Consider the following 144,179-nt stretch of genomic DNA (forward strand, 5'->3'; position numbering starts at 1 on the left):
CTTCTCCTCATGCCTTCAATCTTTCCCAGCATCAGGGTCTTTTCCAATCAGTCAGCTCTTCCCATCAGGTGGCCAAAGTACTGGAGTTTCAGTTTCAACATCAGTCCTTTCAATGAACACTCAGGACTGATTCCTTTAGAATGGACTGGTTGGATCTCCTTGCAGTCCAAGGGACTCTCAAGAGTCTTCTCCAATACCACAGTTCAAAAGCATCAATTCTTCGGCACTCAGCTTTCTTTATAGTCCAACTCTCACATCCATACATGACCACTGGAAAAACCATAGCCTTGACTAGAGTTTATGATCTGAGCAACAGTCAGCTCCTGGTCTTTTATTTATTTATTTTTTTTTTGGCTGACTGTATAGAGCTTCTCCATCTTTGGCTGCAAGGAATATAATCAATCTGATTTTAGTGTTGGACATCTGGTGATATCTAAGTGTAGAGTCTTCTCTTGTGTTGTTACAAGAGGGTGCTTGCTATGACCAGTGTGTTCTCTTGGCAAAACTCTATTAGCCTTTGCCCTGCTTCATTCTGTACTGCAAGGTCAAATTTTCCTGTTACTCCAGGTGTTTCTAACTTCCTACTTTTGCATTCCAGTCCCCTATAATAAAACAGACATCTTTTTTGGTCGTTAGTTCTAAAAGGTCTTGTAAGACTTCATAGAACCATTCAACTTCAGCTTCTTGTGCATTATGTTTGGGGCATAGACTTGGATTATTGTGATACTGAACAGTTTGCCTTGGAAATAAACAGAGATCATTCTGTCATTTCTGAGAATGCATCCAAGGACTGCATTTCAGACTCTTTTGTTGACTATGACAGCTACTCCATTTTTTACATAAAGCTAAATTTATGACCCACATCGTCTTTCTTCTCCTTGAAGAACTTTTAACATGACTAGCAGGGCAAACCTGTTGGAGATAAATTCCTTCTCTTTTAATGAATCAGACTATATTTTCTCTTCACTTTTAAAGAATTATTTTGTAGGATTTGGGATACTAGGTTGGTATCCATTTTCTTTAAACATTTTAATATTTCCCTCTACTCTCTCTTTGTGTGTATTTTTACGAGAAGTCCTCTGTATAATATTGTTCTTGTTCCTCAATAGGTTAGGCTTTTCTCCCTTTGACTTCTTTCAAGTTTTTCCTTAATCCTAGGTTTTCTCAAGTTTTAATATCATATTCTTTTTTATGGTGCTTTCTTATTGGAATATAATTGCTTTACAATGTTGTGATAGTTTCTGCTGCACAACAATGTGACTCAGCTATATGTATACCTGTGGTATGCTTCTAAATACATAGACAAATATATATACATATATAAGCATATAAAATCTATATGTATGTAATTTTGGACTTTATCCTTCTTGGTGTTCTCTGAGCTTTTTTGTGTGTGGTTTAGTGTCTGTCATTAATTTTGGAAAGTTCTCAGCCAATATTCACTTCAAATATTTCTTCTACTCCATTCTCTACTTTACTTCTAATATTCTGATTATGTGTATGTTAAATTTTTTGAAATTATCCCAGAGTTCTTGGATGTTATGATTCTTTTTTTCTTCTTTTTTCTTTGCATTCCAGTTTAGAAAGGTTCTTGTATTGATGCTTCTTTAAGCTTAGTCATTTTTTCCTTGGCTCTGTTCAATTTATTTATGTGTCCAACAATGATATTATTCATTTCTATTAGAGTATGATGGATTTCTGTCATTTTCTTTTAACATATTCTTAGCATTTCCATCTTTCTACTAGCATTGCTTATCTGTTCCTGCACATTGTCCACTTTTTTTATTAGAGCTGTTAACATTTTAATTAAAGTTATTTTAAATTCCCTGTCTGGAAATTTCAAAATCTGTATCATACCTAATTCTTACTGTGATGATTTGTTAGTCTCATTAGACTGTGTTTTTGTCTTGCCTTTTAGGGTGCTTTGTAATGTTTTGTTGAAATGTAGATGATATATCAGGTAATATGGAATATGTTAATTAGAGTTCTTCAGGTAGACAGACCAAAACATTCATTCAGGTTTTCCCATACGATGTTATGGACTATATATATTATATTACATATATATCATGAACCTTGAAAGAAGTAACTGATAAGTTGAGCTTCATTAAAGTGAAAAACTTCTGTTCTATAGAATACAATGTCCAGCCCAGGTTGGATGCATGAGACAAGTGCTCGGGCCTGGTGCACTGGGAAGACCCAGAGGGAAGGGGTGGAGAGGGAGGTGGAAGGGGGGACCGGGATGGGGAATACATGTAAATCCATGGCTAATTCATTTCAATGTATGACAAAAACCACTGCAATGTTGTAAAGTAATTAGCCTCCAACTAATAAAAATAAATGGAAAAAAAAAAAGAATACAATGTCCAGACTGTGAGAAGACAAGCCACAGACTGGGAGAAAATATTTGCAAAAGACACATCTGATAAAGGACTGTTATCTAAAACATACAGAGAATCCTTAATACTCAAAAATAAAAAAAATATTGTTACAAAATGAATCAAAGATCTTAACTGACACTTTGCTGAAGAAGATATATAGAAGGGGAAAAAATATGAGAAGATACTCCATATCAGGGAATATGTCATCAGAGAAATGCAAAATAACACAATGAGATACCATTACACATCTATCAGAATGACCAAAATCCAAAACACTGACAATACCAAATGGTGTGAAGTAAGGATGTAAAACAATAAGCACTCTTTTTTAATTAATTAATTTATTTTAATTGAAGGCTAATTATTTTACAATATTGTGGTGGTTTTGCCATACATTGACATGTATTAGCATGGGTGTACCTTTGTCCCTGTCCCAAACCCCCTCCCACCGAACTCCCCATCCCATTCCTCTGGGTTGTCCCAGTGCACCAGCTTTGAGTGCCCTGTTTCATGCATCGAACTTGGACTGGTCATCTATTTCACATATGGTAAAATACATGTTTCAATGCTATTCTCTCAAATCATCCCACCCTCAACTTCTCCCAGAGTCCAAAAGTCTTGTTCACTACAGGTGAAAATGCAACACAGTACAGCCACCTTAGAAGACAGTCTTGTGTTTCTTACAAAACCAAGCATATATTTTACAGTCAAGCAATTGTGCTCATTGGTATTTATCCAAAGAAGTAGAAAACTTAAGTCCATAAAAAATAATTTATATACAAATATTTGTGAAAGACTTATTCATAATTGTGAAAAATTGGAGGTAACAAAGAGGTCCTTCAGTAGGTGAAAGGATAAACTGTGGTACATTCAGATAATGAAATATTAATCAGTCCTAAAAAGTAATGAGCAATGAAGCCATGAAAGACATGGGGAAATCTTAAATGCATATTACTAGGCGACACAAGTCAATGTGAAAAGGCTACCTACTGTATGATTCCAACTATAGAGCATTATGAAAAAGGCAAAAGTCTAAAGAGTGAAAGATCAGTGGTGACAGAGAGGTGGGGAGGGATGAATAGGCAGAACACAGAAAAATTTTAGATCAATGACTATAATGATGTATACTTATCATTATACAGGAGGCCAAATCCATGGACTATGCAATACCAAAAGTGAACCCTAATGTAGATTAAGGAATTCAGGTGAACATGATCTACCAATGCAGATTCATGAATTAGAACAAATGTACCACACTTGTAGCGAGTGTTGAGAATCGTTTCAGTTCCATTGCCTTGTCGTATCTGACTCTTTGCAACCCCATGGACTGTAGCACACCAAGGTTCCCTGTCCATCACCAACTGCCAGAGTTTACTTAGATTCATGTCCATAGAGTCAGTGATGCCATCCAACCACCTCACACTCTATTGTCACCTTCTCTTTCTGCCTTCAATGGTTCAAAGGAATATTTAGGACTGATTTCCCTTAGGATAGACAGGTTGGATCTCCTTTCTGTCCAAGGGACTCTCAAGAGTCTTTTCTAACACCACAGTTCAAAAGCATCAATTCTTTGGCACTCAGCTTTCTTTATAGTCCAACTCTCACATCCATACATGACTACTGGAAAAACCATAGCTTTGACTAAATGGACTTTTATTGGCAAAGGAATGTCTGGTTTTCAATATGCTGTCTAGGTTGGTCATAACTTTTCTTCCAAGGACCAAGCCTCTTTTAATTTCATGGCTACAGTCACCATCTGCAGTGATTTTGGAGTCCAAAAAATGTGAAGTCTATCACTGTTTCCATTGTTTGCCCATTTCTTTCCCATGAATCATTGGGACCAGATGCCATGATCTTAGTTTTCTGAATGTTGAGCTTTAAGCCAACTTTTTACTCTCCTCTTTCACTTTCATCAAGAGGCTCTTTAGTTCCTCTTCACTTTCTGCCATAAGGGTGGTGTCATCTGCATATCTGAGGTTATTAGATATTTCTCCCAGAAATCTTGATTCCAGCTTGTGCTTCATCCAGCCTGGCATTTCTCATGATGTACTCTGCATATAAGTTAAATAAGCAGGGTGACAATATACAGCCTTGATGTACTCCTTTCCCAATTTGGAACCAGTCTGTTGTTCCATGTCCAGTTCTAACTGTTGCTTCTTGACCTGCATACAGATTTCTCAGAAGGCAGGTCAGGTTGGCTGGTATTCCCATCTCTTTAAGAAGTTTCTACAGTTTTCTGTGATCCACACAGCCAAAGACTTTGGCATAGTCAAGAAAGCAGAAGTAGATGTTTTTTTCTGGAATTCTCTTGCTTTTGTGATGATCCAACTGATGTTGGCAATTTGATCTCTTGTTTCTCTGACTTTTCTAAACCCAGGTTGTACATCTCGAAGTTCACCATTCTTGTACTATTGAAGCCTGGCTTGCAGAACTTTAAGCATTACTTTGCTAGCATGTGAGATGAGTGCAATTGTGTAGTAGTTTGAGTAGTCTTTGGCATTTCCTTTCTTCGGGATTGGAATGAAAACTGACTGTTTGCAGTCTTGTGGTCACTGATGAGTTTTTCAAATTTGCTGGCATATTGAGTGCAGCGCTTTTGCAGCATCATCTTTTAGGCTTTGAAATAGCTCCACTGGTTTTCCATCACCTGCTTCAGTAGATTTTTTCATAGTGATACTCCCTAAGGCCCACTTGACTTCACATTCCAGGATGCTTGGCTCTAGGTAAGTGATCACAGCATCGTGGTTATCTGGGTCATGAAGGTCTTTTTTGTGTAGTTCTTCTGTGTATTCTTGCCACCTCTTCTTAATATCTTCTACTTCTGTTAGGTCCATACTGTTTCTGTCCTTTATTGTGCCCATCTTTGCATGACATTTTCTGTTCCTATCTTTAATTTTCTTGAAGAGATCGCTAGTCTTCCCATTCTATTGCTTTTTTCTATTTCCTTTGCATTGATCACTGAGGAAAGCTTTCTTACCTCTCCTTGCTATTCTTTGGAACTCTGCATTCAAATGGGTATATCTTTCCTTTTCTCCTTTGCCTTTCACTTCTTTTCTTTTTCAGCTATTTGTAAGGCCTCCTCAGACAACCAGTTTGCCTTTTGTATTTCTTTTTCTTGGGGATGGTCTTGATCACTGCCTCCTGTACAATGTTGCAAACTTCCATTTATAGTTTTTCAGGCACTCTCTTTATCAGATCTAATCCCTTCAATAGTCATAAAGGATATGATTTAGGTCATACTTGAATGGTCTAGTGGTTTCCCTATTTTCCTCAATTTAAGTCTGAATTATCAATAAGGAGTTCATGAATTGAGCCACTGTCAGCTATCAGTCTTGCTTTTGCTGACTGTATAGAGCTTCTCCATCTTTGGCTGCAAAGAATATAATCAATGTGATTTTCGGTATTGACCATCTGGTGATGTCCATGTGTAGAGTCTCCTCTTGTGTTGTTGGAAGAGGATGTTTGCTATGACCAGTGCATTCTCTTTGGCAAAACTCTGTTAGCCTTTGCCCTGCTTCGTTTTGTACTCCAAGGCAAAAGTTGCCTGTTACTACAGGTAACTTTTGGCTTCCTACTTTTTTTTTTTCCATCTATTTTTATTAGTTGGAGACTAATTACTTTACAATATTGTAGTGGTTTTTGTGATACATTGACATGAATCAGCCATGGATTTACATGTGTTCCCCATCCCGATCCCCCCTCCCACCTCCCTCTCCATCCCATCCCTCTGGGTCTTCCCAATGCACCAGCCCTGAGCACTTGTCTCATGCATCCAACCTGGGCTGGTGGTCTGTTTCACCCTTGATAGTATATTTGTTTCAATGCTGTTCTCTCTGAACATCCCACCCTCACCTTCTCCCATAGAGTCCAAAAGTTTGTTTTGTACATCTGTGTCTCTTTTTCTGTTTTGCATATAGGGTTATCATTACCATCTTTTTAAATTCCATATATATGTGTTAGTATACTGTATTGATCTTTATCTTTCTGGCTTACTTCACTCTGTATAATGGGCTCCAGTTTCATCCATCTCATTAGAACTGATTCAAATGAATTCTTTTTAATGGCTGAGTAATATTCCATAGTGGCTATGTACCACAGCTTCCTTATCCATTTGTCTGCTGATGGGCATCTAGGTTGCTTCCATGTCCTGGCTATTATAAACAGTGCTGTGATGAATATTTGGGGTGCACGTGTCTCTTTCAGATCTAGTTTCCTCGGTGTGTATGCCCAGGAGTGGGATTGCTGGGTCATATGGCAGTTCTATTTCCAGTTTTTTAAGGAATCTCCACACTGTTCTCCATAGTGGCTGTACTAGTTTGCATTCCCACCAACAGTGTAAGAGGGTTCCCTTTTCTCCACACCCTCTCCAGCATTTATTTCTTGTAGACTTTTGGATAGCATTGACTTCCTACTTTTGCATTCCAGTCCCCTATAATGAAAAGGACATCTTTCTTGGGTTTTATAGAATATCTTGTATGTCTTCAGCGAGCCATTCAACTTCAACTTCTTCAGCATTACTGGTCGGGACATAGACTTGGATTACTGTGATATTGAATGGTTTGCCTTGGAAATGAACAGAAATCATTCTGTCGTTTTTGAGATTGCATCCAAGTACTGCATTTCAGACTCTTTTGTTGACTATGAGGGCTACTCTATTTCTTCTAAGGGATTCTTGTCCACAGTAGTAGATATAATGGTCATCTGAGTTAAATTCACCCATTCCAGTCCATTTTAGTTTGTTGATTCCTAAAATGTCGATGTTCACTCTTGCCACCTCCTGTTTGACCACTTCCAGTTTGCCTTGATTCATGGAACTAACATTCCAGGTTCCTATGCAATATTGCTCTTTACACATCAGACTTTACTTGCATCACCAGTCAAATCCACAACTGGTGTTGTTTTTGCTTTGGCTCCATCTCTTCATTCTTTCTGGAGTTTTTTTCCACTGATCTCCAGTAACATATTGGGCACCTACCAACCTGGGAAGTTCATCTTTCAGTGTTCTATCATTTTGCTTTTTCATACTGTTAATGGAGTTCAGAGTGCAAGAAAATCAAGTCATTTGTCATTCCTTTCTCCGGTGGACCATATTTTGTCAGAACTCTCCACCACGAGCTATCTGCCTTAGATGGCCTTATATGGCATGGCTCATAGTTTCATTGAGTTAGACAAGACTGTGGTCCATGTGATCAGATTGGTTAGTTTTCTGTGATTGTGGTTTTCATTCTGTCTGCCTTCTGATGGAGAAGGATAAGAGGCTTATGGAAGCTTCCTGATGGGAGAGACTGACTGAGGGGGAAACTGGGTCTTGTTCTGATAGTGGGGCCATGCTCAGTAAATTTTTAATCCAATTTTCTGTTGAAGGCCTGTATTCCCTCCCTGTTATTTGACCTGAGGCCAAACTATGGTGGAGGTAATGAAGATAATGGGACCTCCTTCAAAAGGTCCCATGCAGACACTGCTACACTCAGTGCCCCCAACCCTGCAGCAGGCCACTGCCAAACCACACCTCTGCCAAAGCCTCCTGGACACTCACAAGCAAGTCTGGGTCAATCTCTGTTGGGTTCACTGCTCCTTTCCTTGGGTCCTGGTACACACAAGTTTCTGTTTGTGCCCAAGAGTATATTTCCCCAGTCCTGTGTAAGTTCTGGCAGCTCTATGGTGGGGTTAATGACGACCTCCTCCAAGAGGGCTTATGCCATACCCAGGTCTACTGCACCCAGAGCCCCTGCCCCTGCAGCAGCCCACTGCTGACCCGTACCTCTGCAGGAGACACTCAAACACAGTTCTGTCTCAGTCTCTGTGGGTCTCTGGGTCCTGGTACACACAGGACCTTTCTTTGTTTGTTTGTTTGAGCCCTTGCAAAGTCTCTGGAAGGTATGCAGTTTGATTCTAAACGTGATTTCACCCCTCCTACCATCTTGCTGGGGCTTCTTTGCATTTGGACGTGGGGTATCTTGTTTTGGTGGGAGCCGACATTCTGCTTTTGACGGCTGTTCAGCAGCGAATTGTAATTTTGGAGTTCTTGCAGGTGAACTTGAACGTATGTCCTTCAAAGCCGCCATCTTGGAGAAAATATTGAGAATGGAGAAGGCTATACATGTGTGGACACAGGGAATATATGGGCGATATCTGTACCTTCCTCACAATTTTGCCATGAATCTAAAACTGCTCTAAAAATAATGACCCCAAAAATGAAACAAATAAACAATATACATTCATGGGTCATTTACTTTGTCTAAGGCTTCTTGGGCACCCAAAGTTGGATAAGTTACATCCTTGATCCAGTTGACTGCTCTCAGACCTCTCCACTCTTCTACTTAAAATTCTCCCATTCTCTCTCAGGTTGCAGGTTTTGGTTAAAGTGTAAAAGAGAAGCACAAAGAAGTTCCTTTTTGGTGATGAAATAGCTCTGCACCTTGACTGTGCTGGTAGTTACATGCACTTAACACATTTGACCACATATCCAGGCACTATGGATAAGCCAAGTTGACAAGTAAAGGCAACCATGACAGGGACTAAGGTTTATAAATTGTCCTTTATTGCAAGCTTTGTTGGCTAAAAAATATATATATGCTTTAAAGTACTGAGGGAGTTAATTTGAAAAGATGATTACAATATGTATAATGAATAAAATCTGAAAGTGTCTCCTAGTCAGCCAGAAAGGAATTTTATTTTTATAACAAGGAGTTAACAAGGCTAGAAAGAATTGTTTACAGAAGAGTGACGTGAACCTGTGGCATGATCAGACAGTTCATATGATGTTCAGGTTCATAAGATGCTGTGATAGAAAACTAGTCAAAAATGCTTTTCCTGATGGCCCACACATTCTCAAGAGGGATCCATTTGAGAGTGTTGCTCCAAGATTCATTTATTTGTTTAAGCATCCCAATATTTGTTAAACTTAAGGGTGAGTTAAAGTTCATAACCATAGACACAGAAGAGAAACTTTAAAATTTGTTCAAGTTACAGTTCTCACAAATCACTGAGGCAAACAGTTCAGCTGATTAATCATTTCCGAGACAAACAATGTGAAATTGGAGGGTCTGTGCCTGAGTTGTTCTAGGTAAACAAGGGGATGACCTACAAATCTTAGCTGGGTTATCAGGGAAAGAGTGACACTTTGCTGTTGCTCAGACCACAAAACATGGTGGGATTTATTTAATAATAACGGTTTTACAGGATCACAGGGCTCTGGTAAATTTCAAAATTGCCAGGTTTCATAGTAAGCTGATTACGAGTTGAGCTTATTTAAGGTTTTCTATTGATAAGAGATTTCAAAGACCTCTAGTTCTGTCTTTGAATTTCTCTCTTCTCCTGCCTTTAGGTTTCCCTAATAATGCCTCCTTAAATAAGAGCAGCAAATTATAAATTTGAGCTATAATCCACTGATGATTGGGTGGGAAAGCCAGTTCAGTTCAGTTGCTCAGTCATGTCTGACTCTTTGTGACCCTATGGACTGCAGCATGCCAGGCTTCCTGTCCATCACCAACTCCTGGAACTTGTTCAAACTCATATTCATCAAGCCAGTGATGAAATCCAATAATTTATCCTCTGTCATTCCCTTTTCTTCCTGCATTGAATTTTAACCATCATCAGGGTTTTTACCAATGAGTCATTTCTTCACATCAGGTGGTCAAAGGACTGTAGCTTCAGGCTCAGCATCAGTCCTTCCAATGAATATTCCGGCCTAGTTTCATGTAGGACTGACTGATTTGGTCTCCATGCAGTCCAATGGACTCTCAAGAATCTTCCCAAACACTGCAGTTCAAAAGTATCAGTTCTTCAGTGCTCAGCTTTCTTTATAGTCCAACATCCATACAGGAATATGGGAAATACCATAGCTTTGACTAGGTGGACCTTTGTTGGCAAAGTAATGTCTCTGCTTTTTAATATGCTGCCTAGGTTTGTCATAGTTTTTCTTCCAAGGAGCAAGCATCTTTTAATTTCATGGCTGCAGACACCATCTGCAGTGATTTTGGAGCCCAAGAAAATGTCGGTCACTTTTTCAATTGTTTCCCCATCTATTTGCCATGAAGTGATAGGACCAAATGCCATGATCTTTGTTTTTTGAATGTTGAGTTTTAAGCCAGATTTTTCACTCTCCTCTTTCACTTTCATCAAGAGGTTTTTCTGTTCTTCTTCACTTTCTGCCTTTAAGTGTGGTGTCATCTGCATATTTGACTTTATTGATATTTCTCCTAGCAATCTTGATTCCAGCTGTGTTTCATCCCGTCCAGCATTTCTCGTGATGTACTCTGCATATAAGTTAACTAAGCAGGGTGACAATATACAGCCTTGACATACTCCTTCCCCAATTTGGAACCAGTCTGTTATTCCATGTCCAGTTCTAACTGTTTCTTCTTGACCTGCATACAGATTTCTCAGGAGGCAGGTCAGGTGGTCTGGTATTCCCATCTCTTTAAAAATTTCCCTAGTTTATTGTGATCTACACAGTCAAGGGCTTTGGCATAATCAATAAAGGAGAAGTAGATATTTTTCTGGAACTCTCTTCTCTCTTTGATGATCCAGCGGGTTTTGCCAATTTGATCTCTGGTTTCACTACCTTTTCTAAATTCAGCTTGAACATCTGAAAGTTCACAGTTCATGTATGTTGAAGCCTGGCTTGGAGAATTTTGAGCATTATTTTGCTAGTGTGTGAGATGAGTGCAATTGTGTGGTAGTTTGAGCATTCTTTGGCATTGCCTTTCTTTGTGATTGGAATGAAAACTGACCTTTTCCAGTCCTGTGGCCACTGCTGAGTTTTCCAAATTTGCTGTCATATGAGTGTATCACTTACAAAGCACCATTTATTAAGCTTTGAAATAGCTCAACTGGAATTCCATCACCTCCACTAGCTTTGTTCATAGTGATGCTTCCTAAGGCCCATTTGACTTCACATTCCAGGATGTCTGGCTCTAGGTGAGTAATCACACCATTGTGATTATCTGGGTCGTGAAGATCTTTTTTGTACAGTTCTTACTGTGTATTCTTGCCACCTCTTCTTAATATCTTCTGCTTCTGTTAGGTCCATATCATTTCTGTACTTTATGTAGGCCATCTTTGCATGATAAGTTCCCTTGGTATCTCTAATTGTCTTGAAGATCTCTAGTCTTTCCCAGTCTATTGTTTTCCTCTATTTCTTTGCTCTGATTTTATCTCTCCTTGCTGTTCTTTGGAACTCAGTGTTCAAATGGTTATATCTTTCCTTTTCTCCTTTGCCTTTCACGTCTTTTCTTTTTTCAGCTGTTTGTAAGGCCTCCTCAGACCACCTTTTTTACTTTTTGCATTTCGTTTTCTTGGGGATGGTCTTGATCACGAACTTCCATCCATTATTCTTCAGGCACTGTATCAGATCTAATCCCTTGAATCTATTTGTCATTTCCACTGTATAATTGTAAGGGATTTGATTTAGGTCATACCTGAATGATTTAGTGGTTTTCCCTACTTTCTTCAATTTAAGTCTGAATTTGACAATAAGGTGTTCATGATCTGAGCCACAGTCAGCTCCCTGTCTTGTTTTTGTTGACTGTATAGAGCTTCTGATTTTGGTATTCACCATCTCGTCCTGTCCATATGTAGAGTCTTCTCTTGTATTTTCAGAAGAGGGTGTTTGCAATGACCAGTGCGTTCCTTTTGCAAAATTATGTTAGCCTTTGCCCTGCTTCATTCTGTACTCCAAGGCCAAATTTGCCTGTTACACCAGGTGTTTCTTGATTTCCTACTTTTGAATTCCAGTCCCCTATAATGAAAAGGACATCTTTTTGTGGATGTTAGTTCTAGAAAGTCTTGTAGGTCTTCATAGAACCATTCAACTTCAGCTTCTTCAGCATTACTGGTCAGGACATAGACTTGGATTACTGTGATACTGAATGGTCTGCCTTGGAAATGAACAGAGTTCATTCTGTTGTTTTGGAGATTACCCCCAAGTACTCCATTTCGGACTCTGTTCTTGACTATGATGGCTACTCCGTGTCTTCTAATGGATTTTGGCCCACACTAGTAGATATAATCGTCATCTGAGTTAAATTCACTCATTCCAGTCCATTTTAGTTCACTGATTCCTAAAATGTCGATGTTCACTCGATGGCATTTCCTGTTTGACCACTTCCAATTTACCTTGATTCATGGACCTAACATTCCAGGTTCCTATGCATTATTGCTCTCACAGCGTTGAACTTTACTTGCACTGTGCTGGATCAACTGTGAGGAGATACCCCACGCCTGCTGCTCGGTGCTGGAGGGCACCTCCAATGCAATGGGGGGACTGTGAGCAGATACCCCATGCCTGCTGCTCGGCACTGGAGCAGCAGTTATGCAGTGCTGGAGTGACTGTGAGGAGATACCCCACGTCCAAGGCAGAAAAGCTCCAGCAAGACAGTAGGCACTTGAGCACCGGCTGCATGGCACTGGAGTGGCAGCTGCACACCACTAGAGTGACTTTGACAAGGTACCCCACCATGAGGTACCCCAATGGCAAAGGAGAAGCCCCAGCAAGATGGTAGGAGGAGTGAGATTGCATTTAGAAACAAACCCCATAACTGTCAGAGATGCTCAGAGGGCTCAAATAAACCTTGTGCACACCAGGATCCAGACACCCCACAGAGACTGAGACAGAACTGTGTTTCAGTGTCTCCTGAGGAGGTATGGGTCAGCAGTAGACTGCTGTAGGGGCAGGGGCACTGGGTGCAGTAGACCTGGGTTTTGCATAAGCCCTCTTGGAGGAGGTCACCATTAACCCCACCATAGAGCCACCAGAACTTACACAGGACTGGGAAAACAGATTCTTGGAGGGCACAAATAGAATCTTGTGTGTACCAGGACCCAGAAGAAAGGAGCAGTGACCCTACAAGAGACTGACCGAGACTTTCTGTGAGTGTTCAGGAGTCCATGGTGGAGGCATGGGTCAGCGTGGCCTGCTGCAGGGTTGGGGGCACTGAGTGCAGCAGTGCCTGCATGGGACCTTTTGAAGGAGGTCCCATTATCTTCATTACCTCCACCATAGTTTGGCCTCAGGTCAAATAACAGGGAGGGAACACAGCCCCACCCATCAATAGAAAATTGGATTAAAGATTTATTGAACATGGCCCCATCATCCATCAGAACAAGACCCAGGTTCCCCCTAAGTCAGTCTCTCCCATCAGGATGCTTTCATAAGCCTCTTATCCTTCCCCATCAGAGGGCAGAGAGAATGAAACCCACAATCACATTAAACCAACCAATCTGATCACATGGACCACAGCTCTGTCTAAACCAATGAAACTGTGAGCCATGCCATGTAGGGCCACCCAAGACAGACAGGTCATGGTGGAGAGTTCTGACAAAACATGGTCCACTGGAGAAGGGAATAGCAAACCACTTCAGGACTCTTGCCTTGAGAACCCCATGAACAATATGCAAGAGAAGAAAGATAGGACACTGAAAGATGAACTCCCCAGTCGGCAGGTGACCAATATGCTACTGGAGATTAATGGAGAAATAACTCCAAAAAGAATGAAGAGACTGAGCCAAAGCAAAAACAACACCCAGTTGTGGGTGTGACTGTGGATGGAAGTAAAGTTCGATGCTGTAAAGAAACAACTTAACCTAACATATAAATAAATTAGAAAAGGAAGAACAAATGGAGCCCCAAATTTTCAGGATGAATGCAATAATAAAGATCAGAGGGGACATTGATAAAATAGAGATTCTTCCCTTCCCTGAAGTAAAAAAGATCAATGAAACAAAGAGATATTTTTTTTTTGAAACATAAACATAATAAGGAAGTCCCTAGACAGGTTAATCTAAAATAAAAGAGAGATGACTGAACTAAACAAAATAATAAATGCAAAAGATAGATTACTAACAATATCACAGTAATATGAAAAAAAGTCATAAGAGAATACTATAAATATTTATAGTATTTTTTTTTGTCCAACAAATTGGACAACCTAGAAGAAATTGACAAATCTCTAGGAACACACAATATTCCAAAACTGAATCAGGAGGAAGTGTATAATTTGAACAGATGAACCACTAGTACTGAATTTGAACTTATATTTAAGAATCTCTTAGCAAAATAAAATTCAGGACCACACAGCTTTACAACAGAATTTTCCAAGCATATAAAGAATAGCTTATATCCAAACTTCTCAATTTCAAAAAATTTAGAAGATGGTGCACTACCAAATTCATTCTACAAAGCCACCATTATCCTGACACTGAAACCAGACAAAAACATCACCAAACAAGAAAATTAAATGCTACTATTTCTGATGAATATAGATGATCAAATTCTTAACAAAATATTAGAGAACCAAATTGAACAACACATTGAAACCATCACACACCATGATCAAGTTGGAGTTATTCCAGGGGTACAAGGATGGTTCAATATCTGCAAATCAATCAGTGTGGTACAGCACATTAGGAAATAGAAGGACAAAACTTACATTATTATCTAAATAGATGCTGTAAAACCATTTGGCAAAATTCAATATTCAATCATTACAAAAACTCTCATCATACTTGATATGGAGGAAATGCATCTGAACATAATAAAGGTCATTTATAACAAACACAACTAATATATTCAGTGGCAAAAAGCTCAAAATTTTCCTTTAAAATCAGAAACAAGGCAAGGATGCCCACTCTTGCCACTTCTAAAATAATCGAAGTCCTAGTCACAGTAATCACTCAAGGAAAAGAAATAAAAGTCATCCAAATTGGAAGGAAGAAGTAAAACTGTCATTACTTGCAGATGACATGATACTATATACAGAAAACTATAAACCACCACCAAAATACTATTAGAATTAATAAATGAACTCAAAATAAATTCAAGCCCTAAATGAAAGACTGGAAACTATGAAACTCCTAGAAGAAAAAAATGTAGGAAGAACACTCTTTAACATAGTTCATAGCAATATTTTTTCATCTGTCTCCTAAGGAAAAGAAAATAAAAGAAAAAAATTAGATCTAATTAAACTTAAAAGCTTTTTCACAGCAAAGGAAATCACTGACAAATGGAAAAGACAATCTGCTGAATGGGAGTAAATATTTGCAAATGACATTATAATAAGGGGTCAACATACAAAATATATAAACAGATTATACAACTCACTATTTAAGAAAAAAAAACACTAAACAATGGGAAGATCTGAATTTCTCTAAAGAAGATATGCAAATAACTAATAGGCAAATGAAAAAATGCTGAACATCACTAAACATCAAAGAAATGGAAATCAAAATCACAAGAAGATATCACCTCACACCTATCAGAATGACTACCATCAAATCAAAATGTCTGAAAATACAAATGTTGGCAAGGATGTGGAGAAAAGGAAGCCCTTGTACTTAATTGGCGGGAATGTAAATTTGTGCAGTCACTAAGGAAAACATCATGGAAGTTTCTCAAAAACCTAAAAATAGAACTACCATGTGACCCAGCAATCCCACTCCTAGGTAAATATAAGAAGAAAATGAACACTAATTTGAAAAGATACATGAACCCCAATGCTTATTACAGCCTTATTTATAATAGAAAAGATATGGAAGCAACCAGTGAACAAGACACACATGGTTCTTGTCTTCATAGCACGAGTATGGGATAAGCAAGCATTTGAACACTATAGTAATCCTTAGAAATAATGGCAGATACATGTCTGTTGAGATGGAAAAATTCTCCCAGCATAGTATATAGAAAAGGATGGCTACAATATAGCATATAGTTTGATTCAATTTGTATAAATTAAAAAAAAATCACTGATGTATATATGCTCATTCAAATATATGTGTATTATATATATTTTAGCATTGTACACCATATATTATATGTTATAAATATTTAGATAGAACAACAAAGACAAAATATTAATAGTATACATTTCTATTGACACACATATTGGTGTTCTCTAATTTCCTTTTTATACTTCCTTCTGAATTTCCATATGGCTTTGCCTCGAGTATATATTTACAATTAGAAAACATTAATAATGCTCCTTCAAAGCAGAGTAACCCAGACATTAAATTAACGTATGCCCAGGTTTCACTTCAAGTTCTTCTCTCTACCTCCAAGGCCATGTTTGTTCACAATTTCCCCATCACACCTTATTCCAGTCATATTCAAGGCATATATAACCAGCTTTCTTGGGTCTCGGTGCCTTTGCAGGTTCTCCCCCACTGTCTGGGAAACACTTTCACAACTTTCCACTTGGTGATCTATCTACTTTAGGTGGCTCAGGATTCATCTCAAGTGTCTTTACTGAAAAGTACCCTTCCCCCACCTCCTTGCCATCAGACTATGACAAATGCCTCTCCTCTTTACCACCACAGCCCAGTGTGGTTTGTGTACTGTGAACAAATTCATTACATAAATGGAAAGATAAGTTTACTATTACATTCCTCCTTTTCCTGCCCTGTTCTCTCTCAACAGCAGCTCATCACTTCCTCACTCACTTGGTCCTACTTGCACCAGCCTCCTTGTTCTATTGGAAGGGCACGGACAACACCAATTGGGGTCTTTTGCCCTGGCATTTCCAATCCCCAGAATTATTTCCCCAAGATAACCAAAAGGTTAGTCCCTCATGTCTTTAATTAAGTCTTTGCTCAAATGTCCTGGATTAAAAACACCTCCCCTCACTAATGATTGGTGAGGAAAAACTACCCATTTCTCATAATTCATAAGGTTCTCTCTATACTTTATAATTCACTATTTTGTCATTAATGTTAACCTTTCAGCTTCCCTGACTAGAATGTAAGCTCCATTAGAGCAGAGTCATGGACACTAGTTAGTGATGTGCCCCTTGTACCCACAACAGTGCCTGAAACATTGCAGGGGGTTAATTAATACCTGTTAAGTTGGAAGTAAATATTGCACCAAAGAATTTATGTCCATTTTACAATTTAATAAAAACAAATCCAGACTAATATAAGAAGAAATTGATTTGAAATGACTATGGTGATAGGGTAATCTCTCATACTACCAAAGTAACACTGCAAATTCTCCAAGACAGGCTTCAACAATACTTGAACCAAGAATGTCCAGATGTTCAAGATTGATTGAGAAAAGGCAGAGGAAAAAGAGATCGAATTGCCAACATCCTTTGGAACATAGAAAAAGCAAGTGAATTGCAGAAAAATATCTCTTCCGCTGACTACACTAAACCATCTGGCTGCATGGGTCACAAGAAATTGTAGAAAATTCTTAAAGTGATGGGAATATAAGACCATCTTACCTGTATGCAGGGCAAACTTCAGAAATCTGAGTGCAGGGCAAGAAGCAACAGTTAGAACCAGACATGGAACAACAGACTGGTTCCAAATAGGGAAAGGAGTACATCAAGAATGCATATTGTCACCCTGTTTATTTAATTTACATGCAGAGTACATCCTGCAAAATGTTGGACTGGATGAAGCCCAAGATGGAATGAATATTGCCTGGAGAAATATCAAAAAACTCAATATGCAGATGACACCACTCTTAAGGCATAAAGCAAAGAGGAACTAAAGAGCCTCTTGATGAGGGTGAAAAATGGGGGTGAAAAAGCCAGCTTAACTCAACATTCAAAAAACGAAGAGCATGGCATCCAGTCCCATCATTTCATGGCAAATAGATGGGGGAACAATGGGAAAAGTGGCAGACTTTCTTTTATTGGGCTCCAAAATCACTGATGGTGAGAGCAGCCTTGAAATTAAAAGACACTTGCTCCTTGGAAGAAAAATTAAGACCAACCAAAACAGCATATTAAAAAGCACAGACATTACTTTACCGACCAAGGTTTGTAGGTTAAAGCTAAAGATTTTTTTTACTAGTCATGTTTGTATGTGACAGCTGGACAATAAAGAAAGCTGAGTGCCAAAGAATGATGCTTTTGAACTGTGCTGTTGGAGAGGACTCTTGAGAGTCCCTTGGACTGCAAGGAAATCAAATCAGTCAATCCTAAAGGAAATCAGTCTTGAATATTCATTGGAAGGACTGATTCTGAAGCTGAACCTCCAGTAATTTGGCCACCTGATGTGAAAACTGACTCATTGGAAAAGATCCTGATGCTGGGAAAGATGAAAGGCCAGAGAAGAGGATGACGGAGGATAGATGATTGGATGGCATCACCGATTCAATGGACTTGAGTTTGAGCAAGCTTTGGGAGCTGGTGATGGACAGGGAAGCCTGGTGTGCTGAAGTCCATGTTACACAGAGAGTTGGACATTACTGAACAACTGAACTGAACTGTTTGCAATAGGGAGAATCCTTTGATTAAAAGTTCTTCACATGTCTCAAAATAAAACAGAAAAGGATGTTTCTTTAACATGGAAGGATAAGCAGGGCAAGCAGAAACTCTGTGTGTGTGTGTGTGTGTGTGTGTGTGTGATGGGGCAAGTGGTGGGGATGGATGAGCAGACAGCATGATGGAGCAGTTTAACAGGAAGTGTTTCTCTCAGTAGTGAGTTGATTCCCAAAATGAGCTATTAAGGGAGACAGAAAAGTCAGACATTTCTGACTCAGAGCTTGCTCAAGCTTAGGGGAAAGCTGAAGTTCAGAGGAGAGAAGCTTGGCTAAAGTTTAGCCAAGCCAAGTCAGTGGGTATGTTATGGATCATTGCGAGCACTTGGCCAGTCTCTGCTGTTGTTTAAAAGAGGCAGAGTCTGTCCTTAGACTGTACTGTTGTTCCTGAAATAGCAAGTCCATGTGCCTGATGCAAAATGAGGCCCTCAAAACTAAACCTTAGAGTTTGGAACAGAGAAAGGTTCATTACAAATTCATAAAAGGAGATGGGTGACTCATGCCCTAAGAAACCAAAGTTATTGAAAGTTTTCAGTAAATCCATTCAAGAACAAATTTTAGAGACTGTTGTGGTTAGTTTTTGCAGACTTCTTGGTGTCAGACCATTTGTTCTTAAGGCCAGGTCATGGTCAGGTAAGGATGTTCCTGTAAATCTCTATCAAATGAATGTTATTCTCTGTTCTGACAAAAATGGGCAAGGTCCCAAGGCACAATTTTCACCCTGAAATGTCCCAGTCCTTGTTAAGGGGAAGCAGATCTGAGTCAGCAGCTCCTTCAGGGCCAAGTTTCCACATTCTCTACAGGTCTCTTTCCTGACGGAGCCAGGCACCTAACCCAATAGGTCCTCAGTCTCCTCAGGCTGTCCAGATAGGGAGACTAGTTCTCACAAACTGAGGCCCAGAAAGATGGCCACTGCTACTAGCTTGCAGAGACAGGGATGGGGGAGAGGTTCATTGTTCCTCAAGGCTTAGGCCAAGGCTAGTGGAGAGTCTTAGTGAGGGCTTTGGAGCACTAAAGGATGTAGTCCCCCCAGTCTATTCCCTGGGCACTTAAGCTCACCTGCTGGCCCAAATCTGGATGAACTCCAGGGCCTCTAGAAGAAGGCCTGAGTCTGCCTCTTATCTTACTCTCCACCTGATGACCACCACACCACCCTTGACTCAATCGCTTCCCCATTGGTCCCTCATTGACAGTAATTTGTGGGGTAGGGCCAAATGTGGTGCTGGTCAATGGTTGAGCAGTACAACTAATGTTCACTCATTGACAATTGGCTGCTTGTGAATGAGGCCCTCTGAGGCACCAAGAAAGGCTGAACAACACCTGTTGCCTAGGAACAGGGTGGGTTTAAAGGAAACACTTCAAAGGCTATCTTCTAAGGACTGTGCTCATCCTGCTCTGTTCAACTGTGAATAGAATAAGAATCACTGTGAAGTTAAGGTTGGTCAAAATCGTTTTAAAGGTGGTCTGGCCTTCACATTCTTGTTGGATTTGAACTATTAGCTATGCCATATGCTGAGCATGTGGTCAAGTGGCAGTTGTTGGAGGGACACAGAGATAAGCCCTGGTGACAGGTATGCCTGGGAATACAATGAAAAGAATGATGTGCAAAAGTTAAAATAGCATGTGAAATCAAAATCTGAGGTTGGAAAGGAGTCAATCAAAAACATTCCAGCATGTTGAACCCAAAGTATCCTTATGTAACAGAGCAGCATGGGCACAGCCCTTAGCAGGTACCCATCATTGTGCCTTATTACTCTGCATCCTGTTACTAGGCAACAGGTCTTGCTCAGCCATTGGTCAGCGCCTCACTGGGACCCACCCACAAGTAACCAACTATCAGTGAGCTACCTACGGGTAATTGCCCTGTTCAGCTATTGGTCAGCACCACAGTGGGCCCTGCCTACTGGTAACTGTCAATGAGGGACCACTAGGGAAGTGATTCAGTCAAGAGTCAATGGTGCGGTGATGATCTGACTCTTAACTTTGAGGACCTTAGTTTTATTATTTTTTTTTAAATCAGGAATGTATTTCTGGTAGATGGGGCAAGTTGAGTTTCCTTACTCAGTATGAGAGGTAAAGTGTCTCCAACATTGTTAGTGAAGGAAACATTTAACACTTTCTTTGTTATGATGTATAATCTTGTGGAGACTGTGTATTGACCTTGGGGCAACAGACTGAGGATTCACCAAGTCTGGGGGTGTCTAAAGCTCATTGGAATAGAAAAACATCCAACCTGTTCTTAATAACCTTTTTCACCTTAAGTTCTTGCTCTTAAGTTCCTTAAGCCCCTAAAGAACACCCAACAAGAAGAGGGTGTTCTAGAGTTGAAGTGACTAGAGGACTCTGAATTTCTGAAGTGGGATGGAAATTGTTTTGAAGAGGTTCACAGGGAGATGGAAGAGGCAGGAGTGTTGAAGGCAGACATATAAGTCAAAGAATAAAGGGAACTGGAGGAAAGCCTGAAGATCATGAGAAGAAGCACCATGCCCCTGAATCACCACTCCCCAGAATCAGACACACAGAGGTGTCAGCATTGGGAAAGTTATATCATGGCCTCCCTTAGCATCCATTAGCCCATGTTGATGGGCAAAGTGGTACATTGTAATGTCTAATTTCCCCAAGCCACCATTTGCTGGGGGAGTGCCTAGATGACCAATCAGATTGAAGGGTGTGGCTCCTCCTTGTCCTGAAAGGGTATATATAGGGAGGTCAGAGGCAGAGATTCGGGGTTAGGCCACTTCATGGTATCATCATGACTAAGGTAACCAGGAAGCCATGGCAGCCAAGAAGAGTTGCAATGCAGTTTACTTCAAAGATGAAAGGAAGAAAGAAGACCCTTTGTCAATGGAGATATAGAGGCAGTATGAAGGCAAGATGACTCCATCTACACCCCTCATGTTATCCATTGACTTTGCTGCCCAAGTCCTCTACACTGCCCCTGCCTGGCACAAAAGCCCTCATCAGCCAACATCCTTTTTTCATGAAATCTCCCTTCCAATTCAGTTTTTATACTCTTTCCTCAAAACTAGTAATATTCTCTTGCCTTTACAAGCACAAAAGATGAACATGAGAGTCAGAAGACCTCTACAAGGAAGCTTGAGAAAGAAAATCCGATCATATGCCCCTCAATTGAAGAAGGTGAAGAAAACAAAAAAACCAAACTGTTTTTTTCTGTTCCTGTGCATGTAAGAAACTGAATCAAAGCAAAAAAAGGTACTGAAATATGAGGCAGAGTCAAAGACGGAGGCAGAATCAAAAGAGAAGATAATCTCAGCTGCCCCAGAATAAGAGACCCCAGAGAAGTACAACCTGGGCAGCCAGTAAGTGGATAGAAAAGGTCAGACAATTTAGAATTGTGTCTCCAGAGGTCTGCTTTCTTAGATATGGCCAACCAGGAAAAGACTGACTCTCACAGTAACATAGTAAACTGATGGCTGCAATTAAAATAAAGATCAAACAGTGAAAAGATGATATTTGTGTGTGCGTGAATTTTCTGATGGAAGGGAGGGAAAGAAGAGAAGAGGTGGGCACCTGAGAAGGGAGAGATATGGGGGTTCCGAGAGGTTGGGAAACAGACCCTCAGGACCCCAGTTAGCCAGAGTAGAGGTCTGGACTGGGTCAGGAGTCTGCAGTGAAGATGGATAACCCTGTTTAACAATTGATCTCAGGGCAAGGAGTAGTGGTGTGGTGTTACTGCCTTTGTTTGGGGTGTGGAATGACAATAGGGTCTAGATTGCCAGAATCCAGATAGGAAGAGGGCTTCACATGGGGATGGTGAATGTGAAGTTCCCCTGAATGTGAAACTCTGACTGTGAATGTGAAACTGCCCCAGGAGGGTCAGAAATCACCTCCTGGCCCTCTACCTCATAATGGGGTTTGTTGTGTCACTCGCCTATGCTGTCAGTTAAAGGTGCTCCAGAGGCACAAAATGCTGATACAACTAAAATGCACAACTAGCACTCCCAAGGACTAAAATAATGTTTGGAGAGAACAAATCAAATTCTATTAGGCCACCATTATGCTAAGAAATTGGTGGGAGAAGTGTGTTCCCAAAGGCAGGGCAGTGGGTGTGGCCCAATCCCAGTGCAGATGACAAACAGGATCACCACCCACACAGAATTTTTTTATGTGGGGGGGCACTATACAGGTTGTAGGATCATAGTTTCCTGACCAGGGATTGAACCCATTCCCCTTCTAGTTAAATCACGGAGTCCTGACCACTGGACAGACACGGAAGTTTGTACAGAGAGTTTTGATACAAGTATTAATATAACACTGTGTAAAAGCTGGTCTTTTGTTTATGATCATACCCTAGCATTTCTAAATAATGACAGTGGTAAAACATTCTTCCCTAATAAGTCTTTTGTTAGTCCAAGTTCTACAAGTTTTTCATGGTTTAAAATAAGAGTATGGAATATTTAAGTTGGTGTTAACTTTCATTTTGAAATGTTTAAAAAGGTTCCAGGAGTAGTCAATAAAATATGGAAATATATAAGGCAGAGTCTCTGACCTTAGGAATCCCACTTGTCTTCAGAAAACATTTTAAAGAAAACTAAAACACAGAGTTTCACCATCAGCATCAAAAGAGTTGAGTTCAGATTTTAAGTCAATGATATGGTATCTTTTATCTGGACTGCAGCTCCCTAATTAAATCTTTCTGGCACTTTAACTCCTGGGAGACCCAGTTGATGATTCAAAGTCAGTCACTGAATGTGATTTAAAATCAATAAGAATGAAAGACACCCTGGGTGTGCCGTCCTTTCAAAGGAAGTGGGAGAACTTTCATGCCTTGCCTGCAGAAAATTAATTACCTAAAGCAGCTACCAGGATGAAATGGACAGAGAGACCATACATCTACATATAGGTCAGTTCTGTGATTTCACATCTGCATATATAATTACCATTTGACACTATCACAACTTAACACCCTGCTGTTGGACTTACTGAAATGCTTGCTGTTACAGGGAAAGGTAACCGATTATTTGGCCTGAAGAGTTGAAAATGAAAGTTGCTCAGTCCTGTCCAACTCTTGGTTAGCCCATGGACTATACATTCCATGGAATTCTCCAGGCCAGAATCCTGGAGTTGTTAGCCTTTCCCTTCTCCATGGGATCTTCCAAACCCAGAGATCGAACCCAGGTCTCCCAAATTGCAGTTGGATTCTTCACCAGCTGAGCCACAAGGGAAGCCAAAGAATACTGGAATGGGAAGCCTATCACTTCTCCAGCAGTACTTCCTGACACAGGAATCAAACCGGGATCTCCAGAATGGCAAATGGATTTTTCCCCAACTGAGCTATCAGGGAAGCTCTGAGTTGGATCAAAAGCTGATATCAGAGGGCCTTGATACACCAAAGTAGCCCTGGTATATATTTAAAAATATACTGATACACTGTCACTTTCCAGGAAAGAGGTGAGTATGCATAAAGTTTAAAAAGGATCCAAGTACACCTAGGGTTAAAAGAGAAAAACATAATAAGTCACGAGCTGAGAAAGGATATATCCAAGTAGCATAACACAAAATATCAATACCGGTCACCTGTAGCTCTCCTGAAAAAGAACGGTATATTGTGAATCAGACATGTCAAGTCCTGTTGCAAATGCTGTTTTGGGTTTTCGGGTGGCAGTTTTTGCTCATTAGCACTTACAAAGAGTAGTACAAACTCTTTAGACTTCCACTTTTACATGTTCCCTACGAATAGATTCCAACTGACCTCTCTAGCTGTGTCCATAACAACCTCTATTGACTAATACAATGATTTCCCTAAGGCCTTCAGCTTTCCTCTTTGCCTGTATCCATTCTATCTTCTGTGACTCAGAAAGTAGCAACCATTTGAGGCCAACCTAATGGTCATCTCCCAAGGAAATTTCCTGAATCATTCTCTTGAGTATTAATTTCTTCATGTTTTCTAATCACTTACTGTTTTTTACATGCAGCTTTTATGATAGCTTTTTGAGTATGTATCTTATCAGGAACACACGCCAGAGAGGTAAATAGATTAGAAATAAACAGTGTGATGATGTAAAGTATTATCAGAAGTTGAATTATCTAAGACTGTAAGGGAGAGAATCACTCTCTTTTGCCAAGTATGTCTAAGAATTTGTTTGAAAATATAGTAAAAACCATAAATTAGAGACTGGGTCAGAAGTCAAAGGAATTTAAATGAGAAGCTTCTTTTATCAGTGGTCAAGAGGAACATCATGTCCTTGTATGAAGGCCACCCATTTGAATGACGCTGAAGGCAAAAGCCAAAAGAGTGCCCATGGACTCATCATAAGAGCACAATACTGCTGGCCCAGAGGCTTCTCTTGCTTGGCAGAGGTTTATGTTCTAAGAGTGAGAAGACACAGGACCACATCCAAATATCAGCAGGAATCAAGTGGGAGTCCCCAAACTCTACATGGTCCCGGCAGGTCCCTCACCCTTTCCTACAGGCTTGTCACGCATTTCTGCCTTGAGATGATCATGATTAAATTTCACCTTGCCGTCTCTTCAATTAATCACAGTGGGCAAACTAGACATCTGAATGCAAAAGAATGAAATTGGACCCTTACTTTAAACCATACACAAAACTAAACTCAAAGTTGATTGAAGATTTAAATGTAAGATCAGAAACTATAAAATTACTAGAAGAAAACATACTGGAGAAGTTATATAGCATCCATCTTAGAAATGATTTACTGTGTGTGATACCAAAACATAGGCAACAAAAGGAAAAATAGAAAAAGTAGGACTCAGTTTAGTTCCATCGGTTAGTCGTGTCTGACTGTTTGTGACCCCATGGACTGTAGCATGCCAGGCTTCCCTGTCCATCACCAACTCCCGGAGTTTACTCAAACTCATGTCCATTGAGTCAGTGATGCCATCCAACCATCTCATTCTCTGTCATCCCCTTTTCCTCCCACCTTCAATCTTTCCCAGCATCAGGATCATTTCATATAGGCCAGTTCTTCCCATCAGATGGCCAAAGAATCAGAGTTTCAGCTTCAGCATCGGTCCTTCCAATGAATATTCAGGACTGATCTTTTTTAGGATGGACTGGTTGGATCTCCTTGCTGTCCAAGGGACTCTTAAGAGTCTTCTTCAACACCACAGTTCAAAAGCATCGATTCTTCTGCACTCAGCTTTCTTTATAGTCCAACTCTCACATCCATACATGACTCCTGGAAAAAGCTGCCTCCCCCAAAGAACACATCAAAAACACCTCTATATAGAAGCCAAACTGATGGTTACCAAATGGAAAGTTGGGAAGGAGGAGGGATAGATCAGGAGTTGAGGGTTGACATATAGACGCCACTATATTTAAAATAGATAATCAACAGGACCTACTACAAAACCACAGGGAAATTTGCTCAACATTCTGTAATGACATAAATGGGTAAAGAATTTGTAAAAGAAGTATGTGTGCATGCCTAGCCTCAATCATTTCACTCATGTCTGATTTTTTGCTACACTATGGACTGCAGCCTGCTAAGCTCCCCTCTCCATGGGATTCTCCTGGAAAGAATACTGGAGACTGTTGTCATGGCTAACTGAGGGGATCTTCCCGACCCAGGGATCAAACCAGCATCTCCTGCATTGCAGACAGATTCTTTAACAACTGAGCCAAGTGGGAAGCCCAAATACATGTATATGTAAAGTTGAATCACTTTGCTGTACACCTGAAACTAATACAACATGGTAAATCAACTATACTCCAACTAAAAAAAAAAAAAAAAGGAATACATCAACATGTGGAACAATTAGCTCAAAACACTAATTGGAAAATGGAGATAGATTCCTAAACCTAGGCTCTAATAAAGATCCACAGGTAATAGGGTAAGAAGGGAAAACAAGCATTCAAGTCCTGATTTGTGCCCATGGGAGAGGACTCAGAATATAAGGGAGATTACACAGGTGGAGATCTGCCCTGGGTGTGAGTGGTTTGAGCCATATATTGGACATGCCAGTCCTGTGGTCTGACACAGGGAAGACAAGCATCCTTAGCTGGTTGCAGGGCCATGTGGACTAACAGGAGGACTGTGAGAAGCCTGGACTCCCCTCTCCAGGAGCATGTGCTCAGGGCTTGCTCCCAAGTCAGGGTGAAGAAGACTGATTGGAACCACACTTGTGGCTTCCTGTTTTCCCCACAACTACCCACCCCTACACATGCCCTGCTTACTTCGTGTGACTGCTCTACACTGGAACAGAGGCTGCCATGACGAGGCAGAGAACTAGGATGTGGGAAGCAGAGGTGCATCTGGCCCAGGGCGGCATCTGGGTGGGACAGCCGGGGCCATGCTCATGGAGGACACTTACACAGGCAACCCAATGGGAGAAATCCTGATCTCTGATGGAGGCCAGACTGCCAGAGCAGATGACCAGTACATGCCCAGAGCCCATGCAGGCCTCACCTGCCCAGTAGAAACCCCCTTCAACAGGGATGGGCAGCAGAGGCAAAGGGAACTGATCAGCTGTGAGGGACCAATGGGTCTCAGACCAGAAGCTATGTTTAAGCAGGGTGGGAGATGCTACTGCTGGTGCTGGCACAGGTGGCACATTGGAGGTAGCCTGGACCTCTGTCAGCAGCCAGCCTGTAGAATGGCTTCTTTTTCCAACATGCACAGGCCCCTCTTGTCCCTCTGTGGCAAGGGTTGCAGTGCTGGGAGAGGGGAGGGCACACACTTAGAGGGAACACAGGCAGGTCTGGCCTGACAATCAGGGCCTCTGCTCCAGAAACTTGGTAACCCACCCTGTCCCCAGTAAGGCTGAAAAGGCCACTGAGAATAGAGGAAGTCTGTGCCTCACATCTGGCTTTATCCCTGGCACCACAGATCTCCTCCCAAGGCAATAGGTGATGGCACACCCTGAGGAGAGATGTGACTTGTGGTCCATCAAATCCATCCTCACTCTGGGTACCACACAGACTGTACAGTTATGCTCCCCCACAAGAACACTCCATCAAGACCATAATAGATAACTGATGCACTTAAATTCAGAGAGGCAGAAAAAAAATGGGAAGGACTGATGCTGAAGTTTAAACTCTAATACTTTGGCCACCTGATATGAAGAACTGACTCATTTGAAAACACCCTGATTCTGGGAAAGATTGGAGGCAGGAGGAGAATGGTACGACAGAATGAGATGGTTGATGTCATCACCACTCAATGGACATGAGTCTGAGTAAATTCTGGGAGTTGGTGATGGACAGGGAGGCCTGGCATGCTGCACTCATGAGGTTGCAAAGCATTGGACATGGCTGAGCAGATGAACTGAACTGAGAAAAATGGGAAGACAGTAGGACTGGTCTCCACTGAAAGACTGCAAGACAACCTCTGAGAAAACAACCAAAAAACAGAGGTATATAATGTACTAGGTAAAGAGTCAGAAGAATTAGTAATAATACTGCTAACTGAACTAGATAAAAAAAAAGAGAGAGAGAGAGAGAAATACAGTGAAAATTCTAACAAGGAACTTGAAAATAGAAAAAAAGAACCAGAATTGAAGAATACAGTAATTGATATGAGAAACACAAAAATGTAAACAGCAGGCCAGATAATACATAAGAATGCATAATAATGGAAATCACCAATCAGAGTAGCTAAAAGAAAATCCAACAAAAAATGAGAACACTTTAAGAGACCTATAGATAACATTAAGCATATCAGCATTCATATTATAATCATCTCAGAAGGACAAAAGAGAGAGAAGCTGGTAAAATGTATTTGATAAAATTATGACTGAAAACTTTCCAAACCAGAAGGAACAACCAAGTACAGAAACCACACAGGGTATGCAACAAAGTGAACCAAAACAAACCCACACTGATATATAGTATAATTAAAATGGCAGAAGTAAGAAGTAAAGAGAGTATTCGAGAGGCAACAAGAGACAACACAGAATCATATAAAAGGGAACTCCTATAAGGCTATTTGCTGAATTTTGTATAAAAACTTTGCAGGCCAGAATGGAGTGGCATGATATATTGATATTAAATTGTGGAAAGATAAATACTTACAACCTGGTTTATCTCCCCAGTAAGACTTTCAATTCAGAATTGAAAGAGAGATAAAGAACTATTTAGTTCAGTTGCTCAGTCACACCCCACTCATACCACTCATACAGAGAGAATGACACCCACAACCACACAAAACTAACCAATCTGATCACATGGACCACAGCCTTGTCTAACTCAACAAAACTATGAGCCATGCAGTATACGGCCACCCAACATGGGCAGGTCAAGTATGAGAGCTCTAACAAAATGTGGTCCACTGGAGAAAGGAATGGCAAACCACTTCATTATTCTTGTCTTGAGAACTCCATGAACAGTATGAAAAGGCAAAAAAAAAAAAAAATAGGATACTGAAAGATAAACTCCCCAGGTCGGCAGGTGCTACTGAAGATCAGTGGAGAGCTAACTTCAGAAAGAACGAAGAGATGGAGTCAAAGCAAAAACAACACCTAGTTGTGGATGTGACTGGTGTTGGAAGTTTTCAGTCTATCTGCCCTCTGATGGAGAAGGATAAGAGGCTTATGGAGGCTTCCTCATGAAAGAGACTGACTGAGGGGGAATCTGGGTCTTGTTCTGTTGGATGGGGCCATGCTCAAGAATTCCTTAATCCAATTTTCTGTTCAAGGGTGAGGCATGTTCCCTCCCTGTTATTTGACCTGAGACCAAACTATGGTGGAGGTGATGAAGATAATGGGACCTCCTTAAAAAGATCCCATGCAGGCACTGCTACACTCAGTGCCCCCAACCCTGCAGCAGGGCATCAATGAACCACGGCTCTGCCAGAGACTCCTGGATGCTCACAAACAAGTCTGGGTCAATCTCTGTTGGGGTCACTGCTCCTTTCTCCTGGGTCCTGGTGCACACAAGTTTCTGTTTGTGCCCTCCAAGAGTCTGTTTCCCCAGTCTTGTGTAAGTTCTGGCAGCTCTATGGTGGGGTTAATGGTGACCTCCTCCAGGAGGGCTTATACCAAACCCAGGTCTACTGCACCCAGAGCCCCACCCCCTGCAGTATTTCACTGCTGACCCATACCTATGCAGGAGACACTCAAACATGGTTCTGTCTCAGTCTCTGTGGATGCTCTGGGTCCTGGTGCACACAAGGTTTGTTTGAGAGTCTCTGGTGGGTATGGGGTTTGATTCTAAATGCAATTTTGCCCCTCCTACCATCTTGCTGGGGCTTCTCCTTTGCCCTTGGATGTGGGGTATCTTTTTTTGGTGGGATCCAACATTCTTCTGTCGATGGTTATTCAGCAGCAAGTTGTAATTTTGGAATTCTTTCAGGAGAAGTTGAACGCATGTCCTTCTACTCTGCCATCTTGGAGAAAATGTTGAGAACGGAGAAGGCAATACATGTGTAGACACAGGGAATATATGAGAGATATCCACACCTTCCTAACAATCTTGCTGTGAATCAAACTGCTCTAAAAATAATGACCTTAAAAATGAAACAAACAAACAATAATCATTCATGTGTCACTTACTTTGTCAAAGGCTTCTAGGGCACCCAAAGTTGGATAAGCTACATCCTTGATCCAGTTACTGCTCTCAGATCCTTCTACTCTTCTACTTAAAATTCTCTCATAGTTTCAGGGTGCAGAGGGTAGTGAAAGTATAAAGTAGAAGCACAAAGAAGATCCTTTTTTCATGGCAAAACTTCTCCACATCTTGACTGTGGTGGTAGTTACATGAACTTAACACATTTGACCACATACCCAGGCACTATGGCTAAGCCAAGTTGACAAATAAAGTTAACCATGACAGAAACTGAGGTTTGTAAATTGCCCTTTATTGTGAACTTTGTTGGATAAAAAACAAATATGCTCTAAATTAATGAGGGAGTTGATTTGAAAAGATGATTACAATAGGTAAAATGAACAAAATCTGAAAGTGTCTCCTAGTCAGCCACACTTATTTTTGTAGCAAGGAATTAACAAATATCAATCTAGTTAAATCTATGGTTTTCCCAGTAGTCACGTATATATGTGAGAGTTGGACTGTAAAGAAAGCTGAGCGCCGAAGAATTGATGCTTTAGAATGGTGGTGTTTGAGAAGACTCATAAGCGTCACTTGGAGAGCAAGGAGATCCAATCAGTGCATCCTAAAGGAAATCAGTCCTGAATATTCATTGGAAGGACCGATGCTGAAGCTAAAACTCCAAAACGTTGGTCACCTGATGTGAAAAACTGACTCATTTGAAAAGTCCCTGATGCTGGGAATGATTGAAGGCAGGAGGAGAAGGGGACAACAGAGGATGAGATGGTTGGATGGCATCACCGACTCAATGGGCATGAGTTTGAGTAAGCTCCAGGAGTTGGTGATGGACATGGAAGCCTGGCGTGCTGCAGTCCATGGGGTTGCAAAAGTCGGACATGACTGAGCGACTGAACTGAACACTGAACTGTGTGAATGTAACAACAACAACAAAAAAGCAGACCTACAGATATAGAGGACAAATTAGTGTTTATCAGTGTAGGGGGGGAGGGGCAAGATAGCAGTATGGGATTAACACATGCAAACTACTATGTGTAGAATAGATCAGCAATAAAGACATATTGCACAACACACGGAAATATAGCCATTTGTTTGGTAATAACATTAAATGGAGTATAATCTATAAAATAGTGAACCACTATGCTGTATACTGTAGCTAATATTGTAAGCCAACTATATTTCAATTTTTAAAAAAAGTGAAAACACAACCTGAAGAAATGGAGATAGGTTTTACATATCATACATCTAATGAGGCATTGTTGTTGTTGTTGTTGTTCAGTTGCTCAGTCATTTGCGACCCCATGGACTGTAGCACGCCAGGCCTCCCTGTCCATTACCAACTCCTGGAGCTTACTCAGACTCATATCCATTGAGTCAGTGAGGCCATCCAACCATCTCATTCTCTGTCATCCCCTTCTCCTCCTGCCTTCAATCGTTCCCAGCATCAGGGTCTTTTCTAATGAGTCAGTTCTTCCCATCAGGTGGCCAAAGTATTGGAGTTTCAGCTTTAGTCCTTCCAATGAACACCCAGGACTGATCTCCTTTAGGATGGACTGGATTGATCTCCTTGCAGTCCAAGGGACTCTCAAGAGTCTTCTGCAACACCACAGTTCAAACAAAATCATCAATTTTTTTTTTTTGAATGCTGGTGTGGGTGTGTGTCATTTGCTAGGTCGTGCGTGACTCTTTGCCATCCTGTGGACCACAGCACACCAGACTCCTCTGTGCATGGATTTCTACAGGCAAGAATACTAGAGTTGGGGAGCCATTCTCTTCCCCAGGGGATTTTCCCCACCTAGGGATAAAACCTGAGCCACCAGGGAAGCTCAAGCACATCAGAATAGCTATCATCAAAAAGACAAATGAAAGTAAGTTCTGTCAAGAGGGTGTGGAGAAAGGGAACTCTCTTGCATTGCCAGTGGGAAAGTAAATTGCTGTGACCAGTAGAGAAAGCTGTGTGATATTTCCTCATAAAATTAAAAATATGTACAACTATATTATCCTGCAATCTCAATTCTAGGTATCTATTAGAGGAAATAAAATCAGGATCTAGAATAGATACAAGCAATCTCATGTTTATTGCAGCATTATTCACAGCAGACAATGAGTGGAAACCAACTAAATGTCCACTAACAGATGCATGGATAAAGAAGGCATGAGATATGCATATAAAGGAATATTATTCAACTTTGAAAGGAAAGTAAACCCTGTCATATGCTACACTATGGTTGAAACTTGAGGCCATTATAAGTGAAATAAACCAGTCACAGAAGGAGACGTACTGGATGATTCCATCTATATAAGTTATCCAAAGTAGTCACACTCAGAAAAGCAGATGGTAGAATGGTGGTTGCCAGGCTTTGGGGGAATTGCTTTGCAATGGGTATTGAGTTCTGCATCAAGATTAACGATTTCTAGAGGTCTGCTGTACAAAAGTGTACATGTATTTAGCAAGAGTGCACTGTACACTTAAACATTTGAGTTTAAATGTTATATGTTTTTTACCAGAATGAAAAAGAAAAAAATACATATCCTTCTGCTTTTTATATATTTTAATGACAGTTATGAAAAGAAGACAAGAGTCCTGAGTCACCTATTCTTCATTTCCTGGACTCTGAAAAGCATTCTGCATCCTATTTTCTGATGATTTGTCCAACCTGCCCTCAAATCCTGAAACTCACTCTCTGGACACGTTGGAAATGATAATCATCAACATAAATGCCTCTATTTGCAAAATATCTCATCTTTTCACAGCATAGATCCTATTGTTGCAGGCATTTACAGACCCTTGGTTGGCTGTCACTCTTCCATGAACAACTCGTGTCTTAATTATGGACAATTTCAGTATAAGCAAAGATGGTCCAATCAGTCCCCTGTCCTCTCATTTCCTTTTCCTCTTCTCCAGTGAACTTGTTTTCTACTCCCTTACTCAATAATTCCCATGTGTGTGTGTTCAGTTGCTCAGTTGTGCATGACTCTTTGTATCCCCATGGATGTAGCCCTCCAGGCTCCCCTCTCCATGGAATTTTCCAGGAAAGAATACTGGAGCAGGTTGCCATTTCCTGCTCCAGGGGATCTTCTCAACCCAGTTCCACCTGAGAAGCCAAGTCATTTCCATGGCCATATCCTAAGACTTTATTCTTTCCAATAACGACAACTCTTTCACAGTCTTATTCCTTAACTGTAAACTCCTAGCTTTTGGAAATGGAAACTGTGGAAGAGTCGTGGTTGTTGGAAAGAATAAAGTCTAAAACATTCCTCAATCACTCTACGATCTGTAATACACTGAACCTACAACATTTTGTTATCTGTCACTCCACTTATATCCTCAGATTCCTCATTATTCAGATTATATCATAGTCAGTTATCAGAATCAGTAATTGCATGCATGTCTCTTTCCAATGGCACTGATGTTCTCATGTGGGTAAATAATTACTATGATAGGTTAATATTTCAAAAGTTCCCAGTAGATCATGTACTAAAGCATTGTGGATGTATTAGAGAGGGTGCATCTGGGTTATGAGAATGGAATTGGCAAGACATATTGACATGGGAGATTAGAAACAATAAGTAACTAAGGATGACTTCTATTTTTCTATCTTGGGACATGGAGTATAAATTGTGGAGACATTAACTGACTTAAGTGAATATAAGAAGGGATATTCATTTGTATGGGGGGAGATAATGTGCTTCCAGTCCCATTGTGTTTTAATTGCCTCTGTGTCATTCAGATGGAGATATTCAGCCAGTAGCTGAAACATATGGCCAAAGACCTCAGAAGAAAATTCAGAACAGAAGTTACTGAAGAATATATTAAGGAAGTTAAACCCATATGAGTGAAGGAAATCATTTAAGGTAAACCATATAAAGCAAAACATAAAAAGAAGAGACCAAAAAAATAAATAAATAAATAGAAAGAAGAGACTACATCGAGATCAAAATAAAACCTGCTTTGGGAATGTTTGGCTTTTTTTTTTTTAATTGATATCCATCACAGTGTATAGTCAACATTCTATTATCTAATTCTCTCACCAAAGAGGGAAATTATAGAAAAATAGAGATATGTTTATCTGTATAATAACAAGCTATATAATTCTTCTAAAATGCGTATTTATTGTATAGCTCCAAAGAGATGGATTGTGGTGTTTCCCACGTGGACAGTGGTAAAGAATCTGCTTGCCAATGCAGGAGATGCAAGAGATGTGGGTTTGATCCCTGGGTTGGGAAGATCCCCTGAAGTAGGAAATGGCAACCCACTCCAGTATTCTTGCCTGGAGAACCCATGGACAGAGGAGCCTGATGGGCTACAGTCTATGGGGTCGCAAAGAGTCAGACTCAACTAAACATATACGCACACGATGGGATAGATTATAAGAAAAGCTGTTTTCTGATTAGAACATGATCTTACATGATAAGAAGATGCACTGCTTTATTTCATTCTCATATATTTTGTCCTATGGGTTTTTTGTTATGATTGAATATGCACTATAAAGATTCATCAATTTATGTTAAGATCTCCGTAAAGAAAGCCCTGTCTAAAATACTGGATCTAAGTGCCTTAAATATTCTGACTCTCATACGAATTCCAGCATCTAAGATGATATGTCTGCCCTAAATACTGGAAGAGAAAAGAAGATTTATCCAAAATCCTTGATTGCCTTTTAAATCCTAAAAAAAAAATTGAACAGACAGGACTGGGGTTCTGCTTAGTCATTTTCCCATTTGCTTTTAGAAATTTTCTTCACTCAAATATAGTATCATCATTCGGTAACAAAAAAAAATGCCATTTCCTGACATTATCTAGAAAGTCAAATGGAAAATTAGGTTATAAAGTTGGTCCAGTTTTTTCTTGGATATGTGATGTTCACAAGTCATTTGCTTGCTCTAGCACTCAGTTCCTTATGTAAAATGTTTTTAAAATATATAATTATCAAGAGGATTAAGTAAAGAACCGCCTCATACAATGTATGATATTAACTCTCTCCAACAGAGTTCCACAAGACCAGGAGTTATTCTCTATTGTTCTGACTGATGTGCCCAGGAGAATTCTTGGTACAAAGTAGGTAACCAATAAATATTCCTGGAGTGGAGGAATTAATTTTATCTTATTTTACCTGACTTTAAATCTTTCAAATTGCAAGCTAAATAAAAAGCAAAAAAAAAAAAAAAGACATATGGAAAAACATTTACATCAATAAAAATACATAAAACTATTTCATGGAAGTCTGAGATCACAATATAGTTGTTTTGAATGGGAAACACAAATCAGACCAAGTAGAAAATCTTAAAATATGAAAAAGAGGAAACACTCTGTGTCATAATTTCTATTCATTTCAGTTTTTAAGTAAGCTTACAGTAAGAAACAATCCCAAAGAAAGGCAATGCCAAAGAATGCTCAAACTACTGCACAATTGGACTCATCTCACATGCTAGTAAAGTAATGCTCAAAATTCTCCAAGCCAGACCTCAGCAATACTTGAACCGTGAACTTCCAGACGTTCAGGCTGGTTTTTAAAAAGGCAGAGGCTAGCCACTCTACAATATTGCAGTGGGTTCCGTCATACATTGACATGAATCAGCCATGGAGTTACATGTATTCCCCATCCCAATCCCCCCTCCCACCTTCCTCTCTACCCGAAGCAAGATTTTTTCAGTGTCTGTTATCCAGCCTAGTTCCATAAACAGAGAAGACCCTGGTAGGTTTTTCAAGTTCCAGAGACACACAATGATATTTGTAATAAAGAAACATATTGTGGCTGAGGGGTGAAAGCAAGAAAGTGTAGTAAACACAAACCAAGTTAGAATGTCTCAGCTTCAGCTATCTCATAGACTCAGTACTTGTCCAAACATTTATCATCTGAGAACAAGAATACACAAGCCAGGGGTGAAAAATAAACTTTTCCAAATTAAAAAAAAAAAAAAGAAAGAAAGAAAGAAAAGGCAGAGGAACCAGAGATCAAATTGCCAACATCCACTGGCAAGAGAAAAAGCAAGAGAGTTCTAGAAAAACATCTATTTCTGCTTTATTGACTATGCCAAAGCCTTTGACTGTGTGGATCACAATAAACTGTGGAAAATTCTGAAAGAGATGGGAATACCAGACCACCTGACCTGCCTCTTGAGAAATCTATATGCAGGTCAGGAAGCAACAGTTAGAACTGGACATGGAACAACAGACTGGTTCCAAATAGGAAAAGGAGTACGTCAAGGCTGTATATTGTCACCCTACTTATTTAACTTATATGCAGAGTACATCATGAGAAACGCTGGGCTGGATGAAGCACAAGCTGGAATCAAGATTGCCCAGGAGAAATATCAACAACCTCAGATATGCAGATGACACCACCCTTATGGCAGAGAGTGAAGAGGAACTAAAAAGCCTCTTGATGAAAGTGAAAGAGGAGCGTGAAAAAGTTGGCTTAAAGCTCGATATTCAGAAAACTAAGATCATGGCATCTGGTCCCATCACTTTATGAAAAATAGATGGGGAAACAGTGGCAGAGTTAATTTTTGGGGGGATTCAAAATCACTGCAGATGTTGACTGCAGCCATGAATTTTGAGCATTACTTTATTAGCATGAGCGATCAAAGCAATTCTGCGGTAGTTTGAGCATTCTTGGTATTGCCTTTCTTAGGGGTTGGAATGAAAAGTGACCATTTCCAGTCCTGTGGCCACTACTGAGTTTTCCAGATTTGCTGGCATATTGATTGCAGCACTTTCACAGAACCATCTTTTAGGATTTGAAATAGCTCAACTGGAATTCCATCACCTCCACTAGCTTTGCTCATAGTGATGCTTCCTAAGGCCCACTTGACTTCACATTCCAGGATGTCTGGCTCTAGGTGAGTGATCACATCATCGTGGTTATCTGGGTCATTAAGACCTTTTTTGTATAGTTCTTCTGTATATTCTTGCCACTTTTCTTAATATCTTCTGCTTCTGTTGGGTCCATACAATTCCTGTCCTCTGTTGTTCTCATCTTTGCAAGAAATGTTCTATTCTTTTCTCTATTTCTCTAGAAGAGATCTCTAGTCTTTCCCATTCTATTATTTTCCTCTTTTTCTTTGCATTCATCACTGAGGAAGTGTTTCTTATCTCTCCTTGCTATAAGGTATGGGTACATGGAAGTTCTTTAATCTCATTAAATATTTCTTTAATTGTGTTCCTGGGCTGCGTCCTTCACAAGAGAATTTACTTTTCTCCTCCTCCTGTCAGCGACTTGAAATTCTGTACCCCATGAAAGCATGGAAGCCTTCATAATTTTTGCAGTCCCTACAAGTTTCTGACACTCATTCTAGTCCATACTCAGTCTCTGACAATTCATTGAAGTTTCTGTTTAAGTGGACTTACCAGTTTGTGGCTCCAGCATCATCCATTTCAGGTAAGCAGATCTGAGCTGTGCTTCTCTGTATTTTCCTGTTTCCCAGATTTGGCAGTGGGTTTTGTCCTGTGACTTCAATTCTCTGATGGTTTCAGGAAGCCATTTATTTTCAGTTTGTTCAGGTCTTTTCTTTCTTGAAGGGTGGAAGTTTTGACTTTTAAGCCTTTTCCATGTCAGAGCTGAAACCAGAAGTCCTCAATGTTATTATTTTTTATGATTAAGAATCACTGTGCAAAATTCAAAGTAGATAAAGTCAAATGCACTAATTAAATTTTTCTTGTATATTTCATCTTAGTTTATATTTATTCTTGTGAAAGACTTGTTGTTTTCATTGACATAAACTGTGAAATTTGATATATTTTTTATTCAAACAATCAAAAGTGGAAGGAAATTCTAATTTTCTCAATTTGGATATAAAATGTGCATATCTCTCATATAATTTTATTGATAGATTATTTTACTTCTTGTATATACCTGCTTATATTTTTTAAAGCCCATTCATGCATATAAAGTTATTTATTCTTAAAAATTAAAATTCAATAGCTGAGGAGAACAAGATGGCGGAGGAGTAGGTGGACATGGAGTACATCTCTCTCCACAGATACATCAGGAATACACCTTCAGACACAGAAGTGCATGCAGAACACCAGCTGAGAGTGGACAGGAGTACCTGACCAGTGGAAAAGAATATATAGAACCATGCAAAACTCAGTAGGATGAAGGAACTAGGGGGGGGGGGGGGGGGGAACAGGAGTGTTAGTAGGACTGGACCTACCCTCAGCTGATGGGGGAACTGAAGCAGGGATCCAATCCCCACAGCAGGGCAATTGTCTGAGTCAGAGGAGAAACATTTAAGGCTGAGAGTGAAACAGCTGATCTGTGGCAGCCTAAATGGAATGAGAATCAGACAGTCCTTGCCGCAGCCATACATACCCTGGACAGGAACGCTGGTCTCCTGGAAGGGGCAGCAGCTGGGAGCTGGAGTTTAGGGATTGTGGAGCAATCCCAGGGCGAGGGCTGCTGTTGACTGTGGAGAGACGGATCAAGGGGATGTGAGGGAGGAGATCGTGGTGGGAAATGCTGGTGGAGGAAAGCCGGGCAGCCATGGAAGCAAGGTGATACTGCTGAGTCACGTGTAGGGGTGGAGCCATCACCATAGCCTCTCTCTCCCCACATGCCAGCACTGGCAGCTGAACAATAGAGAGACTGGCCCATCAAAGGCCTGATGCACTGAACTACAGTGTAGACCTCACGGAGGGTGCTCCTTTCAGTGACTGATGCTCAAAACTACAGAGCAGGACCCCATCCAAGGTGCCCATTTAAGTGCCTGACATGCCGATCTACAGGGTAGGACTCCAGGTAAGGGGGCCCCTCTATGTGCTTGACATGTAAAACAGAGAAGGACCCCAGGCAAGGGAGTACTCTAAGTGCCTGAACGGGTAGAGCTATGGAGAAAGACTGGCCAAAGAGGACTTCGATCGCCAGCTACAAGAGGCTGGAAAAATGACTCCGATAGGGCCATAACTGGAGAAGGCAATGGCAACCCACTCCAGTACTCTTGCCTGGAAAATCCCATGGACGGAAGAGACTGGTAAGGCTTCAGTCCATGGGGTCGCTAAGAGTCAGACATGACTGAGTGACTTCACTTTCACGCACTGGAGAAGGAAATGGCAACCCATTCCAGTGTTCTTGCCTGGAGAACCCCAGGGATGGGGGAGCCTGGTGGGCTGCCATCTATGGGGTCACAAAAGTTGGACACAACTGAAGTGACTTAGCAGCAGCAGCAGGGCCATAACTCTTGCGGCAGAGTCAGTCCATGCCCCTGCAAACTTGGCACCATGAGGGTCCCCTCAAGTCAAGCAGCTGTGCCACCTTCACGCTTACCTCTCACTAGGGCTGAGCTGTCACAGGCAAAATAGTCTTGTATATTTCCATGCAGGGTCACTTCGGTCATGTCCAACTCTTTGCGACCCTGTAGACTGTGGCCTGCCAGGCTTCTCTGTCAGAGAGGGGGTTCTCCAGGCAAGAATACTGGAGTGTATTGGCCAATACTGGTTGCCATACCCTTCTAGAGCACTATATTTCCTGCTGCCCTAGCCACCAACCCCCCTGAGTACCTGGTGCTGCCAGAACCCCTGCGACCCAAGCAGCTGCACCACCTCCACACCTGGCCCTCACAGGGGCAAACCCAAGCCCTCCAGGGCAGCCTCAGGAACTAAACTCCAGTGGATGACCCACATGTAGAGGTGGAAATAAAACCACAATTGAAACCCAGGGGCAGTGTGGCTAAGGAAGAAGACTCAAAACCTTCCCACCAGCTGTACAAGCTGCAGATTAAATCCACATGATCAACTAGCAGACTCTGTGTCTATGGAATATATAAAAGGACATTGAGAGCTCCCACAAAAGAAAATGCACTAGCTCTGATAGCTGTGGACATTGGAGGCAAGAACACATAGGAGTAGGACCAGATTAGAATCTGAGCTGCCCCCACAGCAGGTCCAGAGATCAGCACAGTGTTGGAGGGCATCCTAGGGAGGTGAGGTGGACTGTGACTCCCAGTGAGGGAAAGGACTCTGACAGCAGTGACTCAAGGAAAACATTTATTATTCTTATTTTTTGACTTGCTCTGTAGATTCTTTTGGATTATTTTTTTCATTTTTCCCCTTTTATTCCCCCCTCTGTTATAGTTGTTGATTTTATTGGTGCTAAGAAATCCAATGTTTTTAGTTTTTTAAATTACTCAGTCACATTTTTTATTGTTGTCATAAACCTCTGCCTCTACATTGGGCTTTTGCAGTTCTGTGGAGTTTTCCTCTTTTTTTTTCTAATTTTAATTTTTAATTTTTTAAACCTATTATTATTTTTTTCTACATTTATTCCTTTGTTTGCTTTTCCTACTGTTCTTTTCCCCTTGCAGTTAATCTTTAATGTATATAAATCTTCTTTATCTACCTCTATTTAACTTTGCATATCTATTATTTCTTTCTCTCCTTTCCTCTCAAAATATTTGTTACTTTTATTTTCATTGCTTTATTCCCCAATTGGCACCTTGCTTTAGTTTTGTTTTCCAGTTTGTGCTTTAATTAGTTTTGTTCTGGTAGATATAATTTTTGGTTTCCTTTGTTCACTGGGTCAATCTATTGTACTTTATTTTTGTTGGACTGTTTTGATTTTGCTTATGGGTGTATATGTATATGTGTATATTCAGTCACACTTTTTATTGTTGTTATAAACCTCTGCCTCTACATTGGGCTTTTGCAGTTCTGTGGAGTTTTCCTTTTTTTCCTTTTTTCTTTCTTCTTCCATTTTTTTTTTTTCTTTTTTTTATAATTTTAATTTTTAATTTTTTAAACCTATTCATATTTTTTCTACATTTATTCCTTTGTTTGCCTTTCCTACTGTTCTTTTCCCCTTGCAGTTAATCTTTAATGTATATAAATCTTCTTCATCTACCTCTATTTAACTTTGCATATCTATTCTTTCTTTCTTTTCTTTTTTTCTTTCCTTTCCTCTCAATATATTTGTTAGTTTTGTTTTCATTGCTTTATTCCCCACTTGGCACCTTGCTTTAGTTTTGTTTTCCAGTTTGTGCTTAAGTTAGTTTTGTTCTTAACTGGTAAATATAATTTTTGATTTCCTTTGTTCACTGGGTCAATCTACTGTACTTTTTTTGTTGGACTGTTTTCACTTTGCTCATGGGTGTATATGTATATGTGTATATTCCATTATTTTAATTATTATTTGCCTGATTTTGTAACTGCCATTTGTCTGGGGTTCATCTTTGGTTTCTTGTTTTTGGATATTTGTTTTAATCTCACTTAATGCCATAACAAACCACTTGTGGAATCTTTATTCCTGACCAGAGATCAAGCCCTGAGCCTTTGGAGTGGGAGCACTGACTCCAAGACCCTAGACTACCAGAGAACTAACCCTAGGGAGTATCAGATACTGAGAACTCACAATAAGGAAACCACTTGAATACAAGACCTGGCAAAACCCAACCACCAGTAGCACCCTGTGTAGAATGCCTCATCTAAACAACAAACAAAACAAAAATACAAACCCCATCATTAGCAGGCAGGATTACCATGTAATTCAGCCTGGCCCATCAGAGGAAAAACAAACAAACAAAAACTCAGCACAAATCTCACCCTATACAAAGCTTACACAAACCACTGGACCAACCTTAGGAGGGCAGAAACCAAAAGGAAGAAAGAATTCAACCTCCTTAAAAAAAATAATTCAACTTTCCTCAAAGCCTGGGAAAAGGAGACCTCAAACACAATAACCTAAAAAAAATAATAATGAAAAGGCAGAGAAATACTGCACAAATGAAGGAACAAACTAGAAACACAGAAGTCCAAATAAATGAAGAGGAAATAGGCAAATTACCTGAAAAAGAATTCAGAATAATGATAGCTAAGATGATCAGAAACCTTGAAAACAAAATGGAGAAATACAAGAATCAGTTAACAAAGAACTAGAACAATTAAAGAATAAACACACAACACAACACATACAACACAATTATTGAAATTAAAAATACTCTAGAAGGAATCAATAGCAGAATATCTGAAGCAGAAGAAAGAATCAGTGAGCTGGAAGATAAAATGGTGGAAATAACTTCTGAAGAGCAGAATAAAGTAAAAAGAATGAAAAGAGTTGAGGACAGTCTTGGTAACCTCTGGGACCATATCAAACCCACCAACATTCAAATTATAGGGGTCCCAGAAGAAGAAGAGAAAAACAAAGGCTATGAGAAAAATTTTGAATAGATTATAGTTGAAAATTTAAAGCAAATAGTCAAGTCCAAGAGGCACAAAGAGTCTCATATAGGATAAACCCAAGGAGAAACACACCAAGACACATACTAATCAAACTAAAAAAGACTAAACACAAAGGAAGAATATTAAAAGCAGCAAGGGAGAAGAAACAAGTAACATACAAGGGAAACTCCATATGCTTAACAGCTGATCTTTCAGCAGAAACTCTGCAGGCCAGAAGGGAATGGCAGGATATATTTAAAGTACTGAAAGGGAAAAATCTACAACCAAGATTACTGTACCCAGCAAGGATCTCATTCAAAATTGATAGAGAAATAAAAAGCTTTTCAGACAAGCAAAAGTTAAGAGAATTCAGTACCACCAAACCAGCTTTACAACAAATGTTAAAGGGACTTAGGCATAGTCAAGAAATACAAGAGAAGAAAAAAGATCTACAAAATCAACCCCAAACAATTAGAAAATGCAATAGGAACATATATATCAATAATTATATTAAATGTAAATGGATTAAATGTTCCAACCAAAAGACACATATTAGCTAAATGCATACAAAAACAAGAGCCTTATGTAGGCTCTCTACAAGAAACACATTTCAGACCTCGAGACACATATAAACTGAAAGTGAGAGGATTGAAAACTATTCCATGAAAATGGTAAGCAAAAGAAAGCTGGAGTAACAATTCTCATATCAGAAAAAAATAGACCTTAAAATAAAGAAGATTACAAGAGATAAGGAAGGATACTATATAATGATCAAGGGATCAACCCAAGAGGAAGACATAACAATTTTAAATATCTATGCACCCAACATAGGACTAACAGACATAAAAGGAGAAATTGACAGTAACACAATAATAGTAGGAGACTTTAACACCCCACTCACACCAATGGACAGATCATCAAAACAGAAAATTAATAAGGAAACACAAGTCTTAAATGATACATTAGATGAGATGGATCTCATTGATATCTTCAGGACATTCCATCCAAATGCAGAAGAATACATCTTCTTCTCAAGTACACATGGAACATTCTCCAGGATAGATCATATCTTGGGATATAAATCAAACCTCAGTAAACTTAAGAAAATTGAAATCATATTAAGCATCTTCTCCTAGCACATGCTATGAGACTAGATATCAATTACAAGAAAAAAGAAGTATAAGAAACACAAACACATGGAGACAAACAACACGCTTCTAAATAACCAACAGGTTACTGAAGAATTCAAAAGGGAAATACAAAAATTTCTAGAAACAAATAACAGTGGAAACACAACAACTCAAAAGCTATGGGATGCAGAAAAAGCAGTTCTAAGAGGGAAGTTTATAGCAATACAATCCTACCTCAAGAAACAAGAAAAACATTGAATAGACAACCTAACTTTACACCTAAAACAACTGGAAAAAGAACAAAAAACCCCAAAATTAGTAGAAGGAAAGAAATCATAATTGTCTGAGGATAAAGAAATAATAGTAAAGATGAATAAAACTAAAAGCTGGTTCTTTGAGAAAGTAAACAAAATGGACAAATCTTTAGCTAGACTCATAAAGAAAAAAAGAGAGTAGCATCAAATCAACAAAATTAGAAGTGAAAAAGAGGTTATAATAGGTAATATAGAAACACAAAGGATTATAAGAGACTATTATGAACAACTATATGGCAATAAAATAGATAACCTGAAAGAAATGGACAGATTCTTAGAAAAGTTCAATCTTCCAAGACTGAACCAGGAAGAAATAGAAATTATGAACAACCCAATTACAAACACTGAAATTGAAGCTGTGATCAAAAATCTCCCCCAAAAACAAAAGCCCAGGACCAGGTGGCTTCATAGGAGAATTCTATCAAACATTTAGAGAAGAGCTAATGCCTATCCTTCTAAAACTCTTTCAAAAAATTGCAGAGGAAGGAACACTTCCAAACTCATTCTACAAGGCCACCATCACCCTGATACCAAAACCAAAGACAACACAAAAAAAGAAAACTACAGGCCAATATCACTGATGAACATAGATGCAAAAATCCTCAACAAAATTTTAGCAAAGAGAATTCAACAACACATTAAAAGCTCATACACCATGATCAAGTTGGGTTTATTCCAGTGATGCAAGGATCATTCAATATACACAAATCAAAAAATGTGATATACCATATTAACAAATTAAAAGATAAAAACCATATGATAATCCCAATATATGCACAAAAAGATTTTGACAAAATTCATTTATGATTAAAAATCTTCAAAAAATGGACTTAGAAGGAACCTACCTCAACACAGTAAAGGCCATATATGATAAGTCAACAGCAAACAATATTCTCAATGGTGAAAAACTGAAGGCATTCTCCCTAAGATCAGAACAAGACAAAGGTGCCCACTTTTGCCACCATTATTCAACATAGTTCTGGAAGTCCTAACTACAGCAATCAGAGAAGAAAAAGAAATAAAAGGAATCCAGATGGGAAAAGAAGAAGTAAAGCTCTCACTGTTTGCAGATGACATGATACTGTACATAGAAAACCCTAAAGATAGTTTGAGGAAATTACTAGAGCTAAACAGTGAATTTAGCAAAGTTCAGGATACAAAATCAATACACAGAAATCACTTGCATTCCTATATACTAACAGTGAAAAATCAGAAAGAGAAATTAAGGAATTAATTCTATTTACTATTGCAACAAAAAGACTTAAATATCTAGGTATAAACATACCTAAGGAGAAAAAAATTACACAGAAAATTATAAGACACTAATGAAAGAAATCAAAGATGACATAAATAGATGGAGAGATATTCCATGTTCCTGGGTAGGAAGAATCAATATTGTGAAAATGACTATACTACCAAATGCAATCTACAGATTCAATGTGATCCCTATCAAATTACCAATGGCATTTTTCACAGAACTAGGACAAAATTTCACAATTCATATGGAAACACAAAAGACCCTGAATAGCCAAAGCAGTCTTGAGGAAGAAGAATGGAACTGCAGGAATCAACCTTCCTGACTCCAGATTATACTACAAAGCTATAGCCATCAAGACAGTATGGTACTGGCACAAAAACAGAAATATAGACCAATGGAATAAGATAGAAAGCCCAGAAATAAACCCATGAACCTATGGGTACCTTATTTTTGACAAAGGAGACAAGAATATACAATGGGGCAAAGACAGCCTCTTCAATAAATGGTGCTGGAGAAACTGGAAAACTACATGTGAAAGAATGAAATTAGAACACTTCCTAATGCCATACACAAAGATAAACTCAAAATGGATTAAAGACCTAAATGTAAGACCAGAAACTATAAAACTCTTGGAGGAAAACATAGGCAGAACACTTGATGACATAAATCAAAGCAAGATCCTCTATGACCCACCTCCTAGAGTAATGGAAATAAAAACAAAAGTAAACAAGTGGGACCTAATTAAACTTAAAAACTTTTGCACAGCAAAGGAAACTATAAACAAGGTGAAAAGACAACCCTCCAAATGGGAGAAATAATAGCAAATGAAATAACTGACAAAGGATTAATTTTCAAAATATACAAACAGTTCATACAACTCAGTACCAGATAAACAAACAACACAATGAGAAAGTGGGAGAAAGACTAAACAAGCTTTATCCAAAGAAGACATACAGATGGCTAACAAACACATGAAAAGATGCTCAACATAGCTCATTATTAGAGAAATGCAAATCAAAACTACAATGAGATATCATCTCATACCAGTCAGAATGACCATCATCAAAATGTCTACAAACAATAAATGCTGGAGAGGGTGTGGAGAAAAGGGAACCCTCCTGCACTGTTGGTGGGAATGTAAATTGATACAGCCACTATGGAAGATGGTATGGAGATTCTTTAAAAAAAAGCTAGGAATAGAACCATCATTTGCCCCAGCAGTCCCACTTGTAGGCATATACCCTGAGGAAACCAAAATTGAAAGAGACACATGTATCCCATTGTTCACTGCAGCACTATTTACAATAGCTAGAACATGGAAGCAACCTAGATGTCCATCAACAGATGAATGGATAAAGAAGTTGTGGTACATATACACAATGGAATATTACTCAGTCCACAAAAAGGAATGCATTTGAGTCAGTTCTAATGAGGTGGATGAACCTAGAACCTATTATACAGAGTGAAGTGAGTCAGAAAGAGAAAGATAAATATCATATTCTAACACATATATATGGAATCTAGAAAAATGGTACTGAAGAATTTATTTACAGGGCAACAATGGAGAAACAGACATAGAGAATAGACTTGGACATGGGGAGAGGGGAGGAGAGGGTGAGATGTATGGAAAGAGTAACATGGAAACTTACATCACCATATGTAAAATAGATAGCCAACAGGAATTTGCTGTATGGCTCAGGAAACTCAAACAGGGGCTCTGTATCAACCTAGAGAGGTGGGATGGGGAAGGAGATGCGAGGGAGTTTCAAAAGTGAGGGGACATATGTATACCTATGGCTGATTCTTGCTGAGATTTGACAGAAAACAGCAAAATTCTTAAAGCAATTATCCTTCAATAAAATAATTTACTTTATTTTATTTTATTTTTTTTCCCCAGGAATTTTTTTTTATTAGTTGGAGGCTAATTACTTTACAATATTGTAGTGGTTTTTGTCATACATTGACATGAATAAGCCATGGATATACATGTATTCCCCATCCAGATCCCCCCTCCCACCTCCCTCTCCACCCGATCCCTCTGGGTCTTCCCAGTGCATAATTAATTTTCAAAAAAGAAATGAGGGGAGAATGAATACAGGTATATGTATAACTGAGTTGCTTCACTGTTCACCTAAAATTACCACAACATTGTTAATCAGGTATACCCCAATACAAACTGTTTTTGATGTTAAAAAATTAAAATTAAAAAAGAAATACACCAGAAGTTGCCTGTATATTATATAACTTGAATGTGAATGAGTGCCAATAAAACCTTCTGAAACATCAAAAATAATTCAGTAGCTTATCATTTTATACTGATTTTTAAGATATGCTGTTCAATTTTAGAAGATGTTCTTAAAATAACAGTAACAATTATACACAGAATTGCAATTTGGAAAACTAAATACTATTTAGAAAGTGTATTCTGTCTCACTCCAGGGCCCAACAATGTCTCAAAAGAAGTCCACAGCCAAAGTTCTTTAATGGGCTCAATAAAATAAAAGCCACAGAATTAGAAAAGTAAGGATTTATGGAGATCATATGATTTCTGCTGGGTAAAGGAGAAACACGAATCCTGAGAAATAAATATTATAAATTATGATATGTGTAGAATGGTAATTAAAAAAATGACACCTTGAAATGTTGCGTGGGTCTTGAGACTTAGCACAGACTTTGTATGACAACTAGAACAAAAGTCATAGTATAAAAAATCCACCAAGAATAATATATTTGAATAAATGGTAAAACATTATGAAAGTATCATGAACAAAGTGACAAAGGAGAACTTTAAAAATGAAGAAAATTATAAGATTACAACAATCAGGTGGTTTTAGTTATAAGTGACAGCACAAATTACACTGCTTTAAAATACTTTTTTAAAATTCTATTTTCTTAGTTTGAGGAGATTTCTAGCATGGTTATATCCCAGTGCTGGGTCTAATCATTTTTCTCGATTCCATATAATTTCTAGTGTTGGCTTCATCCTCAGTTTGGCATCGTTCAAAATCATAAGATGTTTGTGACTGGCAACAGGGGCTGTATTATCCCTTTTTTATTCCAAGAGGAAAAAATATTCTATTTCCCATAACTCAAAAAACAACTAATCTTAGTTCTGATTAGATCACTCTTACATCCAAACACTCTGTTCAGGTACTATTTTCATCACCTGTTTCACTTCAGTTCAGTTCAGTTCAGTTGCACAGTCGTGTCCAACTCTTTCTGACCACATGGACTACAGCAAGCCAGGCCTCCCTGTCCGTCATCAAATCTCGGAGTTTACCCAAACTCATGTCCATCGCGTCAGTGATGCCATTCAACCATCTCATCCTCTGTCATCCCCTTCTCCTCCTGCTTGCAATCTTTTGGAGCATCAGGGTCTTTTCAAATGAGTCAGTTCTTTACATCAGGTGGTCAAAGCATTGGAGTTTCAGCTTCAGCATCAGTCCTTCCAATGAACACTCAGGAATGATCTCCTTTAGGATGGACTGGTTGGATCTCCTTGCAGTCCAAGGGACTCTCAAGAGTCTTCTCCAAAACCACAGTTCAAAAGCATCAATTCTTCAGCTCTCAGCTTTCTTTATAGTCCAACTCTCACATCCATATATGACTACTGATAAAACCATAACTTGACGAGATGGACTTTTGTTGGCAAAAAAAAAAAAATGTCTCTGCTTTTTATTATGCTGTCTAGGTTGGTCATAACTTTCCTCCAAGGAGCAAGTGTCTTTTAAATTTATGGCTGAAGTCACAATATGCAGTGATTTTGAAGCCCCAGAAAATAAAGTTTGCACTGTTTCCCCAGTTTCCCCATCTATTTGCCATGAAGTGATGGAACCAGATGCCATGAACTTAGTTTTCAGAATGTTGAGCTTTAAGCCAACCTTTTCACAGTCCTCTTTCACTTTCATCAAGAGGCTCTTTAGTTCTTCTTGGCTTTCTGCCATAAGGGTGGTGTCATCTGTATATTTGAGGTCATTATTATTTCTCCAAGAAATCTTGATTCTAGTTTGTGCTTCATCCAGTCCAGTGTTTCTCATGATGTAATCTTCATATAAGTTAAATAAGCAGGGTAACAATATACAGCCTTGACGTACTCCTTTTCCTATTTGGAATCAGTCTGTTATTCCATGTCCAGTTCTAGCTGTTGCTTCCTGACCTGCATACAGGTTTCTCAGGAGGCAGGTCAGGGGGTCTGGTATTCCCATCTCGTTCAGAATTTTCCACAGTTTATTGTGATCCACACAGTCAAAGTCTTTGGCATAGTCAATAAAGCAGAAATAGATGTTTTTCTGGAACTCTCTTGCTTTTTTGATGATCCAGCGGATGTTGGCAATTTGATCTCTGGTTCCTCTGCCTTTTCTACAAGCAGCTTGAACATCTGGAAGTTCACGGTTCAAGTATTGCTGAAGCTTGGCTTGGAGAAATTTGAGCATTACTTTGCTAGTGTGAGATGAGTGCAACTGTCAGGTATGTTGAGCATTCTTTGGAATTATCTTTCTTAGGGATTAGAATGAAAACTGACATTTTCCAGTCCTGTGGCCACTGCTGAGTTTTCCAAATTTGCTGGCATATTGAGTGCAGCACTTTCACGGCATCATCTTTTAGGATATGACATAGCTCAACTGGAATTCCATCACCTCACTGACTTTGTTCATAGTGGTGCTTCCTAAGGCCCACTTGACTTCACATTCCAGGATATCTGGCTCTAGGTGAATGATCACACCATCGTGATTATCTGGGTCATGAAGATCTTTTTTTGTACAGTTCTTCTGTGTATTCTTGCCACCTCTTCTTAATATCTTCTGCTTCTGTTAGTTCCATACCATTTCTGTCCTTTATTAAGCTCATTTTTACATGAAATGGTCCCTTGGTATCTCTAATTTTCTTAAAGAAATCTCTAGTCTTTCCCATTCTATTGTTTTCCTTGATTTATTTGCACTTATTACTAAGGATGGTTTTCTATCTCTCCTTGCTACTCTTTGGAACTCTGCATTCAAATGGGTATGCTTTTCCTTTTCCCCTTTGTTTTTCACTTCTCTTCTTTTCACAGCTATTTGTAAGTCTTCCTCAGACAGCCATTTTTTTTTAAATTACTTTTCCTTGGGGATGGTCTTAATCCCTGTCTCCTGTACAGTGTCATGAACCTCAGTCCATAGTTCATCAGGCACTCTGTCTATCAGATCTAGTCCCTTAAATCTATTTGTCACTTCCATTGTATAATTGTAAGGAATTTGATTTAGGTCATACCTGAATAGTCTAGTGGTTTTCCCTACTTTCTTCAATTTAAGTCTGAATTGACAATAAGGCATTCATGATATGAGCCACAGTCAGCTCCCAGTCTTGTTTTTGCTGACTGTATAGAGCTTCTCCAACTTTGGCTGCAAAGAATATAATCAATCTGATTTTGGTTTTGGCCATCTGGTGAGGTCTATGTGTAGAGTCTTCTCTTGTGTTGTTGGAAGAGAACTGTTGCTATGACCAGTGCGTTCTCTTGGCAAAACTCTATTAGCCTTTACCCTGCTTCATTCTGTACTCCAAGGCCAACTTTGCCTGTTACTCCAGGTGTTTCTTGACTTCCTACTTTTGCATTCCAGTCCCCTATAAAGAAAATGACATCTTTTTTGGGTTTTAGTTCTAAAAAGTCTTCTAGGTCTTCATAGAACCCTTCAACTTCAGGTTATTCCCCATTACTGGTCTGGGCATAGACTTGGATTACCCCCTGCAGGGGGTTAATTAATACCTGGTAAGTGGGAAATAAACATTACACTGAAAAATTTATGTCCATTTGTACAATTAAATAATATGAATCCAGATGTTTTAACGTAAGAAGGAACTTCATTTGACATGACTATGGGAATAGGGTAATCTCACACACTACCTAAAAAATGCTGAATATTCTCAAAGCTAGGATTCAACAATACATGAACCAAGAATTTTCAGATGTTCAAGCTTGACTAAGAAAAGGCAGAGGAACAAGAGATCAAATGGACAGCATCCGTTGGATCATCGAAAAAGCAAGAGAATTCCAGAAAAAAAAAAATCTGCTTCACTGACTACATGAAAGCATTTTCCTGTGTGGAGCACAATAAATTGTGGAAAATCCTTAAAGAGATGGGAATTCCAGACCCTCTTACCCGCCTCCCAAGAACTGCATGAAGGGCAAGCAGCAATAGTTAGAACCGGACATGAAACATCAGACTGGTTCCAAACTGGGAAAGGGGGTATGTTGAGGCTGTATATTGTCATCATGCTTATTTAACTTCTCTGCAGAGTACATCATGAGAAATGCAAGACTGGATGAAGCAAAGCTGGAAGATTGCCAGAAGAAATATCAATAACCTCAGATATGCAGATGACACCACCCTTATGGCAGAAGCAAAGAGGAACTAAAGAGCCTCTTGATGAGGGTGAAAGGGAAGAGTGGAAAAAGCTAGCCTAATTCAACATTCAAAAAACTAAGATCATGGCATCTGGTCCCATCACTTCATGGCAAATAGATGGGGAAACAACGGAAACAGTGACAGACTTTATTTTCTTGGGCTCCAAAATCACTGCAGATGGTGACTACAGCCATGAAATTAAAAGATGCTTGCTCCTTGGAAGAAAAGCTATGACCAACCTAGATAGCATATTAAAAAGCAAAGACAGTATTTTACTGTAAATGTCCCTAGGTGAAACCTAAATTTTCCCTTTAGTCTTATATGGATGTGAGAATTGGACCATAAAGAAAGCTGAGCACTGAAGAATTGATTCTTTTGAACTGTGGTGTTGGTGAAGACTCTTGAGAGTCCCTTGGACTGCAAGGAAATCAAACCAGTCAATCCTAGAGGAAATCAATCCTGAATATTCATTGGCCATCTGAGGCAAAGAACTGACTCATTGGAAAAGACCCATGTGTGTGTGTTTGTGTGTGTGTGTGTGTGTGTGTGTGTGTGTGTGTGTGTGTGTGTGCACGTGCACGCGTGTGGTTGTGTAGTGGGGCAAGTGGTGGGGATGATTGAACAGACTGCATGATGGAGCAGTTTAACAGGAAATGTTTCTCTCTGCAATGAGCTGATTCTCAGAATGAGCTGTTAGGGGAGACAGAAATGTTTGCATCTTAGGGTTTGCTCAAGCTTGGGGGAAAGCTGAAGTTCAGAGGGGAGAAGCTTGGCTAAAGTTAAACCAAGTCAAGTCAGCGGGTATCTTATGGATAATTTTGAGCACTTGGCCAGTCTCTGCTGTTGTTTAAGAGAGGCAAAGTCTGTCCTTAGACAATACTGTTGTTACTGAAATCACAAGTCCATGTGCCTGACACAGAATGAGGCCCATCAAACCTAAACGTGAGAGTTTGGAACAGGGAAAGGTTTATTAAAGATTCATACAAGGAGATGAGTGGCTCTTGCCCTAAGAACCCAAAGTTCCTGAAAGTTTTCAGTAAGTGCGTTTCAAAGCAAATGTTAGAGACGGTTGTGATAAGTTGCTGCAGATTTCTTGGTGTCTCACCCTTTGTGCTTAGGGTTAGGTCATGGTCAGGTAGCGATGTTCCTGTAAATCTCTACCAGATGAATGTTATTCTCTGTCCTGACAAGAAAGGGCAGTCTCGAGGCACAGCTTTCACCCTGTAGTGTCCCATTCCTGATTAAGGGGAAGCAGATCTCAGTCAGCAGCTCCTTCAACGCCAGGTTCCCACACTCTGCCCAGCTGTCATCCCTGACAGAGACAGGCATCCAACACAATAGGTCCTCAATGTCCTCAGGGCCTCCAAATGGAGATACCAGTACTCACAGACTGAGACCCAGAAAGAAAACCACTGCTAGTATGTCGCAGAGACAGGGATGGGGTAGAGGTACACTGCTTCTCAAAGCTTTGGCCAAGGCTACTGGAGGGCCTTAGTGAGGGCTCTGGAGGGCTACAGGATGCAGTCCCCAGTCTATTCCCTGGGCCCTCCAGCTCACCCACTGGCCCAAGTCTGCGTGAGTTAGAGGGCCTCCAGAAGAAGGCCTGAATCTGCCTCTTATCTCAGTCTCCTTTTGATTACCACAAAACCTTTGACTTAATTGCTTCTCGAATGATCGCTCATTGACAGTAACCTGTGGGCAGGGACCACTGCGGTGCTGACCAGTAGCTAAACAGGGCAGCTAATAGTCACTCATTTACAATTGTTTGCTTGTGGATGGGGCCTTCTGAGGCACCAAGCAATGGTGGAGCAACACCTGTTGCCTAGGAACAGAATGGGTTGAAATGGAGCACACCAATGGCTACCTGATCAGGGCTGTGCTCATCCTGCTCTGTTACACTGGAAATAGAAAAAGAATCACTGTGAAGTTAAGGTTTCTCAAAGTAGTTTTCAACGTGTGCTGGCCTGCACATTCTTGTTGGCTTTGAACTATGTATACTATATACTGAACATGTGATCAAGTGGCAGCTGTTGGAGGGGCATAGAGATAAGCGCTGGTGACAGGAATGCCTGGGAAGATAATGGAAAGAATGATAGGCAAAAGTTAAATAAGCATGTGAAATAAAAATATGAGGTTGGAAAGGAGTCAGTTAAAAAGATGCCAGCACACTGGACCCAAAGTGTCCTTATGTAACAGAGCAACATGGGCAGAGCCCTGTGCAGGTAGCCATTGCTGTGCCTTATTACTACTCCGCCTCCTGTTACTAGGCAACAGGACGTGCTCAGCCATTGGTCAGTGCCTCACTGGCCCCACCTACAAGCAACCAACTATCAATGAGCTACCTACAGGTACTTGCCCTGCTTAGCTATTGGTCAGCACTGCAATGGGCCCTACCTACTGAGAACGGTCAAGGAGAGGTGACTGGGGAATTGATTCAGTCAAGAGTCAGTGGTGCAGTGGTGAACTGACTCTTGATTTTGAGCACCTTCCTTTTTTAAAAAAGCAAAAATCAGGAATTTATTTCTGCTAGATGGGGCCAGTTGAGTTTCTCTAATCAATATGAGAGTTGAAGTGTCCCCAAAAAATTTAGTGGAGGAGACATTTAAAACTGTCTTTGCTCTGATGTGTAATCTTATGGAGACTGTGCATTGAACTTTGGGCAACAGACTGAGGATTCACCAAGTCTGGGGATCGCTGAAGCTCATCACAGTAGATAAAATATCCAACCTGTTCTTATTACCTTTGTCCACTTTAAGTGCTTGCTCTTAAGTTCCTTAAGCCCCTCAGGAATCCCCAACAGGCAGAAGGTGATCTAGAGATGAAGTGCTTAGAGGACTCTGAAGGGATGAAGTGGGACAGAAAAGGTTCGGCAGATGTTCCTAGAGGGATGAAAGAGGCATGAGGGTTGAAGTGGCACATATAAGTCAAAGGATATAGGGAACGGAAAGGAAGTTTGAAGGTCATGAGGAGAAGCACCATGTCCCTGAATCACCACTCCCCAGAATCAGGCACACAGACATGTCAGCAGTGGGAAATTTATATCACGGTCTCCCTGAGCATCCACTAGACCATGTTGATGGACACAGTGGTGCATTGTGATGTCTAAGTCCCCCAAGCTACTATTGGCTGGGGCAGTGCCTAAAGGACCAATCAGATTGAAGGGTGTGGCTCCTCATTGTCCTCAAAGAGTATAAATAAGGAGGTCAGAGGCTGAAAGTCTGGGTTAGGCCACTTCTTGGCACCATCATGACTAAGGCAACCAGGAAGCCACGGCCGTCCAGAAGAGTTGCAATGCGGTTTGCTTCAAGGAAGAATGGAACGAAGAAGACCCTTTGTCGAAGGAGGGGCAGATGCGGTGTGAAGGTAAGATGACTCCAACTAAGCTTCCTATGTTCTGCATTGACTTTGCTGCCCAAGACCTCTACCCTGCCCATGCCTGGCACAAAAACCCCCATTAGCTCACATCCCTTTCTCATGAAATCTCCCTTCCACCTCAGCTTTTATGTCCTTTCCTCGAAACTAATACCCTTGTCTTGTCTTCCAGGCACGAAATATGACCATGAGGGTCAGAAGACCTCTACAAGTTACCTTCAGAAAGAAAATCCGATCGTATGCCACTCAATCGACGAAGCCAAAGAAAACAAGAAAAGCAAACCGTTTCATCTCTCGCTGTGGACGTAAGAAATCGAATCGAAGCCGAAAAAGGTACCAAAAGATGAGGAAGAGTCAAGGAAGAAGGCAGAATCCAAAGAGAAAATAAGCTCAGCCGCCCCAAAATGAGAGACCCTGGAGAAGTACAACCTGAGCAACCAGTAAGTGAATAGCAAATATCAGACAGTTTAGAATTGTGTCTTCAGTGGTCTGCATTCTAAGCAATGGCCAACCAAGAAAAGACTCTCATACTAACATAATAGACTGATGGCTGCAAATAAAAGAAACATCAAATGGTGAAAAGATGATATCTGTGTGTGTGTGAATTTTGTGATGGATGGGAGGGAAAGAAGAGAAGAGGTGGGCACTGGAGATGGGAGGGATATGGGGTCCTGAGAGGTTGGGGAACAGACCCTTGGGTCCCCAGCTAGCCAGAGAGTAGTGGTGTGGAGTGGGTCAGGAGTCTGCACTGATGATGGATAACTCTGCTTAACACTTGATTTCAAGGGCAAGGAGTAGTGGTGTGGTGTTCCTGCCTTTGTCTGGGGTGTGGAAAGACATTAAGGTCTAGATGCCAGGGACAGATGGGAAGGGCTTTTCACATGGGGGTAGAGAATGTGAAATTCCCCCTGAGAAAGGCAGGCAGAAATCACCTCCTGGCCACCTACCTCATAATGGGGTTTGTTGCATCACTCACCTATGCTGTCAGCTAAAGGTGCTCAGAAGGCACAAAGTGCTGATACAACTAAAACCCACAACTCGCACTCCCAGGGACTCAAATAATGTTTGGAGGGCACTAACCACATATTTATTAGGCCACCTATTTGCTAAGAAATTTTGGGGGGCATTGTATTCCCAAAGAAGGGCAGTAGTGGTGGCCCAATCCTTGTACACATTACAAACAGTATCACCACCCACAGATAACTTTTTTTTGGGGGGGTGACCACTATGTAGGTAGTGGAGGAATAGTTCCCTGAAGACGGATTGAATCCGTGCCCTTCTAGTGTAATCATGGAGTTCTATCTACTGGACAGTCATGGAAGTCTGTAGAGAATATTTACATAAGTACTAAGATAAGACTGAGTAAAAATTGGTCTTTTAATTATCACCATATTTTAGGATTTCTAAATAACTAGAGTCATAAAACATTCTTTCCCAATAAAGTCTTTGGTTAGTCCAACTTCGACAAGTTTATCATGACTTAAAAGAAAGAGTGTGAAATATTTAATTTGGTGTTAACTTTCATTTTGAAATGTTTTAAAAGATTCAAGGAGAAGTTAATCAAACATGGAGATACATAAGGCAGAGTGTTTGATGATAAGAATCCTGTGTGTCTTCAGAAAACTTTTTAGAAGCAACTAAAACACAGAGTTTCACCATCAGCATCCAAAGAATTGAGTTCAGATTTTAACTCAATGATATGTTATCTTTGATCTGGACTGCATCTCCCTATTTCAATCTTTCTTGCACTCTAACTCCTGGGAGACCCCATTGATAATTCAAAGTCAGTCACTGAATGTGATTTAAAATCAATAAGGGTGAAAGACCCCCTGGGTGAACTGTCCTTTTTTATTATTTTTTTAAGTTCTTTTATTTTGATTTATTTATTTTGATCAGAGGCTAATTACTTTACAATATTTTAGTGGTTTTGCCATAGATTGACATGAGTCAGGCATGGGTGTACATGTGATCCCCATTCTGAAACCCCCTCCCACTTCCCTCCCCATCCCATCCCTCAGGGTCACCCCACCACACCAGACCTGAACACCCTGCCTCATGCATAGAACCTGGACTTGCGATCTGTTTCACATATGATAATATATATGTTTCAGTGATACTTGTTCAAATCATCCCACTCTTGCCTTCTCTCACAGAGTCCAACAGTCTGTTTTCACCTCTGTGTCTCTTTTGCTGTCTCACATATGGGGTCATTGTTACCATCTTTCTAAATTTCCATATATATATATATATATATATATATATATATGTTAATATACTACATTGGTATTTTTCTCTCTGACTTCCTTCACTCTATAATAGGCTCCAGTTTCATCCACCTCATTAGAACTGATGCAAATGCATTCTTTTTAATAGCTGAGTAATATTCCATTGTGTATATGTACCACAACTTCCTTATCCATTCATCTGCCAATGGACATCTAGGTTGCTTCCATGTCCTGGCTAGTATAAACAGTGCTGTGATGAATATTGGGGGTACAAGTGTCTCTTTCAATTCTGGTTTCCCTGGGATGTATGCCTAGCAGTGGGATTGCTGGGTCTTAGGGAAGTTCCATTTTGAATTTTTGAGGAATCTCCACACTCTTCCTCTCCAGCATTTATTCTTTGTAGACTTTTTGATAGGAGCCATTCTGACCAAGGTGAGATGGTACTTCATCGTGGTTTTGATTTGCATTTCTCTGATAATGAGTGATGATGAGCATCTTTTCATGTGTTTGTTAGCCATCTGTATGTCTTCTTTGGAGAAATGTCTGTTTAGTTCTTTGGCCCATTTTTTTGATTGGGTTGTTTATTTTTCTGGAATTGAGCTGCAGGAGCTGTTTGTATATTTTTGAGATTAATTCTTTGTCTGTTGCTTCATTTGCTATTATTTCCTCCCATTCTGAAGGCTGTCTTTTCACCTTGCTTATACTTTCCTTTGTTGTGCAAAAGCTTTTAAGTTAAATTAGGTCCTATTCATTTATTTTTGCTTTTATTTCCATTACTCTGGGAGGTGGGTCATAGAGGATCCTGCTGTGATTTATGTCAAAGACTGTTTTGCCTATATTTTCCTCTAAGAATTTTATAGTTTCTGGTTTTACATTTAGATCTTTAATCCATTTTGAGTTCATTCTTGTGTATGGGGTTAGAAAGTGTTCTAGTTTCATTCTTTTACAAGTAGTTGACCAGTTTTCCCAGCACCACTTGTTAAAGAGATTGTCTTTTCTCCATTGTATATTCTTGCCTCCTTTGTCAAAGATAAGGTGTCCATAGGTGCGTGGATTTATCTCTGGGCTTTCTATTTTGTTCCATTGATCTATATTTCTGTCTTTGTGCCAGTACCATACTGTCTTGATGACTGTAGCTTTGTAGTATAGCCTGAAGTCAGGCAGGTTGGTTCCACCAGTTCCATTCTTCTTTCACAAAATTGCTTTGTCTATCCAAAGTTTTTTGTATTTCCATACAAATTATGAAATTATTTGTTTTTGTTCTGTGATCTCTATAGAACTTTCAGAATTTGTCCTCAGTCATGATGGAGCAAGTGAAATGATGAGATATTTTTCCTTCTTACTGGTCCTCAATTCCATTTGACATTAAAGGGCTATTCATTTCTGAAGATCTAATATGACTAAAATGGAAGACAGATTTCTAGTTTGTGATATATAATGTAGACATGAATATATTTTTCTGCAAAATTCAGTCTATTTTGTATTATACTGATACAACTACTGATGCATAATTTAGTTTTCTATGTAGATCAATACTAAGTATGATATTGATCCTTTCTATAATTTCATCCCCAACCTTTTAAGCATTGCAGTCCTATATAGTATTGATGAATGTCTGCTCCAACTTGCAATTACACCTATATCACCAATATATTCCATGATTCTCTGATTGAACATTGTTCCAAAGCTCTTAATGTAGGAATTTAATATGTGATAATGCTTTTTTATTTATAGAAGCTCCATAGCTAAAATTAGTAAAAAAAAAAATAGGTTTAGGTTTATAAAATGGTTACAGTCAGCTGTACAACCATACCAGTACTTGACAGACTTTTGACTGGCTGTCTTACCTAGAAACCCTGTCTATTCTGTAAATCAATAGTTGACTTCCCTGCATTTCCTTTATTATAATTATTTATCAGAGATAGGGTCCTTCTCAAAGAGCAAAACAAGTAGAATATTTTCTATAGATATATCCTATATATAGGATGTAGCCTATGTCAACTATTATGACTTACACAGAGATAGTTACAAATTTATATATTGGCATATATGTCAAAAACAAAATGTACATAGAAATGTAAAAATATCATATACTTCTAGAAGAAAGCCATACAAAAACTAACATTTCTCAAATTTAGGCTGAATTCATTTAATGTCTAAACATAAAATATTAATAATTTTACATGTGCAAAACTCCAATAAATAGAATTGCATGAAATCTAATTGGGAAGGAAAAACACTTATGTACAACTCTATAAAGTCATCAAGTGAAAACAGACACTCTTTCGAAAATGATCAAGATAACTGAAAGACTTGAACAAAAACTTGGCCAAAGAAGGTACAGCAATGGCTAATAAGCATAGGAAAATATGTCAACCATATTAGCTATGATGGAAATGCAAATTAAAACTATAAGGAGTTCTAACTGCTCTATATCTATCAAAGTGGTTACACATTTTTAAAAACTGATCACACAATAAGCTGGCAAGGATGCAGAGAAATTTGATCATTCATGCATTTTTGTGAGAGTATAAACTTGTACAGCTATCCTAGAAAACAGTTTGACACATTATTATACAACATGCTATAAACATGCAAGTATAATTTGACCCAGAAGTTGTCAGTCAGTTCAGTCGCTCAGTTGTGTCCGACTCTTTGTGACCCCATGAATCGCAGCACGCCAGACCTCCCTGTCCATCACAAACTCCTGGAGTTTACTCAAACTCATGCCCATCGAGTCAGTGATGCCATCCAGCCATCTCATCCTCTGTCATCCCCTTCTCCTCCTGCCCCCAATCCCTCCCAGCATCAGGGTCTTTTCCAGTGAGTCAACTCTTCGCATGAGGTGGCCAAAGTATTGGAGTTTCAGCTTCAGCATCAGTCCTTCCAATGAACACTCAAGACTGATCTCCTTTAGGATGGACTGGTTGGATCTCCTTGCAGTCCAAGGGACTCTCAAGAGTCTTGTCCAACACCACAGTTCAAAAGTATCAATTTTTCAGCACTCAGCTTTCTTCACAGTCCAACTCTCACATCCATACATGACCACTGGAAAAACCATAGCTTTGACCAGATGGACCTTTGTTGGCAAAGTAATGTCTCTGCTTTTTAATATGCTATCTAGGTTGGTCATAACTTTCCTTCCAAGGAGCAAGCGTCTTTTAATTTCATGGCTGCAGTCACCATCTGCAGTGATTTTGGAGCCCCCCAAAACAAGTCTGACACTGTTTCCACTGTCTCCGCATCTATTTCCCATGAGGTGATGGGAACAGATGCCATGATCTTAGTTTTATGAATGCTGAGCTTTAAGACAACTTTTTCACTCTCCTCTTTCACTTTCATCAAGAGGCTTTTTAGTTCCTCTTTACTTTCTGCCATAAGGGTGGTGTCATCTGCATATCTGAGGTTATTGATATTTCTCCCAGCAACCTTGATTCCAGCTTGTGCTTCTTCCAGCCCAGCATTTCTCATGATGTACTCTGCATATAAGTTAAATAAGCAGGATGACAATATAAAGCCTTGACATACTCCTTTTCCTATTTGGAACCAGTCTGTTGTTCCATGTCCAGTTCTAACTGTTGCTTCCTGACTTGCATACAGGTTTCTCAAGAGGCAGGTGAGGTGGTCTGGTATTCCCATCTCCTTCAGAATTTTTCACAGTTTATTGTGATACACACAGTCGAAGGCTTTGGAATGGTCAGTAAAGCAGAACTAGATGTTTTTCTGGAACTCTCTTGGGTTTTCAATGATCCACCGGATATTGGCAATTTGATCTCTGGTTCCTCTGCCTTTTCTAAAACCAGCTTGAATATCTGGAAGTTCTCTGTTGACGTACTGCTGAAGCCTGGCTTGGAGAATTTTGAGCATTACTTTACTAGCGTATGAGATGAGTGCAATTGTGTGGTCGTTTGAGCATTCTTTGGGATTGGCTTTCTTAGGGATTGGAATGAAAACTGACCTTTTCCAGTCCTGTGTCCACTGCTGAGTTTTCCAAATTTGCTGGCATATTGAGTGCAGCACTTTCACAGCATCATCTTTCAGGAATTGAAATAGCTCAACTGGAATTCCATCACCTCCACTAGCTTTGTTCGTAGTGATGCTTTCTAAGGCCCACTTGACTTCACATTCCAGGATGTCTGGCTCTAGGTGAGTGATCACACCATTGTGATTATCTGGGTCATGAAGATATTTTTTGTACAGTTCTTCTGTGTATTCTTGCCACCTCTTCTTAATATCTTCTGCTTCTGTTAGATCCATACAATTTCTGTCCTTTATTGAGCCCATTTTTGCATGAAATGTTCCCTTGGTATCTCTAATTTTCTTGAAGAGATCTCTAGTCTTTCCCATTCTGTTGTTTTCCTCTATTTCTTTGCATTGATCGCTGAGGAAGGCTTTCTTATCTCTCCTGGCTATTCTTTGGAACTCTGCATTCAAATGGGAATATCTTTCCTTTTTCCTTTGCTTTTTGCTTCTCTTCTTTTCACAGCTATTTGTAAGGCCTCCTCAAGCAAACATTTTGCCTTTTTGCATTTCTTTTCCATGGGGATGGTCTTGATCCATCTCCTGTACAATGTCACAAACCTCCGTCCATAGTTCATCAGGCTCTCTGTCTGTCAGATCTAGTCCCTTAAATCTATTTCTCACTTCACTGTATATTCATAAGGGGTTTGATTTAGGTCATACCTGAATGGTCTAGTGGTTATCCCTATTCTCTTCAGTTTAAGTCTGAATTTGGCAATAAGGAGTTCATGATCTGAGCCACAGTCAGCTCCAGGTCTTGTTTTTGCTGACTGTATAGAGCTTCTCCATTTTTGGCTGCAAAGAATATAATCAATCTGATTTTGGTGTTGGCCATCTGGTGATGTCCATGTGTAGAGTCTTCTCTTGTGTTGTTGGAAGAGGGTGTTTGCTATGACCAGTGCGTTCTCTTGGCAAAACTCTATTAGCCTTTGCCCTGCTTCATTCCGTACTCCAAGACCAAATTTGCCTGTTACTCCAGGTGTTTCTTGACTTCCTACTTTTGCATTCCAGTCCCCTATGATGAAAAAGACATCTTTTTGGGTGTTAGTTCTAAAAGGTCTTGTAGGTCTTCATAGAACCGTTCAACTTCAGCTTCTTCAGTGTTACTAGTTGGAGCATAGGCTTGGATTACCATAATACTCCTGCAAATTTATTCTAGAGAAATGAACATAAAACCTTTTACATGAATTTTGATTGAAACTTTGTTTGTAATAGCTAAAAATGTATACAGGCTAGATGTCCTTCAATGAGTGAATGGTTAACCATAGTTACATAACCATAACACCATACCAGTAACACAGCTAACCATACCAGTAACACTACTCATCAATAAAATGGAAGAAAATAGTAATCCACATAACAACATGGATAAATCTCAAGTTCATGCCAAAGTAAAACAGAGGCCAATCTCAAAAAGACATATACTTGATGACTCCATGTATATATTATTCTCAAAATGACAAAATTAGAGTCATGGAAAAGAAATCATTAGTTGTAAGGGATTATGGAAAAAGAATGCCGTTCTAAGACTTTGTCATTAGGGAATTCCTTTATGGTGACAGAATGGTTCTCTATCTTTATGTCGTTATGCAAATACATGTATACTTTACATAGATATACATATATATATATAAATATGCATATAAAATATATTATAACCATAATACATAAGAGCTCTCAAACTCACTAATAAGAGAACAAATAAACCCATTAAAATGTGGGAAAATATTTGAAGAGCAATTGGTTGACATAAGATATGACATAAGGTATATGACATATGAGACAGGTGACTCATAAACACACAAAATTAATTAAAATAATTAGAATTAGTACTTAATGCATATTAAGTATGCAAATTGCATTTTGGATAAAAGAAACAAAATAACTGAGAACATAAACTACTATCAGGAAAAGAGAGAAACTTAAACTATCCTCAATGGCTCATAAGAATGCAAAATGATAAAGACACTTCGGGAAATGTTTTTCATTACTCATAAATATCTGTACACTGGAAAACTGTGTAATCCCATTCCTAAATAATTCCCACATAAAACATGAATTTCTGTTCACATAAAACCCTTCATGCCAATGTTTATTGTGGCTCTATTAATAATAGCCCCAAACTGGCAATAACTCAAATGTTATTCAACTGGTAAACCAATATACAAATGGTGCATCCATCCGATGGAATACTATTCAACAATAAAAAGGGAATGCTACTGATGATTATAAGAACTTGAAAGTTTTTCAAGTTAACTTAAAGAACCAGATCAGAAAGAATACTTACAGTATGAGTTAATAGGCACATGGAAAAATGCTGAACATCACTAATAATTAGAGAAATAGAAATCAAAATCACTAGGAAATATCCACTCACAGCTGTCAGAATGGCTGTCATCTAGTCAAAAATTCTGAAAATAACATATGGCGGCAAGGATATGGAAAAAAGGAAGTCCTTGTACATTATTGGTGAAATGTAAATTTGTGCACTCACCTTGAAAATAACATGGAAGTTTCTTAAAAAAACTAAATACAGAACTACCATGTGACACAGTTATTCCACTACTAGCTGTATATCAGAAGAAAATGAACACTAATTTGTAAAGATACATGAACCCCAATGTTTCTTACAGCCTTGTTTACAATAGAAAAGATATGGAAGCAACCAGCGAACAAGATACACATGGTTCATATCTTCATAGCACTTGCATGGAGTATGCGACAAGCAAGCATTTGAACACTACAGTAATCCTCAGAAATATTGGCAGTTACATGCTTGTTGAGGTGGAAAAATCCTCCCAGCATATTGTATAGAAAAGGAAGTCTGCAATATATCATATAGTTTGATTCAATTTGTATAAATTAAAAAAATTCACTGATGTACATATGCTCATCCAAAAATATGTGTGTTATATGTATATATCTAGCATTATATAACATATGTTATAAACATTTAGGTAGAACAAGAAAGACAAAATATTAACAGTATATATTTCTATTGGTGTCTTCTAATTTCATTTTTAATACTTTTTGAAATTTCATATTGCTTTGCCTCGAGTACATATTTACAATTAGAAAACAAATAATGCTCTTTCAAAGCAGAGTAACCCAAACATTAAATTAACATATGCCCAGGTGTCCCTTCAAGTCCTTCTCTCTTCCTCCACGGCCATGTTTCTTCACAATTTCCCCATCATACCTTAGATTCCAGTCATATTCAATGTGTATATAACCAGCTTTCTTGGGTCTTAGTGCCTTTGCAGTTTCTCCCCTACTGTCTGGAAAACACTTGCACAACTTTTCACTTGGTGATCTATCTACCTTCCATCTTCCCTGACTAGAATGTAAGCCCCATAAGAGAAGGGTCCTGGGTATTGGTTACCAATGTGTGTCTTGCACCCAGAACACTACCTGAAACATTGCAGAGGGTTCAGTCAGTTCAGTTCAGTCACTCAGTCGTGTCTGACTCTTTGTGACCCCATGGACCACAGCACGCCAGGCCTCCCTGTCCATCACCAACTCCCAGAGCTTACTCAAACTCATGTCCATTGAGTTGGTGATGTTATCCAACCATCTCATCCTCTGCCATCCCCTTCTCTTCCCACCTTCAGTCTTTCCCAGCATCAGGGTCTTTTCCAATGAGTCAGCTCTTCCCATCAAGTGGCCAAAGTGTTGGAGATTCAGCTTCAACAACAGTCCTTTCAATGAACACTCAGGACTGATCTCCTTTAGGATGGACTGGTTGGATCTCCTTGCAGTCCAAGGGACTCTCAAGAGTCTTCTCCAACAGCACAGTTCCAAAGCAGAAATTCTTCAGTGCTCAGTTTTCTTTATAGTACAACTCTCACATCCATACAAGACTACTGGAAAAACCATAGCTTTGACTAGATGGACCTTTGTTGGCAAAGTGTGTCTCTCTTTTTAATATGCTGTCTAGGTTGGTCATAAATTTTCTTCCAAGGAGCAAGGTCTTTTAATTTCATGGCTGCAGTCATCATATAAAGTAGCTTTGGAGACCAATAAATAAATAAATAAATAAATGAATAAATTCACTGTTTCCATTGTTTCCCCATCTATTTTCTATTAAGTTATGGGACCAGATGCCATGATCTTCACACTTACAGTAGAAAGTAAAGAAGAACTAAAGAGTCTTTTGTTGAAATTGAAAGAGGAGAGTGAAAAAGTTGGCATGAATGTTGAATGTTAAGTTTTAAGCCAACTTTTTCACTCTCCTGTTTCACTTTCATCAACAGACTCTTTATTTTTCTTTGCTTTCTACTGTAAGTGTGGTGTCATCTGCATATCTGAGATTATTGATATTTATCCCAGCAATCTTGATTCCAGCTTGTGCTCCATCCAGTCCAACATTTTGCATGATGTACTCTGCATATAAGTTAAACAAGCAGGGTGACAATAAACAGCTTTGACATCCTCTTTCCCAATTTGGAGCCAGTCTGTTGTTCCATACTGGGTCTCAATTAATACCTTTAAGGGGGGAAATAAACATTATACCAAAGAATTTATGTCCATTTTTGCAATTTAATAAAACAAATCAAGACTATTGTGAGAAGGAACTTGATTTGAAATGACAATGGTGATAGGGTTATTATCCACACAACCAAAGTAATGCTGAAAATTCTCCAAGATAAGCTTCAACAATATGTAGACCAAGAACATTCAGATATTCAAGCTGCATTTTTTTTTGAGGTTTATAATTCCCATCACTTTATTATTTTTTTTTCTATTTTTATTAGTTGGAGGCTAATTACTTTACAACATTGCAGTGGTTTTTGTCATACATTGAAATGAATTAGCCATGGATTTACATGTATTCCCCATCCCGGTCCCCCCTCCCACCTCCCTCTCCACCCGATCCCTCTGGGTCTTCCCAGTGCACCAGGCCCGAGCACTTGTCTCATGCATCCAACCTGGGCTGGTGATCTGTTTCACCCTAGATAATATACATGTTTCGATGCTGTTCTCTTGAAACATCCCACCCTCGCCTTCTCCCACAGAGTCCACAAGTCTGTTCTATACATCTGAGTCTCTTTTTCTGTTTTGCATATAGGGTTATTGTTACCATCTTTCTAAATTCCATATATATATGTGTTAGTATACTGTAATGGTCTTTATCTTTCTGGCTTACTTCGCTCTGTGTAATGGGCTCCAGTTTCATCCATTTCATTAGAACTGATTCAAATGAATTCTTTTTAATGACTGAGTAATATTCCATGGTGTATATGTACCACAGCTTCCTCATCCATTCATCTGCTGATGGGCATCTAGGTTGCTTCCATGTCCTGGCTATTATAAACAGTGCTGTGATGAACATTGGGGTGCACGTGTCAAGCTGCATTGAGAAAAGGCAGAGGAACAAGATATCCAATTGCCAACATCAGTTAGTTCATAGAAAAAGCAAGAGAAATCCAGAAAAACACCTACTTCTGCTTTGCTGACTATGCTACAGTATTTGACTGGGTAGATCACATCAAATTGTGGACAATTCTTAAAAGATGGGTATACCAGACCACTTACCTGACTCTTGAGAAATCTGTATGCAGGTCAAGAAGCAACAGTTAGAACTGGACATGGAACAATGGATTGGTTCCAAACTGGGAAAGGAGTACATCAAGGCTATACATTATAACATTGCTGATTTAACTTATATTCAAAGTATATAATGCAAAATGTCAGATTAGATGAAGCACAAGATGGAATGAAGATTGCTGGGAGAAATATTAATAAATTCAAATATGCAGACAACACCATGCTTAAGGCAGAAAGCATAAAGAAACTAAAGACCATCTTGATGAGGGTGAAAGAGGATAGTGAAAAAGCTAACTTACTCAACATTTGAAAAACCAAGATCATGGCATCCGGTCCAGTGGCATTATGGCAAATAGAGGGGGAAACAATGGAAATAGTGACAGACTTTATTTTTGTGGCTCCAAAATCACAGCAGACATTGACTGCAGCCATGAAATTAAAAGTTGCTTGCTTCTTGGAAGAAAAGCTGTGACCGACCCAGAGAGTATATCAAAAAACAGAGACATCACTTTGCCGACAAAGGTCCATATGTCAAAGCTAAGGTTTTTTCAGTAGTCATATATGTATGTGAGAGTTGGACTATAAAGAAAGCTGAGGACTGAAGAATTGATGCTTTTGAACTGTGGTGGTAGAGAAGAATTTTGAGAGTCCCTTGGTCTTTAAGGAAATCAAACCAGTCAACCCTAAAGGAAATCAGTCCTGATATTCACTGGAAGGACTGATACTGAAGCTGAAACTCCAGTACTTTGTCCACCTGATGCAAAGAACTTACTCATTGGAAAAGATCCTGATGCTGGGAAGGAATGAAGTCCAGAGGAGAAGGGGACGACAGAGGATAAGATGGTTGGATGGCATCTCTGATTCGATGAACTTGAGTGTCAGCACACTCTGGGAGTTGGTGATGGACAGGGAAGCCTGGCGTGCTGCAGTCCATGGGGTCACACAGAGTCAGACACAACTGAGCAACTGAAATGAACTGATTGTAATAGGGAGAATGTTTTGAACACAAGTTCTTTAATGTCTCAAAATGGAACAGAAAAAGATATTTCTTTAACGTGGAAGGATAAGCAGGGTGAGCAGCAACTGTGTGTGTGTGTGAGAGAGAGAGAGAGAGAGAGAGAGAGAGAGAGAGAGATGGGGCAAGAGGTAGGACGGATGAACAGACAGTATAATGGAGCAGTTTAACTGGAAGTGTTTCTTTCTGTGGTGAGCTGATTCTCAGAATGAGCTGTTAAGGGAGACAGAAATGTATGATTCTTCGTGCTTGCTCAAACTTAGGGGAAAGCTGAAGTTCAGAGGAGAGAAGTTTGGCTAAAGTTTAGCCAGGTCAAGTCAGTGGGTATGTTATGGATGACTGTGACCACTTGGCCAGTCTCTGCTGTTGTTTATTAGAGGCAAAGTCAACCCTTAGACAGTATTGTTGTTACCAAAATTGCAAGTCCATGTGCCTGATGCAGAAGGAGGCCCATCAAAACTAAATGTTAGAGTCTGGAACAGGGAAAGGTTTATTACAGATTCATACAGGGAGATGGGTGGCTCTTGCCCTAAGAACCCAAAGTTCCTGAAAGTTTTCAGTGTGTTTAAAAGCAAATGTTAGAGAGAGTTGTGGCAAGTTGTTGCAGACTTCTTGGTGTCAGACCCTTTGTTCTTAAGGTCAGGTCATGGTCAGGTAATGATGTTCCTGTAAATCTCTACCAGATGAATGTTATTCTCTGTCCTGACAAGAAAGGGCAAAGTCTCAAGGCTTAATTTTCACCTTGAAATGTCCCATCCCAGTTAAGCGGAAACAGATCTCAGTTGGCAGCTTCTTCAGGGCAAGGTTCCCACATTCTGCCCAGCTCTCATCCTTGATGGAGCCAGGCACCCCACCCAATAGGTCCTGTCTCCTCATGCTGTCCAAGTGAGGAGACCAATTCTCACAGACTGAGACCCAGAAAGATGGCCACTTCTAGTAGGTTGCAGAGACAGGGATGGGGGAGGGGTTCACCGCTCCTCAATACCTGGGCCAAGGCTTGCAGAGGGCCTTAGTGAAGGCTCTGGAGTACTACAGGATGCAGTTCCCAGTCTATTCTCTGTGCCCTCCAGCTAATCCACTGGCCCAAGGCTGGGTGGTCTCCAGGCCCTCCAGAAGAATGCCTGAATCTTCCTCTTCTCTCACTTTCCACTTGATGACCACCACACCACCCTTGATTTAATCACTTCTGCAATGGTCCCTCATTGACAGTAACTGTGGGCAGGGCCCACTGTGGTGTGGATCAATAGCTGAGCAGGACAACTAATGGTCACTCATTGACAATTGTTTGCTTGTGTATGGGGACATCTGAGGCACCAAGCAACGCTGAGCACACCTGTTTCCTAGGAACAGGGTGGGTTGGAATGAAGCACACCAATGGTTAACTGCACAGGGCTGTGCTCATCCTGCTCTGTTACACTATGAATAGAATAAGAATCACTGTGATGTTAAGGTTTGTCAAAGTAGTTCTCAAGGTGGGCTGGCCTTCACATTCTTGTTGGGTTTGAGATATTAGCTGTACTATATGCGGCACATGTGATCAAGTGGCAGCTGTTGGAGGGGCATATAGATAAGCACTGCTGACAGGCATGCCTGGGAATACAATGAAAAGAATGATGTACAAAAGTTAAACAAGCATGTAAAATCAAAATCTGAGGTTGGAAAGTAGTCAATCAAAAAGTGTCCAGCACACTGGAACCAAAGTGTCCTTATGCAAGAGAGCAGCATTAGCACAGCCCTTAGCAGGTAGCCATTGCTGTGCCTTATTACTCCACATCCTGTTACTAAGCAACAGGTCTTGCTCAGCAATTGGACAGTGCATCCCTGGGCCCCGCCCACAAGCAACCAATTAACAATGAGCTACCTACTAGTACTTCTGCTGCTCAGCTATTGGTCAGCTCCACAGTGGGCCCTACCTGATGATAACTGTCAATGAGGGACCACTGGGGAAGTGATTCAGTCAAGAGTCAGTGGTGCAGTGGTGATCTGACTCTTGCCTTTGGGCACCTTACTTTTTTTTTTTTAATCAGGAATGTATTTCTGGTTGATGGGGCAAGTTGAGCTTTCCTATTCAATATGTGAGTTGAAGTGTCCCCAACAATATTAGTAGAGGAAACATTTAACACTTTATTTGCTCTGATGTGTAATCTTATGGGGATGGTGTATTGACCTTGGGGCAACAGACTGAGGAGTCACCAAGTCTTGGGGTCTCTTAAAGCTCATTGAAGTAGAAAAAACATCCAACCTGTTCTTAATTACCTTTGTCCATGTTAAGTGCTTGCTCTTAAGTTCCTTAAGCCCCTCAAGAACTCCCAACAGGAAGAGGGTTGTCTAGAGTTGAACTGACTAGAGGACTCTGAAGTGCTGAAATCGGATGAAAAGTGTTTGGCAAAGGTTCATATAGGGATGGAGGAGGCAGGAGTGTTGAAGGGGGACATATAAATCAAAGAATAAAGGGCACTAAAAGGAAGTCTGAAGTTCATGAGAAGAAGCACCATGCCCCTGAATCACCACTCCCCAGAATCAGACACACAGAGGTGTCAGGAGTGGGAAAGTTGTATCATGGCCTCCCTCAGCATCCACTAGCCCATGTTGACGGACAAAGTGGTACGTTGTGATGTCTAAGACCCCAAAGCCACCACAGGCTGGGGGAGTGCCTAGCTGACCAATCAAATTGAAGGGTGTGGCTCCTCATTGTCCTAAGAGGGTATAATATATATAGGGAGGTCAGAGGCAGAGATTCTGGGTTAGGCCACTTCATGGTATCATCATGACTAAGGTAACCAGGAAGCCACGGCAGTCAAGAAGAGTTGCAATGTGGTTTGCTTCAAGGATGAAAGGAAGAAAGAAGAGCCTTTGTCAATGGAGATACAGAGGCAGAATGAAGGTAAGATGACTCCATCTATGCTCCCCATGTTCTCCATTGACTTTGCTGCCCAAGACCTCTACACTGCCTTTGCCCGGCAAAAAGCCCTCAGCAGCCCACATCCCTTTTCATGAAATCTCCCTTCCAACTCAGTTTTTATACTTTTTCCTCAAAACTAATACTCTTCTCTTGTCTTTCCAGGCACAAATATGACCATGAGGGTCAGAAGACCTCTAGAAGGGACCTTGAGAAAGAAAATCTGATCATATGCCACTCAATCGAAGAAGGTGAAGAAAACAAGAAAACCAAACTGTTTTTTCCTGTCCCTGTGCATGTAAGAAACTGAATCAAAGCCGAAAAAGGTACCAAAATATGAGGCAGAGTCAAAGGAGGAGGCAGAATCAAAAGAAAAGATAAGCTCAGCTGCCCCAAAATAAGAGACCCTGGAGAAGTACAAACTGGGCAGCCAGTAAGTGAATAGAAAAGGTCAGACAGTTTAGAATTGTGTCTCCAGAGGTCTGCTTTCTTAGAAATGGCCAACCAGGAAAAGACTGACTCTCACAGTAACATAGTAAACTGATGGCTGCAATTAAAATAAACATCAAATGGTGAAAAGATGATATTTGTCTGTGTGTGAATTTTCTGATGGGAAGGGGGGGGAAGGAAGAGAAGAGGTGGGCACCTGAGTGGGGAGGGATGTGGGGTCCGAGGAGATTGGGGAACAGACCCTCAGGTCCCCAGTTAGCCGGAGAGTAGATTTCTGGACTGGGTCGGGAGTCTGCACTGAAGATGGATAACCCTGCTTAACAATTGATCTCAGTGGCAAGGAGTAGTGGTGTGGTATTACTGCCTTTGTTTGGGGTGTGCAATGACATTAGAGTCTGGATTGCTGGAACCCAGATGGGAGGAGGGTTTCACATGGGGATGGTGAATGCCATACTTCCCCTGAAAGGCAGGCAGAAATCACCTCCTGTCCACCTACGTCATAACGGGGTTTGTTGCATCATTTGCTTATGCTGTCAGCTAAAGGTGCTCAGGAGGCACAAAATGCTTATACACCTAAAACCCACAACTAGCACTCCCAAGGATTAAAATAATTCTTGGAGGGAACAGACCAAATAACAATTAGGCCACTGTTATGCTAAGAAATTAGTGGGAGCAGTGTGTTCCCAAGGACAGGGCAGTGGAGGTGGATCAATCCTGGTGCAGATGACAAACAGGATCACCACACACAGATAATTTTTTTGGGTGGGGGGCACCATGCAGTTTATGGGATCTTGGTTCCCTGGCCAGGGATTGAACCAGTTCCCCTTCTAGTGCAAGCATGGTGTCTTAACCACTGGACAGCCAGAGAAGTCAGGAGGGAGACTTTTGATACAATTATTAATATAAGACTGAGTAAAAGTTGGTCTTTTATTTATCACCATACACAAGCATTCCTGAACAACTATAGTCATAAAACATTCTTACCCAATAAAGTCTTTTGTTAGTCCAAGTTCTACAAGTTTTCATGGTTTAAAAGTAAGAGTATGGAATATTTAATTTGATGTTAACTTCCATTTTGAAATGTTTAAATAGGTTCAAGAAGTAGTCAATCAAATATGGGGATATATAAGGCAGAGTCTCTACTGGAGGAATCCTGTGTGTCTTCAGAAGACATTTTAGAAAGAACTAAAACACAGAGTTTCACCATCAGCATCAAAAAGATTAGAGTTCAGATTTTAAGTCAATGATATGGTATCTTTTTATCTGGACTTCAGCTCCCTAATTAAATCCTTCTGGCACTTTAACTCCTGGGAGACCCAGCTGATGTTTCAAAGTCAGTCACTGAATGTGACTTAAAATCAGTAAGAGTGAAGGATACCCTGGGTTTGTTATCCTTTCAAAGGAAGTGGGAGAACTATCATGCCTTGCCTGCTGAAAATTAATCAGCTAAAGCAGCTACCAGGATGATAGGGACAGTGAGACCTCATGTCAACATATAGGTTGGTGCTGTGATTCCGGATCTGTATATATTATCACCATTTAACACTATCACACTTTAATGCCCTGTTGTAGGACTTACTGAAATACTTGCTGTTAGGCGAAGGTAACAGATTGCTAGGACTGAAGAGCTGAAAGTGAAAGTTGTTCAGTCGTGTCCAACTCTTTGCAACCCCATGGATTATACAGTCCATGGAATTCTCCAGGCCACAATACTGGAATGGGTAGCCCTTTCCCTTCTTCAGGGGATCTTCCCAACCCAGGGATCAAACCCAGGTCTCCCACATTGCAGGTGGATTCTTCACCAGCTGAGCCACAAGGGAAGCCCAAGAATACTGGAGTGGGTAGCTTATCCCTTCTTCAGCAGATCTTCCCTACCCAGGAATTGAACTGATGTCTCCAGCATTTCAGGCAGAATCTTTCCGAACTGAGCTATCAGGGAAGTCCTGAAGTGGACCAAAAGTGGATGTTAGTGGCCCTTGTTTCCCTAGAGTATCACTGGTATATATTTAAATATCCATGGATATACTGCCACCTTGCAGAGAGAAGTGAGGATGCATAGAGTTTAAAAAGCATCCAAAGACACTTAGGATTAAAAGAGAAAAACATAAATAATAAGTCATGAGTTGAGAAAGGGTACCCAAGTAGATCAACAACAATAAATCAATACCAGACGCCTGTAGCTCTCCTGGAAAAGGATGGTATGTTGTGACTCAGACATGTGAAGTCCTATTGCAAAAGCTGTTTTGGTTATATTGGGGGGGGGTTGCTCATTAGCACTTACGAAGAGTGGTAGAAACTCTTTATACTTTCACTTATACAGGTTCCCTATGAATAGATTCTAACTGACCTCTCTAGCTGTGTCCATAACAACCTCTATTGACTAATACAATGATTTCCCTAAGACCTTCTGCTTTCCTCTATGCCTGTGTCCATCCTATCTTGTGTGACTCAGAAACTAGCAACATCTGAGGCCAGCCTAATGATCACCTACCAAAGAAATTTTCTTAATCATTCTCGAGTATTAATTTTTTTCACATTCTCTAATCACTTGCTGTTTATTATATGCAGCTTGTGTGATAGTTTTTTGAGTATATATCTTATCAGAAGTGCATGCCAGAGAGGTAAATGGATTAGAAATAAACAGTGTGATGATATAAAGCATTATAAGAAGTTGAATTATCTAAGACTGTAAGGGAGAGAATCACTCTCTTCTGCCAAGTATGTCTAAGAATTTGTTTGAAAATATAGTAAAAACCATAAACTAGAGAGCGGATCAGAAGTCAAAGGAACTTAAATGAGAAGCTTCTTTTATCAGTAGTCAAGAGGAACTCTATGTCTTTGTATTAAGACCACCCATTTACATGACACCAAATGCAAAAGCCAAAGCAGTGTCCATGGACTCATGATAAGAGCACAATACTGCTGGCCCAGAGGCTTCTCTTGCTTGGGATAGGTCAAGAGCAAGTCTATGTGACAAGAGTCAGAACCCATCTGCTCAGGATCACATCCACATATCATCGGGTATCAAGTGGGAGTCCCCAAACTTTACATGCTCCTGGCCAGGTCTCTCACTCCAGTGCCTTTCCTACAGGCTTGTCACCCATTTCTGCCTTGAGATGATCATGATTAATTCACCTTGCTATCTCTTCAATTAATCGCAGTGGGCAACTAGACATCTGAATGCAAAAGGCTGAAATTGGACCCTTACCTTATACCATATAAAAAACCTAACTCAAAGTTGATGAAAGATTTAAATGTAAGATCTGAAACTATAAATCTACTAGAAGAAAACATACTGGAGAAGTTGTAAACTTCTTGGTCTTAGAAATGATTTTATGTATGTGACACCAAAAGCATAGGCAACAAAAGCAAAAATAGAAAAGTAAGACTACATCAAACAATTAAACTGTCTCCCCCAAAGAACATCAAAAACACATCTACATAGAAGCCAAACTGATGGTTACCAAATGGGAAGTTGTGGGGGGGGCGTGGATAAATCAGGAGTTTGGGATTAACATATACACACCACTATATATAAAATAGATAACCAACAAGGACCTACTGCAAAACCACAGGCAACTCTGCTAGACATTCTGTAACAACATAAATGGGAGAAGAATGTGTAAAGGAATAGGTATGTGTATGCGTGCCTGTGCAAGTTCAGTTGCTTCAGCTGTGCCCTACTCTTTGTGATCCTATGGAATGTTACCTTCTAGGCTCCTCTGTCCATGAGATTCTCCAGGCAAGAATACTGGAGTGGTTTGTCACGGCCTTCTGAGCTTATCTTCCCAACCCAGGGATTGAACCCGTATCTCCTGCACTGCAGACAGATTCTTTAACAACTGAGCCAAGTGGGAAGCCAAAATACATGCATATGTAAAGCTGAATCACTTTGCTGTACACCTGAAACTAATACAATGTGGTAAATCAAATATACTCCAATATATATAAAAAAAGAATACATCAACATGTAGAAAAATTAGCTCAAAAAACCAATCAAAAAATGGAGAAAGATTCCTAAACCTAGGCTCAAAGAAAGATCCATGGGGAATAGGGTAGTAAGGGAAAAGGATCATTCAAGTTCTGACCTGTGCCCATGGGAGAGGACTCAGAATATAAGGGAGATTACACAGGTGGAGATCGGCCCTGGGTGTGAGTGGTTTGAGCCATATATTGGACACACCAGTCCTGGGGTCTGACACAGGGAAGACAAACACCCTTAGCTGGTTTCAGGGCCATGTGGACTAACAGGAGGGCTGTGGGAAGCCTGGACTCCCCCCTCCAGGAGCATGTGCTCAGGGGCTTGCTCCCAAGCCACAATGAATAGGACAGATTGAAACCACATTTGTGGATGCCTGTTTTCCCCACAACTACCCACACCTACACAGGCCCTGCTTACTTCGTGTGGCTGATCTGCACTGGAGCAGGGGCTGCCACGATGAGGCAGAGAACTGGGACGTGGGAAGCAGAGGTGCATCTGGCACAGGGCAGAATCTGGGTGGGACAGCCGGGGCCTTGCTCATGGAGGGCACTTACATAGGCAGGACATCAGGAGAAGTCCTGATCTCTGATGGAGGCCAGACTGCCACAGCAGATGACCCAGTATGTGCCAAGAGCCCATGAGGATCTCACTTGCCCAATAGCACCCCTTTTCAGCAGGGCAGGGGTGGCAGAAGCTGGGGTAAGTGATCAGCTCTGAGGGACCAAGGGGTCTCAGACAAGAAGCTATGTTTAAACAGGGCAGGAGATGCTACTGCTGGTGCTGGCACAGATGGCGAGTTGGAGGTAGCCTGGACCTCTATAAGCAGAGGTACATCTCCCAGCCTGTATATTTGCTCCTTTTTTTTTCCTAAACATCACAAGCCCCTCTTGTCCCTCTGTGGCAAGGGTTGCAGTGCTGGGAGAGGGGAGCATACATACTTGAGGGAACACAGACAGATCTGGCCTGATATTCAGGGCTTCTGCTCCAGAAACTTGGGACCCCATCCTACCCCCAAAAGAACTGTGAAAGCCACTGAGAAAAAGGAAGTCTCTGCCTCACATCTGGCTTCAGACCTGGCACCACCAATCTCCCAAGGCCATAGCTGCTGGCACATCCTAAGGAATGACGTGACTTGTGTTCCATCAAACACAGCCCCACCCTCACTCCCCACTGAGTATGTTACAGACTGTACAGTGATGCTCCCCCAAAAGATCACCCCTTCAAGACCATAATAGATAATTGATGCACTTAAATTCAGAGAAGCAGAGAAAAGTGGGAAGACAGAAGGACTGGTCTCCATTGAAAGACTGAGAAAAAGTCAGTTCAGTTGCTCAGTCGTGTCTGACTCTTTGCGACCCCATGAACCGCAGCACGCCAGGCCTCCCTGTCCATCACCAACTCCCGGAGTCCACCCAAACCCATGTCCATTGAGTCAGTGATGCCATCCAACCATCTCATCTTCTGTCATCCCCTTCTCCTCCTGCTCTCAATCTTTCCCAGCATCAGGGTCTTTTCCAATGAGTCAGCTCTTCTCATCAGGTGGCCAAAGTATTGGAGTTTCAACTTCAATATCAGTCCTTCCAATGAACACCCAGGACTGATTTCCTTTAGGATGGACTGGTTGGATCTCCTTGCAGTCCAAGGGGCTCTCAAGAGTCTTCTCCAACACCACAGTTCAAAAGCATCAGTGTTCTGTGCTCAGCTTTCTTTCTTTATAGTCCAACTCTCACATCCATACATGACCACTGGAAAAACCATAGCCTTGATTAGATGGACCTTTGTTGGCAAAGTAATGTCTCTTCTTTTAATATACTGCCTAGGTTGGTCATAACTTTCCTTCCAAGGAGTAAGCGTCCTTTAATTTCATGGCTGCAATCACCATCTGCAGTGATTTTTGAGCCCCCCAAAAATAAAGCAAACCACTGTTTCCTCTGTTTCCCCATCTATTTCCCATGAAGTGATGGGACCAGATGCCATGATCTTAGTTTTCTGAATGTTGAGCTTTAAGCCAACTTTTTCACTCTCCTCTTTCACTTTCATCAAGAGGCTCTTTAGTTCTTTTTCACTTTCTGCCATAAGGGTGGTGTCATCTGCATATCTGAGGTTATTTATATTTCTCCCAGCAATCTTGATTCCAGCTTGTGTTTCATCCAGCCCAGCGTTTCTCATGATGTACTCTGCATATAAGTTAAATAAGTAGGGTGACAATATACAGCCTTGATGTACTCCTTTTCCTATTTGGAACCCCAGTCTGTTGTTCCATGTCCAGTTCTAACTGTTGCTTCCTGACCTGCATATAGATTTCTCAAGAGGCAGGTCAGGTGGTCTGGTATTCCCATATCTTTCAGAATTTTCCACAGTTTATTGTGATGCACAGTATTCCCATATCTTTCAGAATTTTCCACAGTTTATTGTGATCCACACAGTCAAAGATTTTGGCATAGTCAATAAAGCAGAAATAGATGTTTTTCTGGAACTCTCTTGCTTTTTCAATGATCCAGCAGATGTTGGCAATTTGATCTCTGGTTCCTCTGCCTTTTCTAAAACCAGCTTGAACATCTGGAAGTTCATGGTTCACGTATTGCTGAAGCCTGGCTTGGAGAATTTTAAGCATTACTTTACTAGCATGTGAGATGAGTGCAATTGTGCAGTAGTTTGAACCTCTGACCAAACAACTAAATAACAGAGATAAATAATTAACTAGGTAAAGAGTCCAAAGAATTAGTAATAATAATGCTAACTGAACTAGAAAAAAATAGTCAAAGACAGTGACAATTCTAACAAGGAACCAGAAAATATGAAAAAGAACCAGACAGAGCTGAAGAAAACAATAACACAATTGAAAAACAAACAAGAATTAACAGCAGACTGGATAAACACAGGAGCGAATAACAATGGAAATCACCCATCAGAATAGCTAAAAGAAACCTCCCCCGAAAGAAAAAAATGAGAACAGTTTAAGAGACCCATGGATAACATTAAGCTTAGCAGCATTCATATTATAGGTGTCTCAAAAGGACAAAAGAAAAAGAAAATTGTAAAATGTATTTGATGAAATTATGGCTGAAAACTTCCCAAACCAGAAGATAGTACAGGAATCACACAGGGTACCAAACAAGATAAACCAAAACAAACCCACACTAAGATATGGTATAATTAAATTGCAGGATTAGAAATAAAGAGAGGATTCTAAAGGCAGCAAGAGAAATCACAGAATCACATAAAGGGGAAATCCTATAAGGCTATCTGCTAAATTTTGTATGGAAACCTTGCAGGCCAGAGGGAGTGGCATTATATATTGATATTTAAAGTGCTGAAAGAGAAATACTTACAACCTGAATATCTACCCCGTAAGATTATTGTTCAGAATTGAAAGAGAGATAAAGTGCTTCTTAGACAAGCAAAAATTAGAAGAGTTCATCAATACTAAACTAACCCTGAAATAAATGTTAGAGGATCTTCTCTAAATAGAAAAGAAGAAAAAATTTGTGGGAGAGGAAGAATCCCACTAGTAAAGACACTAGTCAAGATATGAAAGCAAACCAAATGCTCATCAACAGAAAAATGAATAAAGAAGCAGTGTTGTATACACAGCTGCACACACACACACACACACACACACACACACACAATGGGGAATTACTCAGTCACAGAAAAAGGATGAAAATTTGCTATTTGCAACAATATGGATGGACTTGTGAGGCATTTTCCTTAGTAAAATAAGTCAAATTAGAGAAAGAGAAAGACAAATACTCTGTAATAACATCTATATGTGGAATCTAAAAATGTCGCTAACTAGTGAAAGTAACAAAGAAGCTGTCTTAAAACTCAACATTCAAAAAATGAAGATAATGGCATCTGGTCCCATCACTTCATGGCAAATAGATGGGGAAACAACGGAAACAGTAACAGAATTTATTTTCTTGGGCTTAAAATCACTGCATATGGTGTCTGCAGCCATGAAATTAAAAGACACATGCTCCTTGGAAGAAAAATTAGAACAAACTTAGACAGCATATTAAAAAGCAGAGACATTACTTTGCCAACAAAGCTCCATATAGTCAAAGTTATGGGTTTTTCCAGTAGTCATGTATGGATGCAAGAGTTACAGCATAAAGAAAGCTGAGCACTGAAGAATTGATGGTTTTGAACTTTGGTGTTGGGGAATACTCTTGAGAGTCCTTTGGACAGCAAGGAGATCCAACCAGTCCATCCTAAAGGAAATCAGTCCTGAATAATCATTGGATGGGCTGAAGCTGAAGCTGAAGCTCTAGTACATTGGCCAACTGATGCAAAGAACTGAATGGAAAAGACCCTGATGCTGGAAAGACTGAAGGAGGAGAAGGGGACAACAGAGGATGAGATGGTTGGATGGCATCACCGACTTGATAGACATGAGTTTGAGCAAGCTCTGGGAGTTGGTGATGGACAGGAAAGCCTGACATGCTGCAGTCCATGGGGTCTCAAAGAGTCCAACACAACTGAGTGACTGAACTGAACTGATAGTGATAGGAAGAATACTTTGATCATAAGTTCTTCACGTCTCAAAATAGAACAGAAAAATATGTTTCTTTTACATGGAAGCATAACCAGGGCAGGCAGGAACTCTGTGTATGTGTGTGTGATGGGACAAGTGGTGGGCATGGATGAGCAGACAGTATGATGGAGCAGTTTAACAGGAAGTGTTTCCCTCTGCAGTGAGATGATTCTCAGAATGAGCTGTTAAGGGTGACAGAAATTTCTGAATCTTAGTGCTTACTCAAGCTTGGGGAAAAGCTGAAGTTCTGAGGAGAGAAGCTTGGCTAAAGTTGAGCCAAGCCAAGTCAGTGGGTATTTAATGGATAACTGTTAGCACTTGGCCAGTCTCTTCGCTATTACTTTGCACACATTACTTTACTTTTTCACTACTTTGCCAACAAATAATCACTGGTGACAGGTATGCCTGGGAATACAATGAAAAGAATGATGAGCAAAAGTTAAACAAGTGTGTGAAACCAAAATCTGAGGTTGGAAAGGAGTTAATAAAAAAGATTCTAGCACACTGGACCCAAAGTGTCCTTATGTAACAGAGCAGCATGAGCACAGCCCTTGGAAGTGAAGTGAAGTCGTTCAGTCGTGTCCGACTCTTTGTGACCCCATGGACTGTAGCCTACCAGGCTCCTCCATCCATGGGATTTTCCAGGCAAGAATATTGGAGTGGGTTGCCATTTCCTTCTCCAGGGGATCTTCCCGACCCAAGGATTGAACCCAGGTCTCCCACATTGTAGGCAGACGCTTTACCATCTGAGCCACCAGGGAAATAGCCATTGCTGTGCCTTATTACTCCGCATCCTGTTACTAGGCAACAGGTCTTTCTCAGCCATTGGTCAGTGCTTCCCTGGGCCTCGTCCACAAGCAACCAACTATCAATGAGGTAGCTACTGGTACTTGTCCTCCTCAGCTGTTGGTCAGCACTGCAGTGGGCCCTATCTACTGATAACTGTCAATGAGGGACCATAGGGAAAGTGATTTAGTTGAGAGTCAGTCATGTGAGGTGACTGCTGGTGAGCTGACTCTTGCCGGTGGCCAACTTACAATTTTTTAAAATAATGAGGATACATTTCTGGTAGTGGGGCAAGTTGAAGTTTCCTACTCAATATGAGAGTTGAAGCATCCCCAAAAATATTAGTGGTGGAGACGTTTGAAACTTTCTTTGCTCTGATGTGTAATCTCATGGAGACAGTGTATTGACCTTGGGGCAACAGACTGAGGATTCACCAAGTCTGGGGGTCTCTAAAGCTCATCAGAGTAGATAAAACATCCAACCTGTTCTTAACTAGGTTTTTCCACTGTATGTGCTTGTTCTTAAGTGCCTTATGCCCCTCAAGAATACTGAACAGGCAGAGGGTGGTCTAGAGATGAAGTGACTAGAGGACTCTGAAAGGCTGAAGTGGGATGGAAAGGGTTTGGCAGAGGTTCATAGAGGGATGGAGGAGGCAGTAGTGTTTTATGGGGATACATAAATCAAAGGGTAAAGGGAATTGAAGGGAAATTTGAAGCTCATGAGAAGAAGGAAGGAGGAGAAGGTGCAGGAAGATGGGAAGGGGTAGGTATTTTGTAAGTTAGTAGGCAGGGAGCCCATGTTTCTGAGGCCACTGGAATTCTAAATTGTCTTTAGCAAAAACTTTTGGCAGTTTTTAAAGATTTTGAACTGAATTAAGGTCCTAATGGTAGAGCAGAGAAAGAAAAGGGAACAAACAGAATAGAGTAAGGATTTACCCACAGGATATGAGTCAGGAGGTTGATAGGCCTCCTAGGGTAAAGCAATTGGAGGTTCATTCCCTATGGACTGAAACTCCAAGACAAGAATAGCAGGACAATTAAGGGAGGAGGCTGAGCCCTGCCCAGACCACATATTTCTCATTCCTTAAGAAATCAGGAAACCTCACTTTGCCACACACACACACAGAAAAGACTCCTTGCAGGCTGAAAGGGGGAACAATGTCAAGGGATGCTCTCACTACCCAGAGGGTTTTTTGATAAAATCCACTTGGCTAAGAGATGTGTGTGCACACATGGGAGGATCCTGAGATATACCAAATATGGACTGTGAACCAGGCAAATCAGAATGATTGGCCAAAGGAAACCCAGAAGAAATGCCTCATAAAAGTAATTCAAACTACTATGAGGGAACAAACTCAGGAACTCTCCCTCTGTGTCTGCCTTTGTGCCTATCCAAATGTACTCTATATTTTTCCTGTTACTCAATACTTTATTGTTTTACTATTTTTTGTCTTTATGGGAATTCTTTTCTTCAAAGCCTAAGGGCCAGGCCCTTGTCACTGACCACTAATTTAGTGGCTAGGATCTGGTACTCTCACATCTGTGACCCAGCCTCAATCTCTAGCTGGGAACCAAAGCCCCACTTCAAGTTATTGCAGGCCCAGGCTACCAGAGATCAGATTAATTAATCAAATCAGAGATAAGAACTTAAAGGAGCCTGGAAAAAGTCCTGCTCGATTATTCCTTTGTAGAGTCCCTGTCTGAAGTGCCAAAAATATTTCCTCCCCCAATTTCCATTAGGTGAGTCAAGGAAAACCACTAGAGTCTTCATACTGAAGAGTAGGGAAATTTCCTGCTCAAGAGTTAAGGAATGAGTCCCCACTCAAAATGCCAGAGAAAAATTTCTTTATTCAAAAGAATCAAAATAACTACTTATTATGCTGTAACAGACATGACTTCCAGAGCACTGCTTGGATTCCCAAATTCATGAACAAGAGAGTTCAAAGGATCTGCAAGGTGCAGTTAGTTATCTGGGCAGGAATGACAGAGTTCCATATGGAAAGTCCAATCCTGAGCCAACTCCTGGCCAGATGAAACTGTCAAATTAAAAAAAAATTCAGACTTAAGTAAGAAAGACTTCATTCAAAAAAACCATTGCAATAGGGAAAGTCCACTGACCACAAAATTCACGGGCATCTCAAAATCAAACAGAAAAGGGTTTAAAAAAAATAGAGGGATAAGTAGGGCTAGCAGGAACTTTGCTGGAGTGTGAGAGAATTGTAGGGATGAGAAGGCAGCATGAGTAGGGCAGTTTAACAGGAAATGTTTGTCTTGTGGACAGCCAGCAGTGAGTTGCATCTTAGTGCTTGCTTAAGCTTGAGGGTGAGCCAAAATGTGGGGTTTGTGAAAAGAAGCCTGAATAACACTTGGTCAAACCTGTGGATGAAAACTTGCCTGCCACATCAGTAAACAAAGTCATTAAGCCAGCAGCCAACCCCTCCCAACCCTGTGCACCCTGAGGGGATTCAAGAGGGAGAAAAGCATGATTCTGGCCCTAGATAGTTAAGATGCATATTAAAAGAATGATTTCAATGACTTCAATGAGCCCAGACTCTTGCATCTTCCTGTACATAGAAAAGTGCTACATTCATTAACTTGAAAGGTCTGTTTTTCTTTAATTAACAGTTATCTTTTGATGTCCTGGCTACCTGGTTTTCTTTGCACAACTCCCATATATCCTGGCTCCTCCCTTAGCTCTTTGGAGCAGTCCCTTAGAGCCATCTCAGAGGATGTCTCCAAGGCTTAAATTCTCAGTATTGTCCAGCAAATGAAACTTAATTCTCAACTTTTACATTGTGCATTTTTTTAGTAGAAAAACCAATAGGTAAGTTCTGAGTAACTAACTGTGTGAGTCATTACCGTTTCAAAAAATCTTTCTGAATTCCCACTTTGCCTCTCTCTTCACGTTGGTAATGAAAAGGGAAAAGTTAAAATTTTACATAATCTCCTGCTTGTTCTGCCTCTGTAACTCAGCTTGCTCCTTGCAAAGTCTGGATCACATAGGTCATGTAGTCTCAGAAAGTGGGGACTTGCAATACTAGGAACTGGAGTTTATCTCACTCACCCTTGTCCTGCTCTTTGCAATTGCCCAGCCCCTGCAAACCTGCTTAATCATGCCTGTCCAGGTCAGGCATCCCCTCCCCATCTTGACCACTGTTCCCACACACATGAAACCCCTTAGTTTAAACCATCCTATTAACAAGTAGTGTTGCCCACTATAGTCTGTCTATAAAAACCCTATAACCCCTTTGTTTGGGGCTCAGAGCTGGAGTGTTGACTCTTCTGGGCCTGCCGGCATAATAAATCTGAGTTCTCCAACTCTCCAAGTATGGTGCTTGGTTTCCCTGTTTCTGGTTTCTGAAGCAGTATTGCTCAGTGAGCTCAAGAATGATAAAAACATCAATTTTAGAAAGTCAAAGCCTCAGGATAGCCAAATTTCCAGTGTAACCATGACTTCAGCTTCTCAGGCTTTAGAGTTCCCTGGCCACACTTCAATGAGATCCTAACCTTTTCAAACATCACAGACATGTTTACCCAGAGCTCTTTCTGCTACTGTCTTAGAATAACTACATAATGATGATCCATAGCTTTAAATAAGCAGCTATTTCACAACCATTTTTCTGAGATAATCTCAGTTCCCTACACAATACTGACACTGTCACTAAAACTGCAGGGGAAATTATAATCACTTTCCAGCAAGGGAATGAGATCATGGTGTCCCCAACTTTTACTCAGGGCTCAAAAGGCCGTTTTCCATACCTATTGACTGTGACCAGTGCAGCCACTATCCCCACAGGAAATGGCACTTGGCAAGTCACTTTTTTTTCCAAAAGAGTTCTCATATTCCTAAAAAGAACTGTACCTGGATACAACAGTATCACTCGCTGGTGTGCGACACAATTTATAATTATACAGGGGAGATTTTATTTTTTGACGGAAGCAGAGGCAGGAGCCGCCCTTGTCTACCAGCTTCAGGATGACCTGGCATGCCTCTATGGACAAACAACCTCACCTGTCAATTCAGTAAATAAAGGATGTTTTGGTCAACCAGTCAGCAACCACAGCAACCGTCCCTGAAGATGCACCCTGAAGGGCCCAGGGTGGGAAACATCGTGATTCTGGCCCTAGATTGCTGAGATGAACATCAAAGGAATGATTTCCATGAGCCCAGGCTTTTGAATCTTCCCATAGAAAGAAAAGCGCTAAATTCCTTAACCATGTTCGTTTTGTGCTTAGCGGTAACATTTTCTTGTTCCATTACATGTATTCTTTTTTTCCACCAAAATCTCCTATATACCCTGACTCCTCCCTTACCTCTTTGAAACAGTTCCTCACAGCCCTCTGAGAGGCTGTTTCCTGGGCTCTAGTACAGTCCAAACACAACTCACAACTTTTAGGTTGTGTGTTTTTCTTCAGTCTACACCTCCTCCATATTCACAACCACGGTCCTTTCTGAAGTCTTTTCGTGCTGACTGAAATACTGAACTTCACAAAACTCTCACCCTTAGGATGGTGCGTACTGGTCTGTGAGCTCCAGACCAAAGGCCTCTGCCTGGTGCTGTGGGAACTACATCACCCAGAAGGGGCTGCACCTGAGCATAGTTGAACCAACGAGGAGGCGGGGGAGGGACATTTCCGTGCCTTACAGGCCACTTCGGGTCTGGGCTTCTGGTCGTCTCCTCCAGGCGGTTACTTTATCTGTTCTTGGCTTGATCCCGGGGCTTAGAGGTTCCCTAACAGTGTCACAGCCAAAGTGGCAGAGGAGAAAGCATGGTCTGCACTGCACAGAGGCGAGTCTGAGGCTTAGCGGCATCGCCTCCCGTGTCCCCGACTGGGAACTACAAAGCCTAGTTCGCTGCCCTTGTCGCCGGCCTCTGCCAGCTCTGATGGTGGCCTCTGTGCTGATGAACCTGCACAGGTGGGTGCTGTCATTCCCAGATCATCACCCAAATCCTAAAGCCCCTAGATGAAAGTGCCTCCTCAGGGCACTGAAGTGCAAGCGACCATGTCCAGGACAGAGGGGTGCTCATGAGTGATGTCCCCTCCTGAAAGCCAGTGAGAAAAGATGTGGGACAGCTGCAAGCAGAGGGACCAGCATGTGCAAAGGCTTGACTGTGCGACTGAGTCAGGAGCATCTGGCAAACCTAGGATCCATGTGCCGTCTGCAAGGAACTGAGCGTGAGGGTAGGAGTCACATCTGGAATCTTCATTCCTAGGGCTTTGTAGGCCCTGGGGAGTTGTGACCAGAAAAGGGACACAATCTGGGTTATTTTCAAAGTTTCCCAAGGGTTGCTCAGGGAAGATAGGGAGGTGGAGGGAGCAGTGATGAAGTTGGAGGCAGTGAAACCAAAGAGGAGGCTGCTGGCAGTTTGGCTGAGCCAGGCCAGAGTGATGGCAGGGAGGACAGCCAAGCCTTCAGGGTTCCCTGCTGTATCAGATACTGTGAAGGCAGAAGGAAGTGAGTGAAGGACCATCCTAAGATTGTTTTCTATTTGTTTCTTTTTCTTTCTTTTCCTTTTCCCCCTGAACTTCTGGGAAAATGGAGATGGAGAAGTTGGGTGGAGGGAGCTGGTTGTGTGTTGGAGGAAGGTCAGAGGTTGAATTTTGGATATGGTGATTCTGAGATGTTCAAAAGTGTGTGTGTGTGTGTGTGTGTGTGTGTGTGTGTGTGTGTGTGTGTGACATAGGCAGCTGGACGAGCATGTCTGCAGTTTTAGGAGGGGTCTAGGCTGGAGATATTCAGAGAAATTTAGATGTGGACCAGGGCACAGCCAGGGGATCAGATTGAGGGGAGGGAATCTTAAGATTGTTATTTCAAGTGAGCCTTAAGTGACAAAGGGAAGGGCTGGAGGTTAGATACCTCAGGTGGGCAGCCCTAAAACTGCCACCAGAAGGGAGGGGCCCTCAGTACCAGTGCTTCTGGCTATTACCTGAGGGAAGAGAGGCCCACGTGGGTCAGGAGCCAGAGCTAGGGGATGGTCTATGTTCATTGCTATGTGGACTCAGGAAGACATTGAATCTATGCCCTGGGAGCAAGAGAAGCATCAGCCAGGCCAGACCAGTGTGTCAGCTCCTCCACCACAACAAGCTCCTTGACAGGAGGAGTGATCCAGTGTTCTGATGGAAATTTCCTTGAGCAGGCTGACCTTTGGGGATGGACATGCACCAGGCCATCTGCAGTGCTAAAACAGCTAGTGTCCCACTGGCCTGTTCAGACCCATTCTCCAGAATTTACTTATGAAATAATTGCTTCTTTAAACATTTCTCTAAAGAAAAACACACAAAAGATATTTAAAGCTTATGGATTTAACCAGTTAAATGTAGGCAAATTCTTATTAATGGTTGGAAAAGTTACCATACCAATAAACATTTAAATAAAATCAAAAGTCTGAAATACCACATTCATTTAAATCCTTAAAAACAAAGAAAGCCACCCACATTTTCAAAAGTTCATTACCTTATTTATACCAAAAGTATTCACCAAAGTGTTAATCCTGTGGACAATAAAAGCTGATATTTAGCACTTGCCACTTACATGTTTCAAACCAACAACAGCCCTATAAGATGGATACTATTTTTATACCCATTAGACAGAGGAGGACTTTGAGGCACAGTCCTCAAAAGAGGACTGAGAGGTTGAGTCCTTATGCAAGTTCATGCAGCTGTAAACTGAAGCCAACTGTCCCTTTGGATGTAAACATACACCAGTCTCAGTCATCTTGTTTACTCTCACCACAGCCCTGATGGCCATTAGGACTTACCCCTCCCTCCTTTTTTTTCATTAGTTGTCCACATGGCTTCATCCTTCACTTTGTTACAGGCTCACTCCAATGTCCCTTCCTTGGAGAAGCCTTCCTTGGTTCAGTTCAGTTCAGTTCAGTCACTCAGGCATGTTTGACTCTTTGCAACCCCATGGACTGCAAACACGCCAGGTTTCCCTGTCCTTCACCATCTCCCAGAGCTTGCTCAAACTCATGTCCATTGAGTCCGTGATGCCATCCAACCATCTCATCCTCTATCATCCCCTATCATCCCCTTTTCCTCCTGCCCTCAATCTTTCCCAGCATCAGGGTCTTTTTGAATGAGTCAGGTCTTCACATAAGGTGGCCAAAGTATTGGAGTTTCAGCTTCAGCATCTGCCCTTAAAAATAAATATTTAGGACTGATTTCCTTTAGGATTGACTGGTTGGATCTCCTTGCAGTCCAAGGGACTCTCAAGAGTCTTCTCCAACACCACAGTTCAAAAGCATCAATTCTTCAGCGCTCAGCTTTCTTTATAGTCCAACTCTCACATCATACATGACTACTGAAAAAACTGTAGCTTTGACTAGACAGATCTTTGTCAGCAAAGTAATGTCTCTGCTTTTTAATATGCTGTCTAGGTTTTTCTTCCAAGGAGAAAGTGTCTTTTAATTTCATGGCTGCAGTCACCATATGCAGTGATTTTGGAGCCCAAGAAAATAAAGTCTGTCACTGTTTCCCCATCTATTTGCCATAAAGTGATGGGACTGGATGCCATGATCTTAGTTTTCTGAATGTTGAGTTTTAAGCCAACTTTTTCACTCTCCTCTTTCACTTTCATCAAGAGGCTCTTTAGTTCTTCTTCGCTTTCTGCCATAAGGGTGGTGTCATCTGTGTATCTGAGGTTATTGATATTTCTCCTGGCAGTCTTGATTCCAGCTTGTGCTTCATCCAGCCCAGCATTTTGCATGATTACCCTGGTTACCCTGTAGAAAATCGCCCCCAGTCCCTCCTGCCTTACTCTTATTCTGTTGCCATCAGGATTCTCTTGGTCATTTGCTTAATTCCTATGGATGATCTGTCTCTGACTCTGGAATGTGAGCTCCTGTTCAGGAAGAGCATGGTCTGAACAAGGTGCTCAGTCAGTAATTTATGCTGTGTCCTGGGGGACCACCTCTGACCATGCCTCCTTCTCTTCTCCACTTGCCCTCTGCCTCCCAGGCACACAGAGCTGAATGTGCCAAGCTCTTCCCCTTATCCCAGCCTTTGCCATTGGAATTCTCTTTACCTGGGGCATCATCACCAGATCTCACACTGGACATCCTCTCACATCCTTCCAGGCTCTGTTCAAATGTCACCTCTTGGAAAAGAATTCCAGCTAAAATAGCCCCTGTCCCACCTGCCCTCATTTTGGCATTTTGTGTGTGTGAATGTGTGTGTGCGTGCGCACGCGTGCAGGAAATTTAGCATGACAAAAGCAAAAATGCAGGGTTAGTTGTGCTTGTTCAGGTTGCTGAGGGAGTAAATAGGGAAAATATTAATAACAAAACAACCTTAAGAGTTGGCCTTCATTGTGCTTAACTACAATCACAGAAAGCTAACTAATCTGATCACATGGACCAGTTAGCTTGTCTAACTCAATGAAACTGAGCCATGCTGTGAAGGGCCACTCTCATGGTAGAGAGTTCTGACAAAACGTGATCCACTGGAGAAGGGAATGGCAAACCACTTCAGTATTCTTGCCTTGAGAACCCCATGAACATTATGAAAAGGCAAAAAGATATGACACTGAAAGATGAACTCCCCAGGTCATAGGTGCTCAATGTGCTACTGGAGATCAGTGGAGAAATAACCCCAGAAAGAATGAAGAGACAGAGCCAAAGCAAAAACAACACCCAGTTGTGGATGTGACTGGTGATGGAAGTAAAGTCCAATGCTGTAAAGAGCAATATTGCATAGGAACCTGGAATGTTAGGTCCATGAATCAAGGCAAATTGGAAGTGGTCAAACAGATGGCAAGAGTGAACATCGACATTTTAGGAATCAGCGAACTAAAATGGACTGGAATGGGTGAATTTAACTCAGATGAACATTATATCTACTACTGTGGGCAAGAATCTCTTAGAAGAAATGGAGTAGCCATCATAGTCAACAAAAGAGTCTGAAATGCAGTACTTGGATGCAATCTTAAAAATGACAGAATGATCTCTGTTCATTTCCAAGGCAAACCATTCAGTATCACAGTAATCCAAGATTATGCCCTGACTGGTATGCTGAAGAAGTTGAAGTTGAATGGTTCTATGAAGACCTACGAGAGTTTCTAGAACTAATACCTGAAAAAGATGTCCTTTTCATTATAGGGGACTGGAATGCAAAAGTAGGAAGTCAAGAAATACCTGGAGTAATGGGCAAATTTGGTCTTGGAGTACAGAATGAAGCAGGACAAAGGCTAACAGAGTTTTGCCAAGAGAACATACTGGTCATAGCAAACACCCTCTTCCAACAACACAAGAGACAACTCTACACATGGACATCACCAGATGGTCAATACTGAAATCAGATTGATTATATTCTTTGCAGTCAAAGATGGAGAAGCTCTATACAGTCAGCAAAAACAAGACTGGGAGCTGACTGTGGCTCAGATCATGAATTCCTTATTGCCAAATTCAGACTTAAATTGAAGAAAGTAGGGAAAACCACTAGACCATTCAGGTATGACCTAAATCAAATCCCTTATGATTATACAGTGGAAGTGACAAATAAATTCAAGGGATTAGACCTGATAGACAGAGTGCCTGAAGAACTATGGACCAAGGTTCATGACATTGTACAGGAGACAGGGATCAAGAGCATCCCCAAGGAAAGAAATGCAAAAAGGCAAAATGAATGTCTGGGAGGGCTTACAAATAGCTATGAAAAGAAGAGAAGTGAAAGGTAAAGGGGAAAAGGAAAGATATACTCATTTGAATGTAGAGTTCCAAAGAATAGCAAGGAGAGATAAGAAAGCCTTCTTCAGTGATCAGTGCAATGATAGACAAAAACAATAAAATGTGAACAACTAGAGATCTCTTCAAGAAAATGACAGATTTCCAGGGAACTTTTCATGCAAAGATGGGTACAATAAGGGACAGAAATATAATGGACCTAACAGAAGCAGAAGATATTAAGGAGAGGTGGCAACGAATACACAGAAGAACTATATAAAGAAGATATTCATGAGCCAGATAATCACGTGTGATCACGCACCTAGAGCCAGACATTCTGGAATGTGAAGTCAAGTCTGGAATGTGAAGTCAAGTAGGCCTCACTACAAGCAAAGCTAGTGGAGTTGATGGAATCCCAATCGAGCTATTTCAAACCCTAAAATATAATGCTGTGAAAGTGCTACACTCAATATGCTAGCAAATTTGGAAAACTCAGTAGTGGCCACAGGACTGGAAAAGGTCAGTTTTCATTTCAAACCCTAAGAAAGGCAATGCTAAAAAATGCTCAAACTACCACACAATTGCACTCATCTCACACGATAGCAAAGTAATGCTCAAAATTCTCCAAGCCAGGCTTCAACAGTACATAAACCATGAACTTCCAGATGTTCAAGCTGGATTTAGAAAAGGCAGAGGAACCAGAGATCAAATTGCCAACATCCATTAGATCATAGAAAAAGCAAGAGAGTTCCAGAAAAACATCTACTTCTGCTTTATTGACTATGCCAAAGCCTTCAACTGTGTGGATCACAACAAACTGCAGAAAATTCTGCAAAAGATGGGAATACCAGACTACCTGACCTGCCTCCTGAGAAATCTGTATGCAGGTCAGGAAGCAACATTTAGAACTGGACATGGAGCAACAGACTGGTTCCAAATCTGGAAACGAGTACATCAAATTTGTATATTGTCACCCTGCTTATTTTATTTATATGCAGAGTACATCATGAGAAATCCTGGACTGAATGAAGCATGAGCTGGAATCAAGTTTTCTTGGAGAAATATCAATAATCTCAGATATGTAGATGACACCACACTTATGGCAGAAATTGAAGAAGAACTAAAGAGCCTCTTGATGAAAGTGAAAGAGGAGAGTAAAAAAGTTGACTTGAAATTAACATTCAGAAAACTAAAATCATGGTATCTGGTCCCATCATTTCATGGCAAATAGATGGGGAAACAGTGGAAACTGACAGAGGCTTTATTTGGGCGGGCTCCAAAATCACTGCATATGGTGACTGCAGCCATGAAATTAAAAGATACTTGCTCCTTGGAAGAAAAGCTATGACAAACCTAGACAGCATATTAAAAAGCAGAGACATTACTTTGCCAACAAAGGTCCATCTAGTCAGAGTTATGGTTTCCAGTTGTCACATATAGATGTGAGAGTTGGACTATAAAGAAAGCTGAGCATGGAAGAATTGATGCTTTTGAACTGTGGTGTTGGGGAAGACTCTTGAGAGTCCTTTGGACAGCAAGGAGATCCAACCAGTCCATCCTAAAGGAAATCAGTCCTGAATATTCATTGGAAGGACTGATGTCGAAGCTGAAATTCTAATACTTTGGTCATCTGATATGAATAACTGGCTCATTTAAAAAGACCTTGACTCTGGGAAAGATTGAAATAGGAGGAGAAGGGGACGACAGAGGATGAGATGGTTGGATGGCATCACCGACTCAATGGACATGAATTTGAGTAAACTCGGGAGTTGGTGATGGACAGGGAAGCCTGGTGTGTTGCAGTCCATGGGGTCACAAAGAGTCGGACATGACTGAGTGACTGAACTGAAGTGAGCACTTAATATGCACCAAGGTACAATGACTTCTTCGCTTAACTCTCATCTCCTTAGGATTAGATTTTCTTATCATCCTTACTTTACAGAACAGAAACTTTGAATCTTAGAAAAGTTACTTGATGAAAGTCACACAGCTCTTCATTGACAGAAATTCAAAATCCATATGTCAGTCAACAGAGCCTCCACTCTAACCATGATAATATCCACTGTGGGCTGGGGAGGCCTCAGGGCAACACTTAAAGTCAACTTTGCAGGCTGGGTTTGGGCTTAAGTATGAGGATGGTATGGAGGCCTTCCAGGCAGAGAGTATGACATGGGCAAAGGCAGGGATATATATTGTTTGAGGAGGGAGAAGAGGGCCTGTGTGGGTTGCTGAATAGAGTTTAACTGCCCCCTTCATCTGCTGAGATGCGTCCATGAAGGTGGATTGTGAGATGATATCCTAGATATTCATCCCACCCTTTAGTGCTGGCAGAGGATGGGGGTTACACACACTGGCTCTGAGCCAGAGAGACCTGTCTGAGTTCAGATCACTGCTTATTTGACACCTGACTCTGTTTGACTTCTGGTTGACTGTCCCTGAGCCTCAGCCCACTGACTGTGACATTGAGATGCTGACAGTGTTGGCCTCATGGGTAATCCAAGTATGAAAACACACACCAAAAAAAAAAAAAGAAAAAGGAAAGAAAGAAAGAAAACACACACCAAGCACAGACAGACTTGTGCTGGGCATCCCAGGGTTCACTTGATAACCACTGCCTCTTTCACACTTACAGCAACCTGGCAGTGGGAACAATTAGGGTATTGATGCAGAAATCACTGCTCAGAGAAATGAAGTGATGTCCCCAAGGCCACACAGCTGGCAAGTGTCAGGTTGAAGAACCTGTGCTCAGACTTAGGAGTCTGGCTCCAGTGCTGGGGACATGTCATCAGTTGGATGTGGCACAGAAAGTGCTCAGCATGGAGCCAGTCCCCTAGGAGGTACATACCCCCAGGGGTTCAGAGCTAGGGTCCCTCTAGATTGCTCCAGTGACTGAGTGACAGACTCTAGCCTCATTCTGTTAGCCACAAGGGTGACATCCCTGCCTCTCTTTGACTTTCTAGGAATCAGTGACCTTTGAGGATATGGCCATGTCTTTCATTTCAAGTTCCTGCCCTAGAAGACCTAGCCCCAATGATCCCATAATGGGAGGTGATGCTGCAGAGCTGGAGGACCTGCTTTGACTGGGTAGGTCCTCCCCCATACCTCCTAAGGGAACACGCAGTCTCCTCCACTCTGCCCCATGCTCCAGGTGGGCTGGACCTCCCTCCTCCCTATAGTTCCTGGCCTCTTTGGCTCTCACATCCTGCCTGGTCTTCCTGTGTCTCTACCAGGGAGGTGGGGCTAGAATAAAGTCCCCTTAAAAATTATTCAAAACAAAGGGAGGCTTTATTACTAGTAGAAGGGAATAGGGTACAGTGCAGTATATTCCAGAATCCAAGGGCCAAATGTCTAGCTGGGCCTGGGAAAGGCTGAAATCAAGAACTGAATGGAACAGTGATCTGCCTTAGCCTTGAGGTCTATCATTAGGGCTTCTCTCTGGGTCACTCATATCACTCTTAGGTGGGTGGCTCTTTCTCCTGCAGTGAATTTGAGGCAGGATTTGGCTATCCCAGTTCTAACTCTGAGGTCCCTGGCTTTCTTGTCTCTACTTTTTTTACTAGTTCATGAAATTCCCAAGAGCTCTGGCAGTCACCATATTAGCCACTCACACTGGCCCCTATTTTCCCAGGAATGAATCCCACTCACCGACCTTCATCTCTATGGCCCACTTTCTCCAAAGCTGCTGACCTCATGCCAGGTTCTGAGCTCTTTCTTCCTTGGATAGCATTCAGGAGTCTGGGCTTTGCAGCCATGCTGCCTGGTGCCCAATCCCAGCTCTGCCATTCATGAGCTCTGTGACTCTAGACAAGTGACTTAACCTCCCTGTGCCTCAGTTACCTCATTTGTAAAATGGAGTAAATATATTATCTACTTCACATGGCTGTTGCCAGGGCTAATAAATTAATGTATGAAAAGGCTTAAAACACAGCCTGATCTTCACTGGCTGCAGATGGACAGTACTGATCCCTATTGCAATAATCATAAACTATGATTGATGTTGTCATCATGCCTGGACTTGGTACCTTCTGAAGCCACATTGTGTAGTTGTGTGGATCAAATCACAGAGGCCAGCCACAGCCATACCTGGGCTCCCATCTGGACTTGGCCACTCATCATTTCTGGACATGCCTTGTTGACAAATCAGTTCATGCCCCTGAACCTCTGTGCCTTCATTCATGAAATGGTGCCTATCCCAGCACCTGTTTCCTGAGAAAAACCAGGAGAATCATTTAATACATGGCCTATAGCAGGAAGGACCTGTGCAAGCCTTGGCTCAATGACTCAGTGATGCATACCTTGTTCTGGAATGATGAGACTCCATGTAATAGCTATGTAACTTCTCCAGATGAGTCCACAAATGGAACTAAGGTTAATGACTGCACTGAAGGTACAGTGCATAGTCTCTGAGATGTGGTAGCAACTCATAATGTTCATTTTGGTTTTGCCACTAGGATTGGAATTCCCATGGCAGCATGGCCAGGGAAACACCTGAAATTGTCTTGGCCTCAGTTTCCTCATCTGTGACAGGGACAATAACAGCACTGGCCTGGTAGTGTATCATATGAATTACAATCAGTTCCTATCTGTATAGCTGTTAGGGAAGACATGGACACATGGCGAGGATTGTCCACATTTGTGTTAAGTAAAACAAAGGAATACATCCCACATCTTCCCACCCAACCTCTAGTGGTCTTTTAGCCAGGAATTGGCCAGGTTAAGAACTGAACAGAAACCTGATGGCTCCCTTATTCCAGGTGGCCATGTAGTTCCCTCTGACAGAGCCCCATCCCTGGGCCTCAGTGTCCAGACAGTCTCTTCCAGGAGTCAGAACTTACTCTTTCCTGGAATAACAGGTATGTGTCAGCATAGGAATCTAGTCCTCCACCTCCTGCTTTCCTGAATATGACTCTTGTCTGGGAAACCCCTATAGCTTGTGGAGGATGAACACATGGATAGCAACCAGCCTGTGCCACTCATTCATGGGACATCACCTCTGAGCCTCTTTTTCCTCATCTAGAAGATGGAATGATAATTATCCTTTCAGGCTGTCGTGAGCATTATCTTGTAAAGCACTTTTCACCAGTCCTTACTCACTGTAAAATAACACAAACACCTCACTGAGTGTCCTTTTAGGGGGTTAGTCCCCTTTCCACCTTCCCTAACCTTCTGCCCAGTTTTATTGTCCTCCATGGCTCTCAACACTTTCTAATAGACTTTAAAATTCACCAACTTATTTTTATTGCTTTGTTCCTTCCTGGAATGTACATTCCAGAAAGCCAGGGCCTTAGTTTGCTTTGGTGGCTGTCAGGAACACTGTAACGAGTGAATGAACAGCCTGTGAGTCCTCCTATCTCTCCTGTTACTGCTCTACAGAGTCCTCAAGACTCCCCCCTGCCAGAACTGGTCAAGATGCACATGCAGCAGCAGCAGCCCAACTCAGTTTTCTCTGGAAAGCTCTCTTTATGATATTAAATGACAGAAGGAAGAGAGGTAGACAATAAGGAGCAAGAAATGCACGTGTGACTTCTTTCTGACTTCTCTGCCATGCCTTTGAAGACTTATCACTGGTTATTTATTTGACAGTATGGTAGGCAAATAATGACCCCTGATTTGTACACATGCCTTAACCCCTGGAACCTGTGAATATGTTGTTACAACAGAAGATCAAGGATGCAGATGGTTGATCATAAAACAGAGACATTATCCTGGTTTATCTTGGTGGTGCCAGGGTAATCACAAGGATCCTTAAAAATGGAAGTGAGCATCAGAAGAGTCAATGTCAGGGTGATGTCACGTGAGATAGACTCCACTGGCCATTGCTGGCTCTGAAGATGAAGGAAGGGGGATATGAGCCAAAGAATCAGACAACTTAGAGAAGCCAGAAAAGTCAAGAAAACAGATTCTCCCTTATAGCCTTCAGAAAGGAATACAGCCCTGCTAACACCTTGGTTTTAGCCCTGTGATGCCCATGTTGGGCTTCTGACATACAGAATTGTTTGATAATAAGTTTGTGTTCTTTTAAGCCACTAATGTTGTGGTAATATGTTATAGCAACAAAAGGAAACTAATACAGAGGGCAGGGGGTAGGGGTGGTCGGGAGGGGAAAGACTATCTTCCCCCTTATCTGTCTTTTATAAACATTCACTGTCATCCAGTGTCAGGCATTGTTAGTTGAAGGCAGCTCCAAAAACATGTATTGAAAGACCTCATTCCTTGAAAATGTTGCCTCTAGCCTTGAATGGCATATGTCTTTGTTTGAAGGCTTGACTTATGAAACATTTGAAACTTATGAGAAATCAGAATACTATCTTGTGCAATTATTTCATTATAACCATGGAGTTAATGATCTATAGACAAAAGAGTACATTTTTTTTGCACCACTTAAAACTGTCTAGGGCTTTGATTAAAAAATATATATGTATGGTTTGGAGTGCCTAGCACTCTCACTTTCTTTTGGTCCTTGTCCATTGTTTGCTTATTGTTAATGTTTCGTGTGGAATGCAAATGATTGTATAGCTGTATGGGCTTCCCTGTTGAGTCCCAATACTTTCCTTCAACAAGTATTTCTCAGCTTCCTTAGCTCTTGTTAGAGGGGCTTCTGGAAGCCAACCTCAGCAGCTATTTAGGGTTGGAATTAGAACTAGAAGAAAATCTAACACATATCCGAGTTAAACTCACGATTAAGTTAGAGAAAAAATATGGAAAAGAAACCTCATTATTTTATCTGATAAAAGATTGCATGAAGTGTTGCTGTCAAGTGACTACAATTTTAAGAGGTGGATCAGGGTGAACACAGACAGGTGTGTGTGGGTTTCACAGTTATCACTGGTGCCTTATCCCCACGCTGCTGTCACTGGTCAGGGTGTTTTGGAATTCCTTCTTTGTGGTTATACTGAAGCTGACTTTCAGAGCACGTGAGACAGATACTCAGGGTTATCTCAGGTTAAAAAATTTCCTGTCAAGTAAACAAAATAGAAATGAAAATGGAGAAATCACAACAGACAACACAGAAATACAAAGGATCATAAGAGACTACTATCAGCAATTATATGACAATAAAATGGACAATTTGGAAGAAATGGATGAATTCTTAGAAAAGTATAACCTTCCAAACTGAACCAGGAAGAAATAGAAAATTTTAACAGACCCATCTCGTGCACAGAAATTGAAACGATAATAATAATAAAAAAAAAACTTCAACAAAAAAAGCCCAGGACAAGATAGCTTCACAGGTGAATTCTACCAAATATTTAGAGAAGACGCTAACACCTATCCTACTCAAAATCTTCCAGAAAATTCCAGAGGAAGATAAACTGCCAAATTCATTCCATCACCCTAATACCAAAACCAAAGATACCACCAAAAAAGAAAACCACAAGCCAATATCACCAATGAATATAGGTGCAAAAATCCTCAACAAAATTCTAGCAAACAGAATCCAACAACATATTAAAAAGATACTTGTCATGACCAAGTGGGCTTTATCTCAGGGATGTGAGGATTCTTCAATATTTGCAAATCAAACAATGTGATACACCACATTAACAAATTGAAAGATAAAAACCATAAGACTATCTCAATAGATGCAGAGAAAGTCTTTGCCAAAATTCAACATCCATTTATGATTAAAAACTCTCCAGAAAGCAGGCATAGAGGGAACATACCTCAACATAATAAAAGCTATATATGACAAACCCACAACAAACATTATCCTTAATGGTGAAAATTTGAAAGCATTTCTCCTAAAGTCAGGAACAAGACAAGGGTGCCCACTCTCACCACTACTATCCAACTTAGTTTTGGAAATTTTAGCCACATCAATCAGAGCAGAAAAAGAAATAAAAAGAATCTAGATTGGAAAAGAAGAAGCAAACTCTCACTGTTTGCAGATGACGTGATCCTCTACATACAAAACCCTGAAGACACCACTAGAAAATTATTAGAGCTAATCAATGCATATAGTAAAGGTGCACGATATAAAATTAACACAATCTCTTGAATGCCTATATACTAACAATGAGAAAACAGAGAAATTAAGGAAACAATTCCATTCACCATTGCAAAGAAAAGGATAAAATTCTTAGGAATAGATCTATCTAAAGAAACAAAAGACCTATATATAGAAAACTATAAAACAATGATGAAATAAATCAAAGTTGACACAAATAGATGGAGAAATATACCCTGTTCAAGGATCAGAAGAATAACTATAGTGAAAATGAGTGTAATACCCAAAGCAATCTATAGATTCAGTGTAATCCCTATCAAGCTACCAACGGTACTTTTTACAGAACTAGAACAAATGATTTCACAATTTGTATGGAAATACAAAAAACCTTGAATAGGCAAAGCAATCTTGAGAAATAAGAATGGAACTGGAGGAATCAACCTGCCTGACTTCAGGCTATATTACAAAGCTACAGTCATCAAGACAGTATGGTAACAGCATGAAGACAGAAATATAGATTGATGCAACAAAATAGAAAGCCCAGAGATAAATCCATGCACCTGTTGACACCTTCTCTTTGACAAAGGAGGCAAGAATATACAATGGAGAAAAGACAATCTCTTTAACAAGTGGTGCTGGGAAAACTGGTCAACTACTTGTAAAAGAATGAAACTAGAACACTTTCTAACACCATACACAAAAATAAACCCCAAATGGATTAAAGATCTAAATATAAGACCAGAAACTATAAAACTCCTAGAGGAAAACATAGGCAAAACACTCTCTGACATAAATCACAGCAGGATCCTCTATGACCCACCTCCCAGAGTAATAGAAATAAAAGCAAAAAATAAACAAATGGAACCTAATTAAACTTAAAAGCTTTTGCACAACAAAGGAAACTATAAGCAATGTGTAGAGACAGTCTTTAGAATGGGAGAAAATAATAGTGAATGAAGGAAGTGACAAAGAATTAATCTAAAAAAATATATAAGCAACTCCTGCAGCTCAATTCCAGAAAAATAAATGGCCTAATCAAAAAATGGGCCAAAGAACTGAACAGACATTTCTCCAAAGAAGACATAGAGATGGTTGACAAACACATGAAAAGATGCTCAACATTGCCCATTATCAGAAAAATGCAAATCAAAGCCACAATGAAGTACCATCTCATGCCAGTCAGAATGGCTGCTATCAAAAAGCCTACAAATAATAAATGCTGGAGAGGATGCAGAGAAAAGGGAACCCTTTTACACTGTTGGAAGGAATGCAGGGTAGTACAGTCACTATGGAGAACAGTGTGGAGATTCCTTAAAAAACTGGAAATAGAACTGTCACACAGCCCAGCAATTCCACTGCTGGGTATACACACTGAGGAAACCAGAATTGAAAGAGACACATATACCCCAATGTTCATCACAGCACTGTTTATAATAACCAGGACATGGAAGCAACCTAGATGCCCATTGGCAGATGAATGGATAAGAAAACTGTGGTACATATACACAATGGAATATTATTCAGCTATTGCAAAGAAAGATTTGAATCAGTTCTAATGAGGTGGATGAACCTGGAACCTGTTATACAGAGTGAAGTAAGTCAGAAAGAAAAACACCAGTACAGTATATTGGCACATATATATGGAATTTAGAAAGATGGTAATGATGACCCTATACACGAGACAGCAAAAGAGACACAGATATAAAGAACAGACTTTTGGACTTTGTGGGAGAAGGCGAGGGTGGGATGATTTGAGAGAATAGCATTGAAACATGTATATTACCATATGTGAAATAGATCACCAGTCCAAGTTCAATGCATGAAACAGGGCACTCAAAGCCAGTGCACTGGGACAACCCTGAGGGATCAGATGGGGAGGGAGGTGGGATGGGGTTTCGGGATGGGGGACACATGTACACCCATGGCTGATTCATGTCAATGTATGGCAAAAACCACTACAATATTGTAAAGTAATTCAGTTCAGTTCAGTTCAGTCACTCAGTCGTGTCCAACTCTTTGTGACCCCATGAATTGCAGCACGCCAGGCCTCCCTGTCCATCACCAACTCCCAGAGTCCACCCAAACCCTTTTTCCATTGAGTCAGTGATACCACCCAACCATCTCTTGCTCTGTCGTCCCCTTCTACTGCCTCAATCTTTCCCCGCATCAGGGTCTTTTCCAATGAGTCAACACTTTGCATGAGGTGGCCAAAGTATTGGAGTTTCAACTTCAACATCAGTCCTTCCAATGAACACCCAGGACTGATCTCCTTTAGGACGGACTGGTTGGATCTCCTTGCAGTCCAAGGGAACTCTCAAGAATCTTCTCCAACACCACAGTTCAAAAGTGTCAATTCTTCGGCGCTCAGATTTCTTCACAGTCCAACTCTCTCACATCCATACATGACCACTGGAAAAACCATAGCCTTGACTAGACGAACCTTTGTTGGCAAAGTAATGTCTTTGCTTTTAAATATGCTATCCAGGTTGGTCATAACTTTCCTCCCAAGGAGTAAGTGTCTTTTAATTTTATGGCTACAATCACCATCTGCAGTGATTTTGGAGCCCAGGAAAATAAAGTAAGACACTGTTTCCACTGTCTCCCCATCTATTTCCCATGAAATGATGGGACCAGATGCCATGATCTTAGTTTTCTGAATGTTGAGCTTTAAGCCAACTTTTCCACTCTTCTCCTTCACTTTTATCAAGAGGCTTTTTAGTTCCTCTTCACTTTCATCAAGAGGCTTTTTAGTTCCTCTTCATTTTCAGCCATAAGGGTGGTGTCAGCCTCCAATTAAAATAAATAATTTTTTTTTTAAGTTTTGTGTCTAGAACAGTGTGAGAATAATTATCTCCTCACTGTGAGCCCTCTTCAGAGCCCTTTCAATGAACACATGCCACTTTGATTACATTGTTGGAGTGGTTCTTTATTCCCGTATCATTTTGTCTACATATTTATAATATTATAAAGGCGAGATACAGAGTTTTCTGTCCTTGGTGAAAAAGCAGTGTCTCTGTAGGATTGCACCCTGTCCATTTTCCCTGGGGAGGGCCTCTGTGCTGTGACCATGGCTGGGGTTGTAGCAGGCTTCCTGGGTGCAGAAGGTGGAGGCACTCTCTCTCTCCTGAGACACAACTTTGTTCTCAGCAGAGGGGCCTTTCCAGGGAGGAGTCTGTCCACAGCTCCCTGGGGCCTTGTAGATCTCAGCTAACTTGAGGCTGGAGATGAAGAGCCTTCCTGGCTGGGAGGCCACTGCTTATCATGTGGGACTCTGGACTACCCACCACTCTGCAATGGTTGCAGGCAGAGCATACAGTGAGTAGGTGGAGGGAAGCATTGATGGAGCAACTACTCCATGACAGTTCCCAGGCTTGACTGGATGTGACTATAGGAGCTTAAAATGACTGTGAACAGGGGTCTGCATGGATTCAGGAAACAGGGAGGGCACCAATAGAAGGAAACTATAAGACTTGCTTTCTTTTTCCTGAGACCTCATAATAGCTCTTTTCTTTCTTCCAGACTTGCTTTTGTGAGTCCAGCTCTGCCCTCAGACATGCTCAAATCCAAGCCCCAGAGTGGGTGCCCCAGGAAGAGGGCTGGCACACCCCTGAGTCTGGGCTCACTTTGGGAGGGTGCCAGCCCGACTCAGGCAGTAGCCTGAGCCCCATCTACCCTGGTCCTTTGTGTTTGTACAAGGAGCTGCCCTGGCTCTGCCACCTCATCTGTGTGTTTGTGTCTGAAGTAGAGTTACTGTTTATATAGGAAGCTCTTCCCTGTGAGGATTAGAGATGGTTGTTCATCCTGTTTTCCAGGCAGGCTCCTTTCACTGCTCTTCTTAACACCATGGCTACCACTCAGCAGATAATTATTATTGTTCATTAGTTATGAACTTTATTGTGCCAACTGAGAAATTTCCTAATATCAGCCACATTAAAACCCTTTACAGTCTCTATTTCCACTTTGCCAAGTCAAAACACACCCCTGAAACACCTCAACTGTATTCTATTTAATGTTCTTCTCTTCTTAATCCTGGTGTATCCTAAGGTCCCATGGGTGCTAGCCACAGTCATACCTGACTTGTCACTCTGCACTCAAATGTGACAAAAGTCTTAGCTTGACACATGTCCTTTCTAATGTCATCTTTAACATTTTTCTCTCCCTTTCCTATTTGTTCTTCCACAGACAAGGGAAACTCTGCATCTCCTGACACTGGAAGGTTCTATTTAATTCCCTCTGCAATAAAAAAATTCCCAATATATTTGTAGCCTAGTTATCACTTCTCTACTCATTATCAACATCTTTCTCAAATTTTCATTATTGGAAGCCTGGGCTCTTGGTTCATTGCCTCTTCCTCCTCTGCCATTCCTGTTACAATCTGCCATGACTTAAGCATCTATGGTGGGTAACACAACCCAAAGATCCATAACCTCAATTCCTCAGCATTTTGACTTACAATGATCTTTTTTCCATTCCACTACATCTAAGACTCCTATGGTTATACTCTGGCCATTGTCATCATGAGTGATGGCTCCACCTCCAAAACATGATTTCTTTCATTATCCCCATTTATCTATCCGCACTCTTAGCTTTGTAATCCCCATAATTTCAGATATGTTCCCTCTATACCAACTTTGATGAGAGTTTTTATAATTAATGGATGTTAAATTTTGTCAGATGTTTTCTCTGCATCTCTCAAGATGATCATGTGATTTTTATAATTCTTTATGTTAATGTGGTGTATCATATTGATCGATTTATGGATATTGAACTATTCTTGCAAGTATTCTTGCATTTATCCCTGAAATAAATCCCACTTGATATGGTGTATGATCCTTTTATATATTCTTGAATTCTGTTTGCCAATATTTTGTTTAGGACTTTTGCACCCGTATTCATATGAAATATGGATGAGGAAGATCCCCTGAAGAAGGAAATGGCAACTCATTTCAGTATTCTTGCCTGGGAAATGCCATGGACAGAGGGGCCAGTGTCAGACACAACTCAGTGACTAAACAACAATTCATCCAAAATATAGCCCTGCAATTTTCTGGTTTTGTCATCAGGGCAATGGTGGCCTTGAATGAATTTAACAGTGTTTCTTCCTCTTCACTTTACTTGGACTAGATATGTTTGGTAGAATTCATCCTGTGATGCCTGCCAGTCCTGGACTTCTGTTGCTGGGAGTTTTTTTTTTTTTTTTTTTTTACTAGTTTAATTTCACTATTCATGATTGGTCCATTCATGATTGGTCTGTAGATTGTCTATTTCTTACTGATTCAACCTTGGAAGATTGTATATGTCTAGGAATTTATCTGTTTCTTCTAGATTGTCCAATTTGTTGGCATAAAACTACAGTATTCTTTTAAGATGTTTTTGTATCTCTGTGATATTGGTTATAATTTATCCTCTTTTATTTCTTATTTTATTTGGGTCCTCTCCTTTTTTGATGAGCCTGGCTAAAGGCATATCAGTTTTGTTTATTAAAAAAATAACTCTTGGTTTCATTCATCCTATTAGTTTTTTGTGTGTCAATTTTATTTATTTCCCCTCTTAACCCTATCATTTCCTTCCTTCTGATTTGGGCTTTGTTTCTTCTTTTTTTTTTTCCTAATTCCTTTAATGGCAAGTTAGGTTATTTATTTCATATTTTTCTAGTTTTTTGAGGTAGGCCTGTATCACTGTAAACCTCCCTCTTAGAACTGCTTTTGCTATGTCCCATAGATATTGCCTGGAGAATCCCATGGACAAAGGAGCCTGGTGGGCTACAGTCCATGGGGTTGCAAAGAGTCAGACATGACTGAGCGACTAACACACATAGATACTGTATAAAGTTAAGTTTTAATTTTCATTTGTGTTGAAGTATTTTCTTATTATGAAATAAGAAAATGTATATATATATATATATGTTCTCTTTATATATATGTATATATGTATATAAGAAAATATATATATATGTCCTCTTTATATATATGTATATATATAAATTATATATATCAAAGAGGACTTTTATTTCTTCCTTGATCCATTGGTTTTTGGTAGCATATTGTTTAGTCTTCACATGTTTGTGTTTTCCCCACTTTTCTTTCTGTAATTGATTCCTAGCTTTATACTATTGTGGTTGGATAAAATGCTTGATATGTTTTCTAGCCTGATTAATTTGTTAAATTCATTTTCTGCTCTAGCACTGATCTATTCTGGAAAATATTCCATGTGCACTTGAAAAGAATATGTATTATGCTGTTTTGGGATGGAATGAGTTGTAGGTATGTATTAAGTCCAATTGATTTAATGTGTCACTAAAGTGCCCTATTTCCTTATTGCTTTTCTGTTGGGATGATCTGTCCACTGATGCAGTTCAGTTCAGCTCAGTCACTCAGTCATGTCTGACTCTTTGCGACCCCATGGAATAGAACACACCAGGCCTCAATGTCTGTCACCAACTCCCGGAGCTTACTCAAATTTATGTTCACTGAGTTGGTGATGCCATCTAACCATCTCATCCTCTGTCATCTCCTTTTCCTCCTGCCTTCAATCTTTCCCAGCATCAGGGTCTTTTCAAATGAGTCAGTTCTTTGCATCAGGTGCCCAATGTATTGGAGTTTCAGCTTCAACATCTGTCCTTCCAATGAATATTCAGCACTGATTTCCTTTAGGATGGACTGGTTGGATCTCCTTGCAGTCGAAAGGACTCCCAGGAGTCTTCTCCAACACCACAGTTAAAAGCATCAATTCTTCGGCGCTCACCTTTGTTTATAGTCCAATTATCACATCCATACTTGACTACTGGAAAAACCATAGCCTTGACTAGACGGAGGTCCTTTGTTGGCAAAGTGATGTGTTTGCTTTTTAATATGCTGTCTAGGTTGGTCAAAATTTTTCTTCCAAGGAGTAAGTGTCTTTTAATTTCATGGTTGCAGTCACCATCTGCAGTGATTTTGGAGCCCCCAAAAATAAAGTCTGCCACTGTTTCCACTGTTTCTCCATCTATTTGCCATGAAGTGATGGGACCAGATGCCATGATCTTGGTTTTCTGAATGTTGAGCTTTAAACCAACTTTTTCACTCTCCTCTTTCACTTTCATCAAGAGGCTCTTTAGTTCTTCTTCACTTTCTGCCATAAGGGTGGTATCATCTGCATATCTGAGGTTATTGATATTTCTCCCGGAAATCTTGATTCCAACTTGTGCTTCATCCAGTCCAGCATTTCTCATGATGTACTCTGCATATAAGTTAAATAAGCAGGGTGACAATATACAGCCTTGATGTACTCCTTTTCCTATTTGGAACCAGTCTGTTGTTCCATGCCCAGTTCTAACTGTTGCTTCCTGATCTGCATACAGATTTCTCAAGAGGCAGGTCAGGTGGTCTGGTATTCCCATCTTTTTCAGAGTTTTCACAGTTTATTGTGCTCCACACAGTCAAAGGCTTTGGTGTAGTCAATAAAGCAGAAATAGATGTTTTTCTGGAACACTCTTGCTTTTTCAATGATCCAACACATGTTCACAATTTTATCTCTGGTTCCTCTGCCTTTTCTAAATCCAGCTTGAACATCTGTAAGTTCACGGTTCACATATTGTTGAAGCCTGGCTTGGAGAATTTTGAGCATTACTTTGCTGGCGTGTGAGATGAGTGCAATTGTGCAGTAGTTTAAGCATTCTTTGCATTGCCTTTCTTAGGGATTTGGAATGAAAACTGACCTTTTCCAGTCCTGTGCCCACTGCTGAGTTTTCAGTCCATTGATGTAAGTGGGGTGTTAAAGTCCCCTCCCCTAATATTTTTGGAGTATGTCAATTTCTCCCTTTATATCTGGTAATATTTGATTTATATATTCGGGTGCTTCTCTATAAGGTACATATAAGTTAATAAATGTTATATCTTCTTTTGTATTGACCTTTTATCATTGTATAGTGCCTTTCTTTGTCTTTTGTTATAAACTGTTTTAAAGTCTGTTTTCTCTTATATGAGTATTGCTAACTTGTGTAAGTTGTGTCTGACTCTTTGTGATGCTATGGACTGTAGCCCACCATTCTTCTCTGTTCATGGAATTCCCCAAGGAAGAATAGTGAAGAGGATAGCCATTCCCTCTCCAGGGGATATTTCCAGCTCAGGAATCAAACCTGGATGTCCTGCATTGCAGGCAGAATCTTTACTGTCTGAGCACTAGGGAAACCCAGTTTTCTTATTATTTCCATTTGCAAGAAGCATCTTTTTCTGTACTGTCACTTTCAGTCTGACTTTTGTGCTGAAGTGAGCCTTTGTAAACAGTGTATAGATAGATCTTGTTTTTAATTCAATCAGCCACTCTATGTCTTTTGATTGGAGCATTTAGTCCATTGACATTTAAAGTGATTATTGATAGGTATGTACTTATTGCCATTTTGTTACTTGTTTTCTGGTTGTTTGTATAGTTTTGCTCTGTCTTTTTCTTCTCCTTTTGATTTCTTCCTTTGTGATTTGATGATTTTCTATAATGATATGCTTATATTCTTTTCTATGCTTAGTTTTTGGTAATTGTAGGATTTGGTTTGTGGTTACCTTGGTATTTGTATATGTTGACATATAACCATATCTACTTGTTTTAAACTGGTAGTCATTTAATTTCAAACACATTTGGTAATCATTTAAGTTTAAACACATTCTAAAAGAGCTACATTCTTATTCCCCTCTTCCACATTTTTTTGTTTTCAATGTCATATTTTACATCTTCATGTTTATCCCTTCACTGCTTTTTGTATAGTTTGTATAGTTTTATAATTTTTCTCTTTTAATATTTTATTTATATAATTATTTAAGTGGTTCCTTTCCAACTTCATGTAGACCTTCCTTTACAGTCTTGGTTGTATAAGTGTATCTTTCTTCTAGATTCCAGTTTGTTTTCAGTGAGGACTCCTCCCCATTTAGATGTATTTTTAATGTGTTCATGAGGGGAGGTGAATCCAGCATTTTCACATTCCAACATCTTAGTCTCCTCCATCTCTCTGCCCATTATTAAATATAGTATATAATTTTTGCTACTGAACTGTATGAATTTCTAATATATTTTTGATACTTAACCTTCATCAGATAAATGTTTGCAAATATATTCTCCCATTCCATATGGTGCCTTTTCATATTGTTGAATGTTTCTTGCTGTGCAGAATAATTTTAGCTTAATGTAGCCCCACTTGTTTATTTTTGCTTTTGTTGCCTGTGATTTTGATGATATATATATATTGCTAAGACCAATGCAAGGACTATCCTCCCCCCCCACCGTTTTCTTTATAAACATTACAGTTTCAGGTCTTATATCCATTTATAGTTGATTTCTGTGGATGTTTTAAGAGAAGGGTTCAGTTTCATTCTTTGGCATGTGAATATGCAGTTTTCCCAACACTATTTATTGAGATTATTGTTTCTCCATTGTGCATTCTTGACATCTTTGTCATAGATTAATTGACCTCATGAGTGTGAGTTATTTTCCATCTTTCTATTCTGTTCTATTGGTTTGTCTGTTTTTATGCATGTGCCATGCCATTTTGATTACTATACGTCTGTAATATTGTTATAAATCAGCGAGTATGAGGTCTCCTGCTTTGTTCTTCCTTTTCAGAATTGCTTTGAATACTTGGGGTCTTTTGTTGCCCCACACAAAATTTAGGATTGCTTTATTATTTTAGTGAAATATGCCATTTGAATTTTGAGAGAGATTACATTAGATTTGTAGATGACTTTGGATAGTATTGACATTTTAATAGTATTCTTCCAATCCATGAACACAAGTATCTTTCCACTTATTTGTGTCTTCTTCAATTTCTTTCATCAGTGACATCTAGTTTTGTTGTACACATTTTTCATCTCAGTTAAATTTCTTATGTATCTCATTCTTTTTGATGCTATTGTAAATAGAATTGTTTTCTTAACTTCTTGTTCAGATAGTTTGTTTTTAGTGTATAAAAACAAAACTATTTCTTATATTTTCTGTGTCCTACAACTTTATTTAATCTATCTATTTTTAGAGTCTTGAGGATTGTGTGTATGTAAGACCATGTCATCTTCCATTAGGGACAGTTTAACTTGTTCCTTTCCAATTTGTATTCTTTCCATTTCTGTTGTTTATAAATAGACTATATTTAGGTTCATAGGTATTCTATGATAGATGAGGGTGCCTTAGTACTGGCTTCAAACTCTAAACAACTAGTCTCTTCACAGGCAAAAATAAATTTAATGAGAGAGCCAAAAACACAATGTAGTGGTGGCACTGGGATGAAAATCTGGGAATCTAGGCAGTGATTATTAATACAAATATATTGCTAAGCAGAAAATTTTATCATTTTTGCACCTCTTTTTCCCTAGATATTTAATGAATAGGTAAAATGTATTATATATATTTGATATATTTAACTCAATTATTCTTTATATTTCATAGACAATATCCAAATACTTCTTTATTAAAAGTGCTCATTAATAAATACTACTGACCCAAAGGTTATGATCTAAAGCAAGATTGAAAGAACCCACATACCTCATGTCAATTCTGTATTTACCTGCTAGTCCTTCTTATAAATCACTACTTAACTTTACCATTACTTAATTTAACCATTGTTTTCCCTAAATACAACATTTCTTCCAACTCTACCCTTTTCCTTAAAATAGGTTAAACTTTTGCAAGGCTGGTTTCAGTTCTGACATATCTGGCTACTTTTCTGTGAAAAGCTTTGTAGTCCAAAAGCAGACATGAAGTAGTCCTGAGGACTGGTCCTGCAGGGGGATGGTACATTTAGGAAAGTGTTATTTCATTCACCTAGACTCCCAGTAAATACTTAGGAATGTATATGTGTATGTTTGTGTATATATGTATGTGTGCTTGTGTTTGTGAATTTTGTTAGTTCTTAGTAAGTGGGAAGGCATGTCATGTGATCAATTCAGAATACTTGGGAAGATCAGGAGTTTATATAAGATGTCTCTGACTGAGATGAAGATGGGGCAAGATTTTTGACAGGTGGCTTGTTCCTTCTGTGAGTAGTATCATTGGCTCCTGTATGTCCCCCAGCCCCCTTGGAGATGTTTCTTGACCTCCTTTCTTGGTCACATCACTGTTCTCAGCTGTTATCTGTGCAGGAGGAATCTTCCCTCCTTTGATAAAGACACCAGTTCCTAAAACAATCATGAGTAACAAGATGAGGTTCTTTGCCAGAATTCAAAGTTAGCTAGCTTGAATAAGCATATCTTTGCTTTAATTTGGCAACTGAGAAAAAAAAATACTCATTAGTGATGTGCCTCTACAGTCAATCCTGTTATCATCCTTTTACATTCTAAAGGACATTTTGCAGCTGCCTGATTACAACTCTTAACCTTAACAATGTCCATTGAAGGTAAAGCTTTGATGGTTCAAACATGAAATGAATAGTCTCTTGGCAACAATTGAACTCACTGGGTTAGGGACTAAACTGTAATGTGGTAGAGAATGTCTCCTGAAAAAAAATTATTTGAATTACACAGTGTAAACTTATTAGAAGCTCAATTAAAATATGCCACATTTAATTGGTGTAAGAAGGTTTTTCAAACAGATGGAATATAGTGTCACTACAGCCTTCAGTAAGCTGAAAGTGAAAAATTTCCTCTTTTTCCTACACCTAAACCAAACCAGATTTATAGAACAATTTCTCTCTGTTCTGCTTCAAATTGCTCTGTTAGCAAGTGCACACAACAAGCACTCTAACACTTAGGAACTCATTATTAAGGTGAACAATCAGACAGTCAACAATCCTCTGAAATTTAGGGGGAAAGCACAACTATTCTAACATTTGCAGGATTTCCCCTTAACTTTGTGAGACTGAGAATTTATTTATATGAAGAATTAAGTAAGGGAATATTATTGGTATTCTTCTCTTCAATAGGGTTTTGGTTGTCTTTTCTATTATGGAGCATTAAGTTGGTACTCTAGGTGACTATCAAAAAGGTGTATTGGGAGATTGGGGTTAGCAGATGCAAACTATTACATAGAGAACAGATAAACAATAAGTTCCAACACTATAGTACTGGGAACTATATTCAATATTCTGGGATAAACTATCCCAGGAAAATATATAAAAATGGAAAAGAATATAAAAATGAATATATATATATATTATATATAATATATATATATATAAAACTGAGTCACTTTGCTCTACAGAGGTAAATCATACAACATTGTAATTCAACTATACTTTAATAAATAAAATAAACATGTATAAATTCCCATAAAAAAGGTGATTATTAGACTTTAATGTCTAATATGGACATTAGATATCCATAGACATCTATAGATGTCCATAGATATCATGTTTTAGTTTTAAATGCAGATTTCTAGGCACCATGCTCCTAAGTTTTATTCTAGTCAGTCTGCTCTAGGGTGCCCTGTAGTCAGCCTTTTTAACAAGCATCCCTTGTGACAATACAGATCAAACTTAGACTACAATTTGCAGAAAACTGTCCTAGGTTCCTTCCCAAAATCTGGAAAGCTGATGCTGATATGCCCCATCTTCCTGCAAACACAGAAATCCTGGATAGGGTTTAACAAAAATTTGTTTAATATACAGGTGAGTTTAAAAGAAAGGAAGTACCCTGTTCCAGAAATAGAGAGACACAAAAATCTCATAAGTAATCTTATTTTCCACCAATTTTGTTTAATTTATTTATTTCTTTAGTTAATTTAGTAACAATTCTTCAAGGCATAATTAGTATGAAGATACATGCCAAGTATAACTACCATGGCAACATTGAGATACAGAGACATGAAATAATTTACTTAAGGATATACCATAAGTTCCACAGCTAAGACTGAAACCAGGAAGTTGGCTACAGATTGAACACTTCTAACTAGTCCTACATTCTCAGATAATAAACAGCAATAAGGTATTTATTGATTAGAAATGGAGGAAGTTATCTGTAGATGATATGATTGTCTACATAGAAAAATACCTACAAAATAAATTTTAGGAAAAATATTTCATTGACAATTTGTTCACACAAGATTAAGACACCAGAAGTGTTGCTATATAGACACACAACAAATTAAGTAAGGTCAGAATGATTTAAAAGTTCACATTGGCAACCAAAACTATGGGTGCGTGATGGTTAATTTTGTACCTCAATTTGAGTGGGCCACAGGGTGCCCAGGCATTTGGCCAAACATTATTCTGGATGTGTCTCTGGGGGTGTTTCTCGATGAGTTAAACATTTGAACTGATCAACTGAGTAAAGCAGTTTGCCCTCCGTGGTATGGTTAGGCCTCATTCAATTACGTGAAGATCTTAATAGAACAAGACTGAGTAAAGAAAACCCTTGCCTGACTGCACCAGCTTGCACATGGGTTTTTTCCAGTCTTCTGGCTCAGACTGAAACATGGGCTCTTCTTGGGTCTTTAACCTGTTGACTTTTTTACTGTAATTTACAACATCAGTTCTCTTTGCTCTCAGGCCTTTGGACTTGGACTGTAACTACACAACAGATGGCTGGATGGCATCACCGACTCAATGGACATGAGTTTGAGCAAGCTCCAGGAGTTGGTGATGGACATGGAAGCCTGGCATGCTGCAGTCCATGGAGTCGCAGAGTCAGACACGACTGAGTGATTGAACTGACTGACTGATACAGCAGCTGTCTTGGGTGGATCTCCAGCTTGCTGACTGCAAGTCTTGAGACTTCTCAGTGTCCATAATCATGTGAGCCAATTCCTTATAATGAAGAAATCTTTCTCTCTTTCTTTAGGTACATATAGACATAGATTTAGAGACACAGATATAGATATAGCTACATATCTTATTGGGTCTGTTTCTCTGGAGAATTCCTAACTAATGCAGGATGTCTAGGAATTACCAAACTAATGTACAAGGGCCTATTTATGTATAAGAAGAAATTATATTCTTAATATTCAAACATCACTAACTCTTCAAGGCTGAACTAACTGATAATTTCCAGCTATAGGCTCAGGCATACTTCATCTTCTATTTGGATCCTGAATAAAGCAGGGAGTATATCTATACCCTCTATCTTGCTTTCCACTGCTCCCATATCTTAGGGCAGTTGTTCTCAAAGTAAAGTCCACAAATAGTGGCATAAGTAACTGTATCCTTTGCAAGCTTACTAGAAATACTTCACCTCAGATCCATTAAATTAGAAGCACTGGAATTAGACCTCCAAAATCTGTTTGTAATGAGCCCTCTAGGTGCTAGAGTCTGAGAACTACTGTGCTAGATCTATGTTTCTCAAATCCAGTATGCACAGGAATGAGGTGGTAATCATGTTAAAATGCAGATGCTGATTCAGTTGGTCTGGGGTGGGGCCTGAGACTCTGCATTTCTGATAAAATCTTATGTGATGCTGCTGCTCCAGGGACCATGCTTTGAGTAAAGCAAGTCTTTAATTTACAATTAAATCATTCTCCCAGATCCAGGGTTCGAGGCAAGCTGGCTGGATTCTTATTTTGCTTCCTGTTGTTGGCTTTGTCCGTCAGAAACATCCTAAAGATCAGTCCTGGGTGTTCATTGGAAGGATTGATGCTGAAGCTGAAACTCCAATACTTTGGCCACCTCATGCGAAGAGCTGACTCATTTGAAAAGACCCTGATGCTGGGAGGGATTGGGGGCAGGAGGAGAAGGGGACAACAGAGGATGAGATGGCTGGATGGCATCACTGACTCGATGGACATGAGTTTGAGTAAACTCCAGGAGTTGGTGATGGACAGGGAGGCCTGGCATGCTGCGATTCATGGGGTCGCAAAGAGTTGGACACGACTGAGTGACTGAACTGAACTGAACTGAACTGAATATCCCTCCTCCCCAATTCTTCCGCAGTCACATTTCTTCCTCCCTGTAACCAAAATATTATTTCATACAAGTGTGCATGTATGTGTGTGCAAATCTCACTTATTTGCTTCTTCACTTAGGCACCCCAGATTGCTGGAGGTGGTGACTGTAGGTCTATAGTTCTTACTCCCAAACAAAGGACCTATCCTGTATCCCATGCCTTTGGTAGACTTTCAAGTCTACTCTAAAGTTAAGTCTGGTATGCAATGACCTATTTTAAAGACTTGTTTATGACAGTCCTTCACCCTGGGCCAGATGCGTATTTTATTAACTTGGCAAGTTATCTCAAGAAAATATAAATGCTCAAAGTCTATAGATCATAGTTTGAGAAAAAATGCAATAGTATCTAAAGGATGTCACTTGAGATGGTCATGGGGACACTGATATATGGGCATAACTCTTTCAAATATAATAACCCAAATATTGTAGAATGTGCTTTTATTAGTGCTTTCAGAGTATCATTAGCATGGAAATAAAACATTTAACAACCCTCAGAGAGATCTCAGTACTGAATAAATACTGGCTTACAGCAAAGCCTGCAGTCCCAGTATGGTGGGACAGTACATCCAGAGGATGACTACCCTCTCATTTGTATCATGAGGTATACTACAGTATAATTATTAAGACTGTAGATAGACTTTTACTACAGTACCTGGATTTGCTTCTTATTTTTTTTAAGTATACCTCTTTCTAAATTTATTGGCTGTATAATCTCAGGCAAGTTATTTAATAGAATGTAGTTAGCATGCTGGAGAAGACAATGGCAACCCACTCCAGTGTTCTTGCCTGGAGAATCCCAGGGATGGGGGAGCCTGGTGGGCTGCCATCTATGGGGTCGCACAGAGTCAGACACGACTGAAGTGACTTAGCAGCAGCAGTCAGCATGCTTCCTTGGTGGTTCAGATGGTAAAGAACCCACCTGCAAATGCAGGAGAGGCAGGTGATGCAGGTTCGTTCCCTGGGTCAGTAAGATCCACTGGAGAAGGGAATGACAGCCCACTCCAGTATTCTTGCCTGGAGAACTCCACGGACAGAGGAGCCTGGTGGGCTACACAGTTCGTGGGGTCACAAAGAGTTGGACACGACTGAGAGACTAGCACCTTAGTACCTTAGAGCACTCAATAAGCATCGTTTGATATATAGATAGCTATCAGTTCAGTTCAGTCGCTCAGTCGTGTCCGACTCTTTGTGACCCCATGAACTGCAGCATGCTAGGCCTCCCTGTCCATCACCAACTCCCAGAGTCCACCCAAACCCATGTCCATTGTGTCGGTGATGCCATCCAAACATCTCATCCTCTGTTGTCCGCTTCTCCTCCTGCCCTCAATCTTTCCCAGCATCAGGGTCTTTTCCAATGAGTCAACTCTTCACATCAGGTGGCCAAAGTATTGGAGTTTCAACTTCAAAATCAGTCCTTCCAATGAACACCCAGGACTGATCTCTTTGGGATGGACTGGTTGGATCTCCTTGCAGTCCAAGGGACTCCGAAGAGTCTTCTCCAGCACCACAGTTCAAAGCATCAATTCTTCTCCACTCAGCTTTCATTATAGTCCAACTTTCACATCCATACATGACCACTGGAAAAACCATAGCCTTGACTAGATGGACCTTTGTTGGCAAAGTAATGCCTCTGCTTTTTAATATGTTGTCTAGGTTGGTCATAAATTTCCTTCCAAGGAGTAAGCGTCTTTAATTTCATGGCTGCAATCACCATCTGCAGTGATTTTTGAGCCCAGAAAAATAAAGTCAGCCACTGTTTCCACTGTTTCCCCATCTATTTTCTATGAAGTGATGGGACTGGATGCCATGATTTAGTTTTCTGAATGTTGAGCTTTAAGCCAACTTTTTCACTCTCCTCTTTCACTTTCATCAAGAGGCTCTTTAGTTCTTCTTCACTTTCTGCCATAAGGATGGTGTCATCTGCATATCTGAGGTTATTGATATTTCTCCCGGAAATCTTGATTCCAGCTTGTGCTTCCTCCAGCCCAGTGTTTCTCATGATGTACTCTGCATATAAGTTAAATAAGCATTGTGACAATATACAGCCTTGACATATTTCTTTTCCTATTTGGAACCAGTCTGTTTTTCCATGTCCAATTCTAACTGTTGCTTCCTGACCTGCATACAGATTTCTCAGGAGGCAGGTCAGGTGGTCTGGTATTCCTATCTCTTTCAGAATTTTCCACAGTTTATTGTGATCCACACAGTCAAAGGCTTTGGCATAGTCAATAAAGCAGAAATAGATGTTTTTCTGGAACTCTCTTGCTTTTTCAATGATCCAGCAGATGTTGGCAATTTGACCTCTGGTTCCTCTGCCTTTTCTAAAACCAGCTTGAACATCTGGAAGTTCACGGTTCACGTATTGCTGAAGCCTGGCTTGGAGAATTTTAAGCATTACTTTACTAGCATGTGAGATGGATTTGAGATATATATATGTATATGTATATGTGTATAGATGTATATATAGATGTATATAGATGTATATGTGTATATAGATAGCTACATATATATATATGTACATATATATGGGGCTTCCTAGGTCTCACAGTGGTAAAGAATTTGCCTGCAAAGCAGGAGATGCAAGAGATGTGGATTCAACCTGTGTGTCAGGAAGATCCCTTGGAGGAGGAAATGGCAACCCACACCAGTATTCTTGCCTGGAGAATACTATGGACAGAGGAGCCTGGTGGGCTACAGTCCATAGGGTCACAAAGAATCAGACATGACTGAGTGACTGAGTGCACAAGCACACATACATATATACATGTATAAATTCATTACATGAAAGTGAAGGGGGTGTAGATGCTTTCTAGACTGTTCAGTGAGAGGGCAGGTTTCTGTACTGAGAATTAGTCGTAATGTCAGTATGATGGGGAAGTTGATATGGCTTATGTTCATTTTATTTCCCATCACAGATTAAACTTTTCACCAAGTAACAGAAGCTGAATAAAAGTACATTGACAGTGAATCCAGCAAATCACAGAAGAATCCATTACTGTATATTATAGGATGAACCTGAAACTCCAATACTTTGGCCATCTCATGTGAAGAGTTGACTCATTGGAAAAGACCCTGATGCTGAGAGGGATTGGGGGCAGGAGGAGAAGGGGACAACAGAGGATGAGATGGCTGGATGGCATCACTGACTCGATGGACATGAGTTTGAGTAAACTCTGGGAGTTGGTGATGGACATGGAGGCCTGGCGTGCTGCGATTCATGGGGTCACAAAGAGTCGGACACAACTGAGTAACTGAACTGAACTGAACTGATAGGTTGAATTGTGTCCAAAAAATAAAATATATTGGAGTCCTAGCCCCCAGTAGCTTACAATGTGAGACTTATTTGCTTGTAGAATCTTTGTGGAGGTAATAAAATGATGTCATTAGTGTGGGCCCTAATCCAGAATCACTGGTATCCTTATGAAAAGGGGGAATTTGGACACAGAGACACACATAGGGGGAAGATGATGTGAAGAGACCCAGGGAAAACATGGCATCTACAAGCCCAGGAGAGAAGACTCGAGTAGATCCTGCCCTCATGGCCCTCAGAAGGAACCAACCCTGCAATCACCTTGATTTTCGACTTCCAGCCTCTAGACCTAGGAGACAAAAAAAACCAGAATCTTGTATAACATAATCATAATTGTCACATAGTTGTGACAATACCATAGTTTGTCATATAATAGAACCTAATCATGGCTGTGATATCCATCGCTTTTGCCATAATCTGTTGGTTAGAAGCAAGTCACAGGTTCTGTCCATTCTGAAGGGAAGGGGATTACACACAGGCATAAATACCAAGGTCACCTCAGGGTGTGGTAGGATTGTATTTAGTATAAAAGACTCTTGTACTCCCCTGCATTGTGTTCCACTTATACCTCAAGAACAAGATGTTGTAGCCAGGCCACCCAACCATGGTGAACAGATGTCCAGACAAGTCTCAACTCCATTTTCTCCAAGGTCTGTACATGATGTTTCAACACTCAGGCATGCATTCTAGTCTTCATAAATCCATATCCAATATTTGACTGAAATGACCACCTCATAAAACCTATAAAACCTCTGCACCTTTCTATGGCTCATTTCTTTCCTCTTGATGGAGGTTGAAGCTCCTAATTTCACAAACAGAGTGGAAAGGGGGAGGTCTGACCCTTGCTTCTTCTTTCTTTCAGTGTTTTTTTTTTTTTTAACTTTCTCCATCCTGATTGTTTTTCCCTGGCCTCAGTAGTTTGACACTCCAAATATGGATTAGCTAGTGTTCTCACTGTCTTTTGTTTTTGTGGTGATGCTGGGTCTTCATTGCTGCATACAGGCTTTCTCTAGTTGCAGCAAGCAGGGGGCTCTCATTGTGGTATTTTCTCTTGTTGTGGAGCACAGGCTCTAGGTACTTGGGCTTCAGTAGTTGCACCACATAGTCTTAGATGTGGCTCATAGGCCCTAGAGCATGGACCCTGTAGTTGTGGCACATGGGTTTAGTTGCTCCGCGGCATGTGGGATCTTTCTGGACCAGGGATTGAACCTGTGTCCCCTGCAGTGGCAGGGGGATTCTTAACCATCTAGCCAATAAGGAAGTCCCTCTTTGTCTCTGCATCTATTGATTCCTTCATGTCCTGAGGCATTTACAATGAAGGACATCCACTTGATGCCTGTAAGAGAAGCATCTTGAAAGAAGTGTCTAGCAAATGGAAATTGATTTCTTCATAACATTTTAAACAATATGACATTCTAAAAGCACCCATTTTCAGAAAAGCCCTACCATTCTTCACAAAAGGATAAACTGTGGCTTGTTACAAATAAAACATGCAGCCTCTCATTTAGCCTTCCTTTTAAATCATCTAGTCTCAAATAGCTTTCCTATATGTCAAATTATTTTTAATGTTCAATGTATTAGTGAAATGGCTCAGCACTAACCACTCGGTATTTTCAAACAGGAGGCTTCTGTTTGAATCTCCCAAATTGCATTTACAATGAAAGATATTTCATGCCAGTGACTCAGATCTTGACAAACGAGGCACAGCGTTCATTAGTTTAATGTTTTTCCCCCTATTGTGATAGAAATACATAACGACACAGCCTAAGTAATGTGAAATTATTCAGCAGTGTAAGAAAAATTCAATAAGCACTGCCTACCAGTTACAGCTCTTAAACTCATCTTCAGATTTCTTCAGTTGAAAATGACTTTGGAGATTGTAGGAAAAGGGCTGCCTTTTCTATTGAAATCTTAGCTAAAATCATCATCCTTTACTTATTTTTGCTCAGTTTTATTCAAAACAGAAAAATTAATATATTGAATTCTTAGCTTCTGTGAGCCTTAAGGATAAAGGATAGAAAGAGTCATGAAGAGGCCAGTATAGGTTTATTGTGGTAAACATCTCACAATATATTTGAATATAAAGTTATCACATTATACTCATTAATATATACAACGTTTGTCAATTATACCCCCATAAAGCATAAAGGAAAAGAGGCTTAAGATAACACTGTTACACGATATCCACATCTATAATTTTGTGGTAGGTGCTACAGAATCAGAGGATGTATCTTAAAAGAATGAAGGCAATGTCACGTGGTTATTAGTCCTATCTTCTTAGCATTCAGTTCAGTTCAGTTCAGTTGCTCAGTCGTATCTGACTCTTTGCAACCCCATGAATCGCAGCACGCCAGGCCTCCCTGTCCATCACCAACTCCCAGAGTTTACTCAAACTCATGTCCATCGAGTCGGTGATGCCATCCAGCCATCTCATCCTCTGTTGTCCCCTTCTCCTCCTGCCCCCAATCCCTCCCAGCATCAGGGTCTTTTCCAATGAGTCAACACTTCGCATGAGGTGGCCAAAGTACTGGAGTTTCAGTCTCAGCATCAGTCCTTCCAATGAACACCCAGGACTGATCTCCTTTAGGATGGATTGGTTGGGTCTCCTTGCAGTCCAAGGGACTCTCAAGAGTCTTCTCCAACACCACAGTTCAAAAGCATCAATTTTTCGGCGCTCAGCTTTCTTCAAAGTCCAACTCTCACATCCATACATGACCACTGGAAAAACCATAGCCTTGACTAGATGGACCTTTGTTGGCAAAGTAATGTCTCTGCTTTTTAATATGCTATATAGGTTGGTCATAACTTTCCTTCCAAGGAGTAAGCATCTTTTAATTTCATGGCTGCAGTCACCATCTGCAGTGATTTTGGAGCCCAAAAAAATAAAGTCTGATGCTGTTTCCACTGTCTGCCCATCTATTTCTTGGCATTAGGCAGGACTATATCTAAACCCTCTAAAATTGCATGGTGTAATGGAAGAAAATGATAGCCTAGATACCAGGAGACCTCTGTTGTAGTTAAGGCTTTGCCTCATATTTTCTAGATCTCAGTCTCTTCATTTACAAAATCAAGTGATTGGACTCCTCTAATCACTAGATGATAACAAAGCATCTTTTTTTTATTTAATGTATTTTTTATTGAGGGATAATTGCTTTGAAATAAATTTGCCTTATCTTTAGAGATGCATTAGGGAGTTTATTTTATTTGTTTTTTATCACTTACATATTTTTCTTTTTAAATGTAATTTTCCTCCTTAATTTGTGAAATAAAATACTATTACTATTGTGTAAAGTTGTACATATTATTTGATACATGTCATTTGATCCATCCAGTTGTGTTCAGCTCTGGTTTAAAGCAGTAGTGACACATTATGCTACAGTGTAATTAGGACAGAGTTTGTCATCAGGTTGGCCTGGGTTCAATCCCTGGCTCCACACATTTCTAGGCTCATGACATTGGGTGAATTCTTGGCCTTCTATGATTTGGTCTGTCTGTAGAGTGGTCAATCATCAGTCATTTACATGCATATATTCACAATTACCTTGATCTTCTCCTACATTTTATACTATTATTAATAGTACAGTCACCTCTGGTTGAGTACAACTCTCAGACTATTTTATGTGTCTGTGGTGGAGCTGAGCATAGTAAGAAACAAGAATTCTGTCACCTGTCTCCCTTGAAATTCCTAATCCTAAAATCTAATTTCTAAAACTCAAGTGGATCTTAAATGTCATCTGAAGCCACAGTTTTCCCTGGTCATTTTTACTTGCCCACTGTCTTAGGTGTCTATATTTCACCTTCTTTTGTTTTCTTTCATTCTTTTTTTTTTTTTTTTTTTGATGCTCTTCCAGCTCTCTTGCCTTAACTCTCAGATGATGAGTGTTCAGCTATGAGTAGCCATGTAACTAAGCTTGAGCTTTTGGAATATAAATGCAAGTCATATGCTTGAATTCCAGGTAATCTCAAAGTAAAGAAACTGAACCTCCTTGATTTTTTTTTCTACCCATGAACTAGAATATAGGCATAGCTGCAACCCAGCTTTGACCTTGCAGTTGAAGACAACTTTATGGAATGGCAGAGCAAAAGGAATATATGATTGCTGTTCTCTAACTGACTGCTTTGAGCAGAGTAGATCCTCCAGCTCAGAACGACTGAACTGTTACATGAGATAAAAGATAAACTTTGAAAACAAAAATAAACTTTGATTTTATATGACCCACTGTATATTGGCATGTCTTTGTTACATTTCCCAACACTTAAGAATATATATTTTATGACTGAAGTATAAAATGTATACAATAAAATGTGTAGATTTTAAGTTTTCAATTATTATTAAAATTTATAAGCCTATATAATAATATAATTCCCACCCCCTAAATATAGGATATTTCTTTCACCCCAGGAAGTTCCCTTATCTTATCTTCCCATCAACCCCCATAGGCAATCACTGTCTAATTTCTATCAATATAAACTAGATTCATCTCTTATATATTTTATATAAGTGGAAAAACATAGTTTGTACTGTTTAGCTGGCTTCACTCAGCATGATGTTTTTGAGATTCATCCATGTGTCACATGGAATAGTTCATTCTTATCTACTTTGAAGTTGCAATTTTTAACTTGAATATACTACATTTTGTTTATCCATTCCTCAACTGACTGACATTTGGGTCGTTCTCCATTTTTTTAAATTGAAGTAAAGTTGATTTACAATATTTTGTTAGTTTCAGGTATACAGTATATTTTATCAATATTTTATAGATTATATTCAATATAAAGTTACTTCAAAATAATGGATATATTTCCCTGTCCTGTACAATATCTCCTTGTTTCTTATCTATTTTATAAATAGTAGTTTATATACCTTCATTGCATAAACCTATTTTGCCTCTCCCCACTTCCCTTTCCCCAGTAGTATCCAGTAGTTGGTTTTCTGTATTTGTGAGTCAGTTTCTGTTTTGTTATGTTCATTCATTTTATGACTTGAAATCTACATATTTAGTTCATTGAGACTTTTCTAGCTCTCTGGTGTATTTTTACAATTTATGACTGTGTATTATCTAACTTTTCATCATTGATATAGTGAGGACAATTTTTTGACTTTCTATATCCCAATTGGAATTGAACTAACACAATTTATATTGATTGTTGAATGGGATAGAATACAGAACATATTAAAGTTCTGAATATCTTAACCAATACAATAAAATTAAAAATATTAAATGAGTGATAGGCATATAAAGAAGATATAACATTATCATTATTACAGGCAATGCAGTCCCATCTACATAGAAGATCAATGAGAATAAACTAACAGATGATTAGAGCTTTCAGGAAAGATCAATCAAATGGCATTCAAGGTGGCAGCAAGAGACACATACAAAATAAAAAGCTTTCCTATATACCAGCAACATTATCTCTTCCATAAAATCCTTATCTAATCACCCTATACAAGATGTTTCTTTCTCTCTGCACTTACAAAATGTCTTATGCATTTCAATGGCACAGAATGTATGTGTGTGTGTGTGTGTGTGTGTGTGTGTGTGTGTGTGTGTGTGAACTAGAACATGGACATAGTAACCTTGCTTTGACAATGCACTTGAAGATAACTTTAGGGAATGGCAGAGCATTTATATATATATTCCCAAATAGACTTTGAAGGCTTGAGGACAAGGATAGCCCTATTGATATCTGTATAATGAGCATTTAGTGTAAATTCTAGCAAGAAAAAGGAGCTCAATAAGTATTGAATAACTGAGTAAAAAATATCAAACTTAAAGATCCCTTAGGTCTCTTCCAAGTATGATACTTACAGAAATCATCTTTTTAGGGTTTGAAAAAAACTTATGAAATGTTCACCTCCCAATTAATAGTACACATGTATGTTGTGGTTTTTGCAATTAATAGTGCTTAAAAGTAATACATGGTAAATCATGAGGATAAGTCAATGTTTCAGAGGAAGATGGAACAAATGAGTAATGTGATCAAGCTTGTACATTGAAAGACCCTAAGAACTGACAGTTCATTTGGTTGTTTGCTATTTTTTTAATGCACCGGAGCAGTTTTCTTAGTAAGGGCCCATCTGTTTCAAAAACAAATGGCATTTAGTATATAACAAGGGCTGAAACAATAAGACAGTTTAATTTTGGAGTACAAATGGCAATACCAAGTGACATAATTATTAGTTTGTGTTTACCAGATATGGTTTAGTAGGGTATTCTAGAATAGAGGTCAATTTGGTCATCTTGTCCTCTAATAATTCATAATGAACTGATTCTTGATATTTCTTTATAGATGAAAAATACTGTCAAAGGACACAATTAGATAATAATGAAACACCAAGAATTTTGTGTTTATAATTTGATAAATGAATGTGGATAAATATCTGAATGTTGTTTAATATTATTTAAGACAGAAGATAAAGAGGCAGAAGAAAAATAATTACCTTGTTCATACTTCTTGGTTCCTATAATTTCAGTTTCATTGCTTACTTTGAAAGGACCCATGGCATGACATCTGCTTGGGTAGAAGTTATTGGCCATGGTAACAGCCAATCATAATTTGATCACCTGGGTTGGCTCCTTTCTATTAAAACTTTTAAAATAGCAAGCAAAAGATTAAGCAAAAATATGTCTCTTATAGAAATATAAGTATTTCATGTGACATGATTCAGGTATTAATTCAACTAAAATTTACCCAAAATCTATTGTGAATCAAATATTGTACTAACCAGTGATAAATATAGCAGTGAAAGCAATAGAAAATATCTCTGCCCTCAGGGAGCTTACATTCTAGTGAGAAAAGAGACAATAAGCACAAAAAATAAGTAACGATTTAATGTGATTTCACATAATACTAAAATGTTTTGAGTTAATATAAAGTAGGATAAGGGAAGAATAACAGCAACAAGACTGACCTGAGTAGGTGCTAATTAATGAAGGAAATAAATGATGCATATATCTATCTGGAGATAAAAATGACCTGTCAGAATAACCAGAGAAAGCAAATATGATATTGAATTTAGCTTAATGGGTCTGAGGAATAACAATGTAGTATATGAAGCTGAATTCTCATGAGAGCAGGTGAAAGTGGTGATGTATGAAGTTGAAGAGGAAGGCTGGATCATACAGTCAAAAGATCAAGTTAAAATGACAACTAAAAAATGATAACTGGAAGTAGCAACTCAATGCATTGGAGACCCTGCCAAATGTGTTTTCCATGCATTGTTGGGTCAAGAGTCTTGATTTCTCTGTGTTCAAGAGAGAATGAAAGCTGAAGAAAAGAAGATAACAAGATAAGCTTCTCTTTCAACAAGGTTTGTTGTCAAAAGGAACAGAAGCATGTTAATTCATCATTCTTGTAAAATGAACAGTAAAATATGATGGATGCATACTATGTAATGCTATGCAGAAGTGAAAAGCAATGAATTAGGTAATCAGCAACATGGACATATATTAAAATTGTATGGTTGAGTAATTAAAGAAGATAATGGAATATAAAAACAAGAGAAGATAATGCAATCTATACACAACATCATTTATATAAATTAAAATACTGATGGAGAAAAGAATGTTAGAAGCACAAATACATGTTTAAGGACGTATCATGATCACAGTATCAAGTTAATGGATAAGAAATGATGCTCTTGTTGAGGTGAGAGATGTGATTACTCTTGGAGTGGTGGCAATTATAATAGTTACAGGAGTAGTAGTAAATTCACAAAAGCAAATAAATATATCCACAATTTAACACAGTTTTCAGAGAGAATAGACAAAAAAGATACAAAGATGTTCAAAATTAGCACAAATAGATAAATGAGAAAGGTCTAGATTATCAGTGTCAGGTCAGTAACAGTAGAAGAGACAAAAGGAAAGATAACATTACTTGGAGGAACTGTGAAAATAATGTAAAGAGGGATAATTGGGACACAGATTTTGGGGTGGGCTTAAAAAGGGGTCAATCTCAACTTCCCAAGGCTCCAACTTCTGCTGTCTTTAGTCTCTACTGGGCTCATTATTACATGTTTTTCAATTGCCCAGAAACATGTTGAGTGAAAGGCTCCAACACTGGCAAGCCAACACAGACAACTCAGCATCAGACCAAAGAAATGTATCTGTGTGAGTTATATATCCCAACCAGACAACTCACTATTAGATCCAAGTTGTTGAAGCAAAGGGGTCTTGGTGTAATGAATTTATTACTGAATGAGACTGACTTTGGGGGATGAAAAGCACTAAAGTGGCCAAGAGAGAAAATAATATGAGGTCTATTCGCCAAGTTATTTCACTGTGAAGTGAGAAAGACATTAACTACTGGATGATTCCAATATTATGAAATGACAATTACAGGGATCCTAAAGCAGAAGCTGGCAGACATAGTAAATGAGGTGATACATGCTTTGCATACTTAAAAGCCACAAGAGAGTCTACTGCTAATTTTAAAAGAAATGGCCTTACAAGTTAAGGGAGGGAATTAAGAAAACCGTTTTGAAAAATCAGTTTTGTAGACAAACACAAATATTATATGATGTCACTTAATGGAATCTAAACATAATACAAATGAACTTATTTACAAAACTGAAACTGACTTGCATAGAAAACAAACATATATTGCCAAAGCAGAAGGAAGGGAGGGATAAATTAGGAGTTTGAGATTAAAATATACACACTACTATATATAAAACAGATAACCAACAAGGACCTACTGTATAGCACAGGGAACTATACTCAGTATCTTATAATAACCTATAATGAAAAATAATGAAAAAGACTATATATATATATATATATATATATATATAGTGAATCACTTTGTTTTAGACCAGAAACTAACACAACACTGTACATAGACCATACTTCTATAAAAATTAAAGAAAAAAAAGAACACTCAGTTTTTATTGGTTGGATTATATCATACCTTAGGCAGTGAGAGTGTGGTCAACTACCCCCAACCCTGCAAGGTGTTTTCAACACCAACTTCTTTTAAATCATACTTTCATCATCTTCTAAAAAATCATCTTCAAAAAATCATCCTATACAACTGAATTTTTTGAGTGGAAATGCAAATCAGGTCTTGTCAAATTTCTCTAGGTTTTTAGACCTGGCATTGTTTGAAATATCTGAGTATAATGTTTATCAGTTAGCCCACACAGATGTGTATCTGTGTCCATATACTGTGTAGACTCTGCTTCCTCTATGTGCCCTTTAAATATCACTGTGACCCATGGTTTTTGCCTCCTTTCCATAACTTCATACCTTGGTCCTTGGTGATATTATCAGCATCCATACACTGATGCTTCTGTAAGCACTATCTCATTCCCAGAATTTTCTCCTGAGTTCCAGGCTCATATTTTCAATTTATCACTAACCATTTCTTCTTAGCTTTCCCATAAGTATCACTGCAAATTTAAAATTGAACTCACATAAACTGTAGAAAGAGAATGGATGCAGAAGGTAACAGTAGTTTCCCAGGACAGAAAGTACTTGAAGCAAGGAGAGCTGCTGACAGAAGCCAGAGGGCAGAGCATCAGTGGCTGATGTAGGGTCTAGGCCAATGTATGTGAGCTTACCTCACAAACTGACCCCAAAACACCAGAACCCAGGGCTGGAGATCACACCACCTCAACCATCAGCAATAGAGAGTAAAATAAAATGAAATCAACAGAAGCATAGGAGGTACATCTCAGAGAAAGGCAATGTAGACTCTTGATTACTGTGAACCAGATGCCCCAACTCCTTCTGATTTTAAGACAGAAAGAAACACTTTCCATCCTCTTAAGTCTAAGGGAAGGAGAAGAGGGAGCAGTAAAATCCTGAATTGACCATGCAAAAGAAACTGAGTTGTAAACTGGAAGTGACCAAGCTTATTGTAAATTAGCCTGAATAATTGAGTGCCAGTGAAGGTTAAAACAATGACAGCCCCCATTTGTTTGTCTAAGTTATAGGCTTTCTGTATGAAAAATATCACTCATATTTCAATAATCACTGTTTTAAATTTTGTAGAACAGCTTAGACATATATGTTGTAAGGATGGCAGTAATATTAAGCCAGAAACATATGATACAAATTCCTTAACTATAAAAAAATTTACAACAAACTAACTGATCTAAGCTGGCTACATAGAGCAAGAAACAGAGGAGCATTTTCTTAGGTGGTGTTGCAGGTCCTCTGACTCCCACATAGCCACACAGTTATTCACGATATTGTGGGAGCAGGATTAGTATTCCATCAAGTCTTTCCAGAAGATAAGCCTTAGCACTCTACCCCTCATCTTTTCACTGTTGTTTGGGGGAAGTCTCATTTCCTTCTGGCAACCTCTAATTGTCCTGAGAGGCATGAAGGAGTCCTGACTCCATGCCAGTTTGCTGGCTTGATGCAGCCATGCGTAAATCAAGTGCATTAGGGTATTAATGCATCTTGCCCTTGAACATTTATATCCATTCACTCACCATGTAAGCAACGGAGCTAGTATCAGACACCGGTGTGGATTAAATCCAAGGCCAGTTCCAGGCATTGACCTCATTAGAACTGGGTTTCAGACCTGCCTAAAATTTCAGCCTCATGTTGGCAAACAGAATGGAAGAACAAGAATATAACATAAAATTTGAATTAGATTTCTATGAAACTAATGTATGGCTGTTTTATTCAGTATGAAACAAAAATGAATACCATCTAAACTAAAATTTTAGGGTTAATTGAACTGAACATTTATTGAACACCTTCTATTTGTAAGAAAGGCTAGACACCATGGAAGATTATAGATAAGAAGGACAGTTTTGCTGCCACTGAGAACTGACAGGCTAATATGGGAAGAAGGTTAGTATTTTGGTAACTGATAAAAGAAATCCATGGCCCAGTATGGCTGGAGTGTTAATAATAAGCAATGGGTTATTGGGAAATGAACCTATGGAATCTTTGTGTTAGAGAACTTTAATAAATTAAATTGGGCTTTTGCACTGCCCACCTGCACAGACGTGAACATTAAATTAGATATATAAGAGGCTGTTGTTTTTACTTTTAAAATTCAATCAACTGAAAATAATAGATAATTCTATGATGATTTCTTGAAAGTCAGCATACTAAAGAGCACATTTTATAAAGGAGAAACTTAGAATATTTTTCTATTTGATATGTTTAAACCACCTACTATACTTGGTATCCAAGGGTAAAAGCTACAGAATTGCTGCATTTTGCTGAAGTTTGAAAATCACTTTTCATTTCCTCAATATCAATCACACAGGATTCTGTCAGGTGAAAAAGGAGAGGCAGTTTCTCGTTTTATACTTATAATGTACAGCTCAGCCAGCTGTCAGTCTATCAACATGCCAATGTGAGAAGAGATGTTAGAAAGACAGCTGCAAAGATACAGGGCACACACAGGACACTGGAGACAACTTAGATGAGACAGGGAAATATAGAAAGAAATTACTGAATTGTATTGGCTTCAGAGGCAATTCATTTAGCTAGGTAACTTAAACTCAAATAACAAAAGAAAAAAGAATGAGTAAAAATTTAACTTCATTTTGGATAGTTATCATTAGCACAAGAAAATTGTCTTTGTTTTGGTAACTGTGAGAGGTGCTTTGTCAAATAAATAAGACATATAATACCACAAGCATCAGAATCACCCTTGACATCTACTCTATTGCCAGATTCAAGGTTAGGCATGTGTTTACCACCCACATCCAGAGCACATTGACATGTATGACCTCTGACTCAATGTCCATGTGCTGAGGCTCTGAGAGAACAGGTTTGGTTACCTGTCACGTCTTTGGTTTTCTTAACTGTCACTGAGTTTTTTGTTCACTTTCTGGCCCAAATGATAAAGTAATTTGATTCACAGTCATAGCATTGAAAAATCCCAATTGGTTTATGTTTCTAGTTGTGCCAGAGGCAGGAACTGCACATAATATATGACTAAATCTAGAAAATATCAGAGAGGCAGGAAATAAATCAGATATGAATTACCAAGCATCATATGATTATAGATAGAAAAATGCTGGTGTTTTCTCCATCATTCATTTAAACATCTATCTTTAAATTTCATTTTTCAGAATCTTTATGATACATATTTTCAAGTGTTCTATGCTTTTATAATTAGATAGCTAATATCTGCTAAATAATACTCAGTGAAAGCATTTTATATACCTACATATATATATCTACTACTTTAAGTTTGAAGTAAATAAGATAGATGGATTTATGTGAATGAATGAAAGAGAATACAGACTTCTGTTTCCAGCAACATGACAGACTAGATATAAAAATCAAAGCTAAGCAGAAATCGAAACCAAAACCCACCAAGAAGTGGTGGATAAAATAAAACAACATCAGTTTAAATGAATATCCAAGTCCACAATAAACTTTGAGAAATCCTAAGGGGATAAAATTGAAGAGAGAAAACAGAAATTCACAACATAAGTTGTTTGGGGGGATTCTTGGTTTTATTAAAGGGGCTTGTACTTGAAAGGTCACATGATTACAGGAGACTTTGAACTCATAGAGAGTGGGGATTTACATTTGAAAAGCCTTTTAAAATTATAAACCCACAAGTTAGTTGTTAGTTTATATTGATATTTTATTGTCCAAATATGGGTGGGCATATTTTTTTATTATTAGCTTCTTTTTTCTCAGTTATTTTTATTAGTTGGAGGCTAATTACTTTACAATATTGTAGTGGTTTTTTCCATACATTGACATGAATCACTTCTATGACATGGTTAGATAGCATCACTGACTCAATGGACATGAATCTGAGCAAATTCCAAGAGACAGTGAAGGACAGGGGAGCCTGGCATGCTGCAGTCCATGGGGTCACAAAGAGTTGGGTGTGACTTAATGATTGAAAAATAACTTTTAATGTAATTGAAGTGAGATCTGAGATCACAGTTTGAATGATACTGTTTCTGAAATTTGTTGAGGCTTTCTTTATGGTATGGCCTAGTTAGTACATGTTCTACGTTTTTTGTTCCAGCTCTGCTTGAGAAAATATGTGTTTTTCTAATTAAACACATTGTTGGAAGACTATCATCTATTATCTATCTATTATCGACATCCATTCATCCATCTATCTACCTACCAACCTACACACATATATACATATCTTAATATCCATTATGTAACACTTGAATATCTAGTAGGTGAAGCTTAATTGTATCATTCATATATTTTATATCCTTTTAAATTTTATTTTTCTGAATCACCTATCAATTGAGTTTTATTGAAATCTTCAAAACGGAGGTGGTTCCATCAATTTATTTTTGTAGTTTTACAAATATCTCTTCATGTTCATACTATTTTAATAGGTGCATGCATATTTAATATTGCTAAATGTTCTTCCAGAATGTAAACATTTATCTTTATATGTGGTGAACTTTAGCATCCCTAATAATTCTTTGTGTATATGTTAATACATATTTTATCACATATTAATAAAGCTATCAGATCAATTCAGTCACTCAGTCATGTCCAACTCTCTGCAACCCCATGGACTGCAGCATGCCAGGCTTCCCTGTCCATCTCCGACTCCCGAAGCTTGCTCAAACTCAAGTCCATCGAGTCAGTGATGCCATCCAGCCATCTCATCCTCTGTCATCCCCTTCTCTTCCTGCCTTCAATCTTTCCCAACATCAGGGTCTTTTCCAATGAGTCAGTTCTTCGCATCAGGTGGCCAAAGTACTGGAGCTTCAGCTTCAGCATCAGTCCTTCCAATGAATATTCAGGACTGATTTCCTTTAGGATTGACTGGTTTGATCTCCTTGCAATCCAAGGGACTCTCAAGAGTCTTCTCCAACACCACAGTTCAAAAGCATCAATTCTTTGGTGCTCAGCTTTCTTTATAGTCCAACTCTCACACCCATACAAGACTATGGGAAAAAACACAATCTTTGACTAGATGGATCTTTGTTGGCAAAACAATGTCTGCTATACAGCTATAGTAGCTTTCTTCAGATTTACAGTTGCCTCATATGTCTTTTTCATTTTACTTTCAACCAGCATGTACTTAATCTCATTCTAATAAACTGCATATATTTCCTAATTAGTCAATCTTTGTCTTTTAACTGGCTAGTGTATTCCACTTGCATTTATCCACAATTATATCCATTATTCTTAATTATATATATATTTAGACCCATTTCTATCATACTAGTTTATTATTTCCATTCATCCTATATTTTTTTATATTTCATCTTTATCTTTTATTATTTTATTTTTACAATCCTACCTAACTTGCCCCTTTGACAAGAACTTTAGTATGATTGCACATTGGTCTACCTTACTCCCAATTCCCATCATCTAAATATTATGCAAAATTTTTCATTTGAGTTACTCTGAATGTATTTTCTCTTCTTTTAAACTTGGTTTTTGATTTTTAAAAGATATCAAGAAATCTTGCCAAGATATTTGGTCACCTTAATTTTGTTTATTCTGTCCCTTTATTGTCTCTTATTTAAGCACTTCGCTCAAAAGTGTTTGCTGTGTGAGGCTTTGTGTGGCAAAATTATGGGGGTCATCTATAGGATATGTTTATAATGACTTCACATTTGAAAGACGGCTTGGCTGGATATAAATTGTACATTCTAAGTTATTTTCCTTCTATATTTCAAAAACTATACTCCAATGTTATCATAAGTCTAGATAATTTTATATTGAAAAATCTAATATAAAATTTGTTTTTGTTCCTTTATATGTGATCTTCTCTTTCATAAAGATTGCATTTATTTTTCTATATTCTACTGATATTTATCCCACCAAATGTGTCTAGGTGTGGCTTTTCCTTATTTTTCCATGTTGGCCAAGTATGGGGTCTCTCACTCTGAGGTCCAGAGGTTTTTCATTTTTTCACTTTAGGGGAAATTTATCTCTGTTATTTCTTCAAATATTTCTATTTGTTTTTCCCACTTTCTGATAGACTGCCTACTTCTTTCCTCCATATTTCTTAGTTTTTATTTTATAGTTCCTATTTCTTTTCTCTTTTCTTCTTTCTTCTATGAGATTTCTTAATCTGGTCTACAAATTTCCTGATTTCTACCTCAGTTATACCATGATGTTCTTTATCTCATATATTGCATATTTAACTTCAATTATTATATTTTTGATACTTAATATTATTTGCTTCTTTATCTTCTTATATTCTTGTTTCATATGGCTTATATCATTCTTTATCTCTTTTAGTAGGCTTTATTAGACTTATTATATATTATTAGCCTCCCTGTTATAGTACTTTTGCTCTCACAGAATCCATATCTAGAATGATAGATTTTTTTTTAAGTTTATGTTTCTTAAATCAGTGTTATATGTTTTTGCCTGTTTGCTTCTTCTTCCTTGGAGTATTGGTTCTGCTATTAAGTAATGTCATGTCCTGTTGAAACTCTTTAGAACCCAGGTGACAAGCATGGAGGAAGCCCAAGCAACAATTTGGGAATGCCCACATGGGAGAGAAACTAGGCCCCTGGCCAATATCCCCAGTTACGTTCCCAGACATCTGCCAGTCATATGAATTAAGCCACTTTGTACAGTCCTGCTGCCCCAGTACCCCAGCTGACATTACCATGTTAAGTGGAAGAACCACCTAGCCAACTCATAAAATAGTGAGAAATAGCAAGTTGTTTTTTAAGGCTATTAAATTTCAGGGTGTTTTGTTATACAGAAACAGATAACCAAATCACATCGCCTTTCCATGTGGCTTTTCACATCATGGTAGTTGGAATCCCAGCAAGAACTTTCCAAGGAGACAAACTCTAATTGGTAGTGCTTGTCAAGATCCATCTTGTATCATGATTGCTAATGTTCCACTTTCCATAACTTATCACATAGCCAAGCCAAGAGTCAATATGGTAGGGATCTTCCAAAAGGGAATGAATAAAGGTGTGGTTCACTAGGAGCAACCAAAGTAACAATCTGCCATAATACACTTCAGTGAACACAGACCTCATTCTCTGGTGAGAGTGAAATTGAGTTAGAAACCTACAGGAAAAATATAAATTTAAAACATCCTAAGATTTGGAATTTTATAGGACTGTACCTAAAAAACTCATGGAAAAAATGACTACATAAAAATGGAAATTAGGAAACATTTTGAACTGAATGATAATACATGATAATTAAAATAACCATATCAAGACCCATGGATTCAGCTGTAACATTTAAAGTGAAATGTATAGCATTTAATTCTATATTTAAAAGGAGGAGTGGATGAAAATTAATGATCTATGCATCTAATGAAAAGTTAGAAAAAGAACAGGAGAAAGTACTGTTTAAACAATGCAAACAACTTAAAATTGCATTGACTTACAATTTCTGAAAGATCTTTCACATACATTATCTCATTTTGTTCCCTCATAATAATTTATTTATAGTCTTCTGGTCATGAAAGCCCAATGGGTAGTTAGAGCATGTGTTATTGAAGTCAATTTTAGAGATAATGGTATTGACGTTCAGAGATTTTAGTGACTTATTGAATAACACATGGCTCCTAAGTCACAGAGGAGTGATTCAAAACAAGGTTTATGAGCCTGAGTCTAGAGATCATTTCACTGTATTATAATGATAGCTTATATTCCCTGTGTTGTCCTCAGTTGTGTCTGACATTTTGTGACCCCATGGACTGTAGCCTGCCAGGCTCCTCTGTCCTTGGGATTCTGCAGGAAGAGTACTCGAATGGGCTGCCATTTTCTTCTCCATGGCTTTTATTAGGAGAGAAGAGATAACAAAAATAGACACCAGGGACACTACTGAATAGCTACTGTTTTTTTTCCATCCCAAAGAACTGCTTACTCCACCCTCTAGTGCATATGATTAGAGGTGGCTCCAAGCAACTGTATTTCTGCTTTGTGGCCTTATATATGCCCCAGTCTGAAATAATTGATTTATCAAGGTTAATCTCTTCCTGAATCAATCTCGGTCCCTAAAGAATGCTTTTCCCAGGAATCTGGGATTAGAACAATGAGATATGATTTAGACTTTCTTATGTTTTCTGGAGCTATGTATAATCACAGGAAATGTAGGTTAAGTATAAGATTCGGCATATATAACACTGTGGCTTAAGTTTAAGTTCTAGGAAACTGCCACTATATCAGAGTATGTAAGGTACTCTTGTGATCTTCAATAAAAAAAAACTATAAGAATTATTCAGTGCTGAAAATAAATATGCTATTAAACTATGAAAAGAGTTTCCCAGATGGCACTAGTGGTAAAAAACCTGCCTGTCAATGCAGGAGACATAACGTTAGACTCCCGGGTCTGAAAGATCCCCTGAAGGATGAAATGGCAACCCACTCTAGTATTCTTGCTTGAAAAATTCCATGGATAGAGGAGCATGGCAGGCTACAGTCCATGGGGCCACAAAGAGTCAGACACGACTGAGGAACTGAGCACACACACATAACAAGACATGAAAAGACCTGGATGAAACTTAAATGCATATTGCTAAGTAAAAGAAGCCAGTCTGAGAAGGCTACCTACCGTATGATTCCAACTCCATGACATTCTGGAAAAGGAAGAACTATAGAGACTGTAAAAAGGTCAGTGGTGCCAGGGGTTAGTGTAGGGGAAAGGCATGAATAGATGGCACACAGAGGAATTCTAGGGCAGTGAAAATACTCTGTATGAGACTATAACTATGGCTACATGTCATCATAAATTTGTCTAGATCCATAGACTATAAAAAATGAAAAGTGAATCCTAAGGTAAGACTCTTGAGAATCCCTTGGACTGCAAGGAGATCAAACAGTCAATCCTAAAGGAAATCAACCCCAAATATTCATTGGAAGGACTGATGCTGAAGCTGAAGCTCCAATACTTTGGCCACCTGATGGGAAGAGCCGACTCATTGGAAAAGACCCTGATGCTGGGAAAGATTGAAGGCAGGAGGAGAAGGGGATGACAGAGGATGAGATGGTTGGGTGGTATCACCAACTCGATGGACATAAGTTTGAGCAAGCTCCGGGAGAAAATGAAGGACAGGGAATCCTGGTGTGCTGCAGTCCATGGGGTCACAGAGTCAGACATGACTTACCAACTGAACAGCAAGTAAGTCAGCACTATACTGGCTTGAATGGAGTTATGTGGAGAAGTCAGAGGATCTGGAGAACCTGGAAACTGAGGGCCTCTTCAATGCACCTCCTGTGCTACCTCTACTAAATAAAAATATGTGATTATGGGTATGACAGAATGCAACATGGAAGCCAATGTAACATCCTAAGGAAGATTAGAGATGTCTCCCAACCCAACAGTTCAGTTCAGTTCAGTCGCTCAGTCATGTCTGACTCTGCGACCCCATGGACTGCAGCACGCCAGGCTTCCCTGTCCATCACCAACTCCCAGAGTTTGCTCAAACTCATGTTCATTGAGTCGGTGATGCCATCTAACCATCTCATCCTCTGTCATCCCCTTCTCCTCCCACCTTCAATCTTTTCCAGCATCAGGGTCTTTTCCAGTGAGTCAGTTCTTCGCATCAGGTGGCCAAAGTATTGGAGTTTCAACCCAACCCAATACCCCAACCTAATAGTTTTCTTATTGAAACTTGAGGCCAAGGCCACTTTTTCCATTTATTCTTTCAGGGACTCAAACAATTGCACCCAATGGTGATTTTGGTATTGCTAAGGTGCTAAGTCACTTCAGTTGTGTTCAACTCTTTGTGACCCTGTGGACTGTAGCCCACCAAGCTCCTCTGTCCATTGGGATTTCCCAGATTTCCCAGGCAAGAATACTGGAGTGGGTTGCCATTCCCTTCTCCAGGGGATCTTCCCAACCCAGGGATTGAACCCAGGTCTCCTGCATTGCAGGCAGATTCTTTACCATCTGAGCCACCAGGGAAGCCTGATTTTGGCATTAGTTGCTATCAAACAGAATTTTCCAGAGTGAATTTTCAGGCAGTTAACTAAATGTTTACTTCATCTATAATTCCAGGAAAAAAAAAATCTCACAGTGAGTTGTGGTTACTCAGTCTTTCAATGAACCCTAAATCCCTCAGACCAGTACAAAGAACTTAATAGAAATTTCACCCTGCTCTAGCCATGGGGAAACCCTAGTAATTTGTCATTGGGATTGAGGGACACTTTAGAGAGAAATCATCTGAATAGAAGCAGAGATGGCCAGAATGGCCATATAAAAAACTAATTACTTGTTTAGAAAATGCTCAGGAGAGTCACTGATCCAATCAAACCTTTCATCCCTGTCTAGCATAATACAATCACCTTTTGGACTAGTGAGTGACAAATGTTGTATCTTCCCTACACTCTTTAGAAAGAGCTTTCCATAAATATTTACTGATGATTATGATGAAAGCACTTGTATATGGATTTACCAGTAAATATATGCATAGGATTATAGTTTTATTTTGAACTATATTCATAATTTGCATCACATTATGGAAATTTGAGACATACAAACACAATAAAAGTATAATATAATGAACAACTGTGTTTCTGTGATCAAGGTAAAGAATAAAGTATTACCAAAAAAGAAAAAAGAAGTGAACTCATAGTAACATAGTAGAATGCTGCTTACTAGAGGCTGGTGGCAGGGGGAGGAGGGAGGGAGGGCAGAAAGGGAAGTTATTTATCAAACTTAGCTATAAGATCAATAATTTCTGTGCAGAACAGAATTTTGGACTCTGTGGGAGAAGGCGAGGGTGGGATGTTTCGAGAGAACAACATTGGAACATGTATATTATCTAGGGTGAAACAGATCACCAGCCCAGGTTGGATGCATGAGACAAGTGCTCGGGGCTGGTGCACTGGGAAGACCCAGAGGGATCGGGTGGAGAGGGAGGTGGGAGGGGGGACCGGGATGGGGAATACATGTAAATCCATGGCTAATTCATTTCAATGTATGACAAAAACCACTACAATATTGTAAAGTAATTAGCCTCCAACTAATAAAAATAAATGAAAAAAAAAGATCAATTATTTCTAGAAACCTAAATTATAGCATGGTAACTATAGTAACTAATACATTATACACTAGAAATCTGCTAAGATAGTAGATCTCTAATGTTCTCAATATGCACACACACAAAAAAAAAGATAACTATGATAGGTGATGGATATGTTAGTTTGATTATCTTATTTATTTCACAGTGTATACAGGTATCAAAATATGTTGTATATCTTAAATATATGCAATTTTTGTCAGAAATAAATAACAAATTCAAAACAATAAAGCATACAAAATCATTTAAAGTCACCTGAATATATTTTAATTACAGCCTCTGCCCTCTTTAATACTTCTATTTTCCCAGTGCTGACTACAATCCTGAATTTGGTGTTTATCACTCATATACATGTCTTAATTAGTTTACTAATATGTAAGATTCCTAAATAATACATATATGTGTGTATTAACATGCAAAATGTAACCTTATGCAACTTGTTTTTTTTCCCTATACAATGTTTTTAAGATGTATACATGTTGATACTGCTGTAATTCATTTATTTCTACTATGAAAACATTCCATTATATGAATATATCATAACTCATATATCATTATGATTACTTGCTTTCTCATTAGACTCTTAAGATTGATGAAATTACAGTGTGTTTCATTTATATTCATCACTAAATCCCAAATTCATATCACAGGTGCCAGTAAATTCTAGGTTCTCAATAAACACTTGTTATCTGAAAGATTGCTTTTATAAATGTTGACTCTGCCCCTGGAGGCATAGTTGTGTATACCTATGTGACTGAGTTCTGATCAGGCAATAGAATGGGAGACAAAATCTGTTGTGTCACTTTAAGGCTAGCACTAAAAAAACAAAACAAAAACAAACACCACTATCCATTCCTCTCTGCTGCTTCCCTTCTAGATGGGTAAAATGGAGCTGACACCTAGGGAAACCTTGAAAGCCAGTTCAATCTGGCAGAATCTCCATTAGCCAGAGACTCGAAATAACTACCTGTAGGAGGGTGAGCTCTTCACCCATGCTCTACTTTTACATAAGAGATACACTTCTGTTGTGTTTGTGCCATTATAGATGCAGATCATTTGTTATAGCCAGCAGCCTATCCTCACTAATAAATGTTCTATATGAATTTACTTCTGAGATCTGGTTGAGCTGTGTCTTCAGTTCAGTTCAGTTGCTCAGTCATGTCTGACTCTTTGTGACCCTATGGACTGCAGCACGCCAGGCCTCCCTGTCCATCACCAACTCCCGGAGTTTACTCAAACTCATGTCCATTGAGTCGGTGATGCCATCCAACCATCTCATCCTCTGTCATCCCCTTCTCCTCCCACCTTCAATCTTTCCCAGCATCAGGGTCTTTTCAAATGAGTCAGTTCTTCACATCAGAATGAGAAAATGAAGAATTAACAATGTATGTCTTAGGTTGTGAATTTTATGTACCAAATAATATAGCATCAAAATTTAGAGTATGATACCAGAGTATAATTAAGAGTCTACCTCTATTATTGTTGTTGAACTACTGACAACTCTCAGGCCCCAATATTCCTCCCCCATCTGCCCTACATCTGGGCAAGGTGATAAAATCTGGGTGCCACCTCCTTTGGTGTTGGTGGACAATTGAAATCAGGCAAGTCCTAGCCCACACAAGGAGCTCACTCCAGGCCCATCCCCTAATCATGATCAAAATCTCAAGCCAATTCCTTTCTCTGCCTTCTGAAACCATTTGCAGACCTCCTTGGGAGCCATGCAGCTCTCCCTGGAAAACCTTATTATGAGTGATAAATGATTTCAGGCCTTTATAGTGTATGTGCGTGGCATCATCAGTCTTGATATTTGTACCAAGTTTTGGGTGAGAAGGTCCATCCTATTTGTATAGAGCGATCACTTAAAATAGGGCATGCAACAAATAGATATCATAAAGATATGCCTTAATTTATGTCTTTTGCCCTTGAAATGTCATGTAAACAAACAAACAAATGAAAAAAAACATTTGTCATTTGCTGCATAACAAAACACCCCATTTCTTAGAGGTGGAAAAATAATGTATTATTTCTGACAGGTCTTAGTGTTGACTGAGCTCAGGTGAGTGGTTCTCACTAGGTTGCTATCAAATGCTATGGATGGAATCAGCTAAAACCTTTTTCACTCACATGTCTAGTTTCCAGGCTGGAGAGACTTGAAAAGCCGGGAGCTGTCAGTCTCTCTGCTTGGTTTAGGGCTTTCTCACAGCATGTCATTCTCAGGCGACTCACACTTCTTACTGGTGTCTGGCTTCTAAGAGGCAGGAGCTGGATTATGCCAGGTCCTTTATGTACCATGTGTGGAACTGACACAGTGCCATTTCTGCAGTATTTTGTTGGTTAAAACAGTAATGGGGCTTACTTAGATTTAAGGGTGTGGAGAAGCAGGTTCCTCTTTTGCGGGCAAAGTAATGTCTCTGCTTTTTAATATGCTGTCTAGGTTGGTCATAGCTTTTCTTCCAAGGAGCAAGCATCTTTTAATTTCATGGCTGCAGTCATCATCTGCAGTGATTTTGGAGCCCAAGAAATAAAGTCTGTCACTGTTTCCATTGTTTCCCCATTTATTTGCCATGAAGTGATGGGACCAGATGCCATGATCTTAGTTTTTTGAATGTTGAGTTTTAAGCCAGCTTTTTCACTCTCCTCTTTCACTTTTATCAAGAGGCTCTTTAGTTCTTCTTCACTTTCTGCCGTAAGGGTGGTGTCATCTGTGTATCTGAGGTTACTGATACTTCTCCTGGCCATCTTGATTCCAGCTTGTGCTTCATCCAGCCAGGCATTTTCCATGATGTACTCTGCATATAAGTTAAATAAGCAGAGTGACAGACAATATACAACCTTGATGTACTACTTTCCCAATTTGGAACCAATCCATTGTTTCATGTCCAGTTCTAAATGTTGCTTCTTGACCTGTATACAGATTTCTCAGGAGGCAGGTAAGGTGGTCTGGTATTCCCATCTCTTTAAGAATTTTCCACAGTTTGTGATTCACACAGTCAAAGGCTTTGGTGTAGTCAATGAAGCAGAAGTAGATGTTTTCCTGGAATTCTCTTGCTTTTTCTATGATCCAATGGATGTTGGCAATTTGATTTCTGGTTCCTCTGCCTTTTCTAAATCCAGCTTGAACATCTGGAAGTTCTTCAGTTCACATACTGTTGAAGCCTGACTTGGAGAATTTTGAGCATTACTTTGCTAGCATAGGAGATGCGTGCAATTGTGTGGTAGTTTTTACAGTCTTTGGCATTGCCTTTCTTTGGGATTTGAATGAAAACTAACCTTTTCCAGTCCTGTGGTCACTGCTGAGCTTTCCAAATTTGCTGATAACTATATATAGTCAAGTTATTATCACAAAATGTTTTTGTTGATTTTTGCCAAGCTCATATTCTGATCACAAGTGATGTATTAATATATTTCTGACATAAATGTTGGTTGATATCTTCATTTACATTAAGAAATAAGATGAAAGTAAAACCTCAAAGGTAGATTTCAAAAGTTCACTCATTCTGTCAAGGACATGAGTGAATTTTTGCTAATTTAGATGATAGCTTTTGTGTATTGGAAGAATATGTATTTCTTCTTTTATTTCTGCTATTCACAATATAATGGCTACAGGTGTGGAACACTTTTAAGTTTAATCTGTATTAATCTATCACTATAGTAAATCAAGAAAAGCATGAGAACAATGATCCAAGCTCTGGTTTGTAGCATTTGCTGATTTCTATGGTATAAATACTGCCACTGTGACTGATTTCAAGCTTCCAATATGATGTCTCTCAGTGGGGAGCTAGAAAGAGAAACACAGCAGTGCAGCACTGCATAGAATTTCTCCTATATACATATAATAAATGGGATGACCTCAATAACCCAGACAACAGTAAAATGTAGTCAAAATAACAATAACAAAATTATTTGACTGGGCTTCCCTGGTAGCTCAGATGGTAAAGAATTTGCCTGCAATGCTGGAGACCTGGGTTCGATCCCTGGGATGGGAAGATCCCCTAGAGGAGGGCATGGAAATCCACTCCAGTATTCTTGCCTGACAAATCCCCATGGACAGGGGAGTCTAGTGGGCTATAGTCTATGGGGTTGCAAAGACTTGGACACAACAGAGCAACTAAATAAGGCATATCTTATTTGACTAACACAATTAGTCAAAATAATTAGGAAGTGATGAGTTTTGAACATTTACTAACTTTTAAAAATATAATTTGGGGACTTCTCTGTAGTCCAGTGGTTGAGAATCCATCTTCCAATGCAGGGGACTTGGATTTGATTCTTGGTTGGGGTACTAGAATCACTTATGCCATGGGGCAGGTAAGTTGGCATGCCACAACTTGAGAAAGCCCATGCCTCACAGCAAAGACCTACCTAGTGCATTCCAAAAATATTTTTAATAAAATAAAATTATTTTATTGCATGTTTATATAATTTAGTTTCTAATAATGGCTTGAAAAGTCCCTGAAAATTTAACAATTAGCCCTTGCATACCAGTATAAGTCAATTCCAGCAAGCCACTGGTTGAAAGGAAAAGATAATAGTCCTAGACATGAAACTGATGACTGTGGTCTAATACTGGATCCTGCAACTGCTGTTTTGATCAAGTGATTTTACTATTTGAACTCTCCATTGCCTCATCTTAAAATTAAGGATACTAACATGTATTCTGCATGTTATTAGGATTGTTAGAGTGAATATAGCTTACACATGTTAGACCCTCAGTATATAGAAATCATTATTATTCTTTTCATCACTGCTTTTTAAGGATTGGTCATAAGAGGCCCACGGAAATTTTGTTATTCTTGTTGTTTAATTATTTTTAACTTTTCTATATGATCTCTCTTGACTTGGAAGGGCACAGTTGATTTTAAAGCTATCTTCTTTTCTTATAACTGAGCTTTCCATTCAAGTTTCTAATACTGTAAGAGTTTTTTCACAATTAACTATAAATTCCCATGCTGCCTCATTAGTTAGGCATTTCCTTCTTTGAATTCCTAGCAGAAAAGTAGACGGGGAAATATGATGCAATTTCAGGAAGATACTAGAAGTGCCATCTTATTAGGTGATGATTGATGTGAAGTAACATACCCACCAATTATTCACATAGGCCTGGGGCATGGGGAATGGAGGAGATTCAACTATTCTAGGTCTCTAAACAAAAGCAAGTTTGTTTTCCAAAATAATCATCTTTCCTCTTCTCAGTTCTTTTCATTCTTTCCCACAGATGTGATGTTCTTGACATCATCCAAAAATGGTTAAATATACTGAGCATTTGAATGTCAGATGAATGGTCTTGAATACTGCTTTTGAGTTTTCTACTTCATTTAATTTATTTATAAGTTCTGTTTTGCAAAGGAAAAATCTATTACCTTCTGAAGTCATACTAATAACTACTTATCTGTGTGTTTGCATGATATTGTGCCTAATAGTTTAAGATTGTTTCATTCCCTTAATGTTTATGATATCAAAGTAAAGCTAGATAGCAGTCTAAATATACTTAGGAAATAAGAGAAATATTTGTTTCTTGAACCCAAGTTTTTAATTTAAGAAAATGGTTATATTTTACCCTATACAATTATTTTTGTTGAGATAACTTTACAAAAAAAAAAATGTAATGTGCCCAGTTCTCTGCTATATATCATTTCTATTTTCAACATGGACTTTAAAATTAATGTAGTTAATGGAAATAAAATATGAAAACAAATGTTTAATATGGAAATCATTTTATATCATTAAAACAATTTGACTTAAATGTATAGAAATATTCATGAATTTCTAAAATAAGATCATTGATTATAAAGATATCTTAGCTAGGTTTAAAGACAACATTCATGTAGGAAAATTAATATGTAAATGAAAATACTGGTAAAATGTGATTATGCTAAGAAAATGACTGTACAATCAAAAGAAATATAGAGTACATTTTCAGGGCTATGTTAGTCACTCAGTTGTTCCTGACTCTTTGTGACTCCACCAGGCTCCTCTGCCACGGGATTTTCCAGGCAAGGATACTGGAGTGGGTTCCTGAGAGATATCCTCTAAAGCCTTGGTCATGTTTTAGCAATAAGAGTGGCTTTGTTATTCACTTGAAAGTTTATGTTGTTAAGGTGACTCATGTTGAGCCCATAGATAGGTTTTAGAAATAATTCAGGATGGGGGCTGGCCTCACCAGAAAGACCAACCATGCATTAAAGGCTTAATATCACTCCAACAGCTAGGGAGGGGAGAATGAATTCAATTTAATGATAAATGATTCAGTCACACCTACGGAATGAAGCCCCAGTAAAAATCCCCAATAAAAGTCTTGACAGCAAAACTTGAGTGAGTCCTCTGATGAACAATACTCTGTGCTGGGAGGGTGATCAGTACTAACTCCACAAGGAGAAGGCTGCAGAAGCTCCTCATTTGGGACATTCCCAGATCTTGCTCAATGAGTCTCTTCTTTTGACTGGTTCTGATTAATATCCATTTTGCTAAAATAAAACTGTTACACTAAGAGTAGCACTTTTCTGAATTCTGTGAATTATTCTAATGAATTATTTAACCTGAAAGGGTAAAGGGAACTCCCAAATTTTAGCTAGTTGGTCAGAAGTGTGAGTGGCCCTGGAACCCCCAAGCTTGTGGAAGATATCTGAAGTGAGGGCAGTTTTGTGAAGGACTTTCTCCTTAATTTGTGAAGTTTGGCCTAACTTTGGGCAGTCAGCATCAGCAGGCATTATGCTGAGTGACCAAGTAGAGCAGGGCTTTCCTGCTGATCCATAAGCAAGCTCTAGTATAAGGAAGAAATAAAGCTTTGTGCCAAGTTGGATGAATCACAAGCTGGAATCAAGATTGCCAGGAGAAATATCAACAACCTCAGATATACAGATGATACCACTCTAATGGCAGAAAGCAAAGAGGAACTAAAGAGCCTCTTGAAGGTGAAAGAGGAGAGTGAAAAAAGCTGGCTTAAAACTCAACATTCAAAAGACTAAGATCATGGCATCTGGTCCCATCACTTCATGGCAAATAGATGGGGAAACAACAGAAACAGTGACAGACTTTATTTTCTTGGGCTCCAAAATCACTACATATGGTGACTGCAGCCATGAAATTAAAAGATGCTTCCTCCTTAGAAGGAAAGCTATGACAAACCTAGACAGTGTATTAAAAAGCAGAGACATTACTTAGCTAGTCAAAGGTATGATGTTTCCAGTAGTCATGTATGGATACGAGAGCTGGACCATAAAGAAGGCTGAGCACCAAAGAATTAAAGCTTTCAAACTGTGGTTCTGGAGAAGACTCTTCAGAGTTCCTTGGATAGCAAGGAAATCAAACCAGTCAATCCTAAAGGAAATCAAACCTGAATATTCATTGGAAGGACTGATACTGAAGCTCCAATACTTTGGCAATATGATGTGAAGATCTGATTCACTGGAAAAGACTCTGACGCTGGGAAAGATTGAGGACAGGAGGACAAGGGGATGACAAAGGATGAGATGGTTGGATTGCATCACTGGCTCAACAGATAGGATTTTGAGCAAACTCTGAGAGATAGTGATGGACAGGGAAGCCTGACATGCTGCAGTCCATGGGATTGCAAAGAGTTACACACGACTTAGACACTGAACAACAACAGCAACATTACAGAATTGAGATGTTGGAGTTGTACTATTTTGTACATCCTGACTTAGATTTCTGATGCAGAAACATCTGACAGAGAACATATCGATAGATCAACAGAGTTATCTTCATTTCATACAATGACTAATCATTGTTGGAGAGGCCTTAGACTAAAATTGTTGATCTATCCCATACTCACTAGAGGAAACACCTCTGCAGTATCTCTGCCAAGTGACTATCCAAACTTGGCTTAAAAATAACCTAAATTGCTCCAAAGTTCATTATCCCTTGAGGCACCTCATTCTGTTAATGAAAAGTGTTTAATACTAGAAAATTTCATCTTTATGTCAAGCCAAACCTTCTAACTTGATATTTCTGCCACAGATCCTGTGGCAGGATCTGCACAGGTTCTGTCCCTGTGCACCATGTAAAGCAAATATAATCCCTCATCAGACCACAAAAAATAAGAGCAGAAATGTGCCCCTGTCTTTTCTTCATGTCAGCTTTCAAGTTTATGCTTATAACCATTGTGTGATATGGTTTTAGGTCTCTTTACCATCTGCTTGGCCTTTTTTGAACAGTGTAGCTTAACTGAACCCCTCTTGGAATGCAATGCCTAGAACTAAATGTAGTCACGCCATAAAGAAGCAGATAGGTCCCGCCTGCAAGTTTTCATAGCAGCAATATCATTAAGTTCACATATTTTATGTGT

The 144,179-nt window shown here is 39.6% G+C and overlaps 1 protein-coding gene across 1 annotated transcript; it reads left to right on the plus strand.

Moving 5' to 3' along the window:
- Nucleotides 1-54,558: 54,558 nt before the first annotated feature.
- On the plus strand, nucleotides 54,559-55,319 carry LOC139033459 (spermatid nuclear transition protein 3-like). The gene is made up of 2 exons (XM_070462663.1): nucleotides 54,559-54,723; nucleotides 54,905-55,319. The coding sequence occupies exons 1-2, from the start codon at nucleotides 54,607-54,609 to the stop codon at nucleotides 55,118-55,120; spliced, it is 333 nt and encodes a 110-aa protein (XP_070318764.1). The 5' UTR covers nucleotides 54,559-54,606; the 3' UTR covers nucleotides 55,121-55,319.
- Nucleotides 55,320-144,179: the final 88,860 nt, after the last annotated feature.

The sequence above is a fragment of the Odocoileus virginianus genome, unplaced genomic scaffold (assembly GCF_023699985.2).
Source record: "Odocoileus virginianus isolate 20LAN1187 ecotype Illinois unplaced genomic scaffold, Ovbor_1.2 Unplaced_Scaffold_7, whole genome shotgun sequence".
Taxonomy (NCBI): Eukaryota; Metazoa; Chordata; class Mammalia; order Artiodactyla; family Cervidae; genus Odocoileus; species Odocoileus virginianus.

What these genes read in the sequence shown, in the direction of transcription:
- LOC139033459 (XM_070462663.1), top strand. Translation starts at nt 54,607, where the DNA reads ATGACTAAGGCAACCAGGAAGCCACGGCCGTCCAGAAGAGTTGCAATG. An exon ending in GGGGCAGATGCGGTGTGAAG is followed by an intron (nt 54,724 to 54,904) that starts GTAAGATGACTC and finishes CTTGTCTTCCAG; the next exon opens with GCACGAAATATGACCATGAG.